At 47.5% G+C, this 134,639-nt stretch overlaps 2 protein-coding genes across 3 annotated transcripts; one reads left to right on the top strand and one right to left on the bottom strand.

Annotated features, from left to right (window-relative positions):
• The first annotated feature begins 936 nt into the window (after nt 1-936).
• VILL (villin like) lies at nt 937-59,585 on the top strand. The gene is made up of 20 exons (XM_082192253.1): nt 937-1,062; nt 23,116-23,195; nt 26,940-27,014; nt 30,685-30,881; nt 32,440-32,548; nt 33,377-33,487; nt 33,823-34,022; nt 35,303-35,381; nt 35,545-35,643; nt 37,207-37,360; nt 37,841-37,941; nt 41,872-42,009; nt 43,806-43,964; nt 44,892-45,071; nt 47,366-47,511; nt 48,791-48,935; nt 50,861-51,049; nt 52,343-52,414; nt 55,796-56,047; nt 57,531-59,585. Exons 2-20 carry the CDS (start codon nt 23,118-23,120, stop codon nt 57,642-57,644), a joined length of 2,598 nt encoding a protein of 865 aa, XP_082048379.1. The 5' UTR covers nt 937-1,062; nt 23,116-23,117; the 3' UTR covers nt 57,645-59,585.
• A 7,017-nt stretch (nt 59,586-66,602) lies between these two features.
• PLCD1 (phospholipase C delta 1) lies at nt 66,603-133,877 on the bottom strand. 2 transcript variants are annotated; one of them, XM_082192306.1, is made up of 15 exons: nt 133,526-133,877; nt 97,119-97,283; nt 84,314-84,542; nt 82,055-82,184; nt 80,684-80,915; nt 79,641-79,842; nt 77,367-77,511; nt 75,948-76,097; nt 75,504-75,632; nt 74,812-74,956; nt 72,745-72,861; nt 70,676-70,854; nt 70,397-70,529; nt 68,621-68,770; nt 66,603-67,214 (listed from the first exon to the last, which is right to left on the bottom strand). In XM_082192306.1, exons 1-15 carry the CDS (start codon nt 133,557-133,559, stop codon nt 67,123-67,125), a joined length of 2,232 nt encoding a protein of 743 aa, XP_082048432.1. In that variant the 5' UTR covers nt 133,560-133,877; the 3' UTR covers nt 66,603-67,122. The 2 variants fall into 2 exon arrangements, with proteins under 2 accessions (XP_082048432.1, XP_082048431.1); XM_082192305.1 differs by lacking the exon at nt 133,526-133,877 and adding an exon at nt 114,351-114,668.
• Nucleotides 133,878-134,639: the final 762 nt, after the last annotated feature.

The following is a 134,639-nucleotide window of genomic DNA, read 5'->3' as shown; positions in this document are numbered from 1 at the left end:
ATAGCTTGAACTATACGGACCTTTGTTGGCAAGGTGATGTCTCGTCAGCAGATAGAACCACAGATTTTGCAGAGCTGGAGGCGACATTGAGAATCATGTAGTTCATCCCCCTCCAATGCAGGGATATTTCCCCCCAACATGGGGTTCGAACCCAGGACCTTGAGATTCAGAGCCTCATGCTCTACTGACTGAACCATCCCAGCAATGTGAACACTGCCCATACCATGCACATTTTCATATGGATTCTTACCTAAAATACATTTTAGCAATATCTCTTTTTTCCTGATGTGATGCAGTCTGATGTGGTGGTTAGAGGTCAGACAAGGACCTGGGAGGTTTGGGGTTCAAATCCCCACTCACTGATTTTGGACCAGTCACCGTCTCTCAACTCTAACCTACCGCACAAGGTTGTTGTGGGGATTCACTGAGAAGTGCGGGGAAAACCACGTTTGCCACCACAGCTGTCACGTTTGCCACCATAGCTGTCAACTTTTCCCTTTTCTTTCTCATTTATTTATTTAATCCTAGGCCTAATTGGTTCTTTCAAGTAATTACAAATCTTTAATATTAGAATATTTATTCAAATAGTCTTCAAATTTCTTCCACTCTTCTTGATACTGTATTCCTCTTCTTTCTGGTCGCGGATTCTCCCAGTGAGAGCAGCCAGCTCCATAAAATCCATCATCTTCATCTGCCACTCTTCTACCGTTGTTAATTCTTGTGTCAGAGAGAGAGAGGGGTATGCCTAACTGTTTTGCCCAGTCGAGAGAGCAGCAATAGCCTTGGTTTCATTTGCTTGCTCTGTGGAGTGCTGAAACTTTCCGTCGAAAGCTGTTCCTGGCTGCAGACTGCTGCTCCGCCGATTCTCATGCGAGAGGATGGGTGTGACTCGCCGGGAGGCTGGCTTAAGTACACTATTGAATTACCTTCCTCTTTGCCATGCCCCCTTCTGCCAGAGGGAGCCCAGGAGGAGAGCAAGCGTGTCAGGAGCCGGCGATCTGCTCAGTGGTGCATTTGGGGTGGCAAGGGGACAAAAAAGGAGGAGAGACTCTGGATAAGAAGGTAAGTGGAATCTCCAGAATTTCTTTGGCAAGGGGCAGAGCTGTGTGAGGCTGTAGACCTGTTTGGCAGCCCGTTTGCAGACAAAGCGTAGTTAAAAGTCGCCTACGATTGCCCCCTTTGGAAGAAATGGGGCCTGTTTTAAAGTCCCTGCTGAGGACAGGATGACACAGAAACTCACAAAGTGACTTTAGAAGCAAACCGGTTTATTTGGATCGAATCCAATCTAAGGGAGAAAGGGCTACTTCTTCCCAAGTGTTTGATTTGAAGGCAGCATTTAGATCTGTGCTTTCCCACTGCATTTATCGGGGTTGCCATGTTTCCTCGCCGCAGGGCTCCTATGCTTCTAAGAGTAGCGTGCTGTCAGGCCGAAATACGAGCGGTGCGGACTGGGACCTTTCCCAGCATGGCAGGGTGTGTGTGTAGATTTCTTCCTCCCGTGGTGTCGCTAATAAAAGGGGGAAGGGGTCAACTGAATCCCATTTGGAAATATTTGCAGAAATTACTGTTTTTATTACACCATTGGAAATCGCTGTTCTATGGCCTTTTGCTGGGTGGTAGAGGAAAACCTTTTCCAAACCGAATACATACATAACATATTTCCAAGACAATAGCTGGCTTTTTCTTCCAGCGCAGTCTAATTGCTTTGACTTTCACACAACAAGTAATTATCTCTGTTTTGTTCAGCGTCGGTGACTCATCTGACTTGCGGCAGGAGCTGGGTTTAATTTAAAAGTTGTTCTGTGCACTTCTTGTTTCAGAAGGCAGGAAGGGGGAAGAAGAGATTGTCTAGATTTTCTCAATTGATAAAGGATTCCTGTAGCCCAAGCAAGAGATCAGCTAAATATCACAGCTTGCCTTGTGTCCATTTTTTTTTAAATAAATGAAATAATTTGGCTTCATACACACAAATACAAGGACCCCTGTCGCCTGGCTTTTCTACAATGCTTCCTCTTCCCTCATGCGCCCTATTAATTTGAGATGCAAAGCAGCCCCAAGAAGACCTGGAATTTTATGTGATGGTTTACTTCAGAGTAACACTGGGTGGCATCTTAGAAGGGGCGCTGGGCTATTTTTTTAAGGCAGTGCTAGCCGAGAGCGCAAACTGTTTAATGTAGAAAAGAGGAAGTCGAGTGTATTTATTTCCGAACGTGGGAAACTTTGCTAAAGATAATATTGACAAAAGGTGCAATTGAACTTATTTTTCCACGTAGTAGCAAAGGCAGAATTGGGCAGGGAATCAGTTACAGACTGCTGGGAGGCAGGCAATATTTGTTAAGCTGTTGCCCTTCCAGTGCCACTGAATTCCTGGCCAAAATGGCGACCATACATCCATATGCAGTGTTGGGCCTGAGAGCCACACTCATTCTTAGCCAAGCTTCCAGGGGCCTCATCCCTGCCACACCCAGGTAAGCAGCAGGGATGCTGGCGTCAGGTTGACAGCTACACAGCACTGCCTCACCTTGTCAGTCACTCCTGCGAAACTCTGATGGGGAAACCAATCCATTGCATTCTCTCTCTCTCTATCTCTATCTCTATCTCTCTCATTTTGCCTGCCTCCTCCCTAGACCAGCTTCATAAAATTTCTGGAAGCATTTAAAGTGCTTAAGGGTGTTGTTTTTTTAAAATGAATTTTGTTATAATTTGGGCCAGTTACAGTGCCTAAGGGGTCCAGTATGATGGCTCTGACAAGAGTGTTGGTGACTGTTGCAGAACCAAAAAGCACTTCCTACTACAGCCAAGTAGGAATTTCATAGAATTGTAGAGTTGGAGGGGACCGCAAGGGTCATCTAGTCCAACCCCCCCTGCAACACAGGAATTTCAGCTAAAGCATTCCTGACAGATGGACATCTAACCTCTGCTTTAAAAAAAACCCCAGGAAGGAGGGCCCACCACCTGTTGGGGGAGTCCGTTCCGCTCTTGAACAGCTCTTACTGTCAGAAATTTCTTCCTGAGGTTTAGCTGTAATCTCCTTTCTTGTTACTTCAGGCCATTGGTTTGGGTCCTACCTTCTGGAGTGGGAGAAAGCATTCATGATGATGATGATGATGATAGTAATAATAATTTATTATTTATTATTTATACCCTGCCCATCTGGCTGGGTCTCCCCAGCCACCCTGGGTGGCTTCCAACAAAGTATTAAAATACAGTGGTCGGTTAAACATTAAAAGCTTCCCTAAACAGGGCTGCCTTCAGGTGTCTTCTAAAAGTCTGGTAGTTGTTTTTCTCTTTGACATCTGGTGGGAGGGCGTTCCACAGGGCGGGCGCCACTACCGAGAAGGCCCTCTGCCTGGTTCCCTGTAACTTGGCTTCTTGCAGGGAGGGAACCACCAGAAGGCCCTCGGCGCTGGATCTCAGTATCCGGGCAGAATGATGGGAGTGGAGACGCTCCTTCAGGTATACTGGACCAAGGCCGTTTAGGGCTTGAAAGGGCAGCACCAACACTTTGAATTGTGCTTGGAAACATACTGGGAGCCAACGGGAGAAGACATTTCTCTCAGAGAATGCCTGAGAAATTTATTTGCAGACTTTCCCCTGAATATTCTCCATTTCTCTCCACCCCTTCACAACATCCTGGAACATTGTGGAGGATTTGAAATGGGGGCAACACAAGTTGTTGTTGTTGTTGTTGCTGCTGCTGTGTGTGTGTGTGTGTGAGAGAGAGAGAGAGAGAGAGAGAGAGAGAGAGAGAGGGAGACTGTGGAAATTCTTGCCACTGTTGATGTGAAGCCCCGTTTCTGAGAATTTCCCCTCTTCTGGAGAAATTTGGTGAAATTGTTCCTCACCACCAACATCCCTTCTAGTTCCTCTGCCCTCAAGTTGGAGGGTGAGATTTCAAGAAGCCATTGGCACAGAGCTCCCTCTTCCAGCACATGGCCTGCAACACAAGCTCCTCCTTTTTCAATAGCAGAATCAGGCTGATTTTTGCTCCGATAAGCCCCAGGGGAGAGAAGTAATTCGCAGGGCCTGTTCTATCCCGTTCCTGCTGGTTCTAGGCAAAGTGAGGTGGACTCCCCTGCCCACCACAGCTCAAACAAGCGAGCCCTTCTCCTCCCTCTCTTTCTCTGCCTCGCTCCCTCCCTCCCATGACATTCCTCCCCAAGGACTTGGTGGCAACGGTTGCTAAAGCCTTCCCAGGCGGCTGTGTGGAGACGTCTGCAGGTTTCAGAGCAGAGGTGATCCTTTTACTTCCAGGATGATTCCTCAAGCAGAAGGAGGCCAGGAGGCATTGCCAACAGTTGGGCAGTTTCCAACAGTTGGGAAAACTCTGGAGGCAAGTGATGAGAAAGGCAATCTGATGTTGCAGAAATTCAACACATTTAAGCATAGGATCCCCTTAAAAATGAATCTAGCAGCCCTACAAGGACACCTTGTTGTTGTTTAGTCATTTAGTTGTGTCCAACTCTTCGTGATCCCATGGACCAGAGCATGCCAGGCACTCCTGTCTTCCACTGCCTCCCGCAGTTTGGTCAAACTCATGCTGGTAGCTTCGAGAACACTGTCCCACCATCTCGTCCTCTGTCGTCCCTTTCTCTTTGTGCCCTCCATCTTTCCCAGCATCAGGGTCTTTTCCAGGGAGTCTTCTCTTCTCATGAGGTGGCCAAACTATTAGAGCCTCAGCTTCAGGATCTATCCTTCCAGTGAGCATTCAGGGCTGATTTCCTTAAGAATGGATCGGTTTGATCTTATTGCCGTCCATGGGACTCTCAAAGGATACCTTACTGGGCAGCAAACAAGTCATTTGTATTTTATTCTCTTTCTCTCTCTCTCTCTCTCTCTCTCTCTCTCTCTCTCTCTCTCCCCTCTCTCCTACACACACACACACACACACACACACACACACATGCATCCATCTCTGTCTTATTCCACCTTTCTCAACAGTTTGCAAACATATTTATTGCTTATTCATTTTTATAGAATCATAGAACTGTTGCAAGGGACTCCGAGAGTCATCTAGTCCAACCCTCTGCAATGCATTGGTGGTCCTCCAACCTCTGCTTTGAAACCTCCAAGGAAGGAGAGTCCACAACCTTCTGAGGGAAACGCGGTTCCACTATAGAACAGCTCTTACTGTCAGAAAGTTCTTCCTGATATTTAATCGGAAACTCCTTTCTTGTAGCTTGAAACCATTGATTTGGGTCCTGCCCTCCAGAGCAGGATAAAACATGCTTGCTCCTTCATCCGTGTGACAGCCCTTTAGATATTTGAAGATGGTTGTCATATATTCTCTCAGTCTCCTCTTTTCCAGGCCAAACATACCCAGTTCCCTCGACTGTTCCTCATCAGGCTTGGTTTCCAGACCCTTGATCGTCTCTGCACACTATCCATTTTGTCAACATCCTTCTTAAATTTTGGTGCCTAGAATTTTTTTGGTGTCTTTTAGTCAAATTGGTTCTCAAAGTTGCATACAACTGGTGGTGGTAAAAGGAGTATATGTAGCAATTAATAATAATGAACACAGATAAACTCTCTGCAGCTCCTCCTCATCTGGCCAATGGCTAAGGGCACGCTGCTTATCTTCCGGGGAGGCAGGGGGTGTGACCTTCAGCCCCCTGAAAGATGGCAGAAGCCAACAGTGTTCTTCCCTCTAGTTCTACAGTTCCAGGGCAATTTGCAATTATAGCTGAGCGTTCTTTATGGTCAGCAGCGGTGGAAGCAAGTTCACCGCAGCTGCTCCTTCTCTGGCCAACCTGGTGTCCCACTTGCTGAGCTAGTCTCCCTAGGAGGTAGAAGGTGCAATCGGGCCGTTGGATGAGGCCACGATGTTCGGCTTTCCGCCCCCAAGGCAAAATGAAAGACAGCAAATCAAACAAACACCCACACCCTCAAATGAATGAAAAGTGTGAAACGGTAAATCAAAAAGAAGGAGCTGGAAATCAAAAGGCCAGAGTGTGGAAGGGCATTTGTGACAAGGCAGAATCACAGTAGGCCTGCGGTGGCTACCCTAACTCCCACTGGGTTGCATCGTTGTGATTGTGGGTTCAAATTCCACCCTCCCCCAAACCAGGGAGTGAGGAACCTGTGGACCTATAAAATAAAAAAGAAGGGACATAATTAAAGGTGTCTTCAGAAGTGTCCAATATTGTGATGCAGCAGCCAAAGCCATCATTTCTGCCCCCTTTTCAGATCACAGAATTGTAGAATTGTAGATGTTCCACTGCAGTACCTTTTGTGCTTTACTGACGTTGTTTTCCATCTTCAAAAGCTGGGGTGGGGTGCGGAAGCCAGGCACCTGCCTCACCTTAACATCGATACCAGGAAAGGTCCTAGAATAGATAATTGAACTGCGAACTCATAGAAAAGAATGTTGTGATGACTCAGAGCCAGCAAGGGTTTCTCAAAAGCAAGTCATGCAAGACAAAGCTTATTTCTTATTTTGAGAGCGTTACAAGCTTGGTGGATCCGAGGAATGCTGTGGATGTAGTATGTCTTGATTTCAGTAAGGCTTTTGACAAAGTCATCTGTGATCTTCTTGCAGAGAAGCTGATATAATGTGGGCTAGACTATGTTCTTGTTAGGTGACTGACCAAACCCAAAGATGCTCATTTAATGGCTCCTTGTCATCCTGGGAAAAGTGACAAGTGGGGTGCCACAGGGTTCTGTCCAGTGTTGTTCAACATCTTTATAAATGAATTTCATGAAGGAATAGAGGAACTGCTCATAAATTTTGCAGATGACGCTAAACTGGGAGAGGTAACTAATATTACAGAAGACAGAAAAGAGCATTCAGTAAGTCCTTAACTGATTGGAGAACTGGGCCCAAACTAGTAAAATGAATTTCAGTTGGGACAGGTGTAAGGTTTGACAATTTGGCAGGAATAATCAGATGCACAGGGATGCGGGTGGCACTGTGGGTTAAACCACAGAGCCTAGGGCTTGCCGATCAGAAGGTCGGCGGTTCGAATCCCCGAGACGGGGCGAGCTCCCGTTGCTCGGTCCCTGCTCCTGCCAACCTAGCAGTTCCAAAGCACGTCAAAGTGCAAGTAGATAAATAGATATCGCTCCGGTGGGAAAGTAAACGGCGTTTCTGTGCGCTGCTCTGGTTCGCCAGAAGTGGGTTAGTCATGCTGGCCACATGACCCGGAAGCTGTACGCCGGCTCCCTCGGCCAATAAAGCGAGATGAGTGCCGCAACCCCAGAGTCGGTCATGACTGGACCTAATGGTCAGGGGTCCCTTTACCTTTACTAATCAGATGCACAAATATAGGATGGTTGTAGTACTGCTCTATTCTACCTTGGTCAGGCCACACCTGGAATACTGTGTCCAGTTCTAGGCACCAAAATTTATGGACGTTGACAAGCTGGAACATGTGCAGAGGAGGGCAACCAAGATGATCAAGGGTCTGGAAACCAAGCCTGATGAGGAACGGTTGAGGGAATTGGCCTGGAAAAGAGGAGAGTGAGAGGAGATAGGATGGCCATCTCCACATATCTAAAGAGCTGTCACATGGACGATGGGGCAAGCATGTTTTGTCCTGCTCTGGAGGGCAGGACCCAAACCAATGGTTTCAAGCTACAAGAAAGGAGATTCCGAGTAAATATCAGGAGGAACTTTCTGACAGTAAGAACTGTTCAGTAGTGGAACGGTCTCCCTCAGGAGGTTGTGGGCTCTCCTTCCTTGAAGGTTTCAAAGCAGAGTTTGGATGGCCACCTGTCATGGATACTTCAGCTGAGATTCCTGCATTCCAACTCTCCAATTTTATGATCCTTTGGTATTGCATGTTTTCATTTTAAGTACCGGGGAAACGCAGGGAGCCATATAGGTCAGTCGCACCCACGTAGCATGGAATATGTTCACAGGAGAAAGTAATTCCGAGTTCCACCCTATAACTGGTTACATATTAATGTAGATCTTTTCAGTCGCTGCAGGAAGGTGGCGGCTTACTATAGCACGTCAACGATTGATGCCTGGGGTGTGTGTGATAGACTGTGTTGGTGTGACGGCGTCAAAGAAAAGGCGCCAAGGGATGTCTCCGTTCGGGTCATGGATAATTTTTGCCCAATAGCTGCACTAAAACCATGCCTTCCAATTTCTTGAGAGTTCTCTTCCCCAGCAAAGAGGGCTTCTGTTTTCCTTCCTTATTCTCAAGCCATTTTGGAATTTATTTTCCGTTCTGACGGCTGTGGGGTCGCGCTGACCTTATGGCTTCAAAGTGTCTGAGGGTGATATGTGTGGTTTTCTCCTTCTTTCCACCGAACATTTCTCCAGCACTTCGCAGCATCCCTGACTACTCATAATCCCTGAAAAGGAAAAGCTTTGTGGCAGAATTTACCTCAGGGTGTCTTCTCCTGAGCTTTACCTGAATGGTGGCAGGATTTACCTCAGGGTGTCTTCCTCTGAGCTTTACCCGAACGGTGGCAGGATTTACCTCAGGGTGTCTTCCCCTGAGCTTTACCTGAATGGTGGCAGGATTTACCTCAGGGTGTCTTCCTCTGAGCTTTACCTGAACGGTGGCAGGATTTACCTCAGAGTGTCTTCCCCTGAGCTTTACCTGAACGGTGGCAGGATTTACCTCAGGGTGTCTTCCCCTGAGCTTTACCTGAACGGTGGCAGAATTTACCTCAGGGTGTCTTCCCCTGAGCTTTACCTGAACGGTGGTAGGATTTACCTCAGGGTGTCTTCCTCTGAGCTTTACCTGAACGGTGGCAGGATTTACCTCAGGGTGTCTTCCTCTGAGCTTTACCTGAACGGTGGCAGGATTTACCTCAGGGTGTCTTCCGCTGAGCTTTACCTGAACGGTGGTAGGATTTACCTCAGGGTGTCTTCCCCTGAGCTTTACCTGAACGGTGGCAGGATTTACCTCAGGGTGTCTTCCTCTGAGCTTTACCTGAACGGTGGTAGGATTTACCTCAGGGTGTCTTCCTCTGAGCTTTACCTGAACGGTGGCAGGATTTACCTCAGGGTGTCTTCCTCTGAGCTTTACCTGAACGGTGGCAGGATTTACCTCAGGGTGTCTTCCCCTGAGCTTAACTGAATGGTGGCAGAATTTACCTCAGGGTGTCTTTCCCTGAGCTTAACTGAATGGTTAAGAGCTGGGTTGGAAGGAAAGGGTCCGGCTACTAAGTACCTGAGGTTGGTACGTTGCCTGATTTTGGCCACATCTGCACTGTACACTTAAAACAGTTTTATACCGCTTTGAACAGTCGTTCGCTTCTGCCAAACAATCCCAGAAACTGTAGTGAGTTAAGGGTGCTGAGAGACGTACTGTTTTAGATGTATCGTGCAGGTGAGACCTTTGGGGTTTTTTATGGCAAGTTCTTCTTTCTACCTTTTGAGAAAAGGGATGGGGAACCTGAGGGCCAAGTGTGGCCTTCCAGAACTTTCCATCTGGCCCTCAGAGCACTCTCCTCAGGCAAATCCCAACTTGGCTTCACACCTCCTTTGAGTGTGTTTTCCTGGCTTGAATGCCTCCTTGAACTCTAATAATGCCTCTTGCTCCCCTCAATGGAGGACAGAGGCAGGTGTATGGGTTCGTTTAGAAACTAGCCTACTGTACTGAGAAGAAATAGATATCCATCTTTGCCCCTAGCCTGCCTTCCCCTGGCGTGTGGCCTGTGGTAAGTTGCCCAGTAGCGAATGCAGACCTCGGGGCTGAGAAAGGTTCCCCACTCCTGTTTATGAAAATAAATCTTAAAATGAACAGCTTCCAGGTGCGCAAGCCTGCCTGGATTCCTGAGGTGGCATCATGGTTTTCTTTGGAACTGGAGCTTGCTGGGAAGGCTGTCGAATGCAGTTCGTCAAGAAATGATTTGCAGGCTCTAGCTCTTGTTTATTCACAGGCCCAGAACTGAACTGAAGGGTTCAGCCAGCCTGCTTATATAGAGCTCCACTACGACGCAACAGTAATAACTTTCTGTAACTATCCAATCACTGAACATCACTTTCAATCCCTTATTTGCATATGTGGACCTGAGTGGAAAACTACCGTATCTACAGTATCCCCCTGCTGGCCCAGGGTGAGAACTTCAGTACATAACAAGGGCAGTTGCCCTCAGGTCCTACATGTGGGCTTCACTTTGGCCACTGTTCTGGGCTATACGGAGCCCCCTTTGGCCTCATCCAGCTTCCAAGCTCTTGCTTCTCCACTTTCCTAAGCAGGATAGGGGCAAGAGGAGCTGCTTTGTTTACATGGCATTTCCCTGTTGCGTGTTTTCTGGAGGGCTCCGCTGTCCTGTTCAGTTTTCTCTTTCGATGCCAGAGGATGAGCGCTCGTCCCCACAGATTGTGGCGCTCCTCAGTTGGCAAGGCCGTGTACCATTCATCCCAACGCCTGCTGTGCTGTGGATCGGGAGACTGGGGCCGTAAACGTGTAAAAGAACGGATGGGGATGGGGGCTTGAACCCCACTCCCACAAAAGTTTGAGAAATAAGCATGTGAAGACAGGCTCCAGCGGATTGCACAGACGAGATCAATAGTGGGTCCATCGGTCAAGAAGGCAGTTTCTGCGCATGCTCTGCTTTCCTTTTAGGAAGCTGAGGGGGGGGGTCTTGTTGTCTGGGCAGCTCAGGACCTCCATACACACTGCCCAGGCTTGCACCCCAAGGAGGTCACTAACACAGCAGTTTGACTTCACCCCCAGAGGCGCACTCCATTGTCTCTTGAGACAGACAGCTGCCAGCAACAGAGAATTTCTGCTTGGAAACTCAGCTGTTAAAAGCCCCAGTTAGTGAACCAGGTCTGAAGCCGGTTGAAATTTGTGACATTCTCACTTTCATTGATGCATAGGCAGCAGCCAGGCAGGGCTGGCCAGGGGTTGTTTCATGGTGTTTTGGGCTTCCCTTTGTTTATGTCTAAATTCACCGCCCACAGGTACAGCTGAACCAAGGACAAGCAAGTGACCTTCTAAGACACTGTGCTAGTCTTTTGGGGCTTATTCGACAGTTCTTTCTACTTGCTTCAGATCCCTACTCTGTAGCATACCAGGGCATCAGGCGCCAACCTTTTTGGACCAAAGGACACATTATGAATTTTGAGAGAGTGCTGTGGGCTCCAGTCACAAAATGGCTGCCATGGGGGGGGGCAAGACATAACACAAAATGGCTGCCATGAGGGCATGCGGTAACACAAGATTGCTGCTTCTCCTCACCCCACCTCTCGCAGGACAACCTCATGTCTTCCTGAGGGTGCCAGTGAAGATCTTTGTGGGTGTCATGGTGCCCACGGGCACTGGGTCGGTGACTCCTGAAGCAAGTGTTGTTGAATTGAACAGGACTTGGTTCCAGAGCATTTTTGCAGGAGGGATTCATCTGCATATCCCAAATACAGCTTTAAAGGTAAAGGTAAAGGGACCCCTGACCATTAGGTCCAGTCGTGACCGACTCTGGGGTTGCGGCGCTCATCTCACTTTATTGGCCGAGGGAGCCGGCGTACAGCTTCCGGGTCATGTGGCCAGCATGACTAAGCCGCTTCTGGTGAACCAGAGCAGTGCACGGAAATGCCGCTTACCTTCCCGCCAGAGCGGTACCTATTTATCTACTTGCACTTGCACTAGGTTGGCAGGAGCAGGGACCGAGCAACGGGAGCTCACCCCGTCGTGGGGATTCAAACTGCCGACCTTCTGATCGGCAAGCCCTAGGCTTTGTGGTTTAACCCACAGCGCCACCCACGTCCCTGTAAATGCAGCTTTGCACACTATTAAATTGCTCTGTTGTCCTGCTGCAACAAATCCACATGGGGAAGAGAAAAAAATGGCTTTTGTGGTGCGAGCGGTGAAATGAAAAAGTGTGGGAAGAACAAATGATTAATGGAACAATACACACACACCCTACAAGCGAAATCAGGACAAATGCTCATTGTCATATATACTCTCCCCATAAACAAATTAGAACAGATAAACACCAAACACAATCTAACCACCTCATAAGCTTTGTGCAAGCAAATCAGGAAGAATTCTCGATAAACAGGTTGCCTGCAGGAGTCCTGTGTTGATGATCCGGTTCTGAAAAAATCCAGAATGTGCATTTAAGGTTAACTGAGGGAGCAGCGTAAGGTCATGGGGTCAAAGGCTGGTTTTTGTAGTGGGATCTGCTGGTAGCCTGGCTGGTTAAAGAATGATGGGATGCCTACAGGAAAAGGTCCAAAGTTCGGTGGATGAGCATGTGGTTTATGCAATGCCCAGCTTCAATCACCAACATATCTGGGGTGGACAACTTGGCGCTCTCAATATATTGTTGGACTACAACTCTCATCAACTCCAAGAGCCTGGCAAATGACCAGGACAGCGGGAATTGCAGTCCAACAACATCTGATGGGGAACTGAGTTTTCCATCCCTGACTTTAACAATCCCAGGTAGGTCAAAAACAAAATGGCCTGTCGTAAATTTGTAACATGTGAGCAACAGATAAATACGGACATGGATATGAACATGTCCAGAAAGGAGCTCAGCTTGTACTGAATTATTTCCTTTGACTGCTCAAAGCGATACTGATGATTATATATGTGCCTGTAGTCTCTTTGATGTTGTATGACATACAGTGGTGCCCCACAAGACGAATGCCTCGCAAGACGAAAAACCCGCTAGACGAAAGGGTTTTCCATTTTCCGATGCGCTTCGCAAGACGAATTTCCCTATGGGCTTGCTTCGCAAGACGAAAACATCTTGCGAGTCTTGCGATTTTTTTCGCTCCCCCCCCCCTTTTCTAAGCCGCTAAGCCACTAATAGCCTTTTAGCCGCTAAGCCGCTAAGCCTTTAATAGCCGCTAAACCGCTAATAGCGCTAATCCGCTAAGCCGCTAATAGGGTTGCTTCGCAAGACGAAAAAACTGCTAGACGAAGAGACTCGCGAAATGGATTATTTTCATCTTGCGAGGCACCACTGTAAGGTTCTCTGTCTGTGAGTGGGGAATCTAATTAGAAGCTGGCTGGTGTCATTTTAACCCGAATGACTGCCCACCGAAACCAGGAAGTGGCAGTTCAAAAAACGTGCCAATTTTGGTTGTTGTGTAGTAATTGTCCATTTCTTAACGTGCCCGTTCCAAACCAAGCCATCAAAGACCACAACTCCCTAGTGTTACAAAGACTTGAAAAGAGAGTTGAGAAGGGAAGACTTTCATTCTCTCTCTCTCTCTCTTCAGTTTTAAGAACATTCAGAAGAATTCCTTCCCCACCACCACCCAAAATATATTTTGACTTAGGCAATGTCCTAGTCTGGGTTGGACGGGATGCAAATTCTTGTTGCTTTGTGACTTCTCTTTATGCCCATTTTCTTGTCCTGTTTTCCAAAATAATCCTTACTTTGTTTTGACCCAGGCATTCAGAAACTCTCTTGCCCCAAGCGACAAAGTATTCTAGCTGCTTAGAAATGCTTAATTCCTGATATATATAGCAGAGGGAAGGTTAAATAGTAGCTGGAAAGCCGACTTTGTATGGAATGACAACAATTGTCTTTCCAGGACCTCCACTAATCTGGGCGCTGGGTACGACATTATTGAGCTCAATAAAATATAGTAACTAGATTTTGCACACAGAAAAAAACCTAACTTTTAAAAAGTATACTTAAGGGTGACAGGTTTCAGTCAGTGTGGACTTTCACATACTCAGAATCTGTGGAATAATCTAGGTAACAAGCAGAGAGTAGACAGAAGTAATTAGATCACCATATCTTGGCTTTTAATGACCCGAAATATGAGCAAGCCTTTAGGTTGTGTGTGAGGCCCCTTCCTTTCTTGCAAGCCACAATTCAGCAAAGTTATCCATTTTATCTGAACTTGGAAACAAACCAGGATCCTAAACCAACTTCAAACCCTGGTTAAGGATATGGGCTTGTTGTGAAGTTGGTGACCATGGTTTCTCAGTTAAGATGAAACAGGAAACTGTGGTTGGTTAGAGACTTCATCGTTGCATTGTGGTATTCCACTTGGGGGGGGGACAAAGGGGCTGTGGGCAAAGGACTCATTCATATCTTGGCTTATAAAGCTTAAATAAGATCATCTGAAGCAGGTCAGAGTTTTACCACACCACCATCAATATTGGAGCGGTACAATTTATTTTATTAGATGCAGTAGTTGGATGCTTGAAACCAGTATTGTAAACCAGGGATGAGGATAGAATCATAGAATCATAGAATCATAGAGTTGGAAGAGACCACAAGGGCCATCGAGTCCAACCCCCTGCCAAGCAAGAAATACCATCAGAGCACTCCTGACATATGGTTGTCAAGCCTCTGCTTAAAGACCTCCAAAGAAGGAGACTCCACCACACTCCTTGGCAGCAAATTCCACTGTCGAACAGCTCTTACTGTCAGGAAGTTCTTCCTAATGTTTAGGTGAAATCTTCTTTCTTGTAGTTTGGACCCATTGCTCCGTGTCCGCTTCTCTGGAGCAGCAGAAAACAACCTTTCTCCCTCCTCTATATGACATCCTTTTATATATTTGAACATGGCTATCATATCACCCCTTAACCTCCTCTTCTCCAGGCTAAACATGCCCAGCTCCCTTAGCCGTTCCTCATAAGGCATCGTTTCCAGGCCTTTGACCATTTTGGTTGCCCTCCTCTGGACACGTTCCAGTTTGTCAGTATCCTTCTTGAACTGTGGTGCCCAGAACTGGACACAGTACTCCAGGTGAGGTCTGACCAGAGCAGAATGTACTGTTGACTCATGTCAAGTTTGTGGTCAACCAAGACTCCTAGATCCCTTTTGCATGTACTGCTCTCAAGCCAGGTGTCACCCATCTTGTATTTGTGCCTCTCATTTTTTTTGAACCTGTGGCCCTCCAGATGTGGCTGTACTCTACTTCCCATCAGCCCCAGTCAGCATTGTCAGTGGCCAGGGATGATGGGAGTTGTAGTCCAACAACATCTGAAGAACCACAGGTTCCTCCATCCTACTGTAAACCATAGGAACATAGGAAGCTAGCTCAGACTGAGTCAAACCATTGGTCCATCCAGTGCAGTGTCGTCTACACTGACAAGCAGTGACTGTCCATGGTCTCAGGCAGAGGGCATTCCTTGCCCTACCTGGAGATGCTGGGAATTGAACCTACATTCAAGGCAAATGCTCCTCCACTGAGCTATGGCCCTTCAGAGATCAAGGGAAGACTAGGCCACAACCTAACGTATGGCCTTTATTATATTGGAGACTGTTCAAAATTGGCTTCCCCTTCTCCTCTGGTTCTGAAGTGGTATGGCCTCCAGGGAGGACTGTACCACACAATATCTCTGAATGCCTTTCTCCTCAATGGGAAGCCAGTCCTTAAGCAAACAACTCTCTCAGCTCTGGGTTTCGTGAGGGGTTACGGACTCAGACCAGTTTCCTCTCGCCTCTGTTTACTTGCGTCTTGAAATTGCAGGCGTGACTTTCATGTGAGGCAACTCTCTTCCCCGTATCCCTGGGCACAAAGAGCCAGCTTAGGAGAGGAGGGTGGGGAAGGGTGGGGCTTAAGCCGAGGAAATTCTCAGGGATTTTAGTTGACAGGAACCTGACAATAAAACTGTGAATTCGGCTGCACCTCGTGACACAGTTAATGTCCCGTGGGCAGACAGAAAGAAAGACTGCAAGGTGTGTTGGCACCTTGAGTCCAGCAAGCCAAGCAGAGCCAGCCACACCTCAGGGTCAAACTAGATGTGAGATTCAAAAATGTTCTACAGCCCCATCTGCACATTTCTAGCAGTATCACTGGGGGCCAATTTTAATCCTCAGGGGCAAGTTTTAATAGGGCAGACTGAAAGCGATACGTGTGCTTGAGGCTGTTTTACTGGAATAAGGAGGAGAGGGGGAAATAATTAAAAGAGGTATTCCCTGTGGAGTATGGCAGGCAGGCTGTGTCTTCATGTTGTCTAAGAAGGCCACATTCACAGCATACATTTTCACAGCATACATTTAATGCTCAGCGACAGGGCTTCCCAAACTTGGGCCTCCAGCTGTTGCTGGACTACAGCTCCCATCATCCATAGAGAGCAGGAACAGTGGTCAGGGATGGTGGGAATTGTAGTCCAACAACAGCAGAATTCTCAAGTTTGGGGAAACCGGCTCTGTGATGCCACTTTAAACAAGCATGGCTTTCCCCCAAAGAATTATGGGAGTTGAGAATGGCAGATGAAGCTGATTGACTGTATGGGACTTGCAGAAATGACTGGCAGAATCCGGGACCAGGCAGAAGAGTTGGCAGAAGAAGATTGAAAAAAATTTAAGGACTATTTACAAAAATATTGTAAAATTAAGGAATGTTGAATGATGCTGGATTGAAATTAAGTGGTTTCAAGCTGTAACTATGATAAAACGATTTTCTTTTTGTAAGCAAGAATTTAAAGCTACAATAATTTAAGATGTTGAGATAAGGATTTGCTGTACAAACAATTCAAATTGGGTATACAAGAAGGGCAGGTATGAGGAGGTCGGGGAAATAAGTTACAAGAAAATAAGTTGTGAAATTTAAGTGTTTTTAATATTTTTATGTTTGTTTTTTCTTTTGTTTGCAAAAAAATGGAAACTTTAATAAATATCTTAAAAAAAAAAAAGAATTATGGGAGTTGTGGTTGGTTCAGAGTTTCCCGGAGAGCCCCTAATCCCCTCACAGAACTACCATTTTTAACAGGCAATCCCTTTTCCCAGGGAACTCAGGAAATTGTTGCTCTGTGAGGGCAATAGGGGGTCTCCTGAAAACTCCCAGAGCTTGTAACTATCTACAACTCCCATAATTCTTTGGGGGACCCATGATGGTTTAAAGCAGCATCGTAGTGCTTTAAGTGTATGGTACAAGCGTGGCTGTTTAAAGTGGTGTGATACTGCTTGAAACGCTCTGCGCAGATGCGGCCTAAGTCTCTGAAGAACAGCGCAAGAAGTTGAGGGATCCAGTTTGGTTATACAAAGAAGGGGAAGCAGTTTGACCACTCTCTCCCCCTGGGAATCAGAATCACACACGCATTTCAGCTGACGTTTGCCCTATGTTTTTTGTGTGTGTGCAACCGCGTCTAATCTCGCCCCTTTCTTAAATTAATTTCTTAGTGTCTGTCCTTCTTTTCTGCAAATCTACCAAAGAACAAAATAAAAATAAAATCAGGGTTAGGGGATTTTCTCAGGACAGTGGAGGGCGGGTGTGCTGTGTTTCATTGGTGAAGCGGTGGTGGCATTTGCCCCCCTTCTTCTGCTCAAAAATGGAGGGGATCAAGGGGCGTCGGTTGAGGTGGGGTGTGTGAGAAATGTCCCTGTTTTCATCTGAGGAATGGTATGGCGTGTATGATTTGAATGCAGAAGAGCCCGACTTCAATCCCTTGCAGCTACAAGGGCCAGATCGCAGGAGATAGGAAGGAATCCTGTCTGAAACCCTACAGAGCCTCTCCCAGTCAGCATAGACCAGGCTTCCTCAGCCTCGGCCCTCCAGATGTTTTGAGACTACAATTCCCATCATCCCTGACCACTGGTCCTGCTAGCTAGGGATCATGGGATTTGTAGGCCAAAAACATCTGGAGGGCCAAGGTTGAGGAAGCCTGGCATAGACCAAGTGCAGCCAATATGGCACCCTCTGGATGTTGTGAGACTACAACTCCCATCATCCCTGACCATTGGCCATGTTGGCTGGGGCCATTGGCGCCATCTCTGGGGAGGGCCCTGGGTGCCAAGGCACCCACAAACTTTTCACTGTGGGTGCCCGGCTGGGCGACCCAATGCGTCTTGCACGTGATGTCAGATGCCAAGGAACGATGGGGCCCGTCACACCATGTGACATCATCAATAATAATATACAATAATAATAATTTATTATTTATACCCCGTCCATCTGGCTGAGTTTCCCCAGCCACTCTGGGGGGCTCCCAATTGAGTGTTAAAAACAATAAGCATTAAATATTAAAAACTTCCCTAAACAGGGCTGCCTTCAGATGTCTTTTAAAGATAGGATAGCTGCTCATTTCCTTCACGTCTGAAGGGAAGGTGTTCCACAGGGTGGGCGCCACTACCGAGGAGGCCCTCTGCCTGGTTCCCTTTCTCGCATTGAGGGAACCGCCAGAAGGCCCTCAGAGCTGTACCTCAGTGTTCGGGCTGAAAAATGGGAGTGGAGACACTCCTTCAGGTATACAGGACCAAGGCCGTTTAGGGCTTTAAAGGTCAGCACCAACACATTGAATTGTGCTCGGAAATGTACTGGGAGCCAATGCAGATCTCTCAGGACCGGTGTTATGTGGTCCCGGCAGCCACTCCCAGTCACCAGTCTAGCTGCCGCATTATGGATTAATTGCAGTTTCCGGGTCACCTTCAAAGGTAGCCCCACGTAGAGCGCATTGCAGTAGTCCAAGCGGGAGATAACTAGAGCATGCACCACTCTGGCGAGACAGTCTGCGGGCAGGTAGGGTCTCAGCCTGCATACCAGATGGAGCTGGTAGACAGCTGCCCTGGACACAGAATTGACCTGTGCCTCCATGGACAGCTGTGAGTCCAAAATGACTCCCAGGCTGCACACCTGGTCCTTCAGGGGCACAGTTACCCCATTCAGGACCAGGGAATCCCCCACACCAGCTGCACTGTGCTGCATTGGGCCACGTCGCACTATGTGACATCACAGGTCAAATGCATGATGTCACACACACACGCCAGGAACCCCAAATGTGGGGTGGAACCCGGCATGCTTGGCTGGGGGCTGGTGGAAGCTGGAGGCATTTGGAAGGCATTGTGTTTGCTGCCCCCTTGGTGCAGTCAATACAGAGATGGATGGTCCACATATTTGAACTCGGTGCAAGGCAGGTTCCTGTAGGTGGATGCAATGCTTTTTCTGGGGGTACACGGGGGTACACATAGCCCTCAACATTGAGTTGGATTTGTGGTGCTGCATAGGGGTTATTTTATACTTGCTGGTGCAGCATTTTGACCAACAATTGGGAAACACTGGCCTGCGAGCGCTCCAGTTGGAGAACAGCCTTTACCAAAGGTGTCATGGGCTTTGAAGACACTCGAACTCAGGACGCCAGGGAGAAACGTGCTAAGAGGAAGGCACGCTTGGCAAATCCACACCGTGATCAACTCCCGCCCAGGAACCAATGTCCCCACTGTGGAAGGACGTGTGGATCCAGAACTGGCCTCCACAGTCACTTTTGGACTCATTGTTAAAACTGTGTTTATGGAAGACAATCTTACTCGGCTACGAGTGATCACTAAAGAAGAAGAAGAAGACCCCTAAACATTTTGTGAATCTAAGTTTGGCCTCATTGAAGGGCAGTATTTCAATATGCTTCTTGGGAGAAAAGCAATGACAAACCTAGACAGCATCTTAAAAAGCAGAGACATCACCTTGCCAACAAAGTTAAAGCTATGGTTTTCCCAGTAGTGATGTATAGAAGTGAGAGCTGGACCATAAAGAAGGCTGATCACTGAAGAATTGATGCTTTTGAATTATGGTGCTGGAGGAGACTCTTGAGAGTCCCATGGACTGCAAGAAGATCAAACCTATCCATTCTGAAGGAAATCAGCCCTGAGTGCTCACTGGAAGGACAAATCCTGAAGCTGAGGCTCCAATACTTTGGCCACCTCATGAGAAGAGAAAAGACCCTAATGTTGGGAAAGATGGAGGGCACAAGGAGAAGGGGACGACAGAGGACGAGATGGTTGGATAGTGTTTTCGAAGCTACGAACATGAGCTTGACCAAACTGTGGGAGGCAGTGGAAGACAGGAGTGCCTGGCGTGCTCTGGTCCAGGGGGTCACGAAGAGTCGGACACAACTAAACGACTAAACAACAACAACAACAGGAAAATGAGAATACCCCTAAATATATATATTTTTAGGAAAAAAGTACTGGGTGGATGAAACCTCAAACCACAACAGCTTGTCACTGATGAGTTGATTAGTTCCTCTGAAATAAGGATCAATGTCAATTCCACAGAAAAGGAGAAATGAAGAAATTGTTTGCAATGATTCAGAGACAGTGTGTCTTCCTCCCACCTATTTCCTGTTGCAGCTCATGCCAGAAAAACGGTTTGACCTTCTGCCTATGCTGTTTGGAACATGGGAGCATTACTGGCTGTCATTTCAAACACCTTAACAAAAAACCAGGAAACAGTGCAAGCAGGAAGGATAGATTCAGATCAATGCGGAATTTAAATGTGCAAAGAATGCTGATGTGAAAATGAAATGCAACAGAGTTTCGTCTGTCTACATGTTTGTTTGCTTGACGACAAGCAAATCTGAAACAGGTGACAGGATCAACGGAACTGCATTAAAATAGAAGCTTTTAAGGGGAAGGCTATTAGGGAGTCCAACTTTGTAATTTGAAATGCTTCCGGTCTGCCGTGAGGAATTTCAGCTTGGAGAGTTTTCTGGAACTATAAAAATTCAGGATAAATGATTTGCAAGGCTACTCAGCCTTAGCTGCGGATCCTTTTGCTTCAGGATATTGTTCTGCGTGCTGGCTTTGGGAAAGGCTGACAAAAATCTTGGAGAATCAGTGCGCTGGTGGCTTTCGGCTATTCTCTCTAAGTTTGGAGCTTTCAAATGCAATGGCAGTATACCTCTGGCAAAAGGATGGGGAGAAATTGGCTTCAGCTTACTGTAAAAATGCATGTATCGGGGAAATTGCATGTGAAGGGTGTGTGTTAGGAGAAATTTGCATTAAAATGCTAACGAATTTTCAAGAGGACTTAAAAATAAATAAATCAGAAACGGATGCAAAAGTTTGGAGAAGGGAATGCTGGAAAAATGGCCTTCTAGGAATCCATTCTTGATGTATTGATTAGGGAGGTCAGGTGCTCAACTGTCCCTTGTTCCTGTGTGTTTAACGGTACAGTGGTACCTTGCTTTTAAAGCAGCTTAGTTTATGAACAACTTGGATTAAGAACGCTGCAAACCTAGAAGTAGGTGTTCTGGTTTGTGAACTTTGCCTTAGAAGCAGAACATGTTCCGCTTCCTGTTGAGTGTGTTTCGTTTGTAAATTGAGTCCCCCGCTGCTTATCAGAGGCTTCCTATTGAGTCTGTCGGCTGTTGAGTCCTGAGTACCCACACAACACAGAAGTGATATTTGGAGCTTTTGTTTTTGCTAAAATTTTGCAATTTTTTTTCTGTGGCTTTTTTTGTTTATTTGACTGTGACTTGTTTTTGTGACTGTGTGGAACCCAGTTCAGCTACTGACTGATTGATTGTGTGACTGCAGAAATGGATATAAGCCCCAAACAATGACTATTGTTTGTGCACGTAAGGATTTTTTTTTTGTCATCTACAATACTGTCTTATTTACCGTATTTTTCGCACCATAGGGCGCACTGGACCATAGGGCGCACCTAGTTTTGGGAGGCGGAAAACTAGAAAAAATTATTCTGAACCCCAGAAGCCAGAACAGCAAGAGGGATCTGGCTTCTGGGATACCGTGTGGCTGTTCTGGCTTCTGGGATAACTGCACCAAGCCTCGTCAGGGCAGCGGGTTGAAGGCTCCCCCTGCCCGAAGAGGCTGCGCATGGCTAAGGCAGAAGCCAGGAAAGGCACGTTGCTGAAAGGGCACTGCGCCTTCTCTCTCTCTGTGCAGCGCCCCTCCTTCACAGGAGAGGCGCTGTGCAGAGAGGGAGAGGGCGCAGCGCCCCTTCAGCGAAACTGGAGAAGGAACAGAAGGAGACCCTTCTGTTCCTCCTCCGGCTTCGCTTGATATGCGCGTTGCTCAAGGGGCGCTGCGCCTTCTCTCTCTCTCTCTGTGCAGCGCCCCTCCTTCACAGGAGAGGCGCTGCGCAGAGAGGGAGAAGGCGCAGCGCCCTTCAGCAAAGCTGGAGAAGGAACAGAAGGAGACCCTTCTGTTCCTCCTCCAGTTTCCAGGACAGGCACGTCGCCGCGAAGCCAAGGAGCCTGCATTCGCTCCATAGGACGCACACACATTTCCCCTTCATTTTTGGAAGGGAAAAAGTGCGTCCTATAGAGCGAAAAATACGGTATTTTATAGTACAATACATTGATTATTGCTTTCTTTTTATTGATCAGTGGTCTTGTTAGATAGTAAAATTCATGTTAAATTGCTGCTTTAGGGGCTGTTTTTAAAAGTCTGGAACAAATTAATCATTTTGCATGACTTTCTATGGGAAAGCAGGCCTTGGTTTTGGAACGCTTTGGTTTTGGAACAGACTTCCAGAACGGATTAAGTTTGGGAATCAAGGTACCACTGTGGTTTGATCTGCAGCAATTTGCAGCTGATCGTTCCCCCTGCCGCCTGCTAGAAATGTTGGAAACAGAACTCATGATACTGTTTGCCATTCCTGCATAAAGGATGCTAAAATAATAAATAATAAATAACTTTTTATTTATACCCGGTTCAGAAAATCAGGCTCAGGGCGTCTAACAACAAATTTAAAACAATCGATGCAACAAAAAACAGCATAAAATACAGTATAAAATGTGAATAACAATAAATTCAGAATTCAAAAATCAATTTAGGGGGGAAATCCATCCAATAAACATTAGATGATCACCAGGGCTAGCTGGCTAAGTTAGTCCTATTTGGGCCAGCGAGGAGACCAGGGAGAATTAGCTGTGAGATTCCAGAGCGGGTAATCTTCATAAAAAGAGGAGGGGGGAGGAAGGAAGGGGAATAAAAGATCAGGCTAAGTTCAAATTGAAAGCCAGGCGGAATAGCTCTGTCTTACAGGCCCTGCGGAAGGAAGTTAAATCCTGCAGGGCCCTGCTCTCATGGGACAGAGCATTCCACCAGCTCGGAGCCATCACTGAGAAGGCCCTGGCCCTGGTGCAGGATAATGTGACTTCCTTAGGGCCCGGGACCTCTAAACTATGATTATTCATGCGCCCCTACTAATGGAATAAATTGAACTGAATTTTCCCCCATCATTTATGCATTTATGTAATTATTTTATTGCGTTTATATCTCACCTTTTTTTCCTGCAAGTTGCTCAAGGTGGCATCCACACTTCTCCCCCTCCTCATTTACTCCCCACAACAACCCTGTGAGGTAGACTAGGCTGAGAGGCAGCGAGTGGCCCAAGGTCACCCAGTGAGTGTTGTGGCCAAGTGGGGCTTTGAACCCTGGTCTCCCAGATCCTAGCCCAACACTCCAACCACGACACCTTGCTGCCTTTCATTTCATCAAAATATGTCCTTTTTAAAAAGAAAACCTTCACCTCCTCTTTTTTCTTTTTTTCAGTAATGATGGCTGACGCTGAAGCAGACGTGGGACTCCCCAATATTGAGAGAAAGCCAGGCCTCCAGATATGGACCATAGAGGTACAGTACAGCCAGCATCCTCCGTACACCGCCTGTATTTTTCGCAGGGTGACACAACACGGTGTCCACTCCTCAAGCTGTTGGTATTTTGCAGGAGAGACTGAGGCGTACAGCAGAAATTTCAGTTTGTTCAACTGAAGTGGACCTGAGTGTGGGCTTTTTGTGGTTAGGAAAGCGACGGGAGAATGCCCTGAGAAGTGTGGAATGAACAAATGGTTTATGGGAAGATGTAGAAACACCTCACAGGCAAATCTGAAGACATCTGAAGGCAGCCGTGTTTAGGGAAGCTTTTAATGTTTGATGGACTATTGTATTTTAATATTTTGTTGGAAGCCGCCCAGAGTGGCTGGGGAAACCCAGACAGATGGGCGGGGTATAAATATATTATTATTATTATTATTATTATTATTATTATTATTATTATTATTATTATTATTATTATTTTATTGAGACGAATGCTCGTCATATATACTCCCCACAGACAAATCAGAACGAAAGCTCAGTAAAGTCTAACTGCCGCGTAAGCTTTGGGCAAGCAAATCAGGATAAATGCTTGATGAAAAGGTCGTGTGGCAGAGCTCCCCTTTTCATTTTAATTGGGTTGTTAAATTATACATTCATTAGCTGCACATACTGTCTTGCCAAAGGCAAGGTGGTTCTTTTAAAATGAAATTCAGAAGCAATACACAAGTGAGTGAGAAGATGAAAGGCTTTATTCTAAAACAGCAAGCAATGTATACATACCAAGCACTTAAGCACTTCAATCTGCCACTTGGAAGCCCTCAAGAAGCGAAGAAGCGGCTTCCCCAGGTAGCCTCGGCCAGGCGGCCAACGAATCTATGCACAAGCTTTGAAGAAACTCTGCCCAAACCATCCGATTTTATAGATAGCCACCCCCTGCCAATGCCTCACTTTCTCAAAACAATGTCCAACATCAAAGAAGGTACCCAGAATTATCCGCCACAACTGATTAAGGCAACTGTGTATGGAGTGCCACCTCTTGCCAATGTTCTCAAGACATCTAAGACTGTTCTCACACCATCGGAAAAGTTCACAAGAGTGAGGGAGGTGGAAGGAACAGAGGCAGGAAGGAGTCCTTGTCAGATAGCTAAACTCCTCAATACATTTTGTTTTCTCATACACACATATTGAATAACACAACCGTTGTGATTGCACATGTAATCATACAAAACAGGACTGTTATTATGAGGATTATACTGTCTGCCAATATGCTTTTTACTGTGTTTTCAACTATGTTTTATTGTTGATGTTTCGTAATGTGTTTTTAATGAGTACACTGCCCTGAGATCTTTTGGTAAAGGGCAGTATATAAACTGTAACAACAACAGCAACAGCAGAAGCAACAACAACAACAACACCTTTGCAACAGGGAAGTGAGAGCTGGACCATAAAGAAGGCTGATCGCCGAAGAATTGATGCTTTTGAATTCTGGTGCTGGAGGAGACTCTTGAGAGTCCCATGGACTGCAAGAAGATCAAACGTATCCATTCTGAAGGAAATCAGCCCTGAGTGCTCACCGGAAGGACAGATCCTGAAGCTGAGGCTCCTGTACTTTGTCCACTTCATGAGAAGAGAAGACTCCCTGGAAAAGACCCTGGTGTTGGGAAAGATGGAGGGCACAAGGAGAAGGGGATGACAGAGGACAAGATGGTTGGACAGTGTTCTCAAAGCTACCAACATGAATTTGACCAAACTGTGGGAGGCAGTGGAAGACAGGAGTGCCTGGCATGCTCAGGTCCATGGGGTCACGAAGAGTCGGACACGACTAAACAACAAAAGTGACCTTTAGGCTAACCTGACTGGTGAACAATCTGTTGTTTTGGTCCTTCTCCAGCTTGTTAATCTGGTGTGGGGAACCCGCAGGTCACCAGATGTCATTGGAGGAGAAAGCTATTCATGGCCTCTAGCCATGATGTAAGGTTGCAAGCAATGTCAGCCGTGTCGTTTTGGGGCAATTTCTCTCTCTAAAAAAAGCTCACTTATTGAAATATGGCAACCCTATAGGATGGCTCTGCCTCTACAACTGGGGGGAGCAATGCTTCTGAATGCAAGCTTCTGGAAATTTCAAGAAGGTGATGTCTGCCAATTGGTGAGAAAGAAGATGAGCATATTATTACAACTCTTCCAAAAACATTTTTCTTACACCTCCGGATAAGGACACATTTAACATGGACTTCATGGCAGCTTCACTCCTTAGCATTCCTGCTTGGCCACAGCCTAGGCATGTGCTGGCTAGTCAAAACCCTGAAATGCATATGAGCTCCATGTGATTTGGCTCCGGGTTCGAAAGCTGCCTCCTGGGAGTCTGTTCCCAAGCTGCCCAGAACAGCAACTTCATTCTTCCCAGATCATCTGACTTCGTTTCCTTGTGCCTTGGTGCAAAGGCTAGCAGCTCCCTAAAGAATTCTGCAAACATGGCCCAGGGGAACAGATGGCTGGAGATGGACCTCAGTCCTCCATCTCTGAAATGGATTTTTTTTTTAATGTCCAGCCTCGCAAGTGAGTCCGCAAATTTACTAGTCCTCAATCATTGGCCTAGGTTGGTCAGATTTAGTACATTATTGCACTGAAATTAACTCTCGCCTATAAAAGCTCCCCTGGAGCAGGCTTACAAGTTTGCTTTCATGACGGTGTGATAGCCACCCTTTGGAATGGGAAGGTTTTGGGCGAAGGTTCACCGTTTAGATTTCTGCCTGTCACCCAGCAGTTGAAAGCAGTTGCACTCTGCCAGAAATAAAGATAGGACTCGTTGTTCTGATTCTGGAATCGTTTGCTATGGGATTTTTATTTGCTTTTTGTTTTATTACATTTCTATACTGCCCTTCGTCTGAGAATCACAGGGCGGTTTACAACATAAAACGTCAAAAATGCAGAATGAAAAACAATACTCCCTATGTTAAAAAGGCTGTGGTGTTTCTTTTGTTTATTAAATTTCTAGTTGACTTTAAGTTGTCTTTGGTTAACTTTGGCCCACTATACCAAAGTCTTGCCAGATCAATCCAGAATGCTTTAAAAAAGGGAAGAATCTGGGCTTGCCATTTTACAGGCCCAAATGTACAAGCACACCTGCCTCCTCCCTTTCGTGACCTAGGCTGAAGTCGGAGAAGTCAGTGCGTCGTTATTTCCTGCTTCTCTGCTGAACAAGTTTGTCCAGTTTTGCAATTCGGGCTAGAGGTGAAGCGGAAAACTTTTCACGATGAATTAAGCCGAGAAGGATGTGTGAGATCTTCCAGTTGTGTATGTTGAGCCTCCATTTGCGGAAACTTTGGCAAGGAGGGAGGGTAGGGTTTGCAGAAAGGTTTGCTTATCTATTTCACAAAAATTATACACCCCTTGATTGTAGGTGGGGGACTTACAAAAAGATTACAAAAAGATAAAACAATAAAATCCATAAAATTTTACAACCATACTTTAAAGCAGTCAAAAGTTAAAATACCAACACGGTTTAAAGATCTGTCCTTGCACATAAGCTTGAGACTGATGTATTCTAAAACACAATGAATCACTAGAAACAAGAACAACTGCTACTGTTATTTAAACATGTTGGCTTCCTTGTGTTCACATTATTTTATACAAATTCTTTGTGGATTTATTAACGTTGTCTTAGCCATCTCCCCACCTTTTGGCTGTGGAACTGAATGTCCTACAGTGAACGCTGTCATCCCATCTCTGCATATCTTCTTAACTGGATTTTTATGCTTCTGTTTGTTGTTGTTATTTTAGAAAATGAAAATGGTGCCTCTTCCTGAGAAGGCCTACGGGAGCTTTTTTGAAGGGGACTGTTACATCATCTTAAACGTAAGTAGCTCTGCTAATGGTAGGATGATAGGGTGGGAATGAATCATACAATCACAGAACCCTAGAGTTGCAAGGAATCCCGAAGGCCATCTAGACCAACCCTCTGCAATGCGGTACTTTCATTAAATACATATTTTGTTATGTGCAAATGGCTTGAGATACCTGTTGGGTCCATAAATTACCATATAGCATATGTTCAACACAAAAAACAGCCACAATTTGTTGTGGACAAAGGACAGCTGGACATATAAAGGACCCCGTTACCTTCAGTAGCTTAGGGCCTCATCAAACCTAAATCCATCCCTGGCTGGTGCTCAGCTTTGAAGCGACTCTGGGGTTGTGGCGCTCATCTCGCTTTATTGGCCGAGGGAGCCGGCGTACAGCTTCCGGGTCACGTGGCCAGCATGACTAAGCCGCTTCTGGTGAACCAGAGCAGTGCACGGAAACGCCGTTTACCTTCCCGCCGGAGCGGTACCTATTTATCTACTTGCACTTTGAGGTGCTTTCGAACTGCTAGATTGGCAGGAGCAGGGACTGAGCAACAGGAGCTCACCCCGTCGCGGGGATTCGAACTGCCGACCTTCCGATCGGCAAGTCCTAGGCTCTATGGTTTAACCCACAGCGCCATCCGTGTCCCTATATAGAAGTGTACTTATGGTTAATTTTAATATGCTATTATTGAATATGTATGTTATTGAATATTGTATACCCAATGTATTGGAGGGTTTCACTGTTTGTGTTTTGGTGGCTGATAAGAATTTTTTTTTAAAAAAACCCCCCTGGAAACCTTTGCCATGTTTGCACAGTTCCCTGGATCTCACCATAGTCAGAAAACAAGGCTCCACTTCTCAGTTTCTCTGTGTTCACAGCCAAACTGTCCGCGTTCCCCTCCTCCCTCTTGCCCTCTGGACATGAATTTGCTCTCTTGCCATACCAATCGCTATGGTAACCTCGCCGAGGAGGTGTTTGGCAAATGTTTACTTTGTCGGAGAGCAAGAAGGTGCCAGAAAATGGGTTGCTGCGCATGTTGGGGCATGTATTGCGTTTCCACCTCTCCCTCCCCCCTCCCCTTCTTCCTGGCAGTGCGCTATCTCTCAAGACCGTCTTAAGGGTGCTGCCAAGGGGGGGGGTCGCCCATGGCGGGGGGGGTCACCTTTAATACACAGGCTGGGGAGGGGTTTCACTTGACAAATCACATATGTTTCATTGTAGCCGCATTCACACCTTACATTTATTTATTTTTTTTATAAGATATTTATTAGGTAAAGGTAAAGGTACCCCTGCCCGAACGGGCCAGTCTTGGCAGACTCTGGGGTTTGTGCGCCCATATCACATCTATAGGCCGGGGGCCAGCGCTGTCCGCAGACACTTCCGGGTCACGTGGCCAGCGTGACAACGCTGCTCTGGCGAGCCAGAGCCGCACACGGAACGCCGTTTACCTTCCCGCTGGTAAGCGGTACCTATTTATCTACTTGCCCCCGGGGGTGCTTTCGAACTGCTAGGTGGGCAGGCGCTGGGACCGAGCAGCGGGAGCGCACCCCGCCGCGGGGATTCGAACCGCCGACCTTTCGATCGGCAAGCCCTAGGCGCTGAGGCTTTAGCCCACAGCGCCACCCGCGTCCCAAGATATTTATTAAAGTTTCACAAATTATACAAACAAACACAACAATACAAACAAACACACAAAAAACCAAGTATAATTTCAAACCCTTATTTTCATATAACTTACTTCTCTGACCTCCTCATACCTCCCCTTTCTGCATTCCAAATTCAAACTTTAATTCAGCAAATCCTCACCCTTAATTTTCTCTAATTTTAACTTTTCTTTTCTTTTAACTTAATCCTTACAGCTGTAATCGACTTAATTTCTAAAGCCACATCATTCTAACATTCATTAATTTTACAATGTTTCTTATGATAATTCTTGAATTTCTTCCAATCTTCTTCCGCCGTCTCTTTTCCCTGGTTTCGGATTCTGCCCGTCATTTCTGCCAGTCCCATATAGTCATTCGCACCTTACATTTAAAGCAGCATGATGGCATATTATTTTATATTTTCCACAGTTGTAACAAATATAACATAGAAAAAAGAAAAGGAAACACACAAAGAAAGAACAATACAATGTTGAACAGAAACAAAAACAAAATGGGATCTTAAATGCCTGTCCCTTTAAAACAACACCCAATTTCTCTTACATTGTTAATTGACTTCCTCAGATCCCTCCCTTCTGAATTTCATTATATCTGCATGTAACAGCTCTCCAAGAACATTCTTAGTTAATTGCTGGAATTAATTTTAGTTCTCTTATTCTCATTTCTTACCATTCTAAATCTAACTTACTTACAATCAAATCGTAATTTAATCCTAGTCCTATTTGGTACTTTCAAGTGACTTCTAATTATTTATATTACAATGTTTATTCAAATAGTCCTTAAATTTCTTCCAATCTTCTTGATGCATGGTGGCATTTTAAACAGTGATGATTCCCCCCCCCCTGAAGAGTTCTGGGAACTGTAGTTCGCTATGGGTGCTGAGGGTTGTTAGGGGACCCAAACAACCAACAGTTCTCAAAGTGGGTTTACCACTCAATCCCACATCACAAGGAACTCTGGCCTCTGATCACCTCAAAACCTCTCTCATAACCACCTCCAATATTTTATTGCTAAATGAGATTTGCTTTCTACTCGTTTCCGTGTCAGCTAGGGATGGGAGGGCGAGAGAAATTAAACTCAGTTTCCCTTCAGAGACGAATCTATCACATTCTCATCTCCCGAAGCAACGTGAGAATCGAAGGCATCCCTTCAAAATTCGCAGCGACGTGAATTTTGCGGTGCTGTTCTTCCAGCCAGCGTTTACAAAAATGCATATATTAAGGGGAAGTGTATGTGAAGATGAAAATATCCATAAAAACAACATACAGAGATGCGCTGCGTTAGGAGAAAGCGCTTGCAGAAAAATGCATGCGCCAGACAGAACAGCAAACCAGAATGTGTTTATTAGGGAGGAATTTGCACCAAAATGCTCAAGAATTTTCAGGAAGATTTGGGTGTTTTTTAAAAATAATAATAATCACAAATTCCTGTAAAAATGTGGAAAACTGAATTTAAAACTGGGAAAATGAGAAACTGAGAGAACTGAAATGGACATTTGTTGTTGTTGTTTAGTCGTTTAGTCGTGTCCGACTCTTCGTGACCCCATGGACCAGAGCACGCCAGGCACTCCTGTCTTCCACTGCCTCCTGCAGTTTGGTCAAACTCATGCTGGTAGCTTCGAGAACACTGTCCCACCATCTCGTCCTCTGTTGCCCCCTTCTCCTTGTGCCCTTCATCTTTCCCAACATCAGGGTCTTTTCCAGGGAGTCTTCTCTTCTCATGAAGTGGCCAAATTATTGGAGCCTCAGCTTCAGGATCTGTCCTTCCAGTGAGCACTCAGGGCTGATTTCCTTCAGAATGGATAGGTTTGATCTTCCTGCAGTCCATGGGACTCTCTAGAGTCTCCTCCAGCACCATAATTCAAAAGCATCCATTCTTCGGCGATCAGCCTTCTTTATGGTCCAGCTCTCACTTCCATACATCACTACTGGGAAAACCATAGCTTGAACTATACGGACCTTTGTTGGCAAGGTGATGTCTCTACTATGCCCTCTTTAATTCCATTTATTCCATCGCAGAACACGAAGACACGTTCCGGATTCGCCACGGACCTGCACTACTGGATTGGGCGCGATTCCTCCCAGGATGAACAAGGCGCGGCTGCTTTCTACGTGACTCAGATGGATGACCTGCTCGGCGGGAACCCCGTCCAGCACAGAGAAGTGCAGGGACACGAGTCGGCAGCCTTTAAAAGTTATTTCAAGAACGGCATCATGTGAGCGCTGGGGAAAGGCTTGGGGAACCCACTCCATTTCAGTGGGGCTCCTGTGGGGAAAACGGATAGACTCAGGCAACAGGCTGCCTCCTTTTTAAACCTCTTGTTTAAAAAAGAGCCAGTGTGGTGTAGTGGTTAAGAGCGGTGGACTCGTAATCTGGTGAACCGGGTTCGCTTCCCCGCTCCTCCACATGCAGCTGCTGGGTGACCTTGGGCCAGTCACACTTCTCTGAAGTCTCTCAGCCCCACTCACCTCACAGAGTGTTTGTTGTGAGGGAAGAAGGGAAAGGAGAATGTTAGCCGCTTTGAGACTCCTTCGGGTAGTGAGAAAGCGGGATATCAAATCCAAACTCCTCTTCTTCTCTTGCACTATTCCCATATTCAAAAGTCCTATGAGCAACAATAAGGACTAGTAACTTTTATTTTTATTTTTAAAAGGCAAGATTCTAACAACAGCAGACAGTGTAGAACTGAGGCTCACTGTCCACAGCTTCAGCCTGCTGTTCTCCCACAGCAGGTTTGGGGAAGCTTTGGCCCTCCAGATGTTGCTGAACTCTCCACCCTAGTTGTTGGCCTTGCTTGCTGGGGCTGCTAGGAGTTGTAGTTCAGCCACATCTGGAGTGCCACAAGTTCCCTGTGTCTTGCTAGGACTACTGCAATGTGCTCTACGTGGGGCTATTTTTGAAGGTGACCCGGAAACTACAACTAATCCAGAATGCGGCAGCTGGACTGGTGACTGGAAGTGGCTGCCGAGACCACATAACACCGGTCCTGAAAGACCTACACTGGCTGCCAGTACGTTTCTGAGCACAATTCAAAGTGTTGGTGCTGACCTTTCAAGCCCTAAACGGCCTCAAAGGCCCAGTATACCTGAAGGAGCGTCCACACCCCCATCATCCAGCCCAGACACTGAGGTCCAGCTCCGAGGGCCTTCTGGCGGTTCCCTCACTGCGAGAAGCCAAGTTACAGGGAACCAGGCAGAGGGCCTTCTTGGTAGTGGCACCTGCCCTGTGGAACGCCCTCCCACCAGATGTCAAAGAGATAAACAACTACCAGACTTTTAGCAGACACCTGAAGGCAGCCCTGTTTAGGGAAGCTTTTAATGTTTAATAGGTTATTGTATTTTAATATTCTGTTGGAAGCTGCCCAGAGTGGCTGGGGAAACCCAGCCAGATGGACGGGGTGTAAATAATAATAATAATAATAATAATAATAATTATTATTATTATTATTATTGTTATTATTATTATTATTATTATTATGAAGCTACTGTTCTCTTAAGGCCTTTGGGCACCTGCAGGAATTTTTCCTGGGAGGGTCAAAGTAAAAGTAAAAGATTGGAATAGGGAGCAGGTTAGTTTCACACCTGCAAAAAAGGTAAATAATAGTGCCCTATATATTTTACCTTCCATCTCAGTTTTTACAAGTGCTAGGAACTTACTCTGTAAACTGGGGAGCTGGATATCATGGTTCTCAACTGCCCACTTGCTCCCTACCCCATGGGCACACATGCCCCCATTCCCCCCCCCAATCATTAAAACCTCCTTATCCCCAACAGCTATAAGAAGGGAGGAGTTGCTTCCGGGTTCAAGCATGTGGAGACCAACATGTACAATATCAAACGCCTCCTTCATGTCAAGGGGAGGAAACACGTCTCGGCTACCGAGGTAAGGAGCTGAGCAAGAGCCTGGAATTGGTTGCCATTTGGATGGTGGCAGAAATTGCCAATGTTCATTTATTCATCCACTTCCAAAACAGATCCAGTGAATGCGATTGGTATTTGCTGCTGGTGGTGTTTTCACTCTGCAAGTCATATGCGATTGGGGGCTGGGGGGGGAGAAATCAGCATTGTTCTTCCTTCCCATTAAAATGAAAGGCGCAGAATTCTTTACATTATCCCACACCGCTCATTTTGGTGCAAAGAAAGTAGCTGTGTAGAAATTTGCCATAGAATAAGGTAAAGGTAAAGGGACCCCTGACCATTAGGTCCAGACGTGGCCGACTCTGGGGTTGCGGTGCTCATCTTGCTTTATTGGCCGAGGGAGCCGGCGTGCAGCTTCTGGGTCCTGTGGCCAGCATGACTAAGCCGCTTCTGGCGAACCAGAGCAGTGCATGGAAACGCCGTCTACCTTCCCACCAGAGTGGTACCTATTTATCTACTTGCACTTTGACATGCTTTCGAACTGCTAGGTTGGCAGGAGCAGGGACCAAGCAACAGGAGCTCACCCCATCGCAGGGATTTGAACCGCCGAACTTCTGATCGGCAAGTCCTAGGCTCTGTGGTTTAACCCACAGTGCCACCCGCATCCCAATTTGCCATAGAATACAATGAGACAAATGCTTTGTCAGAAGTCAAATTGCAGCAGAACGGAAAGGGCACTGCCTGCGACAGATACAGGAAACCAATGCCTTCTGACACCCCTAATCGCACCACCCTGCGTTCTTTCTTGTGGCTTCTTGTTTTAAAAAATCCCTTTTCTTTTTCCTCCTGACAGGTAGATCTCTCCTGGAACAGCTTCAACAAAGGCGACGTCTTCCTGTTGGACCTCGGCAAAGTCTTGATTCAGTGGAACGGTCCCTCGTGCAACGTTGCAGAGAAATCAAGGGTGAGTGTTGGAAATCAGAGTGGCATTAATTCTGGCACAGTTTTCGAGAAATGGCAATGCTTAGGTCCACTGGTAGAACATGAGACTCTTAATCTCAGGCCATGGGTCGGAGTCCCACTTTGGACAAAAGATTCCTGCATTCCAGGGGGTGATGAGTGTTGGACTACAATTCCCATCAGTCTGTGCTATCTGGGGATGATGGGATTTGTAGTCCAAAACATCCGGACTCCCAACTTCTAGGGGAGGCTGGAGGAAACAATACAATGTTAGATTGACCAACGGTCTGATTCAGCATTATGCATATTGATGCCTCCGTAATTCTCCCCATCTTCTAGGGCATGGTCTTGGCGCGAAGTATCCGGGACGGTGAGAGGGGGGGCCGTGCTCAGATTGGCGTCGTCGACAATGAGAAGGACTGCCCAGACCTCATGCAGATCATGAAAGCGGTGCTGGGGGAAAGGCACGGGGAACTGCGGGAAGCATTGCCTGATGAGAAAGCTGATGAACTTCAGAAAGCCAATGTCCGCCTTTACCAGTAAGTCTTGGGGAGTTATTTCTCAGTTTCTTTCTCCCTCCCTCTCTCTCTCTCTCTCTCCAAAAAAAGGCAGATGCCAAAAATTGGCCTGTTTTCTTCAGGCTTGGGAAATTTAAAATGCAACTCCCGTTGAATTTGAACCCCCCCAAATTCTGTGATGGGAAAAGTGATGTAGATGTCTCGAGGACCTCCTTTATATCACCGTAAATACCAGCTAAAGATTACGGTCACGTTAGTCGCTGATAAAGTGCCTTAAATTTGTCCATGCTGTGTTCAAATATAAGCTTGCAATCTAACAGGGCGCAACACAAAAGGAAAAAGCTGCGGGGAGGGAAGAGGAAAGCAGATGTTGAAGCTGCTGCTCTTTCACCGGCCAATGAGTGGGACCATGCTGGTTTCTCCCTTGTGGTGAGGAGATATGCGACCAGTCGTAGGAAGTCGAACTGGGCTTGGCAAGTCCAGTGGAAGGAATCAAGGGCTGGCTTCACCTGGCATAACTGTATAGGCGGCCTCCATTCAGTCCTTTCCTGATTTCTGACATCAGAACCAAGCTTGGAGAAATGTTGGCAGATGGGGAAGGAAAAATTTTGCACCAGGGGCAAGCTATATGATTAATATAAGGTGTAGTTTGGCTCTTAGGTCTGAGGGTGAGAGTTTCAAGGATGGCGTTCCAGCCAGACAAAAACTGTTCCAAGGGGTGCAAAGCATGGGTGGGGTGGGGCTGGCCTGTAGAGAGTCACAGGGGCCAGATGGGGAGTGTTGGGGGGCCGCATTAGCCTGAGGATAACTGGATAACTCCCCAAGGAATGGGTGGCATTTAGGCCTTTAGGGCTGAGGGCAAAGACTGCCTCCCAGCTCTCAGGCTCAAACCTTGGACAAGTCCTTAAGGATTCCTCAGTCCAGTATACCTGAAGGAGCAATTCCACCCCCATCGTTCTGCCCGGAAACTGAGGTCCAGCTCCAAGGGTCTTCCGGTAGTTCCCTACCTGCGAGAAGCCAAGTTACAGGGAACCAGGCAGAGGGCCTTCTCGGTGGTGGCACCCGCCCTGTGGAACGCCCTCCCACCAGATGTGAAAGAGATGAACAACCATCAGACTTTTAGAAGACATCCAAAGGCAGCCCTGTTTAGGGAAGCTTTTAATGTTTACCCGACCACTATATTTTAATACTTTGTTGGAAGCCGCCCAGAGTGGCTGCGGAGACCCAGCCAGATGGGCGGGGTATAAATAATAAATTATTATTATATTATTATTATTCCTACTGTCCATTTCCTCCTGCAGTGTCTATGAAAACGGGAAGGATTTAGTAGTTCAAGAAATTGCTACCCGTCCCCTGACTCAAGACCTCTTGCAGCATGAGGTAAGGTACTAAATAGTCTGTACAGAATGGTTGTTGTGAAATCCTCTCTTTTGGTCCCCCTGTGAGAGTATCTGTCAGTTTAGCAGATATGTGCCCTAGTCTACAAAGTCCTGGGTTCAAATCCAGTGAAGGTTCTTGTCACATACCCCCTTTATTTTAACAGGACTGTCACATTTTGGACCAGGGAGGTTTTAAAATTTACGTCTGGCGTGGAAAAGACTCCAGCAAAGAAGAGAAGAAGGCAGCGTTCAGCCGAGCAGTGGTGAGTTGGGCTTTCAAATAGCGGTGCAAAAAAAAATATGTGGGTTTTTTATTCCGCTTAAAAAGGGGGTGGGTGGGAAACTCAGTCAGATCACGACAGGGACATTCGGACACAAAGCAGGCGGAAACAGCTAATGGAGGTGTCTTGGCATGGACAGAGTGCCAAATCTGAATCAGGGAGAGCTGGGTTCAGGTCTCTGCTCACGAGGCCAATAACTGAACCCACCTTGGAGGGTTCTTGCAAGGAATGTAAATATAATTAGGAAATTATTAACAATGGGCATTATATTTATTGTCATGCCCTAAAGAGAGAAACACAGAGTGAAGTTTTGAACCTGGCACATGTTTGCGTGGCAAGTTCCCGCCCCCCCCCCAGTGGAAATAAAGTCACATGACACAATTATTAAGGTTAATGGGCTAATTAAGGCCACAACTTTATTGGTTACAGGTGATGAGCGGTATTAGCTTAGGCATTGGTCATAACAGACTATATCTGGCTTCAGCCCATCTTCATGAAGTCCGGGAAGGGTTAATCACCAGTAGGGGGAGTCCTGCTGATGCACATCAACTAGGAACTCCCCCGGGGCCACCGCAAGGGGGCGTGCCTTGGGCCCTAACCTCCATAGGCTTCGGACAGGGCCACGCCCCCCGGAATCCTTTAACGGACTACCCTTCAATATGTGGGGCAGGTGATGGCGCTACCTTCCCTCTTCCATCTACAAAACAATACCAATACCAATGCCTAACCGCCAATACCCAGAAAGTTGTGACGATTTGCTACGAGGTAGGTGAAAACGAAGTGGCTGGTGCCAATTTGCCAAGTGGAAGAAATTCCTACCAGGCCCCTCAACGGCGACCAACCGAGGTCCATAGCAAGGTCAAGGAACGAAAGCCTTAAAGGGCGGGAGGGTGGGAAAAGCAGGAACAGCTGGTGGGCGGCAAAGAGGGAGATCCCCGGCCGCACCTGCGTTAAATAGAGCAGGCCACGCCCCCAGAGCCAGCTGATTGGCTGGCTGGGGGGTGAAACGGCCAGGGATTCACCCAATCGCGCAGGGGCTGGGCTCCAGCCACTGCACGCATGGTGGGGGCGTGACACCTGCAATCCCACCTCTTCTGCAGGGCAGAAGTGGCTTTGGCAAATTAAAAGTCAATGTGCATATGCTAAATAATAGCTGCATCACTTGTCTTGTTTTTGAGAGTCCGGGCAAAGGGCGAAAAGTTCTATAGGACCTGAAAGCTCCACCCCAAGTCCTTGTTCCAGCCTCCATTGCCCCTTCCCTCCTCTGGGGAATGCCCATGCCCTTAGCTGCCCTTAGCAGCCTTGAGGAGTAGAATAGAAGCACTCTTTTTAAAACAACAACTACAAGGCAGAATGCTAATATTCCACTAATAATATAAATTCTTCACCCAGTACCAAACATATGCATCTGCTTTGCATTAACAGCACTATAGGATATGAATGTTTCATGACCATCTCTGCTAAGTGACTAAGTTATAGATTTGCAGAATTATTTCCCTTTGGTGATTTGCCAGAATTGCTCACACATTCTCGGGGTCCTTCTAGGGTTTCATCCAAGCCAAAGGGTATCCCCCCACCACGAACATAGAAGTCATGAACGACGGGGCGGAGTCGGCGATGTTTAAGCAACTCTTCCAGAAGTGGTCGGAAAAAGACGAGACTCAGGGACTTGGCAAGACCTACAACGTTGGCAAAATTGGTGAGACAGAAACACCCAAATCTCTTTCCTTCGGGCAAAGGTTGACATGATGTTAAATGCATTTTTGCACCTAATGAGCCGGGTTTTTTATATTTAAAAAAATGCTAATTGCTCCAGCCTTTTGGGGGGGAGGGGGGAGGACAGTGATAATTAGGTCTGGGTCGCTCAGTTGCTTACAGCATGGTGCCGATAAGGCCAAGGTTGCAGGATTGAGCCCAATATGAGACAGCAGCATATTCCGGCACTGAAGGGGGTTGGATTAGATCAGTCTTCCTCAGTCTCGGAGGCTTACAACTCCCATGATCCCTAGCTAGCAGGACCAGTGGTCGGGAATGAAGGCAGAGCTCATCTGCTGTGTGAGAGAGCGGCTACGCACATCCTATAAATAGGCATGTCCCAGTCCTTATGACATACCGTATATTGATGCAGTGAATGCGGTTCAGTCAGGTGAGATAACATCTCTCTGTGTTCTATACACAGCCAAAGTGGATCAAGTCAAATTTGACGTCACTCAGTTGCACGCGAGACCCGAGTTGGCTGCTGAACAGCGGATGGCCGATGATGCCTCTGGAAACGTAGAGGTGAGTCCTTCTCCGCCCTGCCTTGGTGCCAGCTCCAGATTTTGGAGGATATTGGGCAAGACATCATTGCCATTTATCACCAGCTGCCATTTACCGTATTTTTCGCACCATAGGGCGCACCGGACCATAGGGCGCACCCAGTTTTTAGGGGGGGAAATCAAGAAAAAAATCTTTTTCCCCCCCCCAGCCCCAAAGAGCAGCGTACAGGGTGCGCACAACCTCTCCCTGCCGGAGGGGTTGCGCGCAGCTATGGAGCAAGCCAAGTTTTGGCTTCCCCTTTAGCCCCATGCAGCCTCTCCTTGCCGGGAGACGCTGCGCAGGGCTAAAGAAGCCATAGCCCCGTGCAGCGTCTCCTTGCGGAGGGGCTGCGCGCAGCTATGGGAGAAGGCAAGGCAGCGAGTGGGATGGATCCCGCTGGCTGTTCTGCCTTCCCCTTTAGCCCCGCGCAGCGTCCCCGCAAGGAGAGGCTGCACGGGGCTATGGGAGAAGGCAAGGCAGCGAGTGGGATGGATCCCGCTGGCTGATCTGCCTTCCCCTTTAGCCCCGCGCAGCGTCCCCGCAAGGAGAGGCTGCACGGGGCTATGGGAGAAGGCAAGGCAGCGAGTGGGATGGATCCCGCTGGCTGATCTGCCTTCCCCTTTAGCCCCGCGCAGCGTCTCCGCAAGGAGAGGCTGCACGGGGCTATGGGAGAAGGCAAGGCAGCGAGTGGGATGGATCCCGCTGGCTGATCTGCCTTCCCCTTTAGCCCCGCGCAGCGTCTCCGCAAGGAGAGGCTGCACGGGGCTATGGGAGAAGGCAAGGCAGCGAGTGGGATGGATCCCGCTGGCTGTTCTGCCTTCCCCTTTAGCCCCGCGCAGCGTCCCCGCAAGGAGAGGCTGCACGGGGCTATGGGAGAAGGCAAGGCAGCGAGTGGGATGGATCCCGCTGGCTGTTCTGCCTTCCCCCTTAGCCCCGCGCAGCGTCTCCGCAAGGAGAGGCTGCACGGGGCTATGGGAGAAGGCAAGGCAGCGAGTGGGATGGATCCCGCTGGCTGTTCTGCCTTCCCCCTTAGCCCCGCGCAGCGTCTCCGCAAGGAGAGGCTGCACGGGGCTATGGGAGAAGGCAAGGCAGCGAGTGGGATGGATCCCGCTGGCTGTTCTGCCTTCCCCCTTAGCCCCGCGCAGCGTCTCCGCAAGGAGAGGCTGCACGGGGCTATGGGAGAAGGCAAGGCAGCGAGTGGGATGGATCCCGCTGGCTGTTCTGCCTTCCCCCTTAGCCCCGCGCAGCGTCTCCGCAAGGAGAGGCTGCACGGGGCTATGGGAGAAGGCAAGGCAGCGAGTGGGATGGATCCCGCTGGCTGTTCTGCCTTCCCCCTTAGCCCCGCGCAGCGTCTCCGCAAGGAGAGGCTGCACGGGGCTATGGGAGAAGGCAAGGCAGCGAGTGGGATGGATCCCGCTGGCTGTTCTGCCTTCCCCCTTAGCCCCGCGCAGCGTCTCCGCAAGGAGAGGCTGCACGGGGCTATGGGAGAAGGCAAGGCAGCGAGTGGGATGGATCCCGCTGGCTGTTCTGCCTTCCCCCTTAGCCCCGCGCAGCGTCTCCGCAAGGAGAGGCTGCACGGGGCTATGGGAGAAGGCAAGGCAGCGAGTGGGATGGATCCCGCTGGCTGTTCTGCCTTCCCCCTTAGCCCCGCGCAGCGTCTCCGCAAGGAGAGGCTGCACGGGGCTATGGGAGAAGGCAAGGCAGCGAGTGGGATGGATCCCGCTGGCTGTTCTGCCTTCCCCTTTAGCCCCGCGCAGCGTCTCCTTGCCGGGAGACGCTGCGCAGGGCTTTTCTGGCTTTTCTGGGAGGTGGGGGAATTCCCCCACCTCCCGCAAAACCGGCAGAAGCCGCGCGCACTTTAAAAGGGCTGCACGGCTTCTCCTGGCTTTCCTGGAAGGGGGGAGAAGGGACTGATGCGGCCAGTCAGTCCCTTCTCCCTCCTGTGGAAAAGCCCGCAAGAGCGCACGGAGCTTGTGTGCGGCTCTTGGGGGCTTTTCCCGTCTGCGTCCCCCCCTGCATTCACTCCATAGGATGCACACACATTTTCCCTTGCTTTTTAGGAGGGAAAAAGTGCGTCCTATGGTGCGAAAAATACGGTATCTCATATTTTTTATTTATTCATCCATTGCATTTATATACCACCTTTATCTTCCGAGGATCTCAGAGTGGTGTCCATGGTTCCCCTCTTCCCCATTCCATCCTCACAACAACCTTGTGAGGTAGGATAGGCGAAGAGATGGTGACTGGCCCAAAGCCACCCAGCATCCACTCCTAGCCATCTCTTCCCACCATTGTCTGGGCCAGTGCCGGGGAGACAGGACATGCAAGCAAGTTGCGATAGTGTGATGGCCTGGGACTCGGGCTCGGACTCGGAACCAGAGGAGACTCAGTCTGCACCAGATCCTTTGCCTCAGGCATCACCTGAACCAAGTCTGGGGCCTGATCCTGAAGAGTCCCAGTCTGCACAGGTTCCCGTGCAACAAACACCAGCTGGGCCGAGTCAGGGGCCTGAGCCTGCCCTGGCTCCAGATACAGGAATGACCTCACTGCCCTCAACTGGGCCATCACTTACAGCTGCTCCACTACCGGTTGGGTCAGGAGAGGCTGAGGTGGCCTCTGGGTCTAGTAACCCACCGACATCTCCCGAGCTGCAGAGACTCAGGTCTGAGAGAAGGAGAGAAGAGACCTGAGTACTCGCAGGAGGAGTGCTCGCCTTCGGGCGAGACAGGGAGGTGAGTCGCTGGGAGATCAAGACCGGCCGTTACACCGACAAAGATAAAAGGCTGTCGGACCTTGCCCCAGGTTGCGGGAGCAACATTGCTGTATGCTAGATCCTGCCTGAGATCCTGTACCTGTCCTTGCCTGGTTTCCTGCCGTGGCCCTGTCGGACTGACTCCTAGCAGAACCTTCGGATTCTGGACCGGCCCTGGACCACGTTTCACTGGTTACCCCCGGGCCCAGCACAAATAGTCAGGAAGGAGGAGGGCCAGATCCAGAGGATATTTGTCCATGGGTCTGTTACTGGGGTGCTGCAACCTCTGCGGGCGCTGGCTGGGTTAATAGCCTGCCTGCAAATTTCATCCACTTCTTCCAACGACAACAAAGAAAAACCACCACAACTGTAACGATGCCCAACACAGAGGCAAAATCCTGCACCTGTTTGACCAGATAGTTTTCCTTGGGCATGAGAAGAAGCAATAGGCAGGAAGGGACAGCCATTTCGACTCACTGCTGTTTTCACCAGCTGGGCCAAGAGGTCGTCAGTTCTACGTGCTCTGGGACAAGGTGAAGTGTGGCCATCTGCTGGGGGCAAGGGCAAGGTATCAGCCGGGCCCCTGTGATGAAGCTGGCATATGGCTGGGATAGCTCAGTTGGTAGAGCATGAGGCTTGTGATCTCAGGGTTGTGGGTTCAAGCCCCACACTGGGCAAAAGATTCCTACATTGCAGGGGTGCATGAGATGACCATCATATTGTTTTCCAGCTCTACAGTTCTATGATATTCCTGTTAGGCCTCAGAAAGCCAATGGTCCACTTTGTAAAGTCCACCTGCGTTCTCAGAGCCACCTAGGCCTGCTTTGTCAACTGTAAGCAGAACCTCGCAACATTGAGACTTGGAGGACCGAGTTCACTTGTTTTCCTCTTCCCTCCCCACCCTTTTTCCTTTTGTGCCATTTCTTTTTTCCGATTGTAAGCCCCAGGGACAGAGCCTGTGTAATTTCTACTGGATTGTATGCTGCTGTGGGATGTTTTCAAGCCAAAGAGCAGGGTCCTGATGCTTTAAATAAGAAACAAAGAGGCACATTTCTGAGAACGAATGTTGCTTTAAATTAGCCGGCCCTGCCTTTTCTAAGCTGTGCACACCACCTCATCCCCACAACCCTGAATTCCTAACTCTGTGCTTCTTTCCGTAGGTGTGGAGGATTGAGGATCTAGAAATGGCCCCGGTTGCCCCCAGGACCTACGGGCAGTTCTATGGCGGAGATTGTTACCTCATCTTGTACACCTACACAAAATTAGGCAGGCCTCATTACATCATCTACATGTGGCTTGTAAGTAATGGCTGAGATCAAGAGGTGTGTTTTCATTATTTGGCAGTGTCCTCTGAGAAGGTGAATTGGGCCCAGTGGAACGCTGGTGTTTTTACATCTTAACCCTCCTGTTTTCTTAGTGACTTTGAGAATTGACCTACAGCTTAAAGTGGAGAGTGCAGAGTGCTGGAGGCTGTTTTGGCTCCAGAGTGTAGCATACAGTTAATGCTACTAAGCTGCCCAGAGACAGCAGGAATTGCTCAATTTTGCATTCTGTTAAACTGTCAGGTCCAATCAAATTATTATTATTATTATTATTATTATTATTATTATTACCACCCCGCCCATCTGGCTGGGTTTCCCCAGCCACTCTGGGCGGCTTCCAACATCATCATCATCATCATGTGACAAAATATCAAACATTAAAAACTTCCCTAAACAGGGCTGCCTTCAGATGTCTTCTAAAAGTCAGATAGTTGTTTATTTCCTTGACATCTGATGGGAGGACATTCCACAGGCTGGGTGCCACAACCGAGAAGGCCCTCTGTCTGGTTCCCTGTAACCTCACTTCTCGCAATGAGGGAACTGCCTGAAGGCCCTCAGAGCTGGATCTCAGTGTCCAGGCTGAACAATGGGGGTGGAGACGCTCCTTCAGGTATACTGGGCTGAGGCCGTTTAGGGCTTTACAGGTCAGGACCAACATTTTGAATTGTGCTCACAACGAGTTGCATTTAACATAGCACTAAGCAAATTGTTCCGTTAAGTCCAAATATTTCTCCTTGCATAACAGAATGCTCTCCCCCTCTCCCCCAGCCCCCTAAATCTGTTCTGGGGGGTCCCTCAACCCTCCAGAGCAGACTTGGGGATGTTGCAGTGGGCAGAGGCAAGGGGAGAAAGTCCTGTTGCACTTGTACTAATCTTTGCACTAGCACTTGCAAAATTATTCAGTTGAGTGCACGTAAAACCAAGTAAATAAAAGCCAGAATCAATTTTCTTTAATGCAGTTAAACCAAGGGATGAACTGTGAAATTGTTCTAACTGTATGCCACAACTTTGCAGCAAATGCTTTCTTAAGACCCACCCAAATTATCCGGATGCACCCTATGATACAAAAATGGCCTTATATCATCCAGCTCTTCTTCCTGCCTCAAAGACCAAGTCTAGCCCAAGCTAAACCAACTATTAGACACCCCACACTTCCCAGAGTGAGTCCTCTTGCGGTGCTGGGCAGTTTTCTTCCCTCTGGGATGAGAGTTAAGGGTGTTGGATAATTCTGTTGAGAACTGAAATGGGGACAGTCTTCCTCACTAGGGTGAGATGTGTCTCCCCCTGCCCCATTTTATTATAGTAATTGTTTCGACATTTGCACCTATTGACACAAATTTCACTGTGCATATTGATTACCTCTCTTCTTTTTTTAGAGGGGCAGGTGACACATTCCTTCGTTGGGGGCCATGCCTAAGCAGGCCACCACCCTAAAGGTTGTCATCTAGTTCCCTCTAAGTCAGGCTTCCTCAACCTCGGCCCTCCAGTTGTTTTGAGACTACAGTTCCCATCATCCCTGACCACTGCTCCTCCTAGCTAGGGATCATGGGAGTTGTAGGCCAAAAACATCTGGAGGGCCGAGTTTGAGGAAGCCTGATCTGGAGGGCTGAGGTTGAGGAAGCCTGCTCTAAGTTGTATTCTCCAAGCTTTACAAAGCTCACGAAACAGCCCTCCCTCCCTTCACCTTCTCCGGTTTTGCCAGCCATTTTGGGTGACTCCTCGGGTCTGAACAACACTGCATATCTGAGGGTGTCTCCCTTGTTCCTCTTCAGGGCCGTCACGCCTCGGCGGATGAAATCACTGCCTGCGCCTTCAACGCTGTGGAGCTGGACAAAAAATACGGGGATGAGCCGGTGCAGGTTCGAGTGACGATGGGGAAGGAGCCGAGACACTTCCTCTCCATCTTCAAGGGGAAACTGATCATCTATGAGGTAGGCTCTCCCGGTCCAAAGCCCACACCCATCAAGGGACCTCAGAGTCTCTTATTTCTCAGCCTCCCTCCATTCCCCCCCCTTCCTCTCTCTCTAAGGAGAGCACAACTCCACATCTTTAAAACAAAAGTAGCTATAATACTATTTCCCCACCCAACAGGGGCTTCCTGGGGGTGGCTCCACAGTCGTAGAACTCTCTTCTTTCTCATTTGCTTGGTCCTTTCCAGGAGGCCATAATCTATTTAAAGTTGCCTGTCTTTAACACACTTCAGGCCAGCCTTTCTCAACCTGTCGGTCCCCAGATGTTGTTGAACTGCAACTCCCAGCACCCCTAGCTAGCAAGGCCAGAGCTCAGGGATGATGGGAGTTGTAGTCCAACAACATCTGGGGACCCACAGGTTGAGAACCGCTGCTTTAGATGATCCAATTCAATATTTCCATGTGTTACGTGTTCCTCTTCCAGATCATTGCGGAAAAGCAGTGGCTCAACAAGGAATTGGGCAGATCTGTCCATTTCCGTATCTCATTTTTCCAGTCTTCTGTTTCCCCCCATTTCTACATCAGATTATGATACTCTTTTTTACAGTGCATTGTGAAAAATTCACCAAAAGTTCATGTTAATTTCTCTTAGCGTGCAAAACCTTGCCCGATGTGCACGTTGGTGCAAGGAACCTTTCCTGATACAATCCATTTTTGTACACCTATTTTTACTGATATCTGTATTTGTTGTATGCACTTTCCCCTGGTGTACACACTTTCTTGTATACCCCTCTTGGCTGGAAGACTGCATCACCAGAAACGGGAGACATGTGGATTTTTTGCACAATGGTTCAGGAAGTGCAAATTTAGAAGAGTTTGCATTGAGATGCAAACCAAATGGATTTCTCTCCTACCCTCCTGCTTCACAGACTGCTTTGTTTCTTCCAGGGAGGCACAAGTCGTGCCCAGAAGAGCGAGCCGGAGCCTGCCGTCCGGCTCTTCCAAGTGAGGGGGACAGATGAATTCAACACCAAGACCGTCGAGGTCCCAGCACGAGCCTCCTCGCTCAACTCCAACGATGTCTTCCTTCTCAGGACCAACCAAATGTGCTACCTGTGGTGTGGAAAGGTAGGTGAATTTTAGGGCGTATGCTCCAGCGTATGCCAATCTTGTGTTCCCATCCCCTAAAACTCCCGCCATCCCCAGCAAGCTTGGCCAGTGTCCAGGGATGATGGGAGTTGTAGTCCAACAAAGTCTGGTGGCCCAAGGTTGAAGAACGCTGCTCCAGATGACCTCTTTACTGAGCCTTCCTTGCGCAGTGCTTATGTGAATACTAGGTTGTATCTGGTGTTCCTTGAGAATTTGTTCTGATTTGTTTGCAGGGAGATTATTCAGACAATGGGCACTCGCAGGATGTTTATGCATCTTGTTAGTCATTCATTCATCCCACCCTTTCCTGATGCCTTTTCCCATTACTTTCCTAACCGCAAAAGGATCAGTTTCCTTTTTTTTGAAGTACCGTATTTTTCGCTCTATAAGACGCACCAGACCACAAGACGCACCTAGTTTTTGGAGGAGGAAAACAAGAAAAAAAATATTCTGAATCTCAGAAGCCAGAACAGCAAGAGGGATCGCTGTGCAGTGAAAGCAGCAATCCCTCTTGCTGTTCTGGCTTCTGGGATAGCTGTGCAGCCTGCATTCGCTCCATATGACGCACACACATTTCCCCTTACTTTTTGGGAGGGGAAAAGTGAGTCTTATATATGGCGGCCAAGAGGGCCAAAATGGAGCCCAGCACGCTTCCATTGTGCATGCAGGCTACCTATGCCGATCACGGAAAAGTCCTCCTGCCTCTTTGGCCGGTTTAGCAGAGCGAACACAGCGGTCAGAAGCGATTGCAGTGTGTGGGTAATAAATCAGAACACACACAAGGCGTTCTCTTATCTTCTACAGCCTTTAATCCTGTAGCATAACATCGTAAATTCCACTTCAGACACCCGGCGACAGTTCGCACATCTTTCCTCTCGTAGAGCAGACGAGAATAACACACACAGATAAAACCACTCCCGTATGTGTCTTGCAGCCATGCCTCAAGATGTGAGACGTCACTCAGAACTCTTAACCCTGTAAGTTCTGAACCCCTTCACATTATAGAGCAAAAAATACGGTAGATTTCTTGCACTAGGGCAGTGGTTCTCAAACTTTTTTTTCCCCTCTGGGCCACGCTTTCAGAATAAAAATTTGCTTGTGCCACAGCGAATTTTTCTATCAATAAAAAATACGTTGGAAAACAAAAAAAACCAACAACTTCCAGCAGTGCCTGATTTGTAACATAGAGCATAACTACTTTATATTATGATCATGGGTAAAGAAATGCAGCTACGTATTCTGCAAATTAAAAAATATGTTGATACTATACTGAAATGTTTGAATGTTTCTGTTATTGTCCTTGAACCTTTCCGCCATTCTCTCCTGCTCCACCTTTTGAGAACCACTACACTAGAGTGATAGAGTCCTTTAATCCACTTTAATTGCTCAGACCTACATTTCCCAGTACAGTGGACGCTCGGGTTGTGACCGTGATCCATGCGGGATGCACATTCGCGACCTGCAGCATTCGCGACCCGCAGCAGTGCATCTGCACACACACAGGTTGCGATTCAGTGCTTCTGCACAAGCGTGACTGCCAAAACCCAGAAGTAACCTGTTCCAGTACTTCCGGGTTTCAGCCGTCCGTAACCCAAAAAAACGCAACCTGAAGCGTCTGTAACCCGAGGTATGACTGTATACAGAGGCACACTGGCTGTCAGGCTTCAGGGAATTGGCTTCCTCCCCCATGGCAGTAAATAAGAAGATCAAACGAAAGGAACGTCTTACCAGTTACAGTAGATTCTTTACTAATCACAGTGAGAGACAAAAGAACACGTCACCCTAGAAATGGCAGTGCTCCCAATTAAGACTACCTCGCCTCCCGTCCCTTTTAATCTACATTGATCCTGTGTCTTGTAATCTGAACTTGTAGCCTCTGTGCTTTCTGTTCTGAGACTTTCTGAGCGCTTCTCAACCTTGGGGAGGGCAGTGGAGGAATGCTGTCCAACGACTGTGAATCCGTTAACCCTCTCTCCCCCAGTGTTTCTTCTTCTAGCTGTTCCCCACCCAGTATTTCCCAGCTTCTGCCTTCTGAACTATGCCCCTCTGCAAACCACTGCTCCAAATCTATGCTGTCTTCCTGCTCCTGGGAAGATCCATGATTCCTCCTCAGTGCAGACTTCCTCAGGACGGTCCCTGACACTGACTGAGTGCAGAACCCCCAGTTGTGTGGAGCAGGGCCACAGACCCTGTTGGCCCCAGATCCACAAGTGTCCAACTCTGGCGTTTTGTGCCAACTCCTCATTTGCTCTGGTTTTGTGCTGCCTCTCCAGGGATGCAGTGGGGACGAGAGAGAGATGGCCAAGAACGTGGCCGACATTATCTCCAAGAGAGACAAGCAGACCGTGCTAGAGGGCCAGGAACCAGCAGAGTTCTGGGTCGCGCTTGGAGGCAAAGCCCCCTACGCCAGCGATAAGAGGTAAGAGATGCCTGGTTCTGTAATCTCTTCAGAGAATGGGTGTGGATAAATCTGAAAAGAACATCAGGTCCGAGGTTCAATTCCCAACATCTCTAGGTAGGAGTGGGAGAGACTCGCTGCCTTAAACCCTGGAAAGCCTCTGCCAGTCAGTGTAGACAACACCAAGCAAGATGGTTGAAGGGTCTGACTCAGCATAAGGCAGGTTTCTGTAGCCGCAAATGCCCACCCACAGGCTTGAGGTTAACACAGCTTGCCAGTGGCAAGACAGGAGATAAAAATACCTATACAATAGGAGCGTATGTGTGTTTCGGTGTGTGTTTTTCACAGCTCATAACGCTGGGTATCCAGAGTAATATGCAGTCGTACCTCAGAAGTCGAACGGAATCCGTTCCGGAAGTCCGTTCGACTTCCAAAACATTCAAAAACCAAGGCGCAGCTTCTGATTGGTTGTAGGAAGATCCTGCAGCCAATTGGAAGCCTTGGAACCCGCATCAGATGTTCGGGTTCCAAAGAACGTTCGCAAACCGGAACACTCACTTCCGGGTTTGCGGGATTTGGGAGCCAAAACGTTTGATTCACAAGGCGTTCGACTTCCGAGGTACGGCTGTTCTTTTCCCACCAAGCCCTGGCGCCTTTGCATAAGGAAACGAAAGGAAGTCATTTGAAAGCTCTCATTCCGATATCTAAGTCAATGTGTCAAGGGCATTGATAATTTGGTGGCGGGACACACACACCCACACCAACTTTGTCACCTCTTATTTTTATTTTATTTTATTTTACAGTGGTACCTCGGGTTACATGCGCTTCAGGTTACATACGCTTCAGGTCACAGACTCCACTAACCCAGAAATATTACCTCGGGTTAAGAACTTTGCTTCAGGATGAGAACAGAAATCGTGCTCTGGCGGTGCGGCAGCAGCGGGAGTCCCCATTAGCTAAAGTGGTGCTTCAGGTTAAGTACAGTTTCAGGTTAAGAACGGACCTCCGGAACAAATTAAGTACTTAACCCGAGGTACCACTGTATTTAAAAAAAACCTCATGGGACAAAGGCTTCTTTGGATCGCTGAACAACATTAACCTTAGAACATACAAATCTACGTCCACCGTTAGGAAGTTGGCATCCTGATTGGTAGCGGTTTAAAAGGCCGACAGCTCACTTTCTTCCCAATTAGGAGTTAGGAGCCTGACCTCTAGTGGTTAGAATCGGCGTCGCGTGTTAGAAAGGGACGCAGCCTCATCTCACGCAGAGTCTCTCCCTCCCCAATGCTGCGTCGTCCAGGTTCCAAGAGCAGTTTGCCCAGTACCAGCCCCGCTTGTTCGAGTGCTCCAATCAGACGGGCCGGTTCATCATGACGGAGATTGCGGATTTTTGCCAGGATGACTTGGACGAGGATGACATCATGCTGCTGGACACCTGGGAGGAGGTCAGTGGGGATGAGCTATTGCTTCCGCAGAGGAGTTTTCCAAGCGTTCTGCTGCCACTGCGGCAGGTTTGCATGCATGCCTTGGGCAAAGCCTCCCTCCAGAATGAACAGGGTGTTCTTCTCAGTAATAAATACCCGCCACTCGTTGAATGATATTGTCTAGAACAGGGATGGGCAACCTCATCTGGCTGGCGGGGCCAGATCCTTATCTTCCCTACTCCCTTTGCACCCACCTGTCCATCACTTGGTGTCACAAGGATGTCATGCAATGATTGCTGGAACTTCAGGGTATTGCAATGAGCCCTGTGGGGTGATTGGAAGCACCGTTATTCAGCAGGCTTGAAGTCTCCAGCCATCAACTGGTGGTGGTGACATCAAGCCTGCTTTCTGCAGGTGTCGGTTGTTCCATGAGGAACTTGGTCCTGCAGCTAATTCTCTTTTTTATATTACGTTTTTATTAAATTTTCTATTTTTTTAAAAAAAAAATTATTACATTTTCTATTTTTTGTAATCACAATATCCATACATAAATCAATAGGCTCAAACATCGCTCTATCCGCGCGTCGACCTCCTCCCGCCCCTCTTTCTGAATTCCATACGTATTTACTTTATTCTTACCATTTCTATAGCCACTTTTTTTTACCTTCTCTCTTATTTTTATATTTCCCCTTATTAAATGTAAGTCAGTTCCTTGTATTGTCATTACAAAACATTTCAACTCAAAATAAAAATCCCGGAGTCGTGGAAGGAGGCCTATATTACCTTAATTCCTAAACAAGGTACAGACTTAACCCAAGTTTATTAAATTTTCTAATTTACATTTCAAAATATTCATTTAAACAACCTTAAATCAGTGACTTCCCTTCTTCATTTTCCGTAGTTCATTTTGCATACCATACATCCCTGTATATTTTACATGAACTAAACCATTTGGTAACCCATTGTTACATCCATCAAAACTCATTTACACTGTTGAATTTATCTTAACGCTCCCAGCGTTTTTAAATAAACACAGTTTTCACCCATATATTCAGTAAACATTTTCCAGTCTTCTTTAAACATACATTCTTCTTGCTCTCTTATTCTGTAAATTAAATCTGCAAACTGCGCATATTCCACCAGCTTAAGTTGCCATTCTTCTTTAGATGGGACCTTGCTTATTTTCCATTTTGGAGCTAACAACACACGGGCCGCAGTAGTAGCAGACATAAATAACCTTTTTTGACACCTGGGAATTTCCCTCTGAATTATCCCCAACAGAAAAGGCTCTGGAAAGTTACTTTTAAACATTTTTTCCCAATTCATTATATATCATTTCCGTGCAGCTAATTCTCTACCTAGCATCACATACTACATCTAATAATAATAGTAAATTTTATTTATACCCCACCCTGCCCGACCAGAGCCGGGCTCAGGGTGGCTAACACCAATAAAATAAAATCACAGTAAAAACATAATAGGGGAAAAAGAGAGGGTGGATTTTTTTAAAAAAAATACAGGTTAAAATGTAATTTAAAATGCTGCCTCATTTTAAAATAGCTGATAAATCAAGACCATAAGGGGAGGGAAACATAAGGGTCAGACTGAGTCCAAACCAAAGGCCAGGCGGAACAGCTCTGTCTTGCAGGCCCTGCGGAAAGATGTCAGGTCCCGCAAGGCCCTAGTCTCCTGTGACAGAGCGTTCCATCACGTCGGGGCCAGTGCTGAAAAGGCCCTGGCCCTAGTTCAAACTAATCTAACCTCCTTGAGGCTTGGGACCTCCAAAGTGTTGTTATTTGTGGACCTTTGTGCGACATCAGGTGTGTGGCAAGTGGGCCTGGTTAGGGGGAACAAGCCAAATTGGGGCAGAGTTTCCCCAGCCTTTTTCTAGCGGGGAAAAATGACTCTTCCTCTTTCCTCTCCATCTCCCTTTTTTCCGCCTGTAGATTTTCCTTTGGGTTGGCAAAGCCTCCAACGACTATGAGAAGAAGGAGTCCATGACCTCAGCCAAAGAGTACCTGAAGACCCACCCAGCGGGAAGAGACTTGGGGACACCGATTATTGTGGTGAAACAAGGTCACGAACCCGTCAACTTCACGGGCTGGTTCACCGCTTGGGACCCGTACAAGTGGAGTGTAAGTAACCGCAAGTAAAAGCATCTCTGCGCTGAGGCCATAGTTTGGTAGCCTGTTTTTAATTCCACAGAAAGTTGCGCATTTCAAGAGCTCTTTCTCGTTCCACTAGGAACTGGGCTGCTCTGCCTCAGCTTCTGTGACACCTGAGCAGGCAAGCCAATGAGAGCCAGCAAATTGGTGACTCCTCCCTCTTACCTGGGCAAGCACCATGACAGCAGAGCAACACGTCTACCATTTTGCTGCTAAATGATGCTCACTCAATGTGCATGTTCACTAGAACAGGAGTGGGGCAGCTTTTTTGGCCTGAGAGCTTGGTCCAAAATTGGACCACACACTGCAGGGCAGTTTTAACAGGTGGGCAGCGCTACCTGTCTGGTATCATATGGTGCAGTGAAGGCTGGTTCATCAGGGCAAATGGAGCACTGTGCTACCTTCTTCTTTGGCAATCCCTCGTAGCAGAGTAAAATTGTCTTCCATAAACACACTCTTAACATTGAGTCCATAAGTGACTGCGGAGGCCAATTCTGGATCCATATGTCCTTCCACAGTGGGGACTATAGGTTTCCAGGCGGGAGTTGATCACGGTGAGGGTTTGCCAAACGTGCCTTCCTCTGAGAACATTTCTCCCTTTTATCCTGAGTTTGAGTGTCTTCAAAGCCCAGAACACCTTTGGTAAAGGCTGTTCTCCAATTGGAGCGCTCGCAGGCAGGCCAGTGTCTCCCAGTTGTTGGTGTTTATACTACATTTTTTAAAGATTTCCCTTGAGAGAGTCTTTAAACCTCTTTTGTTGACCACCAGCATTACGCATTCCATTCTTAAGTTGGGAATAGAGTAGCTGTTTTTGGAAGACGATAATCAGGCATCCGCACAACATGACCAGTCCAATGAAGTTGATGTTGAAGAATCATTGCTTCGACACTGGTGATCTTTGCTTCTTCTAGTACAACTTCAGCTGCTTCCACCTGCCTGCCTCCTTCCTTACAACCAGCCCAGAAGGTGCCCCTGTCTCTCAACTTCTTCCTCCTTAGTCTGTGTTGCCTTTGCAGAATTCAGCAGGGAGGAAGGGGACAAAACTAGAATTTGTTGGCTCTGCCTGCCATTGACTCTGGCGCCACCTACTGTCGGCTTCCTGCCTTGCACCCCATCTGCCCCAATGACCACCAGACCACTACTGCTTAAGTGCCGATTTGGAAAACAAGGTCTTGTGTCATAGTTGCAATCGCCTTGCTCTTTGGGTAACTAAGGCTTCCTCGCAGATCTCATAGCAGCGATTTTTCTTTCCTTTCCTCTCAGGATGGCAAGTCGTCCTACGAGGAGATTAAGAGCAGCTTGGGGAAAGTAGCCACCATTTCGGAGATCACCATGGTGAGTAAGCCCAGGGTGGAAGCTGCAGCTTCCTTGTGCAAATGTTGCATCCGTCTCTTTACAGCAGGGGCCGGAAACATTGTCAATCAGTGGGCGGGGCCGGCCACTTGTCAATCACCTGACATCACAACAGTGTCAGGTAACTGAAAGTAAACCTCTTCCTTTGTGGGCACAGCTTGAGTTACGACTGCATAGGAAGCTTCTTTGCATGACTGGCTTGCATCAAGTCCAGATCCCAGCTGGCTTGCTGTGAGCACCAATTACCGTATTTTTCGCTCTATAAGATGCACCAGACCACAAGATGCACCTAGTTTTTGGAGGAGGAAAACAAGAAAAAAAATATTCTGAATCTCAGAAGCCGGAACAGCAAGAGGGATCGCTGCGCAGTGAAATCAGCAATCCCTCTTGCTGTTCTGGCTTCTGGGATAGCTGCGCAGCCTGCATTCGCTCCATAAGACGTACACACATTTCCCCTTACTTTTTAGGAGGGAAAAAGTGAGTCTTATAGAGCAAAAAACACGGTAGCTGGCCAGCGCTTTGAGCCAACCTGATTCCGTCAGGGTTAGGCTGTGCTAGGAGGTTCCCCATCGACAACTCCACCATTCAGGCTCTCCCAGGAGCCATGTGCCATTTTAGGGGTGAAACTTAAATTTTTGCAAATTTCTTTTCTTTTTTTCTTTTTTAAATTTTTTAGAAATTTTCTTTTTTCTCATTACAAATATACTTATAACATACAATTTACATAACGTCTCTCCCTCCTTCCCTTTGGACTTCCCTCAACTTCCATTTCTGATTTATTATCCTCATTATTATATTCTGCTATTTTCTACAAATATCATATTTTTCCGTTTATTACATTATTTATTCCCTAGCCATAAAGTTGTGGATGTTTATTTAAATCCTACCATCAAGTCAATGTTCTTTCTTTGTTTCTGAAAATATAATATAAAGCGTTCCCACTCTTTTTTGCAAAAAAAAATGCAAATTTCTTCAGTGAAGGGTCATTTGGGTGTAAGGAATTCAAATTTGCTATTATTTTTGTGACTGGACAACATTTAGCTCGGTGAGACTACATTTAATGAAGAAGCCCATAAACTGCCTTTGGAAAACCAAATAATTTTAATTTTACCTTCTGAAAATGTCAGGTAACGCTAAATACTACTACTACTGCTACTAAATATATAATATACCTGCAAGTACTTGGCACTTTTAATGATTTCTATGCAATTTCTATGCACATTTTACTTACCGAGCAAAACTAAATTGTGCTAATTTAACCGAAATATATTTTGAATCCCTAAGCCGTGTTACTTCTTAGCATGCCTTGTTTTTGGAATTTGAAAGTTGAGAAAATCAGTATGCGGCCCTAACGCTGTACGGCTTGATCAGTGTTAATAGCAATACTCACTTGCCAAGGAACCATCAGAGGCACACTTTAAAGGTTCCCAGTTGTTCATTGGCCGGATGGAACAGGTGGGTGTGGTTCTGAGGAAATGACCTCATTGGCCAAACAGATCCCCTTGCCGGGCTGATTTGGCCCGTGGGCCAGCGGTTGCCCACCATTCCTTGACAGCCTGAACTTGTGTAAAGCAAAGGGGGTCTTCATGTAAGTGCCCAGTGGCACTCAGGAAGCAGAAGGTTCCAGGTTCAACCATCATCTCCAGGTAGAGGCTGGGAGAGACTCCTGGTCTGAAACCCTGGAGAGCTGTTGCCAGTCAGTGTAGACAACACTGCGCTAGGCGTGGCTTAGTACAAGGCTATTTCCTAGGTGCAAAAGGGTGCTGCAAGGAGCTTGAACTTCACTGCCTGCCGAAGGCTGGCTCTCACGTCCTGCCGAAATCTGAGGGCTGGCCGAATGTGGTGTAGCCTTATTAAACTTCACCGATTGGTGGGCTCTGCGTTGCTCCCGGACGGGAGGAAGGAAGTCAAATGACACTGAGGGTTGGCTCAGAGAAAGAGTTCTTTATTTCTGCTCTCCAGAGCAGCAGAAAGGCACTTGCGTGGTCAGTCCACAGCAAGTCCAAAGAAATGAGAGATTTCATGCAGTATATATATCCTCCAGGCACCCTCTCCCCCTTCCCAAGGAATCCAGCCAAGTCAGCTTGTACACACAGGTTGACATCACAGATGTTCTTGCTCCGGTACTCTTAACCATAAAAGGGTTTTCCTTCCTGTACTTCTGACCATAAAAGGGTATTCCTGTTCCTATACTCTTATCTTGGAGCAAGAGCTCACCAACTCCAAATACACACTCTGGCGCTGTTCCCGGACTAGGTCTGTGCGTCAGAGTGTGGTAAGATAAGACCCAGACATGTCAACCCTACTCCACTGGAACAGCCAAGGTCGTCCATTGCCGTGACTGATAAAGGAGAGAGTTTTGTTTATACAGCTGTGTTCTTGTTAGGCATTTGCTCAACAGCTCAAGTTCATGCATTTTAGAAATGCTCTCTTGGAGAAAGAAGAAAAGGGGGGGGTTTGCGTCCCGTTTCAAACTGACTGCACAGAAACCCATTCCTTCAGTGGCAAGGAACTTCTGACTGGCCAATGCTCCTTAGCAAGGTGTGCTTGCCCTATGTGAAATGTGCAGAGTGTCTTCCAGTCTGGAGGGGCCTTGAAACATGCTATTAAGTACTACATGGAGCTCAGTTTGGACTGTAGAAAAGGGATTTTTTTGGCTGGAAGGAGGCAAAAGCATTATTAAATTGGAGAGTACACGAGTGAGAAGAAAATATGAAGAAAAACAGTGGAAGGGACATGGAAGAGATTTAAGAGCCTCGGATATTAGGTTACCAGGTTAATGTGCCAGTTTAATGGACAAATGGACTGACAAAACCGGGACCTGGGGGATGGGACGTTGGATGAAGATTTTCTTTTTCTTTTTTTTCTTTTTTGTGATTAGGATTATTTTACATAATTGATGAATATTAGATGGATGGATGAAATGAAATTGCTTGGCTCTGGTATAAAAGTTTAATGGATTAGGAAAGAATATAATGGTTAAGAGAAGTTAACAAAAATAAGATTTAGGTTAAGGTATTATAGGATAATGAGGAGAATAGAGTAAGGCAATGTAATGAAAGATTAGAATAGGGTAAAAACTTGATGGTAAGGATTTGCTGAACTAACAAATTGAACTGGAATACAAAAAAAGGAGGTTTGAGGAGGTCTGGGAAAATAAGTGTATGGAAGATATCTTATGAAAATTAATGTGTTTTTAACTGTTTTTATTTTGTATGTTTTTCTTTTTTTGTATGTTCTTTTTCTATTTTTTATTTTTATTTTTGTTGTAATTTGGAAAACTCTAATAAAATATCTTTTTAAAAAAAATATGAAATGTGCAGAGTGTCCTCCTGTTCACGGGCTTTTCCTATATTTTTTCAGGACCTTAAAAATGCCAACGTGAACAACAGGAATGCCAGCAGTAAGCCGGCCCCCAATTCAGCCATTTCGGAGACTGAAAGGAGGTCACCAGTACACCAGCCGCCCTCCAGTAATGGTGGTGGTGGTGGCAGCTACAACAACAACAACCCCACCTCCGTGGAGACCAATGGGACTGGCGCATATCACAGAGATGCTTTGATCAACAAGACGGTAGATGACCTTCCAGAGGGAGTGGACCCCACCAAGAAAGAGGTAGGTGAACACACACACACCAAATATTGTTTACCTTGCCGATTGAGCGGCGCACTCCCTGGTCGTTTCTCACACTGATTTCACCCAACCACTGTGGCTAACATCGCTGGCACAGGAAGCAGCTATGTGAAAAGGGCAGCTCACATGAACAACACAATGAGGCACTTAAATGACACATTTGAGTGCAGTCAGGAGAGGGTGTTGGGAATAAGTCGCACAGAATAAGGGAGGTTAATGTTTTATTAAAAGGAACAAGATCTGTTCAGGAACGCCAGGCCTAAGGAGCACAGCAATAAGGTAGGTCTTGCGCCTATGAGAGCCAGTGTGGTGTAGTGTTAAGAGCGGTGGACTCGTAATCTGGTGAACTGGGTTCGCTTCCCCGCTCCTCCACATGCAGCTGCTGGGTGACCTTGGGCTAGTCACACTTCTCCAAAGTCTCTCAGCCTCACTCACCTCACAGAGTGTTTGTTGTGGGGGAGGAAGGGAAAGGAGAATGTTAGCCGCTTTGAGACTTCTTCGGGTAGTGATAAAGCGGGGTATCAAATCCAAACTCCTCTTCTTCTTCTATGAGTCAGTTTGGAAACCAAAGGTCCCCTGGTCTTGCATGCAAGGGACATTAGGACGTCAGAAGATGCCGTGCTGGACCAAGACAGAGGCCTTTTGAGTCCAGTGTCCTGTTTCCTAAGCAGCCATCCAGGTGCTTAGGGAGTGCACGGTCCTTGTGATCGGTAGCCACGCATAGCTTTATGGCCACATACCTAATCCTCTTTTAAAGGCCCCTGAGCTGGTGTTTAGGACGGTGAATGTGCCACAATCCTTGGTATGCGACAGGCTGAAAATTCCTGCCACCCGCTTGATCTCAAGAGAGGTTAAAAAGTGGTTGGACTGCAGATTGACTCTAATGTTGGTAGTTTCTCGCCCCAAATGTACCATATATTGGAGGCAAGTATGTTAGGAGGACCCAATATGTGTCTCTGCTTTCTTTATCCACTAGGTGGTGCTGTGTGTTATTGTTATTGTTTTATTATTATTATTATTATTATTATTATTACTACTACTACTACTACTACTATTATTTTATCATCATCACCATTATCATCATCAGTGCTTTTTTCCCCTAAAAAATGTTTAGGGGTACTCTCATTTTGACTCAAGAAAACTGCCATTTATAGTTCAATTGGGGGAAAATAAATACAGTAAATGGACAAAAGTACAAAGATTCACAAAATGTTTAGGTGTATGCGTACCCCTGCATACCCCCAGAAAAAAACCACACTGATGATGATGATGATGATGATGATGATGATGATGATGATTTCATCCAAGTTGTATACCGCCCTTCCTCTGCAGATCTCAGTGCGGTTCTCAACATAAAAATACAATATTATTAGAAAATGCATAATAGAAACAAGAACAGAACAAGCCAATAACCCCTCAGGCTTCTCCCCTCACTTGTTTCCCTTTCCTCTCACTCTCTTTGCAGTACTACCTGTCTGACGCAGATTTTTATGACATCTTTGGGAAGACCAAGGATGAGTTCTACCAGATGCCCAGGTGGAAGCAGCAGAATGAGAAGAAACAATTTGGACTCTTTTGAGCGAAGGAGCTTTTGGCCTGCACACCTGCCTGCCGGCTGACTGGCTCCTTAGAACTTATTTTGGGATAACTCCACAGGTGTGGGAGGAAGTGAGCCTGGATAAAAGGCGCTTCCCTCCATCATCACCCCCACTACCAAAAAGGACTATTTAAAGAAACCTCTCTCTCTCTCTCTCTCTCTCTCTCTCTCCCTCTCAATCAGTTTTGTCAAAGAAAGGCTTGGTAGATTATTGCCTTCCCCCTGCACCTGTGCCACTGAAAACGGCAATCTCTTTTGCCTGCCAAGCTTTTTATAATTTATCTGCGCGGGGAGAAAGTTCTCTTACATTTGAAATCCAGGGATTCCACGTGAAGTTGTAAGCTTCAGGCAATGTTGAAGGGAAAAGAAGGACTGGCCTCTAGGGCTAATTCTGGACTCTTTGGAAATTTGGAAGGGGGAAAGTCTCATTCTCTCTCTCTCTCTCTCTCTCTCTCTCACTCACCCACCCACCCACCCACACACACACACACACACACACAGAAATATACTTGGAGTCAAGAGTGACTTTCATGCTCTTTATTCAGCTCATAGTGGTGAGAAGGAATGGAGGATCCCCCACAATATCTGCTTTATATACATTATTTACACAATGGGCTGCACGTGATTGGCTAAGTCCGGGATTCTCCTGTAGGCCAATCAGGTTGTGGCTTCACTTCCACCTGGAGCTGGATTGGGTGGCCCCTGCGGACCAATCATACTGCTGCATTGTTCTAGGACCAATCAGACTGCTGCATTCTGAATCCTATTGTTCTAGGACCAATCAGACTGCTGCATTTTGGATCCTATTGTTCTAGGACCAATCAGACTGCTGCATTTTGGATCCTATTGTTCTAGGACCAATCAGACTGCTGCATTTTGGATCCTATTCAACTCAGTACATAACACATATACACACAGCCCTTAGTTATGCAGCAACTGGCCTCCAATCTGAAGGCATGGAATTGAATAGCCTGACCCATCCTCTCCTCCTCCTTTGTAAAGCAGCGCTGAGTGCAGTTGCCTCAGGCGGCAGAAGCCGAGGGGCAGGCAGCAACAGGAAGATGTCAGGAGGACAGACCCCCATACGTTGCCCTCTGGTACAGTGGACGACAATTTCCACCCTGTTGCCCCTGTTGAAGTTCATTCTGGTTGGCTTCTCTACATGGAATTGAGAGGACAGCGCCATCTTGTCCTTTGCCTCAGGCGGCCATGTTTTGGGCTAGTCCTTGGGCTCGCAAGGACCCCGAAGCATCCGTTTGGGTACCACTGGAAACATTTCTTACTTTTCTTTCTTCTCTCTCTTATGAAGCCAGGATTGGGAAGAAAGGCAGCACACCAGTGGCCTCATCTGGGGCCAGGGGAAATTGTATCACTCAAGTTTTGTTGTGTTTTTGGAGCAGTTAAGGGATATGAAGAGGAGGGAATCCCACGTGAACTGTCTGGGGTCACAGTCTTGACTATAGTTGCTAAGTTTATCATTGCTATACTGCCAGTCAGGCTAGGAGTGCGATGCTGGTGAAGTAACCGCTCTCATTTCGCTGGCAAATAAGGATGTGGGGGATTTGGGTGAATATCACAATATGACTATCAGGATATGATCAAGCTTCCTAGAGAGTCTTAAATAATGAGAATTGTAGGTCTTGGGCTTAACGTTTGTGGTACCCTAGATTGCTCCATGAATGTTTATGGTACCCTAGAAATGTAAGGTTGCGCCCTGAGGGCTGTAACTCCACACAGCTTTTCTCCTCAAGGATTATGGCACCTTTTCTCATCCAAAGGCCTTTCAGAGACTACCTTCAGAAAAAACAGCACTGGTAGCAAAGGAATTCACACATTCCCCACAATTTCCATCACAACCGCCTGTGGCCATTTCACTTTGTTCATTTCCGTGCCATGATTTCGAAATAAAACAAATCACAGTGACCGGTGGCGTACGTTTTCTGGCTGTTTGTTGGTCAGCCGCGGTCCCCGCTAATTGATTTGCGACTCCAATTAGCGATTTATGGCCGCCCGGCACACTTCCTCTTGCGCAGCTCTCAGTCACGTCTCAGCAGAGTGACTCACAGCGGTGTAAAACTGTCACGTAGCTTAGCTTAGCTTCAGACAAACACACACAGTACCGGTTTGTCTATTTACAGCTGTTTATTCCAACATTTCCTCAGAAATCTCCAGGACTTCTCGCAGCCATTTTGGGACTGCTCTTTTCCCCTCACAGCATAGAGTGAGAATGGCAAAACTCCTCCCAAGCTCCTCCCAAGCTTCGAAAACTGACGTCAGAATGGTGTGGCATCATGGGAAGAACTTAACCCGTTAAGTTCCAACCCCAACACCCCCCTTTGCCGCACATTCTGACAAGACCCTTTTGAGTTCAACACCTTCCCCTTTGCCTTGTGCCCCTTCCCGGCATCTTTCCCAGGCACCTGTTGAACCCCTTCAACACTTCCAGAATCACACTGTGCGAATTTTGCCCACGCACTTGTTGCTTGGTACCTTTCAGGTGGAATGCCCTTTGTTGCGCGACTTGACCTTCTGGGCACAAACTCAGACGTTACCTCTGACTCACTATGTGTCCTCAGCATCACGGGATTCCCCCTCTGACTTAAAACGTTTTCGAATTCTCTCCATTACACTCACAGGAGAACTGGGCTCGCTTTTGGGTGTTCTCCTAACATCTTGTGGAGAAACTACCGATACCTCCTTCTGTTCCTGACTTTGGTCAGTTACCTGATCGGCATCATCAGACTCAGCCTCTCCTTCCTCCCCCTCAGAATCTTCCTGTTCTGAATCAGAGAGACACTCTGAAAGAACATCACGCTTGACAGCAGCTTGTGACTTTTTATCCTGCTCATAGAACTCAGCGTGTTTACTGATCAGTAACTTACTCTGATCACCTGATGGAAACGCAAACCTCCATGCACACGCTGCTGGCTCATACCCACAGAAGATCATTTTCCGGAACCTGGATCCATCTGGCCCCTGCAAAGCAGCAGGTACTGACACAGATGCAAGTGACCCAAACATACGCAAAAAATGAATCTGGGGTTTCCTGCCATGCAACAACCCAAACGGTGTGTCACCTACCATTGAATTGTAGGTCCGATTCCAGGTGAAGCTTACATACTTGATTGCCTCCAGCCAAAACCTTGGAGGTAACCCAGAATCTTCCAGCAACACCTTTGCAGTCTGGACCATAGCCTGACATCGGAGCTGTGCCTCCCCCCTCTGATTGGGTGAAGTCACTGTGTGACGTATCCCTTTCTTGCGAAAGAACTTCTGCAAAGCAGAACCTGTAAATTGAGCTCCTCTGTCACTTGTGACAGCTTGCACTTTGGTGGAAAACCTTTGTTCCACCTCCTCAATCCATCCTTTGATCAGCTGTGCTGCATCATCCTTGGATTTGAGACCGTGTGTCCAGGAATTCTGCGTAAAATCCTCCTGCATCGTAAGCAGATACCTTGACCCTCCCAGACTTGGTTCCTTTACAGGACCCCACAAATCTATGTGAATCAGTTCAAAAGGTTTTGTTGTTATCCTCTCTACTTTTGGATAACTGCATCCTTTTACCTTTGCCATCTTGCAAGTTTCACAACTTACAGCATGTCCACATTCTGAGATCTTACACCCTTTAGAAACCTCCGGTAGCACCTGTAGTTCTTCTAGAGAACTATGAGCTGTTCGTGTATGCCAAGCATGTACACATGAATCATGATTGGGAATTGTAGCACGCAGTGCTTGTGCTTTCTCAACCTTCCCATCACCCTCCAGAGACGTTTTAAGAATGAAGAGATCATTCTGCCCCTTTTTAACCTTGGCAAGCATCCTCCCTCCTTTGGAGATTGTGCACACATCACCCTGAAAACAAACCTTAAATCCCTTTTTCAGTAAATAAGGCACAGATAAAAGACAGTGGTGCATCCCAGGAACAGTACAACACTTCAACGTCTCCTGTAAAATACAAAAATGCAAATTTACAGCATTCGTCACATTTCTTTTCTGTCCATTTGCAAAGAGAACAGTTTTCCCAGCCGGGATTGCCTTGCAATCCCACCTCTCGACAGCAGGTGTCTCTGGAATCAAATTGCAATTAGCTGCAGAGTCAATAACAAAACTTAGCTCTGGGCTTGCCCCACAGCTGTCTTCAGCCAACGCCAGACTAGCCGTGATCTGATAAGTCTCTTCCTGGCACCTGGCACGTCCACCAGCCTCAGTCCCACGCCTGGTTGTTTTTCCAGACCGGTTGCCATGGAAACCCGACTGGTTCCCATGAGAAGTGTCCTTGACAACATCCTGCCTTGCCTCTCTGCTCCGGTGGGGGCAATCTCGACGCAGATGTCCCGCTGCATTACACACGTAGCACAGACGAATTCCAGTGGAAAAACACTGCCTGGGGCTCCTCCCAGCTGGCCTCCTTCTCCTTCTTCCGGAAAAGCACTCCTTGCCAGATCCGCCCCCCCTGAACTGCCGCTCCATTCCAGCAGGTTCAGTGGAAAACTTTTCAAACTTGCCTTTGGAACTTTCCGCCTCCCCGACTTGCTCACTAGCACTCCTTGAGGCTAAATCTTCGGGAACAGGGGCTCCAGCCATTTCTAGGCTCTCAGCTTCCATCTGCCCTTGGCCTCCTGCTGAGTCTTCACACAGACGTTTCAGCACACTCCAGGCCTCACATGCAGATTCAATGCTTTCCAGGTGATGACGCAAATTAGCATGAACACCTGCTCTCAACATGCAGACCTCAGCTTTCGCCCTCTGCATTTTCTCCTCCAGAGAAACAGACTTCAGCTTTCCTGAATCTCTGTCCACCAGTTGCACTGGTTCCCTCTGGGAAATGTCCCAAACTTCTGTGGCTATGAACCACGCTCTCACCCATCTTGCCCAGGTATTCCACGCTTGGGCGGTGAGTTCCTCAAGCTGTTCAAACGGAGCTTGAATCACCTCCTGGCCATCTGCCATGTTCTCCCGTTCTCCCAAGACGCCCCAAGCTGTACTCACAAAAACACCAGCTCCTCTGTCCCAGGAGAACCGATGCCTTGCTGCTCTCAGCTCTCAGCAACACAGGCACTTTCTGCGTCTTTCAGCTTGCTTGTTTGCTTGCTTGCCTCCGCCTCCTGCCGTGCTTCTCTGCTCGACACCGCAGATTTCAAAGCTCCCGGCAGCCTCCCGTGACAGGTTTACGATAGGTGATTAAGGTTACCCATAACCTCTGGCTGTTTGTTGGTCAGCCGCGGTCCCCGCTAATTGATTTGCGACTCCAATTAGCGATTTATGGCCGCCCGGCACACTTCCTCTTGCGCAGCTCTCAGTCACGTCTCAGCAGAGTGACTCACAGCGGTGTAAAACTGTCACGTAGCTTAGCTTAGCTTCAGACAAACACACACAGCACCGGTTTGTCTATTTACAGCTGTTTATTCCAACATTTCCTCAGAAATCTCCAGGACTTCTCGCAGCCATTTTGGGACTGCTCTTTTCCCCTCACAGCATAGAGTGAGAATGGCAAAACTCCTCCCAAGCTCCTCCCAAGCTTCGAAAACTGACGTCAGAATGGTGTGGCATCATGGGAAGAACTTAACCCGTTAAGTTCCAACCCCAACACGTTTTTCATAAATCTACATGCGGTAGCTTCATTCGTGACGAAATCAGCAAGTGAAACTGGGACGCTCCTGTTTTGTCTTCCATTTTGCCCCCAAGAGGAAGGAATTGTGGTCAATCCCACCATGGTTTATCATGTGGTAGAGCTCTTTGAATGACTTTTCCCAATCTTGGAACGGGAGAAGGAACCAGTGTCTGGGTAGGAGACCCTGACATGGAGGTTAAAAGATACATAGAGCCACAGTAGTAGTCGCCAACCTATTTTGACCAGTGGGCCATTTGGATTCTTAAGACGTTGCGGTGGGTTTCAGCAACAAAATGGCTGCCATCAGGCATAATACAAAATGGCTGTTGTGTCTGAAAGAGCAGAAAATGCTCCCGCCATCACTGGGGGGAAAGACTTCATTGTCCCCTGCCATGCTTGCTCAGAGAGCAGTTTCTTGAACCTCTCCTCTGGTCAGAACAGATGGGAGGGCAGGTGTACAATCCTGCCATTCAAGAAAAAGTGAGCATTTGGGGGTGGCAGAGTTCAAGGTAGGAAGAGCTTGAGCTAATCCAGTTTAGTTGGCCATGTGCATTTACACATCAGGTGAACCCAGTAAGAAAAATAAACAGGAAAAGATGAGGCAGAGAAACACGATTCTTTTTTTTCACTTTTCATTTTAATCGCAGTTAAAAAATATATTATTTATATCGTACTCTTGTCAACCCTCTAACTCTGTAGCTTTATATGGCATTTTTAAATTTTAAAAAACCGCAATATAAAAGTCAGTTTTGTTTGCAGAATGATTGGGTTATATCTCGCTAAGCAGTACTCGAAGGCAGATCCGCTGAAATAAAGGGGCTTTCATTAGCTGCGTTTGCCAGTTCCAATGGGTCTACTCAACAGTATGACTGACATGGGATATAACCCATTTAGGCAAGATCCACTGTCATGTCAGGGCAAGAAGTGGGAGCACTGGTGTTGTTGGGCAAACTATTTTTGTCGTGTAAACAACAGGAGCACAACAGTACAAGACTGCAAATGATAGGCTGACATTGTGCATTGCAAGTTGGACTAGATGGCCTTTTCTATCCAGATGTTTTGGACTTCGGCTCACATCACTGTTGTAGTCTAAAGCACCTGGAATGCCACAATTGGAGAAGGCTGATTTTTATTTATTTCTTGGATGGCAACTCTATGATTCTATGTCTTACACAAGCCCAAGATCCCCATTGGATTCAGCTATTGCATTATGACACAGTCAGGGCTCCACTTATGGAATATCTGTTAAAAGTCAGCTACAGTTGCATCTCAACCATCAACGTCTCAACCATTATTCAAGTTTACCACCCCGTGATTGTCTTCTACACAAACAGAATAAGGCTGGGGCAGTTATAAGGTCCCAATCCTTTTTTTAAAAAGTGCTAGACCAGGACCTTACAGTTACCGCAATAAGGCATTACGTGGCTTTTCCATTACAAAATCCCAGATGGAAGTGTTTGGGGGGAAGAGGCGACACAGTTCATCATAGCGCCTTGAGAAATGAGATAATGTTCGCCGCAAGAAAGGGAAAATGGAACGGCTTTTAGAAACCACCTTCCCGTTTAATAAATTTGCAGTGCGTTTCATGGCTCTCAGGATTCCACCCCTCCCCCAAAGTGAGTTTTAGAGGCTGGGCCCACATATAAAATAAGAGGATTTGGTATGACATTGTCAGTAGCATAGCATTTTCACAATTTGCTATAGATCACAGTGTAACATGCAGCAAAGATCCAGAGCCATTTAAAACTCGTAGATATCACTGGGAGAATTAAGTGCATTTTTAATTCTTTCCCACTGAAATCTACAGAACGCTTAAAAAGCATTCAGCTTTAGGTGGATTGAGGGCATGGGTTTTGTAGTGTATCTCACATGTAATGTAAAAGAGGCAGAACGGTGGCACAACAGGACTCTGATTCAAAGCTTTTTGATGTGAGGTTATGTAAACTCTCCAAAAGATTATAGTCCTCACCATTTCACGGAAAACCTTAGATACAATTGCATCATGTTCAAAAGCAGTAGTAATTCAGAACCAGCTGGGGGAAACCCAATATTTGAAAAAACAGAATTATCATATTTTATAACAGGCAGTTTCTTTCAAGCGGCTGAATTTGCTAATGTTGGGATAAATTTCCACAGGCAACAATCATCTTTGGATAATGGCCTATGAGACTGATTAAACCCCAGTCTATATCCTCACCCCTTCAAATTCAGAACAGTTTCCAAGCTACTAAGAAAAGAGAGGGTGTGACTGTACAATGGACCTGCTCCTTGGCTGCTTTCGCCTAAAAATAATGTAATAATTAATTCTAAAAAGACTGAACAAAATTACAAAATTTACAAAAAAAAGTAGCATCTAGCAAATTCACAATGTGATGATTGATGCCTCAGCTTCTAAAACTGAAAAAAGCCCAATACCCTGACACTGTTTTGGGAAAGTTCAAGGACAGTGCTTACGTCTTAATGTCTAAAAAAAATTAAAAATCACATTTTTACAGTTATGAAATACGGCTGGGAGTACATTGCTAGTCCACTCTAGCGCAGCAGAAACACAGAATGCAACACTGGCCCCAGAAATCAGCTTCTTGAGAATCTCTTGTTTCAGCCAATGGGTAAATTATCACTTAAAAGGTGAGCGATGCCCAGTTAAATTTCAGAAGTCAGAGAAGTTGCAAAGGAGGGATTTTGGCTGCTGCTAGAAGTAGAATTAAACATTGCGCAAGTCTGCTTGATTGGAATAATTTACACAGCTTGCAGCAGCCAGCAGCGGAATGTGTGCTTTCTTAAAACGATGTGTACATCGTTCAACACCTTTCCTTAGCTTTCGAAATTGCATCGGAAATCGCCTTTACGCTTTTAAGCTTGCCTTACTTATCATGAGGACTGGAAACTTGAAAAAGTGAAAACCCTGAAAGGTGACGTCGGGAAGAACTGGCACCTTGCTGCCCGAGAGCACAAAGGAAGTCAGTAACCATCGGACATCAGGGAGGAAACAGAGTCATGGAAACAAGCGGAAAGGACACAGAAGTGCAGAAGCCACATCTCGGATCTGACTCAGAACATGCCTGAAGCCAGTGCTACAGTCCAGATGAGGTCTTCAGAGACAACAGAGGGGGGACAGTGGCCAGTGTGTGGACCTCCCAGCCTTAAAGGACTGAAGTAACAATCTCCTGTGCCTGTCCCTATCTCAATTTTCGTGCTTCTCTCCATGATTGTAAAGCTAGCTCTTTTTCTCCTTTCCCCCAGAAACAGCAGCTAGGATAGGAGTCAGCAAACTTTTTCAGCAGGGGGCCGGTCCACTGTCCCTCAGACCTTGTGGGGGGGGGCGGATTCCTATGCCCCACAAATAACCCAGAGATGCATTTTAAATGAAAGCACACATTCTACTCATGTAAAAATGCCAGGCAGGCCCCATAAATAACCCAGAGGTGCATTTTAAATAAAAGGACACATTCTACTCATGTAGAAACACACTGATTCCCGGACCGTCCGTGGGCCGGATTAAGGCGATTGGGCTGGATCCTGCCCCTGGGCCTTAGTTTGCCTACCCATGATAAGGAGGATAGCCCAGCTTCCCAACCACAACAGAACATGGCCTTTTACAGGCACTTGGAGCAGCAATTCTCCATGATGCTTTCTGAATGCAGCAAGGCGGTTTACGCAATGACCTCTGCGGTGGTTGGCTCGACTCATTTGTCCATTTCCTGCTCTCCGGGGATGTTGTGGGGATTCCACATCAGCTGAAAACCAGGGTAGTGTTTGAGGTCTCTCTCTTCCCAGCTTGGTAGGCAAGTTCATTTGGAAAGGGAAAGCAGGGACCTGTCCCTTGAGCGGTCCGAGAAAATTGTCCTTTTAGTAAGCATCCGTAATATTGATGTGTACGAAGAGCGTGGCAGAAGGGTACTGGTCTCCGTTCTTCGTCAAGAGATGAATGTGGCGATAGCCTGGAGGTTATCAGAGAGAGAGAGAGAGAGAGAGAGAGAGAGAGAGAGAGAGAGAGAGAGAGAGAGATTATATTGTGGTGTTATCTTTCAATAGCTGGCACTGGGAGTGGCAACAATCAGACTCACACATGCCAGGGGGACTGGAGGACGCAACGTAGAGATGGGGGAGAAATTCAGTTTTAACGTGGCCTAATTCGCTCTTTCCAAAACACAACAACTTGAAAAAGCAGATAGCCTTTGAAACCTGTACATTCCTGCAGTTCTCCAGCAACAAATCTGCATATATTAAGAGAAAGTGTGCTATAAACTGGGTTCTCTGAAGGTGGCCAACTCCTCTTACACGTGTCACCAATAATAATTCAGAAAAGTGTGTCTTGGATTATCAGGAATTTGGGAAGCGCTGCCTGATCTGGGCAGTAGAGGGCGCTGTGGTACTATAAGACACCTGGGAGGTTCGTAAACAGTGTGGTGTATCTGTTGTTGCAGACCCCTTGAAATTAACGAACCCAAGTTAGTCATGTTAATTAACTTCACTGGGTTTACTCTGAGTGGGACTAATGTTGGTTACAGCCCTATCCCCTGAATTTCAGCCCACAAGGCAGCCCCCAACAGGGCTTATTAACCAAAAAGGTAAAGGTAAAGGAACCCCTAACTATTAGGTCCAGTCGCGGATGACTCTGGGGTTGCGGCGCTCATCTCGGTTTACTGGCGAGGGAGCCGGCGTACATGTGGCCAGCATGACTAAGCCGCTTCTGGCGAACCAGAGCAGCGCACGGAAACGGTGTTTACCTTCCTGCCGGAGCGGCACCTATTGATCTACTTGCACTTTGACGTGCTTTCGAACTGCTAGTTTGGCAGGAGCAGGGATCAAGCAACGGGAGCTCAGCCCGTCGTGGGGATTCAAACTGCCGACCTTCTGATCAGCAAGTCCTAGGCTCTGTGGTGTAACCCACAGCGCCACCCGCGTCCCCGCTTATTAACTACGAACCCCAAAATTTTGCATCTTCTCCAAACCTGTGCCAAAGTTTTGCAGTCATTTTGCAGCGTTTTGCAGCAAACAAAACCCCCACGTTTTGCAGCACGCCCCCCCAACTGAGTAATTGATACATCAAAGTGGGGTTCAAACCCAAAAATCCAACATTGTCTGATTCACTCCAAACTGGTGCCAAAGTTTTCACTGCAAAATGACTGCAAAACTTTGGCACGGGTTTGGAGAGGATGCAAAATTTTGGGGTTCGTCGTTCATGAAGACCTGCCAACCATATTGATAGAGACATTACACTTAAAAAGGAGAGATAACTTTAAAAAAACAACAACACCCAGTTGTTAGCTGGCCCCAGAAACTCCCTGTTACTCTAAGCTTCAAATGAAGAGTTTGTTCTGAAGGTTAAGATGGGAAGACTCACCTTGCTTCAAACTTGTGAAGGGAGCTGTGAATTGCCCAATAAAGTCATTTTTGGTCGACGCGTCAAAGTCTTCCACCATGAAACGAACCAGAGCGAGCTGAGGGACGTCGATGTCAAACTGAAACGCTTCATCCCATCTGGGGTTAAAGCCTGGGGGGGAGAGAGTGTGTTGGATGAGGAAGGAAGAAAAGACAAACACGGGCAACACAGAGATGTACAAGTCTGAACAGCTTTCCAGTAGGCTAGATCCGTACAAGATAGAAAAATCTGGCCTCATCTTTGATTGATAGAAAAGATGTTCAGAGACTTGCTTTTCCTTTCTCTCTCTCTCTCTCTCTCTCTCTCTCTCTCTCTCTCTCTCTCTCTGGGCTGCATCAACAGAAGCAAAGTGAGCCAATCAAGAGAAGTAATAAAAAAATAAAGGGACCCCTGACCATTAGGTCCAGTTGTGTCCGACTCTGGGGTTGCGGCGCTCATCTCGCTTTATTGGCCGAGGGAGCCGGCGTACAACTTTCGGGTCATGTGGCCAGCATGACTAAGCTGCTTCTGGCGAACCAGAGCAGCGCACGGAAACACCGTTTACCTTCCCACCGGAACAGTACCTATTTATCTACTTGCACTTTGATGTGCTTTCAAACTGCTAGGTTGGCAGGAGCTGGGACCGAGCAACGGGAGCTCACTCCGTCGTGGGGATTTGAACAGCCGACCTTCTGATCGGTAAGTCCTAGGCTCTGTGGTTTAACCCACAGCGCCACCCGCGTGGAGTAATAGTCCCACTCTATTCTGCCTTGGTCAAACCCCACTGGGAGTTCTGTATCCAGTTCTGCACACCTTTCTTGTAGCTTGAAGCCATTGATTCGGGTCCCACCCTCCGGAGCAGGAGGAAACAAGCTTGTTCATCTTTCACGTGAAAGCCCCTGAGATATTTGTTGACTAACATATCTCCTCTTCTCCCTGGCGTGTAAGCTTTCCACATGCCAAGGAGATCGTGCCATAGTGGGAGTTTCCAAAACGGCAATCCCCTTCACCCCAACTCCTTTGCAAGGTGATATAGCCTTTTGAGAGGACTGTACCACGTGCACACTTGAATCGGTTTTCAGTTGGGCTGAAAGCCAAGCAACCCATCGCCCCATGTTGGGAGAATATACAACCAAGGCTTTTGCCAGCTATTGGTAATTTTGGATTCAGGCTCCCTTTCCCCTTCCAGGAAGCAATGAAAGGCCCTTTTGTAAGGCGTCCTGGACAAAGAAGAACAGCTTCAGCTTTTTCCTTCACCGGAGAACAAATGAACAAAGCCACTATTGAATCTCCATTTACCCAGCTACAGCAAGAAGAAAGACCCTCTCCAAGCTAGGAGCCAAGGGGTTTGTCAGAGTAGCATCCCAGAAGGTATGGCTGCCAAAATCTTGGTTCTTTTTCAATCGCTATGCAGCAGAACCACTGGGCTGGACTTTAAGCTCATGGTTTCTAAGTGCCTTGGTGTCAAGGACTGGTTGGATGCAGAATAATGGTGGGAGGAACCAGCTGGGGAACCCCTAAGGGAAGAAGGCTCAGAGCCCGGGGAATGGTGGTGGGATGACAATGAGCAGCCAGAGAGAGAAGACTGGGAAGAGGAAGTGTTGGGAATGGAAGAGGTAACAGGGTTTAGTGAGCAGGGAGAGTCTGGGGCAGAGAGAAGTCCAGAATGAGAAGCAGAAGCTGAAGCAGGAGAGAAGGAGGCCAAGAGGCAGTGATGAGTTCAGCTGGTGAAGACTCACAAGTGACTCCTCCTCTTACCATTGTTGTCAATGACGGTGGTTTGCTTCTTCTCGTTGTCCCTCTGGACGCCGTGGATCTCGACTATCACCCTGGGGTCCACAATGGAGTTTTGGCTCTTGTTCACCTTGGGCAGTTGCTGGCCTGTGATGACCTGTAAGGGAGAAAGAGGGGGACAGTTGTTGGGTCTTGAGTGCCCATTGTGACTTGGAAGCCATCCAGGGGACAATAAGGAACAGCGCTGGGGCACCAACTTTGGACTTCAGAGAAATGCATGTAATCCTCGTTTCCAATTCCTACCTTCACCTGGAGTTTCTTCTTGGTGCACCACGGCCCTTCTGAGACCGCCTTGGGGTTGAACCTGGACTGCTCATCCCGCAGAAATTCCGGCTTTAGGACGTACCCACAAAAGCCGTTTTCCTGGAACCGGCCTTGGTAGACATCCATATCGGTTCCCTTGGACTGAAAATTCAAGGCAACTGGGGAAGGGGGGTAGAAATACATACAATTAATTGGCAAATTATTATTTTACAAGCCAATGCTTCATTTAGGTGTGTATGATCATTAGTAGCCCTTAACCCGTTGAATGGTGGCACGATAGCAGATTTACAGAACATTGTCATCTTCTGGAAATGGAGTCCTTGCTTTTGTTGCGCCATGGAGAGTTGTTGTACAGCTTCCAGAGAATGCTGAAAATGCACCTGTTTATCCTGGCTTTTGACACTTGAGGTGTACCATATTTTTCGCTCTATAGGACGCACCGGACCATAGGAGGGGGAGAACAGGGGGGGGGAATTCTCTAAAACAAGGTACGTTCAAGGTGCATTCAAGAGCAGGTCAGGGAACAGCACAAAGGCTGCACACAGCCTTGCCACTGCCCCCCGAGCTTGTGGGGCTGGGGGGGCGAGCGCGGCTTTCCCCCACCGCCAGCCTTAAAGATCCCTGAAGCCTTTAGAGCGCAGCGGGACCTCACGTTGCACTCCAAAGGCTTCAGTTTCCTTTTGCTGATGCAAAGCCTTTGTTTTTTTTTGTTTTTATAATAATATTTATTAAAGTTTCATAAACAATCAAAAGCTTCCAAATTTAAACATAAAATACAAAAGCCAAAAAACTACAAAAATTAGAAAATACAAAACACATAAAAGTACACAATAGAAAATAGTTAACAGAATAGGAAAAAAAGAAGAAACACCAAAAAACAAGCCAGAAAAAAATTAGTATTTTCATATCTTATACTTCATTCACTAGTTTCTTGACCTCCTCACACCTCCCTTTTTGTATTCCAGTTCAGATATTTAATTCAGCAAATCCTTGCCCTCTGTCATTTATCCTTACTCAACATCTAAACCTATAATAAATATATATTTTCCACCATTGTCAATCCATATTTGCATATTCTTATTAATCTTTTAACCAACACCGCTTATTTTCAAACGAACGTCCCTTTAACATTCATTAATTTTACAGTATTTCTGTAGATAGTCTTTAAATTTTTTCCATTTTGCTGATGCAAAGCCTTTGGAGCGCAGCGTGTGTTCCCACTGCACTCCAAAGGCTTGAGGCTTCGGGGACAGCGTTTGTAGCCTCTGCAGGGCAGTGGGGTGACTTCACCCCGCTGCCCTGCGGAGACTTTGCGCAGCTAACCCCGAAGCTTTTGGAGCACAGCGCGGTGTCCCGCTGCACTCCAAAGGCTTCAGGCAGCTATCCCTGAAGCCTGGAGAGAGAGAGGGGTCGGTGCGCAAAAGCAACGCGAAGCCTCCGGAGCGCAGCGGGAGCGCTCCCACTTGCTTCGGAGGCTTCGTGTTGCTATCGCTGAAGCCATGGAGCCTGCATTCGCTCCATAGGACACACACACACATTTCCCCTTAATTTTTGGAGAGGGAAAAGTGCGTCTTATAGAGCGAAAAATACGCTAACTATCTGAGAGGTAGTTTAGTGAGCGGAAGTTATAGGTCTGGATATAAATGTAATTGACCGATACCGTTTATGAAACCACACGCCTATTAAACTGCAATAAATAAACAGAAGTTTATGTTCCAATTTAACCCTGACTGGACTCTGTATTGTACCAGGTAGGGCCTGGGTGGTGGCAGCAAGAAATAAAGTGATGGCACAGGGATCAATAGATGGTGAAACGTCCCGGGATCCTGTGTGATCGCCACACCCGCCTCATTTTTAGGACTGTAATATGTTTTGAACCAATTTTAATATTGTGTTTTAATGATGTAACCACTCTGGGGCCTTAAAGGGAAGGGCAGGTGGTAAGACAAACAGACAGAAAGACAGAGATAAGATTACTTCACAGCCCCCTTTCACCCCCAGTTATTCACAACTAAATAAGCCATGTTGATTTTAACAACCCAATTTACCAATTTGGCACCCCACATTCCACATGTCAACAGGGTTGAAGTTAGACGAATCCGTCCTCCATCCTGCAGGGTAGATTCTGCTCAGATGCCTGATGTTGTGATGGATAAAGTCGGTCCCTGGAATGAGAACAGAAAAAAAATGACAATTTCTTTCTCCTCCTCTAATCATAATGAAACTGTGGGTGACCCAGAGAGACAGATTAGGGTTGTGAGGGCGGAAAACTCTTCTTCGTACAGTGGTACCTCTGGTTACGTACTTAATTCGTTCCGGAGGTCCGTTCTTAACCTGAAACTGTTCTTAACCTGAAGCACCACTTTAGCTAATGGGGCCTCCTGCTGCTGCCGTGCCACCGCCGTGCGATTTCTGTTCTCATCCTGAAGCAAAGTTCTTAACCCGAGGTATTATTTCTGGGTTAGCAGAGTCTGTAACCTGAAGCATATGTAACCTGAAGCGTATGTAACCCGAGGTACCACTGTACAACACATAATTAAGGCTATCACACATGAGGCTCCAATAAGTGTTGGGAATGTAAAGAAGGCACTTTTTTCATATGTGGTGGAATTGCAGAATGATTGAAAATTATTGGGATATGATTTATAATGAAATTAAGAGAATGTTTATGATAATGTTTGCTAAAAGACCAGAAGCTTTTTTATTAGGCACTTCAGGTCAAGATCGGACAAGAGGAAAGAAGAAACTTTTTAATGTATGCTACGGCTGCGGCTAGGATGCTAGCCCAAAGATAGAAAAGTGATGAAATACCAACCAAAGAAGAATGGCTACAAAAACTGATGGCATATGCGGAAACGGTGAAGTTAACAGAAAGAATTAGAAACAAAGACAATAGAGAATTTTAAAAAGATTGGGAACCATTTATGTTGTATTTACAGAAACAATGTAAAGGAATGGACTCACTAGCAGGGTTTGAGTAAACACTTGCAATTAACAAAAATAAATACAGAAATTTTAAAGATGATGTTAAAATGATAAGAGATAATAACTAATATAAAGAATTTATATGAAGATATAACAAAGCAAGCAGGGGGAATGAATATGTAAAAAAACCAGAAGAGGAAGTTGAGGGAAGTCGGGGGTGGGGAATTTGGGGAATGTATTTCTTTGATTCTGATGAATTGAAATGTTGTTAAAAAGGTAAAGGGACCGCTGCCCATTAGGTCCAGTCGTGACCGACTCTGGGGTTGTGGCACTCATCTCGCTTTATTAGCCAAGGGAGCCAGAGTACAGCTTCCGGGTCATGTGGCCAGCATGACTAAGCCGCTTCTGGCAAACCAGAGCAGCGCACGGAAACGCCGTTTACCTTCCCGCTGGAGCGGTACCTATTTATCTACTTGCACTTTGACGTGCTTTCGAACTGCTAGGTTGGCAGGAGCAGGGACCGAGCAACGGGAGCTCAACCCATCGAGGGGATTCGAACTGCCGACCTTCTGATCAGCAAGTCCTAGGCTCTGTGGTTTAACCCACAGCGCCACCCACATCCCTGAAATGTTGTTAGCATGATAAGAATGTAAAATTCAATTTAAAAAATTATTTAAGGCTATCACACGTGAATGTGGCCACCAGGATCTGACAAAACAAATATACCGAGCATTATTAGTGACGCTGGCCAAACAGCTTGCAGGTTCAGCAGCAGTATACCTGTGAATGGGTGGTGCCGGAACCGAGAAATAGGGGGAAGGAGTGGTTTGGCATGCCCTCCTTGTAAGCTTATAAGATGGGGGAGTTCAAGAGTAGGGGAGACACCCCCACAAAAAACAGCCCAGTAAGGACTGAGCATGATCAATAGCCATGGAATGCTGGCTGGTTATTAGCAGGGAATAAATAGAAAATGGTGGGTGGGTGGGTTGGAATGGAATTTCCTTGATGTGGGCATGGCTAGCTGGCTGGAATGGAGTATCATGGGAATGGATGGCTAGCATCGTGAATAGCAGCGCACTCCACACTGCAGCGTTTTACTTTAGGTCACACACGAACACCATGTTCTTGGGTTATGGTCGGTCGGTGGATCTCTCTTTTGAGCACACCAGATGAGGCAATGGGCTACTTACCAGATTCCTGGGCCAGCTTCAAAGCTTTGCTTTCGCTGAAGGATGACATTTCATTGCAATCGGTATTATTGAAACCTTGGAAGTGGACACTTTTGCAGTAGACCACCGTGTCAGATAGCTCCTGGGCAAGCTTCAGTTTTTCACTCTAAAAAGGGACAAGGAACAAGGTAGAAAACTGAGAATTCATCATAGTTTCAGGGGTGGGAGGCAGGAAGTGAAACAACCCACCGGCCTCTCAATCTCCATGGTTGTAGACGGTGCTCGTCTTACTCAGAGTAAGGTAAAGGTAAAGGAACCCCTGACCATTAAGTTTAGTCGTGACCGACTCTGGGGTTGCGGCGCTCATCTCGCTTTATTGGCCGAGGGAGCCGGTGGTTGTCTGCAGACAGTTTTTCCAGGTCATGTGGCCAGCATGACTAAGCCGCTTCTGGTGAACCAGAGCAATGCATGGAAACGCCTTTTACCTTTCCACCGGAGTGGTACCTATTTATCTACTTGCACTTTGATGTGCTTTTGAACTGCTAGGTTGGCAGGAGCAGGGACCGAGCAACGGGAGCTCACCCCGTTGCGGGGATTCGAACCGCCAACCTAGGCTCTGTGGTTTAACCCACAGCGCCACCCGCGTCCCTAGCAGTTGCTAAGAACACGCAAAATCAGGGCCTGGAATTGCTAACATGGCCCATGAGGCTCACCGTCCTTTTCCTCTCCACCTCAATCTTCACAGTTTCGTCTTCCATTTCAGCCGCTTCATCCTCATCAGAGACTTCTTCCGTCTCTGGGCTCAGCTTCTTCCCTTTCACGAGAATTTTCCCCTTTAATTGCTAGAGGAAAAAGGAAAAGAAAAAAAAGAGATATAACAGCGGCAAAGGGTGCAAATGGTGGAACAGGATCAGTATCTCTGGCCCTCCAGACATGGTGGGACTCCAATTCCCATCAGCCTCAGGAAGCATGGCCAATGGTCTGGGAAGGACCATTCTTCTATCATCCCAAACCATCAGTCAATGCTGTCTGGGGCTGAGGGGAGCTGTAGTCCCACAACATCTGGAGGGCCACAGGTTCCCCACCCCCAACTTAGTTTGTCAACCAAGATGGCAGCTGCAGCGTTTTACATGCTGATAAAACGCAGCTGAACTCACCTCCGGCGAAGGGAGCTCGGAAGCATTGGAGTCGACTGGCGCCACCAACAGCATGTCTTCCAAGATGTTGTGCATGTGGTACGCCATCGTTTTCTGCTGCTCAAGACTACAGTGGTTCTCCAGGGATATGATGACAGGATAAGGAGAGGTCTGTGGGGGGGAGGGGAGAGAACAGTGACATTAATACATGAATAACTGCTGTTTTCCTCCCGTACGAGTGACTCCAGCCCTTGAGCTCTTCAAGAAAGGTCCTGCTCTGCTGGGTGCTTGCTTCTGGGGAAGTAAAATTGAGGGGCCCACAGAGCAGGGTCTTCTTTAAAAATAATAATAATAATAATAATAATAATTTAAACATTTTCAAGAAACATTATCCAAACACTTGGTCTTCCCCCTCCCCCAGAACACAAGTCTAAGGCAACAGATGTCTTAATACATCTATGGCATGGGTAGGCAAACGAAGGCCCGGGGGCCGGATCCAGCCCAATCGCCTTCTAAATCCGGCCCTCGGGTGGTCTGGGAATCAAGGTGTTTCTACATGAGTAGAATGCGTGCTTTTATTTAAAATGCATCTCTGGGTTATTTGTGGGGCATAGGAATTCATTCATTCCCCCCCAAAAAATATATATAGTCTGGCTCCCCACAAGGTCTGAGGGACAGTGGACCAGCCCCCTACTGAAAAAGTTTGCTCATCCCTAATCTACGGTATATGCTTATTTGGTGGTTGCCGGACATCAGGGTTTCCATTTGTCATATTTTAGCAAAATCATCAGGATCAGTTGCACCATTCTGGGTGTGTGCTCTCTCAGTTAGTTTCTCAGAAAAAGCAATTGCCCCAGATTGCAGCAACACCGGTGCCGAAAAGCCTCCCCCAAAAAGCCCATCGGGTTCCTGCATAGCTTGACTTTAGGCATGTAGGTTTTTTAAGCAATAAATTCACCCGGGCATTTTAACTGGGACTTAAAAAAAAAAAAATGTTGCTATTTTCATTTCTTGCTCGCGGCATGTCTCAAAGTGTCTTGTAATGGTAAAGGTAAAGGGACCCCTGACTATTAAGTCCAGTCGCCGTCGACTCTGGAGTTGCAGCACTCATCTCGCTTTATTGGCCAAGGTAGCCAGCATATAGCTTCCGGGTCATGTGGCCAGCATGACTAAGCCGCTTCTGGTGAACCAGAGCAGTGCATGGAAACGCCATTTACCTTCCCACTGGAGTGGTACCTATTTATCTACTTGCACTTTCGAACTGCTAGGTTGGCAGGAAGCATGGACCGAGCAACGGGAGCTCACCCCGTCGTGGGCATTCAAACCACCGACCTTCTGATCAGCAAGTCCTAGGCTCAATGGTTTAGACCACAACGGTACAAAAGGCATAAAGAGATTTAAAGCTAGGGTGCTGGCTGGAGGGAGAGGAGTCGCCCTTACTTTGAAAGCGTAGTTCTTGATGGCTTTGATGGCATCGCAGAAGAGGATCTTGGAGGTGAGCGTGTAGCCGTGGTAAATGACAGGCTCCGAATTAGGCCCGTCCCAGCAATCCAGCTCTACACACCGGCAGCCTTTGGTCAGGGCTCTGCAAAGAAAACATAACAGGGTCTGTTGGGAGTTGTTCAAAACCAGATTCCCAGAAACGGCGAAAGGAGGAGGTGCCCATATATGTGGAGCTGCCTTATACAAAGTCAGACCCATGGGCTCCATCTAGCCTACACCCTTTTGCAAATTAATTGAAACAAAGCATGTTTTCTATCTGACTCGTCATCCTGTACTAAAAACAAACACAAAAAGTCAATTGATCATTATGGTGCCGGAAGCCGGAAGCCAATAGAAGGAATGATGTGCTTGCAACAATATACTGAGGTTCTACGAAGAGAGTTATTCCAGAGCTGGAAAAGAGGTATCCTGAAGGTACTGGGATATTGCAGCACGACCTAGCCCCATGTCACACATCGAAAGTGGTGAGGAAATTCACGACAGAGCAGCATATACAGGTACTTGATTGGCCAGGGAATTCCCTAGATGTAAATCCCATCGAGAATTTGTGGGCTATATGCAAAATTCGCCTCCATGCTGTAGACTGTACGACTATGGAGTAGCTCATTCAGGCGCTGATTCAAGTGTGGTACAGGGATCCGAAAATCGAAACTAGTAGACTCCATGCCAAACCGTGTTCAAATGCTGCTTAAAAATTGTTGTTGTTTAGTCATGTCCGACTCTTCATGACCCATGGACCAGAGCACGCCAGGCACTTCTGTCTTCCACTGCCTCCCACAGTTTGGACAAACTCATGCTGGTAGCTTTGAGAACACTGTCCAACCATCTTGTCCTCTGTCGTCCCCTTCTCCTTGTGCCCTCCATCTTTCCCAACATCAGGGTCTTTACCAGGGAGTCTTCTCTTCTCATGAGGTGGCCAAAGTATTGGAGCCTCAGCTTCACGATCTGTCCTTCCAGTGAGCACTCAGGGCTGATTTCATTAAGAATGGATAGGTTTGATCTTCTTGCAGTCCATGGGACTCTCAAGAGTCTCCTCCAGCACCATAATTCAAAAGCGTCAATTCTTCGGCAATCAGCCTTCTTTATGGTCCAGCTCTCACTTCCATACATCACTACTGGGAAAACCATAGCTTTGACTATACGGACCTTTGTTGGCAAGGTGATGTCTCTACTTTTTAAGATGCTGTCTAGGTTTGTCATTGCTTTTCTCCCAAGAAGCAGGCATCTTTTAATTTTGTGGCTGCTGTCACCATCTGCAGGGATCATGGAGCCCAAAAAAGTAAAATCTCTCACTGCCTCCATTTCTTCCCCTTCTATTTGCCAGGAGGTGATGGGACCAGTGGCCATGATCTTCGTTTTTTTGATGTTGAGCTTCAGACCATATTTTGTGCTCTCCTCTTTCACCCTCAATAAAAGGTTCTTTAATTCCTCCTCACTTTCTGCCATCAAGGTTGTGTCATCTGCATATCAGCTTAAAAATAGTGGCGGTCATATCCGTTACAAATGTATGTATATGTGAGTTTTGTACATGTATATGTGAGTTTTCTACAATAAACTACATTGTGTCTTTCAGTTAATGTGCACAAGGGTGTAATACTGTTGACACTGACTGGCAACAGCTCTCCTCTAGGGTTTCAGGGAGGGAATCTTTCCCAGACATGTCTGCAGATATTGGTGACCTTCTCCACACAAAGCAAATGTTTTGTCGCTGAGCAATGGCCAGAACGATGGCTGCTTCTCACCCAAGACCTGCGGTTCCCAGATGGTTTAGCAACCAATCTCTCCTCCCAGGGAACTCTGGGGATTGTAGTTCTAGGCGGGGGAATAGGGATCTCCTGACAACTCTCAGCATCCTTAACAAACTACAGTTCCCATGATTCTTTGCAGGGGAAGCCATGACTGTTTAAAGTGATACCGCTTCAAATGTATCGTGTGGCTGCTCACAAATTCTCCCCTTACCCCAGCCTTTGCTGACCTGATGGCTTCCAGATCTTTCGGACTACAGCTCTGAAACAAATTGTTTGCCCGGCACGCTGAGGAGCACCGAGTTGCTGGGACTGATGAGTGCCGCCCTTTTTAACTTCCCACAATGCCTTGGGTGATGCTGTGCCCCGGGGCACTGTGGGTAATTAAAATGGAAGCACCTCTCCCAGGCCCCTCTGACAGCTCTCTTGGCTCTTCCATCAGAAGAGGGGAGATGATGTGCCGCACCTGATGTAAGCCTCGGTGCTGCTGGGTCCTCTCAGCTGGTCCTCCATGAGGTAGGTGTTGTGCGAAGACGATATGTAATAGTGGCTCAGCGGCTGGGTCATGTCCTGGTACACGGGGATGTGAGCTTGATTGAATACGTTTCCGTGGGGAGACAGCAAATACATCTGGAAGCCATCTTTGGTCATGACATTTTGTCCCTTGACTGTAAAAAAAAGGGGGGGAGTACAATGGGGAGAAGAAAAGGACAAAACTGAGAATGGGGCAGGCTGTGAAGAAATGGGTTTTTTTGGGGGGGGGTTGCCAGCTTTTAGGCATTGAATATTCAGTTTTAATTCTGATTTTCAGAGATTAAATCGTATTGTTTTCCTTTATTGTATTTATGTGAGCTGCTTTGATAGTGTTGCTGGTGAAAATTGAGAGAGAGAGAGAGAGAGAGAGAGAGAGAGAGAGAGAGAGAGGAAGTATAGCAGGGGTCAGCAAACTTTTTCAGCAGGGGGCCGGTCCACTGTCCCTGTGACCTTGTGGGGGGGGGCGGACTATATGGGGGGGGGAATGAACGAATTCCTATGCCCCACAAATAACCCAGAGATGCATTTGAAATAAAAGCACACATTCTACTCGAGTAAAAGCATGCTGATTCCCGGACTTTTCGCGGGCCGGATTTAGAAGGCGATTGGGCCGGATCTGGCCCCCGGGCCTTAGTTTGCCTACCCATGAACTATAGCCTACTCATACCATCAGAAAGTTATTCCTGATGTTTAGTCAGCATCTCCTTTCTTATAACTCAAATTCATTGGTTCTGACCCTACCCTCTGGAGCGGGAGAAAGCAAGCTTGCTCCACCTGCCATGTGACAGCCCTTCATATATTTGAAGATGGCTACCACCTCAGCTCTCAGTCTCCTGTTCTCCATTCTAAACATATACCCAACTCCCTCAACCATTCCTCATAAGGCTTGGTTTCCAGATCCCTCATCGTCCTGGCCTCCCTCCTCTGCACGCATTCAGTGTAAATATTGTCAAATCCAAAGGGTTACCAACGTACCACTTCCGTTGGGTTCGTATCTCTCTATCAGAGAAAGCGCCAGTTCAGGCCCTGCATTCTCCTCGCGCTGTTCTTCTCGAAGGAACCTCACCAGATCCTCCAGCGACATCACGGCCTGACCGTTGGAGTGTTCAGAGAAGATCTCGTCGATCTCGCGCCGTTCGGTCAGTATCTTATAGAATTCCTCGATCTCGTCGTCTTCCAAAGTGTCCGTCTGGGATTTGTCGCATTGCTGTGAACGCAGAGAGAAGAGGTAAAAACCCTTCTTCTTTATGGGTTGAAACCTGAACCAGGGCTAGACAATGCAAAACAGATACGGGTCATTGGAAAAGGTCAACTTTGCAGCCTAGCATGGAGTACATGATTGGCAGATCTCGCCGACGTACCGGGCCTTTTTCTCTCTGCTTTAGGGCTGAATCGGACTTGGCTAAATAAAGTTGGGAAGGAAGAGTGGATTCTGGGAGCTGGAAAAGGGAGCTGCCATCTTGAGGGCTTCAGAATAGAGAAGAGAGATTCTCTCAATTTCGGTTTCCCTCAGTTTCTCATTTTTTTTCCAATCTTAAATTCAGTTTCCACATTTCCACATCACTTTGTGCCACTGCTTCTTAAGTCCTCATGAAACTGCATTAGCATTTTAACATACATTTATCCTAAAGTACCTATGCACATTCAATATGTGCATGACCGCACACACATGCATCATACTGAACCCAGAAGTGACCCAAAAACGTCACAACAAGGGGAGGAATTGAGTGTTCACAGGCTTCTCCAATGATATTTCAAATATACGTGATTTCCCTGACACATGCGATGCCTCAGAATGTAACCCCTGCGTAAATTGGGGGTGGGGTTGCCTGCATTTTTGTATGCAATCTTGCCTAACATACACATTTCTTGCATACTTTTTTGTATTTGTGTGTGTCCTTTTCACTAGCCATATGCATTTTTTTTGGCAAACTGCATTGCAAAATTCAAACAAGTGTGAATTTTGAAGGGCGGCTATGTCAGTTCGGTTTGTGTATTTTTCTAGAAAGAATTCAGTAGGTTTGGCTTTAAAAGTGAACCAAACTGAATTTCTGCTCCATTGCTATTTGGTGTGCTTTAATCCGCTTTAATTATGCAACCCAAAATTTCCAATATTCAACTGAATCCCTCCTACAAAATTGTGAGAGTCAGGAATACACACACACACTGGTCTAATGAGTGAAAATCCTACCCTTTCCACATGTTTTACTCAAGAGGAGGTCCCACTGGATCCCATCAGGCTTCCTTCCAGAGAATGTCCATAGGATCGGGTCCCTACCATTTCATGAAACACCACTGCCTCATAACAAAATACGCTTGCAAGTGGGCGAATTAAATTCTCCTTACCTCAAAGATATTCCGGGCATAGTTGTCATCGACTTGTATGTTGACTTCTTTCATGAAGTTCTTGAGCTCTTTAAAGCTCATCTTGTTGTCTTTGTTCTTATCTGCCTTCCGCAAGCAGGCGTGGATCCAGCTGTTCAGTCACTTGTTAAGGTGCCTACATCACACACACAAAAACCCTCCTCTCCCAATATTACATCCTAAGCTTTTTTCTGGGTTAGTGGAGTCTGTAACCTGAAGCGTATGTAACCTGAAGCGTATGTAACCCGAGGTACCACTGTACAAGTTAAAATTTTCATCCATTACAGTGGTACCTTGGTTTACGAACTTAATCCGTTCCGGAAGTCCGTTCTTAAACTGAAACCATTCTTAAACCGAGATGGACTTTCCCTATTGAGGCCTCCCGCTGTCGGTGCCCTTCCAACTGTTCAGATTCCATTCTTAGACCAAGGTAAAGTTCGCAAACCGGGACACTACTTCTGGTTTTGAGGAGTTCGTAAACCAAATCGTTCGTAAACAGGACTGTTCTTAAACCGAGGTACTGCTGTACTCTGCCCCTTTTTTTTGCCTCTGGTACTGCTCAGAATGTGGCCTCCAGAGGGGAATGTGGCCCTTGGTGTGTAAAGGGTTCCCCATCCCTGATTTATATTAATGGTGCATGTGAGACGTTGGCAAAGCAAAATTCAGCATGCTAAATGCACTGGAAGAAGTCATTTAAAGGTTGCAATGACACACACACACAGAGAGAGAGAGAGAGAGAGAGAGAGAGAGAGAGAGAGAGAGAGAGAAGTGTTGTGAATCAGTGCTTGCAGCACATTTCAAGCGGACTACTAATCTTTCCCCAAGCGTACCCAAATATTAAAATGCCTAGCTAATTATAATACAGGTAATTGCAGCTTCAAGGAAAACCTCTGACTTGCGCAAAACAGAGTCAGCGGGAGTTGACCTCAGCCAAGCCTCGGCTCAAAAAGGCAGTTGGCTTTCAAAATGTTTGAACTGGATCAAACCCCTGGCCGACGAATATCTAAATTTAGAAGTCCAAGCTCGAACTTCAAAAACAGCGTCAAACTCATGCTTGTCTTTGAGAAACCAGGGTTTCCCAAGAAAACGGCCCAAATCAGAAGGCATGGTCACTAAAAGCTGGCAATTATGCCCCATCAAATGGGCTGTGTCTATCTCTGCTGCTTATATATAGGGTCACGTTTTCACTCTGTTAAGAAGGGGCTTTCTCCAGAAACCAATGTCGTCCTTTGGGGCACTGATTTAGCAAACATAACGGCTGGTTCTCAACCCAGTGGTGGAGCCTGTCACTTTAGAAAAGGAGTAGGGAACCTCAGGCCCAGAGGCCGCCCTCGGAATATCTCTGTCTGGCCTTCAGTATACCTGAAAGAGCAACTCCACCCCCATCGTTCAGCCCGGACACTGAGATCCAGCGGCGAGGGCCTTCTGGTGGTTCCCTCACTGCAAGAAGTGAGGCTACAGGGAACCAGGCAGAGGGCCTTCTTGGTGGTGGCGCCCGCCCTGTTGAATCCCCTCCCATCAGATGTCAAGGAAATAAATAACTACAGTGGTACCTCGGGTTACATACGCTTCAGGTTACAGACTCCACTAACCCAGAAATAGTGCTTCAGGTTAAGAACTTTGCTTCAGGATGAGAACAGAAACCGTGCTCCGGCGGTGCGGCAGCAGCAGGAGGCCCCATTAGCTTCAGGTTAAGAACAGTTTCAGGTTAAGTACGGACCTCCGGAATGAATTAAGTACTTAACCCGAGGTACCACTGTATCTGACGTTTAGACAACATCTGAAGGCAGCCCTGTATCAGAAGGTTTTTAATGTTTGATGCTTTATCATGTTTTCAATATTCTGTTGGGAGTTGCCCAGAGTAATAAATTACTACTACTACTACTACTACTCTCCTCAGGCCCTACACCCTACTTTCCCTGCCTTACACCTTCCTTGAGTGTTCATGCCTGGCCATAATGTCTCCTTGGACTCTGAAAACTCATCTTGCTTCCCTGATGGAGGCCACAGAGGGTTGTGTGACTCTGTGTAGAAACTAGTCTTCTGTACAAAGGGAACATTTGCATGGGACGCTCCGCCCATTTTGTTCCTGGCCCCACCCACCACCAGCAGGTGTGTCCCTGCCCTCCCCAAAAAAAGATTACCTTGAAGGGAATGAGGATCTCAGGTTACAGCTGGATATAAATGTGATAAACAAATGCATGCTAGTGATAATAATTCTAGAACGAAACAAAAGGATACTGTTGTAATTTCTGCCGCTGGCTCATGGAGTTGCTCTTGGCGATGATCTTGGCCAGGCCTGCCACCCAGTGATTGGCATCGGCTTCAGAGCCAGCTATGAGGTCCAGGTTCTTCCTGTGGTCTTTGAAGATGATGGAAAAGCAGCGATCCTCGGGTACATCCTTGCAGTATCTTTCCATCCCTTCCGTCCGGTGGCCTGCCCTGACGTCTTGGATATCCTCGATGGAAACTGCAGGAACAAACAGGTCGCTTTTTTATTATCAAGAGTGAGCTAAGAGCCCAGACTTAACTGCATTTTGCAGAGAAACCAAGCAACAATTTCCAGCACTCTGATTCGCTCTTTTCCCACAGCGTCTTAACCCGAGTACCTGCTTTTTTAAAAGGTTCTAAAGGTAAAGGGTTTTCCCAGTAGCGATGTATGGAAGTGAGAGCTGGACCATAAAGAAGGCTGATTGCCGAAGAATTGATGCTTTTGAATTCTGGTGCTGGAGGAGACTCTTGAGAGTCCCATGGTCTGCAAGAAGATCAAACCTATCCATTCTGAAGGAAATCAGCCCTGAGTGCTCACTGGAAGGACAGATCCTGAAGCTGAGGCTCCAATACTTTGGCCACCTTGTGAGAAGAGAAGACTCCCTGGAAAAGACCCTGATGTTGGGAAAGATGGAGGGCACAAGGAGAAGGGGACGACGGAGGACGAGATGGTTGGACAGTGTTCTCGAAGCTACCAGCATGAGTTTGACCAAACTGCGGGAGGCAGTGGAAGACAGGAGTGCCTGGCGTCCACGGGGTCATGAAGAGTCGGACATGACTAAACGACTAACCAACAACAACAAAGGTCCAGTCGCGAACGACTGGGGTTGCACACTCATCGCACTTTACTGGCCGAGGGAGCCGGCGTACAGCTTCCGGGCATGTGGCCAGCATGACTAAGCTGCTTCTGGCGAACCAGAGCAGCGCGCAGAAATGCTGTTTACCTTCCCACCAGAACTGTACCCATTTATCTACTTGCACTTTGACATGCTTTCGAACTGCTAGGTTGGCAGGAGCTGGGATTGAGCAATGGGAGCTCACCCTGTCACGGGGATTCAAACTGCCAACCTTCTGATCAGCAAGTCCTAGGCTCTGTGGTTTAACCCACAGCGCCACCCGCATCCCTAGAAAGGTTCTAGCACCTCTCTGTTAAGACCAAAAAAATAATAATAAAGTAAAAGGAGATGTAAGGGATTAAACAAAAGATACAGAGTATCCCCTTTAATTGGGCTCGAACCACCAACCTTCTGGTTAATAGCCAGACACACTGACCCATTGCACCACAGCTGTAGGGTTAAAAACACACTTGCCACCCAACAAATCAGGACTTTGGTGATGGGAAAGTGATGGGAAATGCACAAGAAAGTTGAGGATAATGTTGAGGAAGCCTGCTTTAGTGTGAGGACAATCACACATGCCCTTCTCACCATTCAGTGAAGGCATCTCTTTTGGAGGGAAATCATAGCTTGCTAATTGAGCACATGCTTTGTGCACAGAAGTCACAGGTTCGAATCCTGGCATCTCCTGCGAGAGGGGTCATTTACAAAGGTGATGGGCACTGGCAAAGGAAGCCTCTCGGGCACCTGGGGCGAACCACCCATAGGGATGGTGGTGGGGCACAGCACCCACAGGGACAGGGCGTGTGGTGCCCATAAGGACAGCACAGGGCACACAGCACCCATAGGGATGGGAGGCACAGTGCCCATAGGGAGAGACAGGATGGGACGTGTGGCACCCATAGGAATGAGACAGGGCATGCAGGGCCATTAGTAAAGGACGGCATGGGGTGTGTGGCACCCGTAGGGATGAGGCACGCCGCGGGGCCTCAGCTGCCCGACAGCTGGGGGGGAGGCAGTGGGCAGACAGTGCAGAGTCTGCGGGCACCCAAGACGCGCAGCTCGGGCGTGCTGCAGGCCCTGCAGTGAGTGCCACCCAGTGGCGTAGCGTGGGTTGTCAGCACCCGGGGCAAGGCAAGTAATTTGCGCCCCCTAACCCGTGGATTTACGCCCCCTAACCTGTGGATTTACGCCCCCTAACCTTAACCCCCAGATGTTGCGCCCGGTGCGGCCGGCCCCCCCTGCACCCCCCACGCTACGCCACTGGTGCCACCTGCCATTTTGTCAACCCCGTCAGGGTGACACCCAGGGCAGGCCACACACCCCGCGCCCACCTTCCTATGCCCCTGGTGATGGGAAAGACTTCTGGCTGGGGCCGTGAAGAGCCGCTGCCAGTTGGGAGTAGGCAATGTTGGCCTAGGTGGACAGTTAGTCTCACGGGATGTAAGGCAGATTCCTATGAAATGTACAAAGAGAGGCCCTTATCCCGCTCCTTCGCCAGCTGCAACATTGGCACGAAATTTGCACATGTAGGCCGGAAAAAAACCCCTGCTAGATCAGGCTAATGGCCCACCTAGCATCCTGTTTTTGCATTTTCCAAACAAATGCCCCATTGTTAAGTCCCATAGCTGGACATGAGCATAAGAGCAGTCTCCACTCCTGTGGTTTCCAGCATCTGGAATTCAGAGGCTTTGCTGCCTCCGCCATTTTAGCCTTCTCCTCCATGAATTCGTCCAATCCTCTTTTTATTAAAGACTTCCAAATTGGTGGCCCTCGCTGCCTCCCGAGGCAGCCGGCTCCAGAGTTTAACTGTGCGCTGCACAAAGCGGTATTGTCTTTTATCACCACACCTCTCAGCGGTGAATCCCACGCTTTAGCGAGACGTATGAAGCATTTGTTCACGAGACCAAAGTAACAATGCCCCTCAAAAATCACAGCATGATTTGTAACAGCCGGCTGCTGTGAGGGCGATAAGACTACAGCGCAGACTACAGCGCATTATCTCACTAAACCACAGGCCTACAATGACTCCTAAGATATATGTGGGCAGCTGAGATGAGATAGAAACCGCAAAAAGGATCTTTTCTCCACAGGCAACTTGTAAAGCCTAAAGGGAGACCCTTATCAGTCATCCTTCTGTGTGAAAAGATTCAGTGAGGGGAAACCACCAGTTCTGGTGTTCTTCTGACCTCCCTGGATTGGAAAGGGGCTGGCTTCACCCCATTCCGCAGTGTCATAGAATCATAGAATCATAGAATCATAGAGTTGGAAGAGACCACAAGGGCCATCGAGTCCAACCCCCTGCCAAGCAGGAAACACCATCAGAGCACTCCTGACATATGGTTGTCAAGCCTCTGCTTAAAGACCTCCAAAGTAGGAGACTCCACCACACTCCTTGGCAGCAAATTCCACTGTCGAACAGCTCTTACTGTCAGGAAGTTCTTCCTAATGTTTAGGTGGAATCTTCTTTCTTGTAGTTTGGATCCATTGCTCCGTGTCCGCTTCTCTGGAGCAGCAGAAAACAACCTTTCTCCCTCCTCTATGTGACATCCTTTTATATCTTTGAACATGGCTATCATATCACCCCTTAACCTCCTCTTCTCCAGGCTAAACATGCCCAGCTCCCTTAGCCGTTCCTCATAAGGCATCGTTTCCAGGCCTTTGACCATTTTGGTTGCCCTCCTCTGGACACGTTCCAGTTTGTCAGTGTCCTTCTTGAACTGTGGTGCCCAGAACTGGACACAGTACTCCAGGTGAGGTCTGACCAGAGCCTCAGAAAGAGCCATGGCCTCAGAAAGGTCCAATGGGTATTTTCCCTTTGTCCTTATATGCCAGCCTTTCCAAACCTGGTGACCTTCAAATGTTTTGGACTACAACTCCCATCAGCCCCAGCCTGATGGGAGTTGTAGTCTGAATCATATGAAGGACACCAAGTTGAGAAAGGCTGGCATATAAGGACAAAGGGGAAATACCCATTGGACCTTTCTGAGGCCATATCCAGCCTCTACATTTAAAGCAGTGTCACACCACTTGGCTTCTCCCAAAGCATCCTGGGAAACATAGTTTGTGAAGAGTGCTAAAGGTTTCTTGCCCTCTTTCTCTCTAATATATTTTGGATCAGATCTTCCAGAGCACATCCCCCAAAAAATAGAATCACATGCCCCCAAAATCAACCAAAACCCGGTCCCACTTTTACTGTATGCGGAGGGTGCGACCTTATTATCACTGAGAAGGATAGGTTTGAATTGTCTTCTACTCTCCTTGTTTTCTTCCTGTGAAATTAACAAACTCTCTATAACGTAGGAGAAGACAAAAAAATCTGGTCTTCTCTAAATCCCGGAAACTAGACGCTCCTGTAGCCAATCAGAAGCCGTGTCTTGGTTTTCGAACAGTTCCGGAAGTCAAACAGACTCCCGGAACGCATTCTGTTCGAGAACCAAAGTACGACTGTAATAATGCCTAATAAAGGTTTGGGGAACGAAAGGGTGCTGAAGGGACAGCCCCTATTCCCCTCACAGAGCTACAATTCCCAGAGTTCCCTGGGAAGAGAGGTTCCATGTTTAACCACCTATTTGCCCCTTTTGTGGTTTAAACCACACTCGCACACACCTGCCCCACTTTACAGGTAACAAGTGACCTTCCGGTTCACAGGCCTGTCAACCTGGAACTTGCAGGGGCGGGGCTTGCTCTGGTAGGTGGAGCCAGAGTGAATGCTGGGCGGAGCCTGAGCCTACGCTGGGTGGAGACAACTAATCCTAGTTTTCTCCCCATCCTCTTCCTCCCTGCTGAGTTCCATAAGGGCAACAGTGAGACTCAGGAAGAGGAAGCTGACAGCGACTTTCAGCCCCTTAGACTGGTTGCAAGGAAGGAGGTGGGCAGGTGGGGGCTGGCTGAGGTTGGTGGAGCAATGCCCCATTCATCCTACTCAACCAGCCTTTGCTGAAGCCAGCCACCATCCTTGTGCGCTTATTGACATTTATACTGTAGATACTGAGCAGTTCTGTCATGGACTGCCTGGATACGGAGGAACAGTGGGAGGGATCTGCTGGGGAAACCCCAATGAAGAAGGTTCAGAGCCCAGGGATTGGTGGTGGGATGATGATGAGTGGTCAGAGGGAGAAGAGGAAGAGGACAGGAAGGAGGAAGTGTCGGAAGCTGAAGAGGTAACAGGGTTTAGTGAGCAGGGAGAGTCTGAGGCAGAGAGAAGTCCAGAATCAGAGGCAGAAGCTGAAGCAGGAGAGAAGGAGGCCAAGAGGATGAAGCGATGAGTTTGGCTGTTGAAGACTCATAGGTGTCTCCTCCTCCTACTGTGACAAGCTCCCCTCTCCCCTGATCTCCCAGAACCAGAAGAGGCATGAAGAGGGAACAGCAAAGATAGGCACACAGGCACAGTGTCAGATTGCTTGGGGAAAGGAAGAGACATAGCCGGCTGTGGGGAGGCGAGAACCTCTAGTCCCAGCAACTAATCCATGGGGCAAGACTTACCAAGGATAAGTTCCTGTGCTCATTGGGCCTGGCACTCCACCAAGTCTGTGCCGATCCTGTTCTTGCTAATGAAGAGTTAAGGCTACCTTGCACAGTGTGATTTACTGCTGGCTAACTCCTGTCAATGATATTTCTGTTCTTGCTCCAGCTATTGTGTCCCTTCCCCGCTCTGAATTTGATCCGGCAGTGGAAACAGCTAATAGACATTGTCATGGCAGGGTGGCATTTGAAACAGAGAAAGGCTTTGCTAGGCAGGACTGAGTGGCGTTGATAAATGCCAGCGATCAGAAAGCTCAGCAGGCAGACAGGTTCTGCATTCACAGATCACTTGAGCTTGGCATAACATGCTTCCATCAGCAAATGGTTTTTGGGAAACAGGGTTGTCAAGCGCTGAGCGAAGAATGGCTGATGGCTGCTCTCCCAGACACATTCACTTCTGTAAGCAAGGGTTGCACTCTGCAGACTCCCCAAGCAGAAAAACATTTCCCCGCAGGAATGAACAAGCAGCCTGCCCAAAGGTTCTCACAAAGTTTTGGGCCAAAGTTCTATCAATGCCCAGGGTACTGGTACATGGGAACCCAAGAACCTGGCTGTTGGGTCAGGTAGCCACTTCTTAAAGGTAAAGGGACCCCTGACCATTAGGTCCAGTCGTGACCGACTCTGGGGTTGCGGCGCTCATCTTGCTTTATTGGCTAAGGGAGCCGGCGTACAGCTTCCAGGTCATGTGGCCAGCATGACTAAGCCGCTTCTGGCGAACCAGAGCAGCGCACGGAAATGCCATTTACCTTCCCGCCAGAGCGGTACCTATTTATCTACTTGCACTTTGACGTGCTTTCGAACAGGAGCAGGGACCGAGCAACGGGAGCTCACCCCGTCACGGGGATTCAAATGGCCAGCCTTCTGATCATCAAGTCCTAGGCTCTGTGGTTTAACCCACAGCGCCACCCTCGTCCCTCCCTAGCCACTTCTTACATTCTTACAATTGTTGTGACAGTTGTTCTTTAAAACAATGTAAAACTTAAACAGGGGTTGCATCAATTACAATAAATTTCAGATCTGGGGCAGGCCGTTTGCCTAAAAACAGATTTTATTCTTGCGCGTGAGAAGTTACGAACGCCAAATACTTTCCCACCTCCGCAGTCCTGATTTGAAGAGAGCCACTTAACGTCTCTGTTCCCCCGTTAATGGATGTGGCAGCGCTGATAAGAACATGCTAAAAACCAGAATGTCTGTGGGTGTTATTTCAATGGGCAGCCCATCCCCACAATCGCTTTCCCATTCAGAGATATCTGTTAGGTCTGCCACTCCGATGGCAACATGGATAGCTCAAACCTCAGAGCTGTTATCTAGCCCACAAATTAATCTCTCTCAGCCACTTCCTCAGCAAGCGGACGGAGGAATCGAGAAGCAAACTGGATAAGAGCTTTTTCTTTATAAAAAAACAAGTTTTCCTACAAAAGAAACCTTTCATCCACTATGATAGTGACAGTCTGTCGGTGCAGATAAGAAGTCTCCAGAAGGGCACTAGGGGAGAGAAGATACCTCCTGGGGCTTTGGTTTGACGTACTTTGCCTGGGATGGAGTCTTAGACTTGCCCTGCATTTTTGCCGTGGCCCCTTTTTGTGCAATGACTGCTCCCCGCATAAAACAGGGGGCGCCCTTTGTGTGGACGTGCGCAGCCCCTGGATCTGAAGTGGCTCCATCAGCACAGGCTTGGCTTCGTCTTCCCCCAGGTGGGATACCTAGAGGTCTCCGCCTACCTCAGTCAGTTGTCCAATCCCGCCTGGGGGAAGCGTTGCCAAGGAGACGAGGCCAGGTAGGGGAGGGACTACCTGCCGACACTATAGAGGGAGGATCTTACCTTGGAATCCTCACTTGGCTCCAGAGCTTCTCCCCCCCTACCCACCCTCAGTTAATGTCTTATTTTGCAGGTTAACTTTTCTTCACAGGTTTTGCAGGTTAACTTTATTCACAGGTATGCGGGCGCTGCTATGTTAAGGTCGCTGTTAAAGGGCCGGAAAGGAATTCCACTGCATTGGCAGATTTTGCCTTTCCCATAGCTAAACGTCACAACTTTGGCGGTATCAGGCCTTGGGCGGAATCCTTTAGTCTATCTTCCCTCTTTGCAGCGGCGATACCAGGGTTCCCCGTTAAAGGCGTTCCTGAGGGGAGGCTTTGACCGTACGCCGAGAGGTCATCATTGCTCTCCCCTGCGACGGCAGCATAACAGGGGCGGCTATCTCTGCTTGAACATATGTTCTCCAGAGCTGGCCCATCCCCTACACACACACTGGATAACCCTGATGTTCCCTAGTTCCCCGGCTGGGGACTAGGAGGGATAAGCACCCAATGCCTGAGCCAAGGTCTAGCCACATCTGAAATATAATAAAGTTGTGGCCAATTTAATCCCATAGCACGTTATCTTGAGTCAATATTCCACATGACAGGGGGGGCGCCCAGGATCTGGGGGACTCCGCCTGTCCACGCAAACGTCGGCAGGGAAGCTACCTTGCAGTGCCACGGGGAAAGGCTGCTGCTGCTCGCTGTCCGCACAGGGCGGGACACCCACACAGCTTTATGTGGTGTACACAATGGGTCCAACTTGTCTTTTGCCCAAGTCAGATCTCCCTGCCTGTAACAGACCGCTGGCTATTTCCAGTGCGCCCTTAGCTCTACGCACACACTGTGGATTCCTGGGTATGATAAAAAAAACAGCAGCCAGACATAATCCATTGTTTTCTCTGCATCTAAAGAATTAAACTGGACTGCTGCTCCCGCCAAGCTAGCCAGGACATTCTGCACAGCTTTAATCAGGCTGATTTTGTGCCCGACATTTTCCTTATCCTGTCAAGTGTGAAAATCATTCTTTGGGCGTCCTCCTGCTCTCCAGCACTTCCCGGGTGAAAACCTGTACCATCCCAAGGGCAACTTTGCGTTGCTATACCTCCTAGCCTATGACACCCTCGCTGCAGACACATAGAGCTGGAAGGGACCATAAGAGGTTTTCTAGCCCAACCCCTCTTGCTCACTGCAGGATCTACAATGCATCCCAGTGCCTGGCATGAAATAGTTCAGTTGAACAAAGCTCACTAAACAAGTTAAAAGAAAAAAGCTGAATGACACCTGACAGTAGTTCCCATAATTGCCAAGTAAACGAAAGGTGAATTAAGTTCATTTGGGGTAGGACATTGAATGTTTTCTAGTTCATCTTCATAGTCATTCTGCCCTCAGAAGGAGACCCAGGTTGTTCGCTTTCGTTTTTTTAAAAAGGAAGTCAATTAGGAATCTATCAAGAAAGTTAGCAAGGAAACTGTGGAGGCAATTAAGCAGATATGGAGAATGCAAAAATGGGGAAATGGGTGGAGGAAAGGGATGGGGGAGGAACTTGATTCAGGTCATTTAATTTGCACTTTGCAAAACAGTATGATGACTGAAACCCATCCGTCCGTCAAAATTCGCAGTGCAATGTCACTTTCCAGCCAAGTAATGTGTATACTTGGGAAAAATGTGCCTAAGAATTCATAGGGAAAGGTAAAGGGACCCCTGACCGTTAGGTCCAGTCGTGACTGACTCTGGGGCTGTGGCGCTCATCTCGCTTTATTGGCCGAGGGAGCCGGCGTACAGCTTCCGGGTCATGTGGCCAGCATGACTAAGCCACTTCTGGTGAACCAGAGCAGCGCACGGAAACGCCATTTACCTTCCCGCCGGAGCAGTACCTATTTATCTACTTGCACTTTGACATGCTTTCGAACTGCTAAGTTGGCAGGAGCAGGGACCGAGCAATCGGAGCTCACCCTGTTGTGGGGATTTGAACTGCCGACATTGTGATCGGCAAGTCCTAGGCTCTGTGGCGCCACCCGTGTCCCAAGAATTCATAGATTAGTGAAAATAACATACAATATAGTATTACATTGGGGAAAATTGCTTTGTAGAAATGTGTTCATTAGGCAAAATTGCATACAAAGATGAATATATTAGCCAAAATTTGCACCAAAATGCTGTTGAGGACTCTGAACAAAATGAAATCCATCTTTAGTAGGGAGGGGGAAAGCAATGGAGTGTTGTGGAGGTGGGCATGGCTGGCTGCCCCGCCCCCCCCGAAACAGGAGCATTGGCTTTAAAGGGCCTTTAGGCACATTTTTCTGCAGGCCCCACTTCTATGAATAAAATGTAAAAGGCAACCATGGGAGCAAAATAGAGAATTTACCAAGGATAGCCAAATAAAGATTGTTCCTGGTAGTTGGAACATATGCATCTGTTTTGCTGAGGCTGCACACATGTGAAACTCACTGAGGTTTCCAAACATGTTTTATATGCGAAGTAATCAAAAAGTTTTTTGGATATACAGTATCTTCTGAGAGCTTTGATGGATCAAGTTAAAGTGAGCTGCAGATATTAAACAAATACCTTTGAGATGCTTTTACACAATCACGAGACTGGCTCACAGATTAGGAGCCTTAAAACTGAATGGAATAAATTCTTATTATCATTCCCTGCCTGAAACTTTGGAGAGATGCTGGCAGTCAGTGTAGACAACACTGAGAGGAGGAGGAGGAGAGGAGGAGGAGGAGAGGAGGAGGAGGAGAGGAGAGGAGGAGGAGGAGGAGGAGGAGGAGGAGGAGGAGGAGGAGGAGGAGAAGAAGAAGAAGAAGAAGAAGAAGAAGAAGAAGAAGAAGAAGAAGAAGAAGAAGAATTTTATTATGTGCACTTTGCTCATCTGACTGGTTTGCCCCAGCTACTCTGGGTGGCTTCCAGCATATATAAAAACATAATAAAACATAAAACATTAAAAAAACAACTTCCCTATTCAGGGATAGATGGATCATTCGTTTGATGCAATATAAGGCAGCTTCCTATGCGATCTTGCCCAGAAAGCCGTGGGAACTAGAAACTTGAAATACAGAACTATTTTGAAGAGGGAGGGGAAAAACCTTTCTTTTGAAGAAAAGGAGAGCTGGAATCCTTACACTTTGGCTGTGAATCACGATTTATTTTTAGACTAAGAAAGCTGCATTTGCATTGTAACATTATGAGGGAATTTGCTTCTCGGGAAGCCCTCCCCTGCCTTGGTGCACCTAACTTTGGCCGAGGCTTCGAAACCGCCAACAAACAGAAACAATTCCAAGCACAAGCAATTCCACAGAATACTTGAAAATCCAGTTATAGTTCGGACTCAAGAAAGCCTTTCATGTACTGTATGTGTCGGATTCCTGTTTCTTGCAACAGAAGATATATTAAGGTTGGTTTCCTTTCCAAAGTCCCACACATACACACACACCCTTATTTGCTTTTAGCAGCTAGATGTTATCTAGGACTTTGTTTTCGCTTCAAGGCTGGGCACTAAATGAGCAGAGGGAACTGGGTGTTAACTGGAAAGTTAGCCAAGACTCTGCTGATATTTCTTAAGATGCAGGGCACTTCTGTGTGGCAGTTCGTCGTGGGCTCAGGGCTGCTCCAGACAGGTGTCATTTTGCAGGTGTATTGGGCATTGTGTCACTGATGAAATACAGTGGTACCTCGGGTTACGTATGGTTCAGGTTACAGACTCCGCTAACCCAGAAATAGTGCTTCAGGTTAAGAACTTTGCTTCAGGATGAGAACTGAAATCATGCTCCGGCGGCGCAGTGGCAGCAGGAGGCCCCATTAGTTAAAGTGGTGCTTCAGGTTAAGAACAGTTTCAGGTTAAGTACGGACCTCTGGAACGAATTAAGTACTTAACCCGAGGTACCACTGTACGTGCGCATTCATGGTGGGTTTATACTGGACTGTCCCCACATTAACCTGCTTTATTAATTGTTCGGCAATGCTTCCCAAATGTTACTGCATTGGTGCCATAACAGGGCACTCTTGCACTAGGTTAGGTCAAGGTCAAGGACCCCTGGACGGTTAAATCCAGTCAAAGGCGACTATGGGGTTGCGGCGCTCATCTCGCTTTCAGGCTGAGGGAGCCGGCGTTTGTCCACAGACAGCTTTCTGGGTAGACAGCATGACTAAACCACTTCCGGCGCAACAGAACACCATGACGGAAACCAGAACTCTCAGAAACACTGTTTACCTTCCCTCCGCAGCGGTACCTATTTATCTACTTGCACTGGTATGCTTTCGAACTGCTAGGTTGGCAGGAGCAGGGACCAAGCAACGGGAGCTCACCTCGTCATGGGGATTCGAACCACCAACCTTCTGATCAGCAAGCCCAAGAGGCTCAGTGGTTTAGACCACAGCGCCACCCGCACCCCAACTCTTGCACTGCAGTGCAATGAAAACAGCAAACCCCCACATCCCGAAAACAGCAGGAAGCTCTAGGACGTGCACTGGTTGGAAACCAAGCAGTGTGACCACCCCGAAACGGTATTGAAAGAGGGATTACAAATAACTGCTCCGTCAAGAGCAAAAATCACACAGTAAATGCACAGTAAAGGTAAAGGGACGCCTGACCATTAGGTCCAGTCGTGGCTGACTCTGGGGTTGCGGTGCTCATCTCGCTTTATTGGCCAAGGGAGCCGGCGTACAGCTTCTGAGTCATGTGGCCAGCATGACTAAGCTGCTTCTGGCGAACCAGAGCAGTGCACGGAAATGCTGTTTAACTTCCCACCGGAGTGGTACCTATTTATCTACTTGCACTTTGACGTGCTTTCGAACTGCTAGGTTGGCAGGAGCAGGGAACGAGCAACGGGAGCTCACCCCATCGAGGGGATTCGAACTGCCGACCTTCCGATTGGCAAGTCCTAGGCTCTGTGGTTTAACCCACAGTGCCACCCGCGTCCCTAAATGCACAGTAAAGAGGATATAGTATCCATATGTGGGCATCCGTATGTCTTGAGAGACAATGGAGTGCGCCTCTGGGGGTGAAGCAAAACCGCTGTGTTTGCAGCACCGAAGTGACCTCCCCAGGGCAGAAGTCTGGGCAGCGTGTATGGAGGTCCTGGCCTGCCCAGATAACAAGAGCCCCCTCTTGGCCTGGCTGGTGTGGTCCAAAGGAAAGCGGAGCAATACGTTTGGCACCAGCTTGGCTGCAGGGGTTGCCAGAAGGAGGTGTACAAGGCACCATCCAACTGTCTTAGGGACTCCACTCTGGATTTGTGTAGGGTTTACGCTTTAGCTTTTTCTTCTACCGAAGATATCCTGCAAGGCAGCAGCTGCACATCTAAACTAGCAAGTGCAAATTAGAGGCACATCTGTGCCCAATTTCATCCTCTCTTTTTTGGTGTGTGTATGGCGTAGTCAGTTGCTAGCCTGGCATTGTGGGAAATTAAAATGGTAGCTGGACTCACAGCCAAACACTGCTGCTTGGGGTGATGTAACAGTGCAGCCCAAGGGGATCTACTGACAGAGGATGGGGCTTACCTGAGTTCTTTTCACCTAAGACCCAAATCCCCACCCACCCAGGAACCACCCCCTAACTACGTTTTGTTCATAGGTGGAACACACTGCATTAAAGATGGACGCAGACTTACAGAGCTGCGATTCAGGAGACCTCAGCATCTTCTTGGACTCCTGCCAGATGGTCTTGCAGTCTTCCTGGAGTTTGTAGAACCTCTCTCTCCTCCAGGAGTTGGACTTGACCTTCAGCAGATGGCCTCCACGCAGGAGAAACTTGAGGTCCTTGTCATCTTGCAGACCTAGGGGGTACCAGAAAGGTAGGATAATTAGTGGGAAGGGCCATAGCTCAGTGGTACAGCACCTGCGTTGCACTGGGTTCAATCCCCAGCATCTGCAGGTAGGGGTCGGAGTGCCCCCTGTCTGAAACCCTACAGAGCCATCGCCAGTTGATGTAGACAATAATGAGCTAGATGGCGCTTGGTAAAAGGCAGCATCCAATGTTCTCGTTGTGCACAAGACTCTTTTGGACCATGGTATGCACATAATCCCTGAGAAGACTCCCTAGAAAAGACCCTGATGTTGGGAAAGACGGAGGGCACAAGGAGAAGGGGATGACAAAGGACAAGATGGTTGAACAGTGTTCTCGAAGCTACCAGCAGGAGTTTGACCAAACTGCGGGAGGCAGTAGAAGACAGGAGTGCCTGGCGTGCTCTGGTCCATGGGGTCACGAAGAGTCGGACACGACTAAACGACTAAACAACAACAACATGCACATAATCCCTGATGCTACTGGCCTTTAGCTGTCCTTGAGGCACCCGTAAGAACCTAAGCAGGCATTCTGGTGGATCTGACCTAAGGCCCATCTCACCCAGCATCCTGAATCTCACGGTGCCCAGGCACCGATGGGAATCCCATGACAAGTGTCCAGGGGCAGAACATCTGGAATCATTACAAAGCTATCCTCATGACTAGCAGCCACGGCTAGTGGACAATTAGTACAGTGGTAGCAATTCCGGGGTGTTGACTACCATATTTGGCCTAAAGCAAAAAGGCTATTCCAGGGTGCCATTTAGAAATCATAAGAGCTGGAAGGCACCACTAGGGTCATCTAGTCCAACCCCCTGCAACGCAGGAAACTTTTGTCCAACCTTGAACCAGAGTTAGGAATCTCATGCTCTACTGAGTTATCTTGGTTGGTGATGGATGGGAGGTCTCCCTCGCTCCCCACCCAGAGATTTTATACCAGGGGTCAGCAACCTTTTCCAGCTGTGGGTCCACTGTCCCTTAGACCATGTGGGGGGCCGGACTATTTTTTTTGGGGGGGGGGATGAACGAATTCCTATGCCCCACAAATAATCCATAGATGCAGTTTAAATAAAAGGACACATTCTACTCATTTAAAAACACACTGATTCCTGGACCGTCTGCAGGCCGGATTGAGAAGGCGATTGGGCCGTATCTGGCCCACGGGCCTTAGGTTGACTACCCCTATTTTATACCATGGGTAGGCAAACTAAGGCCCGGGGGCCGGACCTGGCCCAATCGCCTTCTCAACCTGGCTTGTCTCCCTCCCCCACAAGGTCTGAGGGACAGTGGACCGGCCCCCTGCTGAAAAAGTTTGCTGACCCCTGTTTTATACCATACTTGATGGTTTATTCCTTGCATTCACCCCCACCGATGACTGACTCTCGGATTCCACATGTCAAGTGACTATTGTTTTGAACAATTAAATGGGACTGAGTGCTAGATATGCCTGCCAAAGAAACAGAAACCCTGTGCTTTTTTTTAATGAGTGACTCTTTGACCTGTGCTGATAACATTCCAATTTACTCTCCAAGATCAGGTAGAAGAAACCAGCTTGGAATCTATAAGGGAGAAGAGAGGAGAACCAGCCAGTGAGATGTCATGGCTGGAGTGTCGAAATAATAATAATAATAATAATAATAATAATAATAATAATAATAATAATAATAATAATGGTGTGGGGGGGGGAGCTCAACAACTTTTGGGTTTTCCTTAAAGAAGCTCAACAATTTGGAAGGTTTCCTTTAAAAAACTCAACAATTTTGGGGTTGGATATAACTGCCAGACTAAATAAATCTGTGTTGTTCCAGATGTTGTTAGACTACAACTCCCATCATCCCTGGCCATTGGGGCTGATGGGAACTGGAGTCCAACCACACCTGGGGAGCCATGAGATCCCCACACTTGTACCTGATGAAGTGGAATGCCCTGTCATGTGGTGTGTCCATTACTAAACCCCTTCTCGTCACACAGTATGGTGATGTGGTTTCGCATCACTGTGACACAGAGAAGGAGCAGGTAGATCATTCCTGTAATGCACACAGATGGAATTCAGACCATCTGGCAAACGCAACAGGAATTTGCCTCTGCGCCCAACCTCCTCTTATTGCAATTTAAATGGTGCTTTCTCAGAGTTGAGCTGCTGCTAAGACAGCAGTGCCTGCATGTGTCACTCAGGGCACGTGAAGAGCTATAATTACAGCCGGTACATCTTCTGTGATGCAAGATGAGCAGAACAGGCACGGCAGAAACCAGCGTGACTATGGCCACATTTGCACCTTACGTTGGAAAGAGCATGTACCGCTTTGAACCATCCTGTCTCCCCACAAAGGATCCTGGGAACCTGCCCAGAGTCCTTTTGGGACCCCTATTCTCCTCGCAAAGCTGAAATTCCCAAATGACCCTGGAAAGAGGGATTGGTCCGTGCAAGGAATTTTCAGGGACTGGTCAAAGCCCACCTAGTCTAGCGCCCTATTCCCCTCAGTGTTCAACCAGCTGCCCATTATGAGAAGCCCAACTAGAGGAGCTGAGTGCAGCAGCCCACTCCCCACTTGCAATTCCCATTGATTGGCATCAATTCCCAGCAACCGGCTGCCAGGAGTGCGTGCAAGAACCAGGCCCTGTGACAGGTAGGGCCTCACAGGACTGAGGTCTTCCTGAGTTTGGCCCGGAAGGGCAAGGCACGGCCACACAGATGAGGCTTGACAGAAGACTTGTAACATCTGGTGTCAAAGGCCAGGAGGGGTATATAAGACTAGCATTCCTCTGGGTCTTTGCCACAGCAACACACTACCCACCTAGCTGTGCTTTGTCTTCCTGACTCCTGGTATCCTGACTCTTGGACCCTTGGCTTCCTGACTCCTGGTTTCCTGACTCTTGGACTCTCGGCTTCCTGACTCCTGGTTTCCTGATTTGTGGACTCTTGGCTTCCTGGCCCCTGGACTGCTGATTCCTGTTTCCTGACCTCTACCCCAGTCCCGACGTACAGTGGTACCTTGGGTTACAGACGCTTAAGGTTACAGACGCTTCAGGTTACAGACTCCGCTAACCCAGAAATAGTACTCGGGTTAAGAACTTTGCTTCAGGATGAGAACAGAAATCGCATGGCGGCAGCGGGAGGCCCCATTAGCTAAAGTGGTACCTCAGGTTAAGAACAGTTTCAGGTTAAGAACTGACCTCCAGAACGAATTAAGTTCTTAACCCGAGGTACCACTGTACCAAGCCAGGACTCCGACTGCCTGTAACCCGGACCGTGACACCGGTACTCAGGGCCAGACTGCCTCTCAACATAGACGTTCTACTGAGCCATCATTGCTAGTAGACCCTGATGGAATTCTCTTCCGTGAATTCAGCCTTTGTCAGCCTGGTGACCTCCAAATGTTTCAGCCAATAACTCCCACCAAACAGGAAAAGTAACACAGGCAGGCATTTGGATGCCAGTGATGTTATGTGCTTGCGTGAGAACAGTGGCGTAGCGTGGGTTGTCAGCACCCGGGGCAAGGCAAGTAATTTGCGCCCCCTAACCCGTGGATTTGTGCCCCCTAACCCGTGGATTTGCGCCCCCTAACCCGTGGATTTGCGCCCCCTAACCCTAATCCCCAGATGTTGCGCCCGGTGTGGCCAGCCCCCCCTGCACCCCCCACGATACGCCACTGTGTGAGAAGCAACGATCCCACAACACTCACCCACCTGAAAGTGACCTTATTTGCACGCAAATCGTACTTCCTATAAATGAAGTCGCTGGATCCCGGGTCAAAACTAAATTGGTGAACTGGTCTTTCAGTTTCTGTCTAGCTATGCACGCAGGCTAACCCCAAGTTCTGCTTTCCTTTACATCTCTGCTTATCTGCTTCCTATAAACTACAATGCAGTAGCCCTTCCGTATGGCGACTTTTCAAATAACTTCACCCCGCGGCCAGTTTAAACAGAGAGAGCCTCGTGAAGCAAAGAAATTGACCCAGTTTGCACAGAATGCAAACCATGGTTTGTTGACCCTAACTATGGTTTGTCGGACCGTGCAAACCTAGCCCGGGCGATTAACCATAAGGGCTGCTGGGAACCCCGGCAGACAGATAAGTAGCAAGTCAGGGAGAAGTCCAAACCAGAGCCAATGAAGTGCTCTCGGTCCCCAGCAAGAAAGGACTGGGGGAAATGTGTTCTCCAGGCAGTTTTGGAACAGCACCACAAATATCCTTCCAGCTCCCTGCTCTAAGAGGGGAAAGGCGAAAGAGAAAGAGAAATGGCCGAGTGAGAAGATCACAGCAACTGAGACCACAAAATAATAATAATAATCAATGGAGGGGGGGAAGCAGGTGTTCACTGTATGGACAGTCCCTGCGCCATGCAACTCACAAGCTGCTGCGTCACTATTGCCATAATAATAATAATAATAATAATAATAATAATAATAATAATTTATTTATACCCCACCCATCTGGCTGGGTTTCCCAGGCCACCCTAGGCAGCTTCCAACAAAAGAGTAAAAATATATTAAAACATCAGTCATTAAAAACTTCCCTATACAGTGGTACCTCGAGTTAAGTAAATTCATTCTGGAGGTCTGTTCTTAACCTGAAACTGTTCTTAACCTGAAGTACAACTTTACTTAATGGGGCCTCCTGCTGCTGTTGTGCTGCCAGAGCCCGATTTCTGTTCTCATCCTGAAGCAAAGTTCTTAACCCGAGGTACTATTTCTGGGTTAGCGGAGTCTGTAACCTGAAGCGTATGTAACCCGAGGTACCACTGTACAGGGCTGCCTTCAGATGTCTTCTAAAAGTCAGGTAGTTGTTTATTTCCTTGGCATCTGATGGGAGGGCATTCCACAGAGTGGGTGCCACCACCGAGAAGGCCCTCTGCCTGGTTCCCTGTAACCTCACTTCTCGCAGGGAGGGAACCGCCAGAAGGTCCTCAGAGCTGGACCTCAGTGTCCGGGCTGGACAATGAGGATGGAGACGCTCCTTCAGATACACTGGCCAGACTGCTATTAGCATGCGTGACAATCTCCGTTCTCTGTGTGCCGGTCTTTCTGTAGTCAAAATGGCACAATACACAAACCTTTTGCTTTACGGAAGCTCAAAACAAAACTTTAGGAAGAGACTGCATCCCTTAGGCTGCAGGTGGTGAAATCAGACATCTGAATGACTCAGCCAAGACACCTGTTCAGAACACCCACTACCTCACCTGGGCCAGGTGAAAAAGACAGGTAGAGCGGGGTGTCATCTGCATAGCAATGACAAAGCAGCCCAAACTTGCAGGTGTTAAGTAGCTTGGTGAAGAGGACAGATCTCGTCATACTGAGAGGAAGAAATTCCCCAGCGCTCCTTCTGCAATTGAGTGGTCAAACAGGAGCATAAACACTGGATCAGCGAGCCATTTATTCGTTTTTTAAAATGCACTGACCACCCTCCATTCAAAAAGGATACAAAGAAATTTAAAATTGCAAGTTGTTCAAATTTGTTTGAATATTGTGCTTTAATATCAATGGTTATTGTTGCAACCCACACTGAGATCTAGGGTGAAGGATAGGTCATATATTTTAATAACAATAATATATTGTCATTAAAATAACATAAACAAAGAATATAACAAACAGCACTGACGAGATGCTACTATGAACTATGTAGGAACTGCCCCAAACTCTATCAACCATTGGTGATAGGTATCTTGTTATTAATGGGACCCCTGCTGCTGATAACCCTTTTTATTTTTATTTTATTAAACAAAATTAAGCAAAGATAAAAGAGCATAAAGAAATGCTATTGCTGCAGCTTGGAAGCAGCATAAGGTTGGGCATAATAATAATAATAATAATAATAATAATAATAATAAATTATCATTGAACTTGTTGTTCCTAAACAATTCATGCCAGTTGACAAGATCCTTGGCTTTTGGATTAATCAGTAACGTAAACTTTGGCTCTATTCTGCTGTAAATATCCTTCATAAATAAATAAGCAAAGCGTAGAGGAATGAAACCATACCCTCCCAGCATTCCTCTGATGAAAAATAGGGACAGCCTATTCAATAATAATAATAATAATAATAATAATAATAATAATAATAATAATAATATCCCACCCATCTGACTGAGCTGGGTGGCTTCCAACATATATAAAAACATATTATTGAACATTAAAAGAACCTTCCCTATACAGGGCTGCCTGCAAACGGCTCAGCGGTCACATAACTCCATGCCCTCCAACATTTCTCCAGTGAAAATAAGGACTTCCTAAGGAAAAGCAGGACATTGTGGGATCAAATCATAAACCGGGACGGCTTCTGTAAATCCGGGACAGTCCCTGGAAAATAGGATACTTGGAAGGTCTGGTGAAGCCATACAACCAGCTCAAAACATCATAATCTAAAACAGAGCTGGGAACACTTCAGGCTTGCGGGATCTCCTGCAGCGATGGTGGAGCTTTTGCTAGATTCCCCATCCATCGCCTGTTGCAAACAACCAGGCGTTTTGTTCTGATTAGCAGAAAGGAGTGGTGCTCATACAGAGAACCCCACTCCTGGTTTCCCTGCCAACACTATTTATTTCAGCAATATAATTTAGGGCGAGAGGAGTCATATTGTTGCTTCAGTTGTTAAACAATTGGGTATCAGGTTGCTTCCAGGTGGCCTGTCTGCCTAGTATTCATCCTCCTCTGCTTGCACAAAGCATATGGGGAAGTCAGATGACATCACCTATTACTGAGCATTCATCCTGGTTTGTTTGCAGGGACGTTATACAATAGATGTGGCAAGGAAGTGTTATCCCACTTTTTCGAGTGGACTTTCCCATAGCTTTCCTTACCACAAGAAGTCCTGATATGGGGATGGGAAATGGGTTTGTTGCAAATGATTTCCTCCTACCAAAGAACAACCATCTGTAAGCATCCCAGAAATCATTGCTGATTCCTGAAGAAGAAGAAGAAGAGGAGGAGGAGGAGGAGGAGGAGGAGGAGGAGGAGGAGGAGGAGGAGTTTGGATTTGATATCCTGCTTTATCACTACCCAAAGGAGTCTCAAAGCGGCTAACATTCTCCTTTCCCTTCCTCCCCCACAAGAAACACTCTGTGAGGTGAATGGGGCTGAGAGACTTCAGAGAAGTATGACTAGCCCAAGGTCACCCAGCAGCTGCATGTGGAGCAGGGAATCGAACCCGGTTCACCAGATTACGAGTCCACCACTCTTAACCACTACACCACACTGCAAATCACCCAGAGATCTACCTTCTTTCCACCCCAATATAAAATGTCTGGGCAAAAAGAGGAATATACGGGTAAGGAATACAGTGTCAGAACCAGACCTAACTGCTTTCAGAGAGCATTTCTCACGGCGCCACTACCAAGGCAGATCCCACTTCTCCAGAAGATGAAACATGGAGAAGGGTCTCTTATATCTAATCTCAAAGGGAAATTCAGGATGACACTGTTATTGATAGCAGCAACAACAGTTAAGTCATTGGGATGGAGGAGGGATCCGTTTTAAATGGATTTATGCACAGAATTTGGTGGTGGTTCCAGCCCGATTGAGCTTTGCTCGTATCTGACGTCTCTTATATTGTCTGATGTCTGAGTCATTCATGCATATAAGTTCAGATAATAATAATATGCAAAAGAAATCAAGTCCCATGCTGTAACATATTTCCACAGCATAGATTTATAAAATAATGCATATGTTTTTTAATATATTTATTTATCGATGAATACATCTATTTATGTGATGGTTAATTTAGGAAACCTGGGGTGCACAGGGCAAAGTATATACATAAAATAATGCAGGCATAGGCAAACTTGGCCCTCCAGATGCTTTGGGACTAAAACTCCCATGATCCCTAGCTAACAGGACCAGTGGTCAGGGATGATAGGAGTTGTAGTCCCAAAACATCTGGAGGGCCGAGTTTGCCTATTCCTGAAATAATGCATATAATTTGCTAGATTTTTTTGCATTTTCAGTAGAACCGGAGAGTGGGGGCGGAGGGAAACCTTGATTCTCACTTTGAGACTAAGGAGCAAGGCACGGAATTGGGGGGGGGGGGAGCTCAACATCAAGATTTTCAGTAAATCCCATACCTAGACAAGAGAGTTACCAAAATCAGCAGAGTAGCACTGGCTCTTCTTTCAAGCCAGCAATGTGAGGAAATGTAGATGCCCAGGCTCAACTCAGAACCCATACTCCATTTTGGAAACTAATTTTGTATTTTGTAACATAGAAGTATTTTCGCCTGCATATGGCTTTGATGTATTTGCTGCCTGCATTGAAATGTAAGTAAATCTTTTAAGTTTATCTTAAAAACAAAACAAAGTCACACTCCTTCTAACTCCCTCCCAGAAAAAGTCCTCTGCCAGAGCAACCAAAGCAGTTTTAGTTCCCAAAATGTACCGAAAGCGTCTACATCACAGAAGTCAGCAAGGGATGTGCGGAGGTGAACTATCACCACGCACTTGAGAGCACTTGCCAAAACGCAGGATATCTTCTTCAGGAGTGGACTCTCCACCACTTCCTTCAAATGGGGGACCACCCCTTCGCTCTTAAAGAGGCATTAGCCCATTCTTGCAACCAGACAGGCAGATTTATAGAAGCTGCCAGGAGCAAGGGTCAAGTGAGGAAGGGTCATAGCTCATCTGAGCAATTGTGACAAATAAGTTCTTGCAGAAACAGCCTGCCGCTGACCTGCATTTTTTCAGGAGTTCAAGTTGAAGCGGGTGCAAGTGATTTTATCTGCCAAATGTTGAACAAACAGGCCACGGTGGCCTTCCAAAAGTTATAACCCAAGGCTCCAAAAAACAAGAGACTTTTCACTCTGCCAAAAATTATTCCCGAGTAGAACTGAGTGGAAGCAGTTATCAGGGGAGAAATCTCTCTTTTTTTCACCAGCATCACTGCCACAGAAGAAGGCACTAGCCTGTGTTTGATCAGGTTTGCTTCAAGATTTTCTCCACCTTAGAAAACCAGGATCCAGAAAAAAACCCCAAGAATTAGCCCTAGAGGCCAATCTTTCGTTTCATAGCCCAAAGCAAAGAGGGAGAGAACATTCAGGTATTTGAGTCACCATCTATAGTATAGCATATCCCAGTGATACAGGTGGTTTTACTTCTGCATTGAGAACTAGACCTAGGTTTATTTTTCCTTTATAAATTTTATTTATTGCATTTCAATTCCACCTTTTCCTTGAAGGAGCTCAAGGTGGCATACGCGGTCCTCTTCCTCCCCATTTTATCCTTCCCAAATTATTTTTGCCAGGGGTGGGGGAATATGTAAAGGAGCCTTCCTTGAAACCCACAAGTCAGTCCCCTGAAATTTAACCATGTCTCTCTCTCACACCTATTCACACACACCAGAGTCCTTTAAATACAGTAACCAAAGGGGTCAGACCACTTCTTGCCCAGTATAAAATCTGAGTGCTGCTTATTCCTGTGCCTTTTCTGGAAATGACATCCCCACTGTTCCATGGAAGAGCCACAATCTGAGCTCATCCCTGGACTTTCTAGAAAGTCTTTCTCTGTGCCATTTTCCTTACCATCAAAACATAGACTGCAAGCTTCTTGGGGCACTGGCCTGCTTGCGTCAACTTATTCATGTATTTAGTTCCTTATGAAGCATCGTGCGCATTGATAGTTCTGTATAAACCAACAGCAGCAGCAACAACACAACTGTACGGCCACCCATCAGTGGGGTTGGGCCAGATGACCTTTGGAGGGCTCCTTTGAGCTCTTATCATTCTAAGAGCCACAATTCTTTTAATACAGTATATGGCTTAGTCTGGAGCCTTAGCGTTACAGCCCCTTGCAAGAGCCATTTACTGAAGCCACAACAACAAGGGAGAGAAGGAAACATAAAGTTCCTGTTTCTTTCTTTTTCAGTTTACAGTATTTCAGAGCGGTAGATGAGACGCTGAGTTTTGCAGTAGTCGTGATAACAACCACCAGCACAACAACAACAACATTGCAATCAATAAACTACCACAGGCAGACAGCAGGAAACTCGTTGGGGGGAGCATTTCCTTAAACTTAAAAACAATAACAAAAGGACCCACGCAGTTTCTCAAAACGTTATTCTCAAAATAACGTTTCTCCAAGCATTATTTGGCCCAAAACATAACAAAAACCTACACTGCATCAAGTACAGTAGATTGAAGCGGAGAAGTTGCATAGACACGCAGGTTATAAATCACTTCCTATGAACACATCTCAAAGTGATGGACTGTTTTTTAAAACGCATGTGTCAGAGCTGCTACCAGGTCCCAGCTCACATAGGACCACGCCACACAGCGTCCACTTTAAAAGAGTCTTTATTGAGTTACAGGTTTCATTTCCGAACTGCAGCGTGCAGCTCTACACCTTCTGCCCTAGGTCGGCGAAGACCCATCTGAGTCCCCGCCTCTTGCACACCAGCTTAATACCCTAGCCTTGCTCCACCTCCTTCGCCTCTCCCTACGTCTCTGGGTCCTTCTGCCCCCCTGGGACTCCTCCCTTCTACTCTCCTCTGACGCTGACCCCCCTGATCCTTCCGCTTCCTTTCGGCGGGCTTTGGGACCTGGTTCACTCTCCGGGCTGCTTACTGCTCCAGCTTCCGCTGCATTTGAACTTGGCGCGCGCGCCCAACTCTCTACTTTCCTCTTGACCGTTGCCTCGCTCTCTGAGGAGGGCGTGACCACCCCTGACTCGTGCCCTCCCTCCTGCTGACGGCCTCCGGAACCCGATGCCTGGCTGCCTTCCTCCCTGCTGCTCTCAGTCTTGAGCGTAGGTCCCGACTTCCAGCTGCTGCTCTCTGAATCTCCTCTGTTCCCTTCCTCCTGGGGTGTCCCCCCGGATCCCCCCCTTGCTCTGCTCACTGGGGCTCCCTTTTGGGAGTCCTCTGACTCACTGCTTAGGCTTGGAGATCTCGGGTCGTCATCATCACTCATTCTCCCTTCGGTTTCCTCCCCCTCGCTCTCTGTTTCCACCCTTCTCTGCGTCTCTGCTTCTGAACCCCTGACATCCATCCCCCCCTCGAAGCCCCCCCTTCCCCCCTCCCCGCTGTCAGGTGTGGGTGCTGGGTGCTCCATCATCATGGGAGGGAATGCTGGATACAGGTCGCTCCCCGTGGGTGGCCGCCAACTGAAGACCTCCGAGTCTTCCCCCTCGCGGCCGTCGACGTTGACTTGTTGCTCTTCCATCTCTGTACCGCCGTGCTCGAACCCGAGGTCCTCCCCGAACACGTCCATGTCAGTCTCTGCGTCGGTCGCTCGACCTGGCATCTCCCGCCACTTCCTGCGCCATTGCTCCTCTGGTCGATCGTCCCACCAATACGAGATGCCTGATGCCGAACCTGCCGGTGAACCTTCTGGGGAACGGGTGCTCCGTGCGGGTTCCCCTTCTGAGTCGAATCCATGGAACGTGCTGGAAGAAAGTGTGGGTGTGAACAACCAGTCGTCGAAGAAGCTCGCTGGCATGGGTTTGTGCGGGAAGAGGGCATGAAACTCGTCCTTGAGCAGGGGTTCCTCCAAAGCGTAGTCTGGTACCCAGCTATTGGCGCTGGCCCGGGTGCCCTCTCTGGCTAAGAGGTATTCGACTCCCTCTTCCCCCCATCTGGAGTCCAAAATCTCCGTGACCTCGTTGATGTGGTCCTGGTGCTTCACCCCCCGCGTCTCCGTCCGTTCCCGGAGCGGACTTGGCGCCGTCCCTGGCTCCTGGAACCTGTGAGGTGCCTTGTAGGGAGTGAGCACCGACCTGTGGAACACCGGATGCATTCTGGAACCCTCCGGCAGCGCCAGTCGGAAGGCTACCGGGTTGATCTGCGCTTCGACTTGGTACGGACCGATCTGCTTGTGCCCCAACTTCTTCTTGGCAAGTGACCTGGTCGGCACTGCGTGGGCTGCCAACCAGACCCAGTCTCCCACTTGGATCACTTCGCCAACCCGCCTGTGCTTGTCAGCTTGCACCTTGTAGGCGTGCTTAGCTAGCTCCAGCTGCCGTCTGAGTTGATCGTGGACCGCCTGCAGCTCTGACGCGAACGCGTCCGCCGTCTGTGGTTCTCCTTCCCCCACTCTCTCCAGTCCCGGGAAGGTTCTGGGATGCCTCCCATTGTTGGCAAAGAACGGCGTCACTCCTGTGGACACGTGCTTCGTGTTGTTGTAAGCGAACTCGGCTAGCGGCAGGTAATCCACCCACGTCGCAGGCTGTTGATTGGCATAGCATCTCAGGTACTGCTGCATGATGGCATTGACCCTCTCTGCTTGCCCGTTGGTCTGCGGGTGTCTTGCTGATGCCAGATTGACCTTGACATTTAGAAAACCCATCAGCTTCTGCCAGAAAGACGAGATGAACTGGCGTCCGCGGTCGGACAGGATAGACCGTGGCAGGCCATGCACTTTGAACACGTGATCTATGAACAGTTTGGCGGTTTGTTCCGCCGTGGCCACCTTCGCACACGGAATGAAATGTGCCATCTTGGTGAACAAGTCCACCACCACTAGCACAGCTGTCTTGCCTCTCGAGCTGGGTAAATCCGTCACAAAGTCCAGGGCCACCCTCTCCCACGGTTCAAACGGCGTTTGCAGCGGTTCTAACAGTCCCGCCGGTGGTCTGTGTACCGACTTGGCCCTCTGGCAGGTGTCGCACCTCGCGACGTAGTCCGCGACCTCCCCTCTCAGCCTGGGCCACCAGAAGTCTCTCGCGACTAATTCCATCGTTTTCTCTGTGCCAAAGTGACCGGCCGTGGGTGCGTCGTGCAACTGTTGCAGTACCTTGGCGCGAAGGTCGTCTCCTGGTACATAGACAGCCCCTTTGCGTAGGAGCAAGCCGTCCCGCACCTGGAACTCGTCCGTGGTAGCCGTGCCTCTGAGCAGTTCCGCCATCTTGTCTTGCGCGAATGAGTCGTCCCGCAATGCACGTCGCACCGCATCCAGGTCTACTGTAGCTGAGGCACACGCCCACGCCGTCGGTGCGAAGATGTGCATGGCCGCCGCTGGCGTCACCTCTTCTAGGTATTGCGGTTTTCGGGACAGTGCATCCGCCATGATGTTGGTGTCGCCTGGGACGTACTCTATTCGGAAATTGAAGTCAGCAAAGAACTCCGCCCAACGTATCTGCCTCTGGTTCAGGAACTGAGCCGTGCGCCAGTGCTCCAGATTCTTGTGGTCCGTGCAGACCTGCACCGTGTGCTTGGCGCCGATTAGGAAGTGCCTCCACGCCTTGAAAGCTGCATGAATGGCCAGCAACTCCCTGTCCCAGATGGTGTAGTTCTGCTCCGACTTGCTGAGCTTTCTGGAGTAGAACGCTCCCGGCCGCCACACCCCCTGCGGGTCTCGCTGCAGCAGAACAGCTCCCACGGCTCTGTCTGACGCGTCTGTCTCTACCCTCAACGGTTTACTGGGGTCGATATGCAGCAGTTGCTTCTCCGATGCGAAGAGATGCTTGAGCGCTTGAAAGGACTGCTCCGCCTGCTCCGTCCAGATGAATTTCTTTTTTTTGGAGCTGAGCGTGTCCGTAATTGCTGCCGTCTGCATCGCGAACCCCTTGATAAACTTGCGATAGAAGTTGGCGAAGCCGACAAACCGCTGGACCTCCTTCCGGTTGCGCGGGCTCTTCCAATCCAATACCGCACGAACCTTGGTGCTGTCCATGGCTATCCCCTTGTCCGACAACTTGTATCCCAGGAAATCCACCTCCGTCGTGTCGAACTGGCACTTCTCCAGCTTGGCGTACAGTCTATGTTGTTGCAACCTGCTGAGCACCTCCCTCACGTCTCGGTCGTGAGCTTGCTGCGAGTCCGAGAAAATCAGGATGTCATCCAGGAAGCAGACGCATGTTTTGTAGAGGAGTCCCTCCAACACGTGATGCATAAAAGCTTGAAAACAGTGAGAGCCATTTTGTAATCCAAAGGGCATAACCCTGTACTCGTAGGTGCCCAGCGGTGTGAACATGGCCGTCTTCCACTCATCGCCCTCCCGCATGCGGATGAGATTGTACGCCCCTCGTAGGTCCAACTTGGTGAACACGCGTCCCTTGCGCACCGTCGCGAGGAGGTCGTCAATCCTGGGCATGGGGTAATCAGACGGTTTGGTCATCTGGTTCAAAAGGCGGTAGTCCACAACGAGTCTTTTTTGGGGCGTGTCTTTCTTTTTCACGAAGAAAACGGGACTGCCCCCCACTGCCTTGGACTCTCTGATGAAGCCACGCTCCAGATTATGCTCGATGAACTGTTTGAGTTCCTGCATTTCATCTTCAGACATGGAGTATAGCCGCCCCTTCGGCAGCGTCGCCCCCGGTAGGAGGTCAATCTTGCAGTCATATGGCCGGTGAGGGGGTAGCTTGTCCGCCTCCTTCTCGCAGAAGACCTCCAAAAAGTTCGCGTATTTGTGGGGGACCGCTTGCAACGTTCCCAACTGCAGTTGTGATTCCTCCTCCTCTCCCTCCCGTCGGGGCAGGATGCAGTGTTCTGCGCAATAAGAGGAGCCGAAGATCAGTTGTCTCTGGTACCAAGCCAGTGTCGGACTGTGCCTGTCCAGCCAACTCATGCCCAACACAATGGGCGTGTCCGACAGTTGGGTGACATTAAAACTGATGACTTCCCTGTGGTTGCCAAGGCGCATCACCATTGGTGGCGTCTGCTTCACCACCTGCCCCCCTAGCAACTCTCTGCCATCCACTGTGACGACTTGCAGGGGCAGAGTGGCAGGCAATAGCTGTATAGCGTGCTGCTCTACAAAGCTCTGCGCTATAAAGTCTGCGTTGCTTCCAGAATCCACAGAAAGCGGCACTTCGATAGTGACGCCGTTGGGTAGCTGGAGAGACGCTGTGAGCTGCACTACTGGTTTGGGTGGGAGGGGATCCGTGGGTTGCAATATCGCTGGGGACTGCTTCACAGATGCGTCTGGCTGGGCCCCAGTGCCTCCGTCTCCAGCCAGACATCGTCGTTTCCCTGCTGTGGTTCTCCTTGCTGCGTTGCTGCAGTCACCATTGCTGAGGCTGCAGTGTGCTTGTGGAGCCTCCGGGGACACTCCTTCGCCAAATGGCCTGGATCCTCGCAGATGTAACACTTCCTGTTCCCTCTAGGAGGCTTCGCTTTCACTGCTGCCGGTGCTAGGGCTCTGGCTGCTGACTGAGCCCTTGCACCTCCAACCTCCATCGGTTCCCCTCCCCCTCCTGGCGGAGGTGTGGATTGCGCACGCGCTGCTTCCCTCGGAACGAAAGAGAAACTTCTCGCTGCTTCGCGCCCTCCACGTCCTTCATCTCTGCACCATGGACGTTCTTCCAGCCTCACCCCCACAGTCAGCGCCCTTTGGACCACCTCCTGCGTGCTTCGGGGCCTCTCCCCCCTTGCAATTTCATCCTTAACCGCAGAACTTAGACCCTCCCAGAAGAGGTCTCTGACAGGGGGCGAATCCCGATCCCATTCTAAAGCACTGACCAGCGCAAAAAATCGGGCGTGATACTGCCGGACGCTCGCCCTCCCTTGTTTTAGTCCATGAATCTCCCGTCTGGCAAGATCCACATCAATAGTAGACAAAAAACACGCATCCATCGCTTTGATAAAGGCATCTGCATTCTGAAGCGCCGGATCTTTATCCCTCCACAAATTGCGCAGCCAGGCTTTGGCATCCCCATGCAAATGGGACAATATGAACCCCACCTTCTCTTCCTCATCTCTAAAGTCTTTTGCCAGCAGTTGCAGTGCGCACATTACGTCTGCTCTAAAATTAGGGTACTGTTGCAAAGTCCCATCGAAGTGAGCCACAAGCCCTCCTGCTCTCCGTGCCAATCCCACGCCCTCCGGTCTGGGTCCCGGTTGCCCTTGCTTAACAAGCATTTCAAACCTGGCGTGTAGGTCTCTGTAGGCGGCTGTAGTCTCCTCCTCCCGTTTCTTGGAAGCCAATACCTCTGAGGACAACTGGGTCACTGCCTCTTGCAGCGCGGAGATCCTCTGTTCTTCCGTCATCTTGCTAACCTTTGTGAGCTTGCTTACAGACACCCCTCTTCCTCCCCTAGCGGCTTCTGCTCCCGCTGCGAGGTTTCAGGTTTCTGAAGCTTTGGAGAGATGGGTCTTACTGTCAGAGCTGCTACCAGGTCCCAGCTCACATAGGACCACGCCACACAGCGTCCACTTTAAAAGAGTCTTTATTGAGTTACAGGTTTCATTTCCGAACTGCAGCGTGCAGCTCTACACCTTCTGCCCTAGGTCGGCGAAGACCCATCTGAGTCCCCGCCTCTTGCACACCAGCTTAATACCCTAGCCTTGCTCCACCTCCTTCGCCTCTCCCTACGTCTCTGGGTCCTTCTGCCCCCCTGGGACTCCTCCCTTCTACTCTCCTCTGACGCTGACCCCCCTGATCCTTCCGCTTCCTTTCGGCGGGCTTTGGGACCTGGTTCACTCTCCGGGCTGCTTACTGCTCCAGCTTCCGCTGCATTTGAACTTGGCGCGCGCGCCCAACTCTCTACTTTCCTCTTGACCGTTGCCTCGCTCTCTGAGGAGGGCGTGACCACCCCTGACTCGTGCCCTCCCTCCTGCTGACGGCCTCCGGAACCCGATGCCTGGCTGCCTTCCTCCCTGCTGCTCTCAGTCTTGAGCGTAGGTCCCGACTTCCAGCTGCTGCTCTCTGAATCTCCTCTGTTCCCTTCCTCCTGGGGTGTCCCCCCGGATCCCCCCCTTGCTCTGCTCACTGGGGCTCCCTTTTGGGAGTCCTCTGACTCACTGCTTAGGCTTGGAGATCTCGGGTCGTCATCATCACTCATTCTCCCTTCGGTTTCCTCCCCCTCGCTCTCTGTTTCCACCCTTCTCTGCGTCTCTGCTTCTGAACCCCTGACAGCATGCATCTACGATTTTTAAAAAACCGTTTGTTTTTTTAAAAATCCAATCGAGCTACAGATTGAGATAAAGAAGATCCCCACTTTTTGATAAAAAAAATACTTGGAAAGGGTAGATCTTCAGTAAGTGCTGAACTCAATAGATATAAACACACACGTTTAAAAAGGCACAGAAACAACTTTGGTTTACTTTAAAGGTGCGGCAGAGATTCAAACATCCGCCACTGCTGTCAAGAGAGCTGCCAGGAGCCTAAGGAGGCATTTATTTGGCTGAGACACCAGCCCCTTACCCAGTCTCTTCCCATTCCGAGCTGCCACTTTCCTGCTCTCTTCCAGCAAGAGGTTTTCCTGGGATTTGCTGAGCTTGGGCTGCCTTCGGAAACACTGCATGGCCCGAGAGAGAGGCGAGGACAAGCATTGGGGAGTCAGTCCCCAGCCCAGCCGGCTCCCTGGTCGCCCTGGGACTGCCGCAAAGTCCCTGTGGTTAAACAACTGGCGCAAAAGACACTCCGGCAACAGCCGAAACAGAAACACAGGAGGAGGCTGGCTTCAAATGAAAGAGTCCGACGTGAGGCAATCGCTGTTCTCTTGCACTAGTCAGGCCAGCACAGGAGGATGCAACAGACTGAGTTATACTGCACTTGTTTTGCTCCAATCCCCAGGCAAGGGAGGGACGAAGTTCCCCAGCAATTAAAACTTGATTGCCTGGCACGTGACATGGCACTAGAAGGGCATTTATGGCATTGTCTTTTCTTTTCCCTTCTTCTCCTCCTTTCTCCTCAGTGCCCAACTGTTTTGTCTCCTTTAATGCCTCTCACATGTAATTAGGCTATAAAAGGTTGCCTGTGCCTTCCTGTCTTCGAGACCCATTTCCCTATTGGCCAAATTGCTCAGAGGTCACGGAATGTTCGCCGACATTCGAACTGCTCATACGGGATGTGGGGTTGTTTGTTTGTTTATTTATTTTATTTAATTTAAAAAAATAGAATAGTGACAAGCAGTACAGGTTTTGCAAGGGGAATGAAAATTACTTTGCCTGGGGAAATTCTCTTGCAAAAGCTATGGGGCTGTGGGTAAAGGTGTTGCATAATTCTATCGGGGATGGGAGCAGTATTTCCCGCAAATTGCACGTCCGTCCGAGGTCGCGAACAGAAATCACACAAGCGAGCTTGAGCAATAATAATATTATAATAATTAAAATTGATTATTTATACCCCGCCCATCTGGCTGAGTTTCCCCAGCCACTCTGGGCAGCTTCCAATCAAGTGTTAAAAACAGTACAGCGTTAAATATTAAAAACTGCCCTGAACAGGGCTGTCTTCAGATGTCTTTTAAAGATAGGATAGCTGCTTATTTCCTTCACATCTGAAGGGAGGGTGTTCCACAGGGTGGGTGCCACTACTGAGAAGGCCCTCTGTCTGGTTCCCTGTAACCTCACTTCTCGCAATGAGGGAACCGCCAGAAGGCCCTCAGCGCTGGACCTCAGTGTCCGGGCTGAACGATGGGGGTGGAGACGCTCCTTCAGGTATACAGGACCAAGGCCGTTTAGGGCTTGAAAGGTCAGCACCAATACTTTGAATGTACTGGGAGCCAATGCAGATCTCTCAGAACCAGTGCTATGTGGTTCCAGCGGCCACTCCCAGTCACCACTCTAGCTGCCGCATTCTGGATTAATTGCAGTTTCCGGGTCACCTTCAAAGGTAGCCCAACTAGAGCGCGTTGCAGTAGTCCAAGCGGGAGATAACTGGAGCAGTATTTGCTATCCTTTCGTTAGTCTGCTAATGTAAATTATTGTGTTTTTTCCTGCATTCTTTATTATGTTTCCCTTCAACTGAAATAAAATTTATTAAGTAGGTTTCAGCTATAGTGGACAGGGACACGGATGATGTATTTCACAGAAGCCGAACTGCAGCAGAACGAAAACAGAGCTGATTGTGACCCATCCAGGATGGAACGGAAACCGCGGCAGCTAAAAAAGCCAATGCAATTCTGGGCTGCATCAATAGGAGTATAGCATCTTGATCAAGGGAAGTAATGGTGCCACTGTATTCTGCTCTGGTCAGACCTCACCTGGAGTACTGTGTCCAGTTCTGGGCAACACAGTTCAAGAAGGACACTGACAAACTGGAACGTGTCCAGAGGACCTTTGACCAAAATGGTCAAAGGCCTGGAAACGATGCCTTATGAGGAACGGCTAAGGGAGCTGGGCATGTTTAGCCTGGAGAAGAGGAGGTTAAGGGGTGATATGATAGCCATGTTCAAATATATAAAAGGATGTCACATAGAGGAGGGAGAAAGGTTGTTTTCTGCTGCTCCAGAGAAGCGGACACGGAGCAATGGATCCAAACTACAAGAAAGAATATTCCACCTAAACATTAGGAAGAACTTCCTGACAGTAAGAGCTGTTTGACAGTGGAATTTGCTGCCAAGGAGTGTGGTGGAGTCTCCTACTTTGGAGGTCTTTAAGCAGAGGCTTGACAACCATATGTCAGGAGTGCTCTGATGGTGTTTCCTGCTTGGCAGGGAGTTGGACTCGATGGCCCTTGTGGTCTCTTCCAACTCTATGATTCTATGATATCCCTAGCAGTGGCTCGTGGGGCCATTCTGGTTGGGGCTGATGGGAGTTGTAGTCCAAAACACCTGGAGGGAGAGCACCAAGTTTGGGAAGGCTGCCGTTGAAGAATCCAGGGCTCCCCAGCACAGTTTGAAAAACCCTTGCCTCATAATAACTCTCTGATTAAACCCAAAGCAGCAGTGGCGGCCTTTAATAACCGATGCTCCGGACCTTAGGCTCAGTACTGATACAACACTGACAAATTAAGAACATAAAGAAGAGCCGTCTGGATCAGGCCAATGGCTGATCTAGTCCAGAATCCTGTTCTCACAGTGACCAACCAGATGCCTGTAGCAAACCCAGAAGCAGAACCTGAGCAGAAGAGCTCTCTCCCTTCCAGTAACTGGAATTCAGAACCATTACTACCTCTGACCATGAAGGCATAGTGGTCAGTAACCATTGATAGCTGTAAAAGGTAAAGGTAAAGGTACCCCTGACCATTAGGTCCAGTTGTGGCCGACTCTGGGGTTGTGGCGCTCATCTCGCTTTATTGGCCGAGGGAGCCAGCGTACAGCTTCCAGGTCATGTGGCCAGCATGACTACGCTGCTTCTGGCGAACCAGAGCAGCGCACGGAAACGCCGTTTGCCTTCCCACCAGAGTGGTACCTATTTATCTACTTGCACTTGACATGCTTTCGAACTGCTAGATGGGCAGGAGCAGGGATCGAGCAACAGGAGCTCACCCTGTTGTGGGGATTCGAACCGCCAACCTTCTGATCGGCAAGCCCTAGGCTCTGTGGTTTAACCCACAGTGCCACCCGCGTCCCTAATATTGATAGCTGTACCTTCCATAAATTAGCTAAAGTGGTACCTCAGGTTAAGAACAGTTTCAGGTTAAGAACAGACCTCCAGAACGAATTCAGTTCTTAACCCGAGGTACCACTGTACTCTGAATCTCAAGACTTCCCCCCACCCCCTCCATGGGTCCTATTGCCAATATTTACAACTGCATATTATTCTATAATCTATATTTTATATCAGTCCATATTGTCCATAATATATGTTGCATGACAAGTGAGATTAAAATCCTGCTAATGTTTCCATCTGCTTGCAGTGGTCTCCTAGGTAAATTATAATTTTTCCCCATTCTTTTTTAAAATTTTTGCCCTCAGTTCCTGAGCTTTCTAGTCAGCTTTGCCATTTCAATGTAGTCTATCAGCTTAGTTTGCCATTCCTCTCTGGTAGAGACTCTTTCTTCTTTCCATCCCTGGGCTTCTTTCCATCCCGTGCAGCTGTTGTCGCGCACATAAAAAATCTTTTCTGCTCCTTTGGAACGTCTGTACCTATGATTCTCAATAGAAAAGCTTCTGGTTTTTTAACAAAAGTTATTTTGAACTTTTTTTTTCATTTCATTATATATCATCTTCCAGAAAGCTTTTATTATCTTACACTACCACCACATGTGGCAAAAGGTACCGTCTTCTTTTTTTTACATTTCCAGCAGGTATTTGTACTCGTTCTATACATTTTTGCTTACTTAAAGGTAAAGGGACCCCTGATCGTTAGGTCCAGTCGCGGACAACTCTGGGGTTGCAGCGCTCATCTCGCTTTATTGGCTGAAGGAGCTGGCGTACAGCTTCCGGGTCATGTGGCCAGCATGACTAAGCCGCTTCTGGCGAACCAGAGCAGTGCACAGAAACGCTGTTTACCTTCCTGCTGGAGAGGTACCTATTTATCTACTTGCACTTTGATATGCTTTTGAACTGCTAGGTTGGCAAGAGTATGACTTAGCATTCGTTGGGGTGTGAGCGGGTAACATAATATGCCATTTTGATGTCTCAGCATTCTTCCGGCTGACATTCCACTTTACACAGAGATCATATGATGTAGCACATGTGCACTTAAGTGGATATGAAAATGTTCCCTGCGTACACTAAGGGCCTAATCCTCCTCATGCCAAGTCACCTCGCTGAGGAACTCAGGTGAATAACTTTCTGAAAAATCAGAGGGCCTGTAGTGTCAGTGACTCGGTCAGCAATTACTTAACTTTAACGGGGAAAAGACTCACTGATATAACCTCAGCCCTTTCCTTTTTTTAACAGAACGTTTTGTACTGCTGGAGGCTGCTCTCCAGTATATTCTTAAAGGCTGCCCACAGGTGTGGATTTGGGCTTTCATTATTATGTTTTTCCTCAGAGGGGTGAGATCTGCTCGCATCACATTCCCTGTTCAAGAACACAAACTGGATTATGAATTATTGTGGGTGGTCGACCCTCCCTGCATGTTACAGAGACACTACAGTGCTACCTCGAGTTACAAACACTTTGGGTTACAAATGCTTCAGGATACAGACTCCGCTAACTCAGAAATACTACCTCGGGTTAAGAACTTTGCTTCAGGATGAGAACAGAAATCGTGCTCTGGCGGCACGGCAGCAGCAGGAGGCCCCATTAGCTAAAGTGGTACCTCAGGTTAAGAACAGTTTCAGGTTAAGAACGGACCTCCAGAACGAATTAAGTTCTTAACCAGAGGTACCACTGTACAATGTTTTCCAAGTGTTTCTTATTATGTTTTTCCAGTGTGGTAGATTAGGGTTGCCACATTTTAAAAAGTTGAGTTTTTCTTGGCAAAGCTTTTATTGGGGGGAGGGCAAAGTTGTTGAGCTTTTTTCTTTGCGGGGGGAGGGAGTTGTTGATCTTCTTTTTGCAAAATCTCCCCCCCCAAAAAAAAAAGAGAGAGAGAAGGTTTTCAGCTATCTTTTAGGAAATTTGCCAAAAAAAACCACCCCCAACACTTCCGAAACGGCTTGCCATGGGATTTCCTGGACATTTTCTAGCCTGGACGTATGGCAGCCCTATGATAGATAGATAGATAGATGATAGATAGATAGATAGATAGATAGATAGATAGATAGATAGACAGATGATGATAGATAGATGGGTTACAGACGCTTCAGGTTACATACGCTTCAGATTACAGACTCCGCTAACCCAGAAATAGTGCTTCAGGTTAAGAACTTTGCTTCAGGATGAGAACAGAAATCGGGCTCCGGCGGCGCAGCAGCAGCAGCGGGAGGCCCCATTAGCTAAAGTGGTGCTTCAGGTTAAGAACAGTTTCAGGTTAAGTATGGACCTCTGGAACAAATTAAGTACTTAACCCGAGGTACCACTGTAGATAGACAGACAGACAAACAGACAGACAGACATGCTTTTTATAACAATTAAAAGGGGGCAGGAGGTGAATCCATGAGTGTCACAAAGCCCAGTCAATCTGCCCCATGCAAATCTGGCCTCTGCTACAAATGGTGGGAGCAGGTTTGCCCTGAACTCCACCCAAAAGAGAAGACTGAAATAAGGAGGCCGCTTTCCTTCGCCAGGCTCCTTGCCGCAACAGGGTAGCAGTGCAGTTGCTCTGTGTGCAGAAGGCCTCCCTAATGGAGGAGAACAAGGAAAGGAGTCTAAGCAAAACAGGGGAAGAGGGGCAGAAAAGAGATGTGGGGAAGGCTGGACGTGAAGGGTGGCAAAAATGGGGAAGCAAATATGGGGTGGAAGTGAAACAGGGGGAGTAAACAGGCTGTGGCCATTTCCTGCTTCTAAAAGAAGAAAGAAATTGTGCCTAGAGCAGGGGTGGCCAATGTGGGGCCTTTGGGAGCCTGTGGGTCTGCCAGTCCCTCCTATGGCATCCATGAAAGGCCTTGGAAGATGTTGCCCTCAAGAATCCAGTGTGCGAGGGGACACGGCTTGCTGTTCTTACTCAGTCCCTGTCTGCGCTGCCTCAGCCTTTCTCCTACGTTGAACTTGCCCCCTTGAACCTGCCCACATTCACCACCCCCCCCCTCCGTACAGGAGAGCTGCATATTCCTGCATTGCAAGGGGTCGGGCTGGATGATCTTCAGAGACCCCTCCCTTCCAATTCGACAATTCTGTGATTCTAACCAGAAAGAAGGCAAAAGCCTCTCTCTGTGAGTGAGCGGGCACAGGGCCCGTTTCCCCATTTGTCCAGCTGCTGATAGGAAAGGGGAAAGCCTTTCCCACAACATTTTCTGGTATCAGGATGCTGTCAGCGGCTCCCAGGTGGATGCCCAGGAAAGTACAGTGGTACCTCAGGTTAAGAACTTAATTCATTCTGGAGGCCCGTTCTTAACTGAAACTGTTCTTAACCTGAGGTACCACTTTAGATAATGGGGCCTCCCGCTGTCACCGCCACGGGATTTCTGTTCTCATCCTGAAGCAAAGTTCTTAACCCGAGGTACTATTTCTGGGTTAGTGGAGTCTGTAACCTGAAGCATCTATAACCTGAAGTGTCTGTAAGCCGAGGTACCACTGTACAGTGGTGCCCCGCAAGACGAATGCCTCGCAAGACGAAAAACTCGCTAGACGAAAGGGTTTTGCGTTTTTTGAGTCGCTTCGCAAGACGAATTTCCCTATGGGCTTGCTTCGCAAGACAAAACGTCTTGCGAGTTCTTGCGAGTTTGTTTCCTTTTTCTTACAGCCGCTAAGCCGTTAATAGCCGCTAAGCCGCTAAGCCGCTAATAGCTGCTAAGCCACTAATAGCCGTGCTTCGCAAGATGAAAAAACCGCAAGACGAAGAGACTCGAGGAACGGATTAATTTCGTCTTGCGAGGCACCACTGTATAAAGACAAGGAAAAGTTCCTTACTGTCCTTTTTTATTTCAATCTTCACAGAGAGAGGCTATAGAACCCAGCCTCTTGAATAATGGCGTTGTCCCGAGTGAATCTCCACACCCCCTCTCTCCCACTTCCTCATTCATCACTTCTATGGGTGCTGCTACGTGCCCTCTGTCTTTGAGCTCTTTGCTCTCCTACTTTCAAGGCTCGCCAGCTTCTGGGAGATGGAGGGTCTGGGATGCTTTCTAATGACAACGTGTCAGCCAAGTGTTGTTCCGGCTCTCCAAAGATTTCCCAGCTTTTCCCCTCATCTGCCTCTGAGCTGCGACCTCCCTCAAACCCCTGTTGTAAATTTATACTGCCTTCCTCCTCCTCCCTGAAAGGGTCAGGATGGGGAGGCGGTCACACTACACCAGTGTGGTGTAGTGGTTAAGAACGATGGACTTGTAATCTGGTGAACCAGGTTCGATTCCCTGCTTCTCCACACGCAGCTGCTGGGTGACCTTGGGCTAGTCACACTTCTCTGAAGTCTCTCAGCCCCACTCACCTCACAGAGTGTTTGTTGTGGGGGAGGAAGGGAAAGAAGATTGTTAGCTGCTTTGAGACTCCTTAAAGGTAAAGGTAAAGGGACCCCTGACCATTAGGTCCAGTCGTGACCGACTCTGGGGTTGCGGCGCTCATCTCACTTTATTGGCCGAGGAAGCCGGCGTACAGCTTCCGGGTCATGTGGCCAACATGACAAAGCCACTTCTGGCGAACCAGAGCAGCGCACGGAAACGTCGTTTACCTTCCTGCCAGAGCAGTACCTATTTATCTACTTGCACTTTGACGTGCTTTCGAACTGCTAGGTTGGCAGGAGCAGGGACCGAACAACGGGAGCTCACCCCGTCCTGGGGATTCGAACCGCCAACCTTCTGATCGGCAAGCCCTAGGCTCTGTGGTTTAACCCACAGCGCCACCTGCGTCCCTTTTTTTAGACTCCTTAGGGTAGTGATAAAGTGGGATATCAAATCCAAACTCCTCCTCCTCCTCCTCCTCCTCCTCCTCCTCCTCTTCTTCTTCTTCTTCTTCTTCTTCTTCTTCTTCTCCTCCTCCTCCTCCTCCTCCTCCTCCTCCTCCTCCTCTGCCCAGTCCCTGAAATTCTGCCTCTTTTAGCCAGGGCAGCTGTTTTGTGGTGTGACACATCCCAGAAGCAATCATGTTGTGTCCCATGGCAGCCATTTTGTGACTGGTGCCCACGGCACTTTCTCAAAATTCCAAATGTGACCATTGTCCCAAAAACATGCCCATTGGTGACCTCCGGCCTACAGGATTGCAGCCGTATGGATCTGGCTGTATTCCCAATGACCTCTTTACTGAGCACTCGTCCCCATTTGCTTGCTCTAATCTTGCAGGGAGGTTACGTATGTGATGCCTGCTGTTTATTGAGCATTCATTCTTGTTTACTTGCGGGGAGAATATAACATGCTGCATTGAGCATTTGTTATGTCACGTTTGCCAGTGCGTTTTCTCTGCCACTTTCCTTTCTGAACAACAATAAGAAGACCTTAACTCTGCATTGCGGGACGCGGGTGGCGCTGTGGTCTAAACCACTGAGCCTAGGGCTTGCCGATCAGAAGGTCAGCGGTTCGAATCCTACGATGGGGTGAGCTCCTGTTGCTCAGTCCCTGCTCCTGCCAACCTAGCAGTTTGAAAGCACATCAAAGTGCAAGTAGATAAATAGGTACCGCTCTGGTGGGAAGGTAAATGGCTTTTCTGTGTGCTGCTCTGGTTCGCCAGAAGCGGCTTAGTCATGCTGGCCACATGACCCGGAAGCTGTACGCCGGCTCCCTCTGCCAATAAAGCAAGATGAGCGCCGCAACCCCAGAGTCGGCCACGACTGGACCTAATGGTCCCTTTACCTTTACCTTTAACTCTGCATTGCATGAAGAACTATTTTCTTTTTTCTGTCCTGAATCTCCCAACATTCTGCTTCACTGAATGTCCGTGATTTCTAGGGTTGTACACCTCTATCATCCCTGTCCCCAACTCACCTTTTCTCTAAACTATGATGTCCCAAATGGGGCAACCCTTCCTCGCAGGAGTGTTGCTCTGCAAAATCTGGCTTGTTTTTTGGAAGCAGGTTTGTTCCACCAAATGCACTTCAACTGCACAACCTGAATTCGCTTCAATGAGACTAAATCCCACCTGAAAAATAGCAGTCTATGATAGCTCTGTTTCCCCAAATGTGTGGCCCTGCTGATAGTAATTTGAGTGATAATCCTAGGAAGCAACACAACCAGATTAGAGTTATGATCCTTCTGTGATTTGCTTGTGTCACCCGTCGCCCTTGCTTCATAATGTAAATGTTCCACCTTGTGGAAGCGTTAGGAATCAGCAAGGCAGATCTGCAGTCGTTGCTTTAGCTCTGTGCCAATGTGCTTTTAACGCAAGCTGAGAGTTTGAGGCGGGGTTGCCTCAACTCATCCATTTCTTTTGCCTTCAACCCCTACTCCCACCCCCAATAGCTTGCGACACATACAGTTAAAGCACAATTGAAAACAACAGCACATTCAGCTTTGATCTGAATGTTGGAGCATAGGAAGCTACCTTAAACTAGGGTTGCCATATTTCAAAAAGTAAAAACCAAGATGGACGCAGGTGGCGCTGTGGGTTAAACCACAGAGCCTAGGACTTGCCGATCAGAAGGTCGGCAGTTCGAATCCTCGCAACGGGGTGAGCTCCCGTTGCTCGGTCCCTGCTCCTGCCCACCTAGCAGTTCGGAAGCACGTCAAAGTGCAAGTAGATAAATAGGTACCGCTCCAGCGGGAAGGTAAACGGCATTCATCCATTTTGCATCACTTTCTATGGTTTTGGAACGCTTTGGTTTTGGAACGGACTTCCGGAATGGATTAAGTTTGAGAACCAAGGTGCCACTGTATTTTGAACATTTGGTGTGAATGTCGTCTTAGTCACACTGAGGCGTTGCAATAGGAAGGATAGCGGTTCTGGGCACCTTTGCATGGGCACCATGTTCAACAGTGGAACAGTCTCCTTCAGGAGGTTATGGATTCTCCTTCCCTGAGGTTTTTAAGCAGAGGTTGGATGGCCATCCGTCATGGATGCTTTGGCTGAGATTCCTGCATTGCTGGGGGTTGGCCTAGATGACTCTGGAGGTCCCTTCCAACTCTGCAATTCCATGATTCTATTTGTTGTTGTTGTTGTTTAGTTGTTTAGTCATGTTCGACTCTTCGTGACCCCATGGACCAGAGCACGCCATGCACTCCTGTCTTCCACTGCCTCCCGCAGTTTGGTCAAACTCATGCTGGTAGCTTCAAGAACACCATCCAACCATCTCATCCTCTGTCATCCCCTTCTCCTTGTGCCCTCCATCTTTCCCAACATCAGGGTCTTTTCCAAGGAGTCTTCTCTTCTCATGAGGTGGCCAGAGTATTGGAGCCTCAGCTTCACGATCTGTCCTTCCAGTGAGCACTCAGGGCTGATTTCCTTCAGAATGGAGAGGTTTGATCTTCTTGCAGTCCATGGGACTCTCAAGAGTCTCCTCCAGCACCATAATTCAAAAGCATCCATTCTTTGGCAATCAGCCTTCTTTATGGTCCAGCTCTCACTTCTATACATCACTACTGGGAAAACCATAGCTTGAACCATACGGACCTTTGTTGGCAAAGTGATGTCTCTGCTTTTTAAGATGCTGTCTAGGTTTGTCATCGCCTTTCTCCCAAGAAGCAGGCATCTTTTAATTTCGTGACTTCTGTCACCATCTGCAGTGATGTCTTTTAATTTCGTGACTTCTGTCACCATCTGCAGTGATCATGATTCTATTATTCTGCCCTTAGTCCCACAGTTGGCATGAGAGGACTCAGACTCCTAAGATGCCCCTGTTGCCACACTTGGTAGGAGATCCTCAGCTTCTAAACTACCCTGGCCCTTCCACACTGCCCTGTCAGCCTCAGCCAGAATGAGCAACAGACAAGAAGTATGGGATTTGTATTACTAACACCACCAGGAGGGACATGGCTTTTCCCTTCACCGGCCTACAGGAGTCGTTGCCATCCAGCAGATACGTTGAAACCTGGCCCGTCATAATGACAGACAATGTGTTAATGGGATAATAACAGCCATCATGGGATCAGAAGCATTGTTTTTATTGTGTGTGGCTGTTGCACATGAGAAAACCGGTCTTGAGAAGGAGGACAGGCAATGCGTAATTTGAGGGGTGAATCACAGAGGACGGCTGCGTTACTGGAGTTCTCTGGTGAAGGCCGAAAGCAAAACTGTGATTAGTCACACACGAAGCTCCTTCTGGCGCACATACAGAATTGTGCTTGCTTCAGCATCGCTGCCCAAATGAATTCAGGGCCTTGGCTATGTTATTTAAAATGCACTGCTTGCAATGTTTAGAAATACAGTGGTACCTCAGGTTAAGTACTTAATTCGTTCCAGAGGTCCGTTCTTAACCTGAAGTACCATTTTAGCTAATGGGGCCTCCTGCTGCCGCTGTGCCGCCAGATCACGATTTCTGTTCTCATCCTGAAGCAAAGTTCTTAACCCGAGGTACTATTACTGGGTTAGGGGAGTCTGTAACCTGAAGCGTATGTAACCTGAAGCGAATGTAACCCGAGGTACCGCTGTACTCTTGATTTGGGAAGCAACCTTGAGTAGCTTTTAAAACCCCAGGCAGATTGCTTATTCTTATTGATAGTTACCAGGATTAAATGCTGCCTGGATTTTAACTGGGAGAGTCTGACCCGTGTTGTGATTAATTGGATATAACTGCAACAAATAACAAACAAACAAAAATACAACCGCTGTTGAGCAACAACATATCAAGGCATTCTCGCTTCCCATGAAATAAGCGCTATGGCTCTAAGTACGTCCTCCTAGTGGTGCGGCAACAGAACTGCTAGCACATTTGCAAAGAGATCATAAATGTTATTATTATTTAGTAATATTCTAATGATTGCTGAATGTTACTTTTTATGTAGGTTGCCTATTTTAAAGTTATGTTTTATTATCACATTTTTGTATTGCATTAGATTGTTATAAGAGGTACATTTTTTGTTTCTTCGGCTTGAGTATTGTAAGATAGAAAGACAGTATACAAATTAAAAATGATGATAAATTCGATGCCTCCAAATTCATAGATTGCTGAAAAACCACATCCAGAAGAAATGCATTGTTATTAGGGGAAAAGACTGCTTTACACAAATGTGTCAGCTGGGCACAATCGCATGTGAAGATGTGTGCATTAGAAGAAATGTGCACTTTGATGTTGATGGATTTTCACAAGTACAAAAAAGTGCAAAGCATTGTGGAGAACTGAATTTAATGGCTGAAAAAATGGGAAACAGAAAAATGAGAGAGTTGCAGATTCGCCCGTATACTCTTCAATTCCTCTTCATAGTTATTCCCCCCCCCCTTCCTGCTCCCCCTAAACTTCCGCCCGGGTATCCCTCTCTCTCTTCCTCTCATGCCTGGAAAGTTTCTGGCTCGCAGATTTTGAAAGCTTTTCCCAGCTAAGTCAGTGTTTCCATATGAGGCTGCTCAGAGCAGGCTTGTTTCCTCCGAGGTCGCCGCCCTGACCTAAGGGGGAAACGCGTCACTTTCCGATGAAAACAAAGAATCTGAACTCTTGGAGATGGGGAAGGGGAAGAGGAGAGAGACTATGAAATCAGGAGGAGGCTGAGTCAAGCCATGTCGGCCTAAAAATCCCCGCTTCAGAGATCATAAAAGAAATTCAAGTTCAGTGGCAGTGAAAAACGAATTGCGCCAAAAGCTGCAGCACGGAAAACAGGAGCGATGCGTCCTGGCAGCAGAGACGCACCTTGGGTTTTTGAACCCTTGTGTGTTTGCAAACTCGCTTGCAGGCCGATCCTAAGGCTGTTGACTCAGGAGGAAATCCCTCTGTGTCCCCGCAAATCGGGATTAAACTTCGTTTGGGCCTAAAAGTGCAGTTTCTACATTGCAGTCCAGAGTGCCTTTTGGAAAGAGAAATGGGACCAAACTGTGTGTTGTGTTAATAGCTGTGCCACTTAAATAATTGAAATATACTCAGAGTCGCAAAGTGATTTCATGCTCTTTATTCAGCTCATAGTGGTGAGGAGGAATGAATGAATGTCCCCTCAAAGTATCTGCTTTATATACATTATTTACACAATGGGCTGCACATGATTGGCTAATTTTGGAATTCTACTGTGAGCCAATCAGGTTGTGGATTCTCTTATATCTGGAGCATGATTGGGTGGTTCCTGCCAACCAATCATACTGCTGCCTTGTTCTAGGACCAATCAGACTGCTGCAATTTGGATCCTATTGTTCTAGGACCAATCAGATTGCTGCAGTTTGGATCCTATTCAACTCGGTACATAACAATTGTGTGTTTTCAATAACATGTAAAACATGAAGTGCAGGTTGGCTCCGAAAGAGCCATTGCAGGTATGTCTACTCAGAAGTAAGTCCCATTAATTTTGATGGGGCTTTACTCCTGGGTAACTGAATAAATGACAAACCTAGACAGCATCTTAAAAAGCAGAGACATCACTTTGCCAACAAAGGTCCGTATGGTTCAAGCTATGGTTTTCCCAGTAATGATGTATGGAAGTGAGAGCTGGACCATAAAGAAGGCTGATCGCCAAAGAATTGATGCTTTTGAATGATGGTGCTGGAAGAGACTCTTGAGAGTCCCATGGACTGCAAGAAGATCAAACCTCTCCATTCTTAAGGAAATCAGCCCTGAGTGCTCACTGGAAGGACCGATCCTGAAGCTGAGGCTCCAATACTTTGGCCACCTCATGAGAAGAGAAGACTCCCTGGAAAAGACCCTGATCTTGGGAAAGATGGAGGGCACAAGGAGAAGGGGACGACAGAGGACGAGATGGTTGGACAGTGTTCTCGAAGCTACAAACATGAGTCTGACCAAACTGCGGGAGGCAGTGGAAGACAGGAGTGCCTGGTGTGCTGTGGTCCAGGGGGTCACAAAGAGTCGGACTAAACGACTAAACAACAACTGAATAAAGACTGTAGCCTTTGAATTTGTTTGGAGGTTAGACTGATGGCCAGACTACTATTCTAAATATTGAAGGGGGTGTGAAGGCAACATGGTTGCCTATCTTGTTTGTTGGTTTAAATTTTCATGCAACCTTTCCACCAAATGGTGCTCAAGCAGTAAAAGACAAAATAATCAGCAGCTAAAACTGATAAAACAACTCACTACGAAGGCAGAAACCAGCGTATTTCTAGCAGCCATAACAAGGCAGTTTATGAGGTCAAACGTCCTTCTGAATACGTACAATCTAGCTACTGCTTTTCGATAAAAAGGTTGTGCAGGTTTTTGGCATTGTTTCAACACCTGCAAATCCTATTTGAGCTAAGTTCCCAGACGTCCCCGTTTCCCAGGGACAGTCCCCGGATTTGCGATTAGGTCCCTGGACAAATTTCATCCCCGGAAGACCTACCCACTTTGGAAGAATGGCAGATGAAGCTGATTGACTGTATGGGACTTGCAGAAATGACTGGCAGAATCCGGGACCAGGGAGAAGAGTCGGCAGAAGAAGATTGGAAAAAAATTAAGGACTATTTAAAAAAATATTGTAAAATTAAGGAATGTTGAATGATGCTGGATTGAAATTAAGTGGTTTCAAGCTGTAACTATGATAAAACGACTTTCTTTTTGTAAGCAAGAATTTAAAGCTACAATAATTTAAGATGTTGAGGATAAGGATTTGCTGTACAAACAATTCAAACTGGGTATACAAGAAGGGCAGGTATGAGGAGGTCGGGGAAATAAGTTACAAGAAAATAAGTTACAGATGGGTAGCCGTGTTGGTCTGCCATAGTCAAAATAAAAAAATTCCTTCCTGTAGCACCTTAAAGACCAACTAAGTTAGTTCTTGGTATAAGCTTTCGTGTGCATGCGTGTGCATGCACACGAAAGCTTATACCAAGAACTAACTTAGTTGGTCTTTAAGGTGCTACAGTAAGAAAATAAGTTGTGAAATTTAAGTGTTTTTAATATTTTTATGTTTGTTTATTCTTTTGTTTGCAAAAAAATTGGAAACTTTAATAAATATCTTTTTTTAAAAAAAAATCATCCCCGGAATGTCCCCGTATTTCATCTAATGTCCCCGGGAAACGCAGCAGCGGCAGTCTCAGCAGCCTGGAGCAGTTGGCTCTGGCTGGCTTCAGGCACTGCTCGGAAGTCCCCATATGATGGTGGTGTGCAGGGGCGTTAAGATGCAGGTTCCAGGCTGCCTCCACCTTCCCTGACTCCAGCAACTAAGCTGTGAAGGGAGGCTTCATGCTGCCTATCGGAGCAGCCTCCCAACTCCTACTTGCGTGCAAGCAGGAGCGGGGCAGGAATCTCTCAGCTGTGAAGGGAGCCTTCAAGCTGCCTGTCAGAGCTTGTGTGCAAGCAGGAGGGGGCAGGGATCTCTCGGTTAGGCAACGGGAAGCCTCCCTTCCCAGATGAGGGATCCCCGCCCCCTCCTGCTTGCACGCAAGTAGGAATGGGATTGGAGCTGCTCCGATGGGAAGGGAGGCATTGCACTGCCCGAGCCTTGCTGCTGCCACCCAGTACTCCTTCTCCACTTTCCATGCCTGACCCACCATACACCGCTTCCCCACCACCACCACCAAAGAACCAACACCTCAGGGGCTTCCCAGGCTCATGGAGAAAGGAGATAGAAGCCTCGGAGGAAGGGGAAACATGGCGGTTGAGGTCAAAGTGGCGGGCGCCCCTCTGCCACCGCCATCGCTGCAGCATCAACGTCCCGAACATGCATTTATTTATTTATTGAACGTGTCCCTGGATTCATTTTAAAAAATCTGGTAACCTTAATTTGAGCAGGTATGGAACACCTCAGAACAACCCTAAAATGTGTGTACACAAAGGGTAATATTAGTGACTCCTACTAATTATATTCTTCTAATGCTCCCAGCTAAAAGCGGAATCACATCAGAGTTTCCACACTATTGGGGGTGTTGTGCTTTTTGTGTGTGTGCATCCTGCTATGTTCTTTCCATATCAGTGGGAGCGTCACCGTTGCTGCTGCTGGGGGAAGTCTAGTTCACTGAGGAAGTCATTTAAAAACAACAGCCAAGTGATCCTTAATGAAAAATTTTAAAAATCAATTATTTAATTACAAACTATGCACTTATTCATTTAAGCGTACATAATTGGGAACATAGGAAGATGACGTTTACAGAATCAAACCATTGATTGCTTCATCAAGGTCAGCATTGTCTATTCTAGATGGTTTTAAAGGGTGTGTTTGTTTTTATTTGCTTATGACATCCTTCTGGACTCTCAAAGAAGCAACAAACTTATTTTACTCTCTCTCTGGAGGAAGTGGAAACATTGAAAGGAAGTTGGTGGGGAGACACACCTTCATTTTGGGTACAGTTTCATCTTCGGTGGTTCCGGCTGTAAGATTGTATCTCCACGCTGCTGAAAAACCATACGTATATATAACGATAGTTTTTATTGGACCAGCCTGTGTTGGTGTGGGAGAGAGAGGCCTGCAAGCTTCACAGGTCTCTAACAGTGATGTTACTTGACATACAGTTCTGCAGAATCTGGAAGACTGCATGGGTTGTCCCAATGAAAGATATCTCTTTATCTATTTACTTAACCTCCTGCCCCTTTCGTGTGGGGGGTCTTCTGTCCCTTTTCAGCTATTACACAGTATGAAACTTGGGGGGGGGGGGAATCATTTCACTCAGAGCCGCAGAATCCGCACACAGAAAATTCAATTTTTGCAACTATTTAAGAATGAAACAACCTAACACTCCTCCATTCGTGTGTTGAAAGAATCTGATAATGTGCTTGGTGGTGCATGTATATCACTTCTTTTCAATCCTTCAGTACAAATTCTTTACATAGAGTGGTACCTCGGGTTACATACACTTCAGGTTACATACGCTTCAGGTTACAGCCTCCGCTGTAGGGTGCTTCAGGTTAAGAACTTTGCTTCAGGATGAGAACAGAAATCGTGCTCCAGCAGCGCGGCAGCAGCGGGAGGCCCCATTAGCTAAAGTGGTGCTTCAGGTTAAGAACAGTTTCAGGTTAAGAACGGACCTCTTGAACGAATTAAGTACTTAACCCGAGGTACCACTGTACTTATAACTACATCCTCATATATTCAGCAGGCATGAATAATTAGACTAAGGCTGCAATCCTATGCATGCTTTCCTGGGAGTAAGTCCCATGGAACTAAATGGGACTTACTTCCCAGTAGTACTGGAAGTATGAGAGCTAGGAGAATGACTGAGAATATGAGGCAGGAGAAGACCCCGGTTCAAATCCTACCACCCATAAACTCCCCAGGTGGTTTCAGAGAAGCCCCACTTTGCCAACCTCAGACAACACAGTTGCAAAATGGAGTCTATTATTATTATTATTACTGTATTATTATTATTATTATTATTATTATTATTATTATTATTACCCACCCCCCATCTGGCTGGGTTTCCCCACTCACTCTGGGCAGCTCCCAACAGAATATTAATAATATTAAGCGATAAAACATCAAATATTTAAACTTCCCTAACTGCCTACCTTATACAAGCCCACCTTACAGAAATGTTTTAAGGATCGCTTAAGCTGGTGTTTGCAAAGGCCTTAGAGTGCAGGGGTGGAATGCTACACAAATATTTAGTGTCCCCATTCTAATTTTAGACTGTACTTCTGGTCAATATGGCACTGAGGCAGGCAGCCAGTCGCAGAGCTCCCAGATAGCAGAGTTTTAATTTAGTCTTCATTGGGCTTAACTTGTTTTAAATCAATTGTTTTTGTGTGGAGGACGGATGACTCTGGAGCTTCGGCACAAAATTGCAAAGAACTGGCCTTGAGTGGAGGTGTTTTACCCACCTCCTTCTACTGAATTTCGGACTGCCGAGCCCTCAAGGAAGAAACCTGTTTTCTTGTATTTTGTAAAATGCCATGCACGCTGATGACATAATAGCATGCGGTGTAACAACAAAAGTAATTTACCTTAAGTGAAAAACAAGAGCAAGTATGGTGATTAACAAATCTTAAAAAGAAGCCTTTTCTACTCCTTGGGCTCAGCCTGCTCTGAATATGACCAATACTGGCTGTCAACTGGTGCCATTGCCAGTCAAAACTTTGAAAACACAAAATAAAAAACTTCACTTCAGCACTGAGAACGTCTTGGGAAGGGCTGTAGCTCAGGGCCAGAACATCTGCTCTGCATGCGAAAGGTCCCACATTCATCTGCCAGCGTCTAGGGAGGCAGGACCGCAAAAGGCAACTTCATATAGAAACACAGAATTGTAGCGTGTGAAGGGACCGCAAGGGTCATCTAGTCCAACCCCCTGCAATGCAGGAATCTTTTGCCTAATGTGATACTCGAACTCACAACCCTGAGATTAAGAGTCTCGTGGTCTACAGATTGAGCTGTTCTTACACATTCCAAACAAATACAGATATGCCTACAATCCATAAAACGCATTTTCAGATTTGGCTTTGTAAATCATGCTTTGATTGTGTTATCCCAGAAATTGTACTCTCCAATTAGTTGCTTTTTTTAAAAAAAGGTATAGCAATTAACCAACATTTGCAAAGTTGCAATGGTCCAAATCCCAAACAGCTCCCAGGTTTCGGTGAAACAGATACAATGACCCTGTATTAGTGCTAATTTTAGGTCTCCATTCATTACACGCCAAGATACTGTTGAGTACACAAAGAATAAAAACACTTCCCCTGTGAAAGAGGTTATACAGAGTTGTGGACTAAAAGAACGGCAGCGAGCCAGTGTACCAAACTGCAATCTAGCTTCACGAAATATCAGATGGTATTTCAATACCGTAACAAAGAATTACTTTTTCTTTGACAAAAATGCAATTAAAAAGTTGCTGGTTTAGAAGAGGTTCAATTGGAGCGGTCTCTTTTACTATCCTTAAATAAACGTTTCTCCAAACGGAGCCACAAACGGGAACAAATAAAATATTCTGCTGGGATGAACTATTTTTCTTCCCGCAGCAAAAACACTGATCAATAAGTGGCGCGATGCCTGGGCAACACATCGCCCAGATCTGCCTTTGCCAACCTGGCGCCCTCAAAAGTGTTTTAGAATACAACGGCCATGCTGGTTGAGGACTGTCCGAAACATCTGGAGCATGCCGCACTAGCAATGGCCGACTCAAAAATTCAGCGTGGCTGCGCATGGGGACTTTGTGCACCCTGAAGCCAGAGGCAAGGGAGCATTTCTCAGCAGCATTCAACCGTACACACGCCTGCCATAAATCACTGCAAGTCTCGACTCACCATTAGAGGCCAAGGGGCTGCCGTTGTGCTCCATTCTCTAGGAAAGTTCGCCGGAAAAGGCACTTCGGCAGATGTGGTTGCCCAGATGTTGGAAGCGAGCCGAGCGGACCGGTTCCTGCAAATAATTCTGCAATCCAGGCACAGCCTTGGCGCGGCTTGTGAGAGGCTCCTCGTCTCTTCTGTCCAGCAACTCACTCTTTTTGCAGCACCATAGGTTTCTCGGAGCGCAGAGAAGGGTTCTCCGAAGGAGGAGTCCAGGCCACAGCAGCGTGTCTCTCTTTTTCAGGCAAAGGCGGCCCTCCTCGGATACTGACGTCTCTGCTGGCAGCTGTGCAGGGGAAAGCAAGCCGGGCCTCCGCCCAATTGCTCATCACAACCCTGTCATTTGGCAGCTGGAATGAAAGTCTCTGCTAGTTGGGCCTTTTGGCATTGACAGGGATATTTAAAGGCCAAGGGGCGGGGAGGGACAAAAAGGAGCGAGACAGCAGAGAAGAGGGTCAAAGGGCAATGTTCCCAAACTGAGAGGGGGGGGGAGAGTCCCAAACTATATGCATGCGTGGAAATCTCTAAAAACAGAAACAGAATTGCTATCTCGCTTGCTTTTCTAGACAGGCCAGCAGTTCCAAGATGTTCTATAGTCGATTGCCCTTCCCTATGAAAGACACGGGGTGCTATTTCCTTTTTTTATGTATGTAAATTTTTATTAGTTTTTTAACATACCATTTTCAACAGTAATGAAACGTACTTTTACATCTTATACAATTTTTTTACATCAATCCTGTCTGGAAATTTTCCAATCTAAGCTCTTAGTATACATTTCTTACTTTCCCTATAACATTTAAATCTCATAACTGATATCTCTATTCTTTATCTACTCTGTAACGTTTCATATATTTCTCCTTACAAAACTTGCAAAACTTGTAGTCCTACTTGCGTAATATGTTGATTACAATTGCTCTTCAGATAGTTTGACACGGGGTGCTATTTCCAGCTGAGCCGTACCAGACCAGACTTGAAATCAATGCTGTCTTAGCTCTTAATTACTAAAGAGGTACAACATCTCTCACTCACTGTGTCTTCAAGCTGGTAAAAAGAAAAACGACCAGCAAGCAGA

Source organism: Podarcis vaucheri (genome assembly GCF_965113315.1).
Source record: "Podarcis vaucheri genome assembly, chromosome: 12".
Classification (NCBI taxonomy): Eukaryota; Metazoa; Chordata; class Lepidosauria; order Squamata; family Lacertidae; genus Podarcis; species Podarcis vaucheri.
The sequence above is the reverse complement of the archived record's forward strand: the minus strand, read 5'-3'. Positions and strand labels throughout refer to the sequence as shown.

Coding starts and splice junctions, on each gene's coding strand:
- VILL (XM_082192253.1), top strand. CDS start 23,118: ATGATGGCTGACGCTGAAGCAGACGTGGGACTCCCCAATATTGAGAGA. Junction 23,196..26,939: donor TCCAGATATGGACCATAGAG/GTACAGTACAGC, acceptor TTGTTATTTTAG/AAAATGAAAATGGTGCCTCT. Junction 45,072..47,365: donor GCTACCTGTGGTGTGGAAAG/GTAGGTGAATTT, acceptor CTGCCTCTCCAG/GGATGCAGTGGGGACGAGAG.
- PLCD1 (XM_082192305.1), bottom strand. CDS start 114,450: ATGCAGTGTTTCCGAAGGCAGCCCAAGCTCAGCAAATCCCAGGAAAAC. Junction 76,098..77,366: donor TCAAGAACTACGCTTTCAAA/GTAAGGGCGACT, acceptor TCCCCCCCACAG/ACCTCTCCTTATCCTGTCAT. Junction 74,957..75,503: donor AGGTGGAGAGGAAAAGGACG/GTGAGCCTCATG, acceptor GTCCCTTTTTAG/AGTGAAAAACTGAAGCTTGC.